This window comes from Trichomycterus rosablanca, chromosome 23, assembly GCF_030014385.1.
Source record: "Trichomycterus rosablanca isolate fTriRos1 chromosome 23, fTriRos1.hap1, whole genome shotgun sequence".
Taxonomy (NCBI): Eukaryota; Metazoa; Chordata; class Actinopteri; order Siluriformes; family Trichomycteridae; genus Trichomycterus; species Trichomycterus rosablanca.
In genome coordinates, this window is record NC_086010.1 from 6,911,777 (window position 1) to 7,055,955 (window position 144,179).

Here is a 144,179-nt window from a genome sequence, read left to right on the forward strand (position 1 = left end):
TGTGAGCTCTGGTCATCCCCCAATGGACTGACCCATTCAATCCTGACAGCTGCTGCTGACTTCCTTTTAGTCTGAGATATCAGATTTCTGCCTGGCTAATGTGACATTACAAATTCAAAATTAGACTAAAAATCATAATCTCTTTGTTGATCAAATAGTCTAAGTACACAAGCATTACATTTCATTATAATATCAACTTTTAGATGTTTGGTCATGGGCTTAATTAGGCCCGACAATTAAAGCGTTATTGCTTATTATGAGAAGTATGGGAATTCTGCCTTAGAAATAAACACAGCCAGATTAACATGGCTGAATGTATGAGTAATGCATGGCTCACACTGCAGGACGACCAGGCCCATTTTAATTCATATTAGCCTCTTCTGACAATCACCCCGGTCTCCCAGTTAAGGAATAGAACCCAGGCGACCATCCCATCCCTTTAACACTATCATAGCAAATTAATAAGTACCCTGATTTTAGAAATCTGTGGATGATCAGTTGCATCATGTAGAAGCAAAAGATAATTTTGTTTTTATGAATGTACTAATACAAATAAGATATTTTAGCAGTATACAACTATACATATTACACAGATTATACAGATTACTTATATTAGAATTAATTAGTTTATCTTCAGAAAGTATTTCTGATTATGTTACAGTAAATACTGAGCATATTGGGTAGACACAATTCACATTATTACAAATTATTTTAAGGGAGTCAAATGTTTATTCCCTTAACTATAGAAAAAGCAGATGTTGTAAATATATAGTAAGTTTTGTTTGCCCTCTGATCGACATCTGGATCATTCTGACGTCATTCTGCTCTGTTAGCTTTTATTTTGTTTTCCTCTGTGGCTGCTGTTCTCACAAAAATTGCTGCTGATGACCACAGTTTGTCGGCTTAAATGGTTAAATTTGATCATTGACCCAGAGGTGATCTCTTTTTAACCCCCAGTGGGATTTTATCTGGTCAAACAGCAGAGTCAGATGGTAAATAATAAAGAGGGTTTTCTTTCTCTCACCGAGTCACTATATGTAATGAACAATGCTAATAGGCACACTGTTTCCTGTGTTAAATACAATACATACAGTTTATTTTATCCTTCCATCCAATCATCCATCCAATTCCACGCACCCACCCATCGCTTCACTCTGTATCCTTTTATAGCCCACTACCACTGGGATCAGGGGTTTAAATCCCCAGCTGTGCTATCGGCTTACTTTTTTCCCCTCACAACCGATAGGTCACTTGAGATTATTGCTAAGAACTCATTTCTTTATCTCTGTATGCTTCTCTTACTCCCTCTTTTTCTGGCTTTAGTCTCTGAGCTCTTTTTTTAGGCGTTTTGGTGAGTACTTTAAAACTGGATGGGGATTACGACCAAAGAATTGCGGGATTCTTGGGTAGAAGTTTCTTCTTTGCCTTTCTAATCCCTTCTGAGTATCTGTGTTCTGTGTAAAGGTTTAGTTGTATTTAAAGTTTTAAAAGGACCTAGCAGCAGTTATAAGGGCACTAGCATTAAAACCTTTATTTTATCTGTTTTTTAGAAGGAGATGCTTCAATTGTCAAAAAGATATAATAACCTGTCTGTTAGATGGTTTTCTTTCTGGTGGTTATTAACATCAGTATCACTGCTCAGTTGAAACAGCTGTAAGAAACACTGACTGTGTGGTCTTCTAATTGCTTCTAACGCACTTTAAGCCACAAGTCTGGCTTTTCTAGGCTCTTTTCTGTACTAGCACTCAAGTGGTGTCATAAACCTTCCGTGTCTGTTTGACTGTTGTTCTACCTATGTGTATTGTCTTCAAATGAGGTCTCAGCAGACCTGCGTTCTTAAAATGTTGTCTAATTGTACTAAATTAAAGAAGTGTTTGCACAGTGAAAAGCACAGAACACTTTTGTAGGTCTCTCTGGATGAAAACATCTGCTAAATGCTGTAAACTTTATTAAATGTACAGTGTAGAGCATCATATCTTATTATCTAGCATAAATCAGCTTAAGGACTTTCATTTCTCAAAAGCCAATACGCTTACCCAAACAATTAATTTTTATTACAATTTGAATACAGATGTTTTATGTAATGCTTGATGTAAAACCTAATATTTTAATTGAAACACTATCAGGTATGCATAACAAGATAATAAGCTAACATTCAGTGTGAAAGAGACGAGACATTTAAGGTTTGAATGTGCATTGCTTCTCAGCACTGTAATGTAGAACTGTGGTTTGGGACCTTAAAGTTGGACGTTCAGGGCTCAGGCTTTGTTTTTATTACAAAAAAATATTTTAAAAAGTGTTCTACTGCTCATGCTGGTTATCAAAGCAAAAATGTTGAATATTGCTGCAAATATGTTCTGCAAATGTAATGTATGACCTTGTATTACCAGCAGTAGTCATTAGTTTGGAAAAACATAATTAAGAGCAAATCAACAAACTTAAAAGAATGTGCTTGTTTAACATGTAAGATGGTGATGTAATCTTCTGTTTTTCCTTCTCTTTTCTCTTTACAGTTACACTCTTAGACTCAATGCTGGCTCCAGGAGATCTGGGCTGGGAGGCCTACCCACCAGAAGGGGTACGTCGTCTTAATGTTTTTCTAACTTTTGTGATTTCTCCTAGAAATCTAACTTTTCACATTTTTTGTAATGAATTGTTAAGTTAAGTGCACAGTGTCAATGCCAAACTCAGTGTGTTACAAAGAGGGAGTACTTCTTTTAAATGTCCAAACAGGAATGTTGGAACATCCACTGACTGAACTTTCATCCAAAAGTCATTTTTTGTACAGATTTATTTTAGAAGCCCCATTGTTGTTTTTTTAGGCAGTTCTTACATTGGTAACCCTCTGACCTAGCTGCCAGGTGGCATTGCAATCATCCTGGGCATATGTCACCCTGACCTCACGGCAAATTATTTTAGGTTATTTCACAGCTGCTTAAAATAAGCTTAATAAGCCCATATTTTCCAAGTGAATGAAAACAGCCCTCTGTGGCCAGAACTGTGAAGCTTACTTTCTTCTGCACTTTGAGGGCCCTGCTGTCATTGAAACGCGAGAGTTCGTCATTATACTCTTATTGTGTAGACACCCAAAGGACCTGAAGGCTATATATCCTGCTCTGGATTCTAATGCTTACCATAGCGTATAAATCAAAAGAAACCTTAAACATTTGTTCTGTTATGTTTTTAAACTTGTGTTTTAAACAGGCCTTTATTAAGTACTAAAAAATAATGTGCCAATAGAAATATAAAATAAAAAAAATATATATGTGCCAGTTGGTTGAAACCAGCAGACACTCTTTAAGCTAATTTACTAAAGTGCGTCTACATTGGACTGTACAAAATGACACTTTAAATTAAATCTTTTACACTGATTGGAGTCATTGATTTATTGTCTGTAACAGTGTTATCCTGATAAGGACTGCGTGGGTCTGATGCCTTAATTTCTTATCGTCTGCTTTTCTCTTGCAGTGGGAGGAGATCAGTGTGATGGATGAGCGTAACGCTCCCATGCGCACGTACCAGGTGTGCAGTGTGATGGAGGCTAACCAGAATAACTGGCTACGCACTGCACTTATCCCTCGCTCGGGCGCCCGCCGCATCTACGTCGAGCTCAAATTTACCCTGCGTGACTGCAACAGCCTGCCTGGTGTACCTGGGACCTGCAAAGAGACCTTCAATGTCTACTACCATGAATCAGATAGTGCAGCCCCACCACTACGCCACGCTCGCGAGAGCCAGTATGTAAAAATCGATACGATCGCAGCTGATGAGAGTTTTACACAGAGCGACGTGGGTGAGCGTGTCATGAAGCTCAACACAGAAGTGCGACATATCAGTGGGCTCAGCAAGCGAGGACTTTACCTGGCATTCCAGGACTTAGGTGCTTGCATCGCCCTGGTGTCAGTGCGTGTATTTTATAAGCGATGCCCTTTAGCCGTGATGAATCTCGCACGATTCCCGGACACAGTGACGGGCGGCGACCAGGCACTTGTGGAGGTGCGAGGATCCTGTGTGGATGATGCCGAGGAGCTGGAGGCACCACGTATGTTCTGCAGTGCAGACGGAGGGTGGCTCGTGCCCATCGGACGCTGTGTGTGCAGGCCTGGGTTTGAGGAGACTGATGGGCAATGTCAACGTGAGTGATTTTTTTTGTCTTGCAATGAGAATGAGAAATATTATGGACACAATTATGTGTAATAAAAGCTATGTTATGCATTTATCTAAGATGCTTCTTAAAGGAAAAAAAAATATTCAGGATGCTTCTAAGAGGTACACAGACTTTACAAAATTACAACACTGACATTACACATTGTAGCAAGAATTTAACTAAGTGGAGAATTGGAGGGTACTAGTTGGTGGATTGGCACTTCTTTGACTCAGTGGTGCTAATGATCTGGCTAAGCCCTTCGGTGGCACAGTGACTTCGCGGGTAGCACTGACGCCTCACAGCAAGAATGTCCTGGGTTCGATTCCCAGGTGATGTGGTCCGTGTCTTTTCTGTGTGGAGTTTGTATGTTCTCCTTGTGTCTGAGTGGATTTTCTCTGGGAGCTCCGGTTTCCTCCCACAGTCCAAAGACATGCAAGTGAGGCTAACTGGAGATGCAAAATTGTCCATGACGGTGTTTGACATTAAAAACTTGTGCTGATGAATCTTGCGTAACCAGTGATTACATGTCTTCTTATGAACGTGACCATTTTAATAAAATAAATATATAAGGTTAAGCACTTAACAGACACAACTGGTCACGAGTGAGGTGAGGAAAGGTTAGATAGGGTTGTGGCGCTGGCACCAGTAGTGCTGGTTCACATAGGCCCTGGTGTGACTAAGTTTGTGGTACAGCTGTTTGTAAAGATTTAACCACTAGCTAGTATAAACTTCACATTTGTTGGAGAGGCGGGTGCTAGTCTCTGGCCCACCTTGGCCAGTGTGGGTGTAGTGCAAGAGGCAGAGGAAATTTCCATTAAGCTCACACAAGGACATAAATCCTTTTGTAGAAAAACTGTGAGGCAATCAAACATTTCCTTTCTTATTTTCTATTAATAGAGGAATACTTTTGAGAAAATCAAAAACAGGTGATCATCCTTGTAAATGTATTAACAATATCTGTGTTGAAACACACACAATATATTGTGTTTCCTTTTGCTCTTATTTTAGAAAAGTACTACTGTAAAAATACAATTGTTTTTATATTTTCTCATCTGGATCATTCAGCAGAAATGTGAAGTCGTGGGATGTGAAGCGAGTCGTGTTTGAGAGGGCATGTGTTGAAACACAATTACATTTCCTGTAGACTTCTAATTTTGAGAGATAGTGCCCTGCGTGATAATTAAAGTTGAAAAAACAAAAGTGTGTTTATGGTGCATTTGTCATTTCGTAGGGAAATAATTCACCTGACTAGTTTAAATAAATAATCAGGTTTTGATTTTCATACTCTGCTTACAGAAGAGCGCAGGTTCCAAGAACAACTAATGGATTTGGCTGACCTGCTTTCTTTATGTTACATTTACATGTAAGCATTTGGCAGACACGTTATCTAAAGTGGCTTATAGCTAGAACAAAAGCAAATAAAGGTTAAAGGTCTTGCTTAAGGCTACAACAGAAGAGGTTTAAACCTTCTGATTAAGAGCCCCATCATCTAACTTATGTACTTTGTTCTCGCAACAGAAATCTGTCATCCGTAAGTTATAAGTTTAATGTGAAAAAAGAAAAAATCTTTTTTAATGTGAATTTCATGGTTTTCTTTTGCACCTCTCTGCCCTTGACCAGTGACACATAGCTGTGTTGTTCCCCTCCTAGTAAATAGGTCTAATCCTCCTAGATTTGTACTGCTAAATTATTTCACCTATTTCTTTCACCATTTTTTTAAAATCAAGGTCAGAACCATGTTAGCAACCTTGCTGTCTTGCTTTTAATAGAGAGTACACATAGCCAGCTGAATTTCAACTCTACAGAGGATATGTGGATATGGATGTGTGGATGTTTATGTCTCAACTATGTAGTTTTTTGTTGGGTGGGGGGTGGGGGTGGGGGTGAATTCTACAGTGAATATGTACCATACACACACACGCACACTTTTCTAAAATCTTTTGTAGAGGTAATTAGGTAAACAGGCAGCTTTAATAGTTGCAAGCTTACTAATTTAAAAATAAGAAAGCATCAGGGTGGTGTTCTTGATAGTACTGTATATGACTGTATTTTGCAGTTTGGGGCCATGTGTATGTGCCTTGAAACTTTGCAACAGAGTATAAGCTAATGCTTTAGTGGCAAATTACTGCTGAGATTGGCATTGCGTTCAGATGTTATGACCATGCTTAGTCTACAGTTAACCATTAACCAGCAAGCTTATAGTGACCCATTAAGATATTTAACACATCGCTGAGCTTTATGTCAGTGTTGCTTTAAGCTTAACATAGTAAACATGGAAGTAATGTAGAAATGTCGGCATAAATAGACTACCATAACCAGAGCTAGTTTGATATTTAAACTGTGTATTTAAAGTGAGTATTTAACAGTACAATACAGGATAGTTACAAGACCAGTCAGATGACTACACTGTCAGCTTTAACCTTTATATTTGGACATAAGGCAAAATATTCTCATAGTTTTTGTTGAAAAGTGACATTACACACATATTTACACATGCAGTATTTAATATATAAAATATATACATGTCTGGAATAGGAGTTCATCCTCCCGACAGGATGTAATTCATGTGTTAGCTGTTGGAATTTACTTTGAAGAACCTAACTGACAGCATTTATTGAACTGTTAGGGCTCGGTGGGTAGCACTGTGAGTCCTTTCGGTCTGGGTCCTTTCTGTGTGGAGTTTGCATGTTCTCCTTGTGTCTGTGTGGGTTTCCTCCGGGAGCTCCGGAGTCTTCCCACAGTCCAAAGACATGCAAGTGAGGTGAATTGGAGATACAAAATTGTCCATGACTGTGTTTGACATTCAACTTGTGAAGTGAAGAGTAACTACTGTATCTCTCAAAAATGTAACCAAAGTGTGTAAAACATGATGTAAAAATCCTCATAAATAAATAAATAAAATTATTGAACTGATATTTTGAATATTGATTTGGTTAAACCCTGCTTAGTATTGGATACTGCATACGTAATTTCTTACATTTACATATGCATGTTTAAAATGCATTCTATTTTCACTGACATTTGCAAGCAATCATCCACCCACATGCTGCATTTCTCCAGCTCAGTACTGTTAAATACATCATTAAGAATGATTACGCCTGAAATGGTTTTCAAAGTAATGAGAGGAGTGTGGAGTGTGTGAGGTAGAGTGGAATGATGTTTGCTAGCCCGAGCTGAAGGTAGCTGATTGATAAGTGACAGGGTACGACAGGTTTTTTTCTCTCCATCTATGTGACAGGAGATGAAGGAGAAAAACTAACAGTGTCTTGCCTGCCTGCCAGCCGATTAACGGGTGAAAGGGGCGTACTTCACGCAAACCTTGTTAAAAGGTGTTGCTCAGTAATTAAAAATTCTTGGCTCCTCTGATTTGTTAGATTTTTTCTTCAGCATGTTTTGTTTATTTCTTTTTACCATGTCATTTCATTTCTTCATAATGTTTTTACCACAGCTTTATCCTGGTCAGGGATCTGGCCGCAATGCAGTAACACACCCTGGACAGGATGCCAATACATCACAGGGTGTAAGCCCTCCACCTTACCCCACCCCTGACATAGCCAGTCATGTCTGTATGCAAACACTCGACTGGCTGATAGCACCCTGAATCCAAGCGGTAGTGGGCTAGTGTGATTTACTTCACCACCCGAGTGCTCGTCCTGTTTTTTTATGTTAGGTTTATTTTTATTTTTTAATGCTCATAAAAATGGTGGTAAAAACATGAAATTAAATGAATTATTATAGTGTATATCATGCAAGAAACATACAAGACTCATTCTTGGCTACTTCATCCTTATACAGAGCAAAGGAAAATGCAAATAGTCATAATAAAATCACTTGTTTTTGCTCATATTATTCATCTGTTTTCTCTGAACTGAATAGCACGTACTTTACCTTCCCATAATCAGAACTTTAATTTTCTCTTAAAAATAATCGCTAAGAGGAGAAAGTCTTTTGGCACTGTAGTTCCCATAGTGAAAGACAAAAAAGGCACTTGTTAGACTAGGAAGATTAAACACATGGGGGCAGCCTTTGGGGAACGACAGACAGCTCACGCGGCGTCTGCTGCGTAGTCGCATGCATGATAATGGATTTAAGCGCAGCTTTTTGTGCTCCTCCATACGACGAGGTGCTAATGGATTCATTAAAGGGAGCTGCCTGCCTGACACCTGAGCTGTTCTGTAATTACACTCGTATTGTTGCTTTCTGTGCTTGTGTCTTGTCAGATTTTTCACCTCTTGTCTGCCTTTTAGTGCCCCCATGTGAAATAGGTGCTGTTCCATGCGCCTGTCATTTCGAGACCTCTGTTCTGAGTCTCCAGGCACTTTTTAAATATTCATACCTCTTTCCTGGACTGCTAAGTCGTAGGAGGATGTGTAGGTGGGGGAAGGAAATGAGAAAAGGATGAGGTGATTTTAGCAACAGGACCACTGTTAGAAACCAGCCATATATGTATAAGAGTAAGAAGCGTTACTGTAATTTAGCACCTCATTTGTCAGCTTGTCTCCACTCGCTATTCATGGATGATAAATTTCCGCCAGTGATTAGATTCGTTAATGGCTCTTAAAGATAGTGCCAGGGGCAGGACTAATAACCTCAGACTGTATAAAGAACCGTGTGTGTGTGTGAACAATGGGTGTGTTCGAAAAACCTAGGCAGCTGCCTCAGTAGAGAGGATTCTAATAAGTCAATCACTTATAAGTCAGGTTATTCGAATGCGCTACTTAGACAGCGATTCCATCGGGTTTCGCATTTCGCGTTTAGCATCTCGCCATTAAAACCAATAAACTGAGGTAGCACAGCACGCTAACGTCAATATAACATCTCCCTTCATGTACCGATAACGGTTAAATTTCCTGACAAGCCCGAACTTGCAAATAAAAACACTCGGTACAAGTTTATACAAGTTAAAAATCAGTAATATTTTATTTACGTTTGAAAATAACTCCATTCGTTTCTCCGCCCCGTCAGCCATGTTTATTTTTCTGTGAGAGAAGAATTCTGGGATTGCCTTGATCACTAAGGCAGCGTCGGATGCTCACTCGTTCTTGAGCCAAAATAACATTGTAATAATAAGATGCCTCAGAAGTGAGGATTTTAAGGCATCTAGGATTTCGAACAGCCTCCTTCTCGGGAGCGCGCACAGGATGACGTAAAATGCTGCCTATGTAGACAGCACACTAGCTTTTCGAACACACCCAATAGCTCTACTGTCTGTGTCTCTCAGCTCTGATAATGTCAAATCTCCGGCAGACTCGTGGAAAAGCTTCTAAAAGAACTGCTGAGCCTGAAAAAGAAAGAACACCAACAAATCACACATCCATCAATTAAGGTTTACACTGCAAGCTCACTTACAGACTCACACTGAAAGAATTACACATGCCGGATGCTTAATCCACAAGCCCGTGTTTGCCTGGCCAGCTGCAGAAACAATCGTTCGCCCCTGGTTCCAGCATCGCCCGTAAGAGTGTGAATGTTGCCATGACAATTTAATCAGAAATATATGATGGCACAGATTGTGTACTGATTTTCTTTGTGCTTCACCGTGGAGTCTGGAAATGGGTGCTGACGCACCTTCCCTCACTGAGCTGTGATATTTTATACATTCATCCAAAAATAACATGATTAAGAGTGTCAGGGGAATTATATAACCATTTGAATTTAGGCCACATATAACCCTGCTCTCTCTACCAGTTAGTAAAGAATATCCAATTGTGCCATATGAATGAGCACTGCATTAAAAATATAGATGCCCGTCTATCTTAACATGCTTGTTGAACATATACGTATATATACACTGATCAGCCATAACATTAAAACCACCTCCTTGTTTCTACACACTGTCCATTTTATCTACAATTACTGACTGTAGTCCATCTGTTTCTCTACATATATTTGTAGCCTGCTTTCACCCTGTTCTTCAGTGGTCAGGACCCCCATAGGACCACCACAGAGCAGATATTATTTGAGTGGTGGATCATTCTCAGCACTGCAGTGACACTGACATGGTGGTGGTGTGTTAGTGTGTGTTGTGCTGGTATGAGTGGATCAGACACAGCAGCGCTGCTGGAGTTTTTAAATACAGTGTCCACTCACTGTCCACTCTATTAGACACTCCTACCTAGTTGGCTCACCTTGCAGAGCCAACTAGGTAAAGTCGGAGACGATCGCTCATCTATTGCTGCTGTTTGAGTTGGTCATCTTCTAGACCTTCATCAGTGGTCACAGGACGCTGCCCACGGGACACTGTTGGCTGGGTGTTTTTGGTTGGTGGACTATTCTCAGTCCAGCAGTGACAGTGAGGTATTTAAAACTCCAGCAGTGCTGCTGTGTCTGATCCACTCATACCAGCACAACACACACTAACACACCACCACCATGTCAGTGTCACTGCAGTGCTGAGAATGATTCACCACCTAAATAATACCTGCTCTGTGGTGGTCCTATGGGGGTCCTGACCATTGAAGGACAGGGTAAAAGGGGGCTAACAAAGCATGCAGAGAAACAGATGAACTACAGTCAGTAATTGTAGAACTAGGCATAAGGCAGTTGTACCCTAGCAGTTAAGGTACTGGACTAGTAAGCATATATTACACTGACAATATTTCTTTGCATTTAATTGCAGTTTTTGATGTACCACTGATTTATTCTGGTCAGGGTCGGAATGGGTCCTGTTTCTTTACAATTCCCCCACACCCAGACATGGCCAGTCTTATCTGTTTCTAGACGCCTGACTGGCCGATAACATTGCCAGGGATTAAAACCCTAGATCTCAGCAGTATGTGTGTGAGCGCAATTTACCGCAGTGCCATTCGAGCACCTAAATGATCCTGACCTACTAACATTGTTTAAGTACATTGCTGTAGTAGTATAAAACATGTTTAAGAATGTGTAAACATTGTAAAGTGCTGTGTTTGTTGGTTGAGGAACAAAATGTGGGGGAAATTGCAACAGATTTTTCAAATAAACAGTGATGTAGTATGTGTGTATTCAAGTCTCTTCCTGGTGCTCTGTTGATTAAGTTGTCTTGTTCAGGTCCTTCGTCTTCATAGCATTGAACATGACAGCAGCTAATGGAAATAAACGATTTCCATTTTCTTATGGCAACTTATCAGGAAAATGTAGTTCAAATTTGTCAACGCTTGGATTGAAACAGGATTGTGTTTATCCTGTGTCCTCTCTACCTCTCTCTCTATCTTTCTCAAGCAGTCATTGCTAAACTCTCAGTGCTAAGGCTAAACGGAGGACTGGAACAGCTAAACTGAGCTTAATGTGACTTATTCTAGTAAGATGCAGAGTGTGTTTTCTTGTCAGCACTGCTGAACTGTGCTTAATTCTAAACAAAATGTGGTGTGTTGGAATAACATTACTGAGAACCTGTTTTATTAAAATGTAATACATTACTAATTCTCATATTCTGCTCATTTATTACTGTATTTTATAGTAGTCAAACATACAAGAAATACACAACAACAACTCATTTTATGTAAATAAGTTTAGCTCAGTTAACAGACCAGTTAAGTAAGCCAGCGTTGGCATTTTGTATAACGATATACTGTGCGGTTTATGTACTAGAAACCCGGTGTGTGAAAATATTTCATCTATTTATCTATTTCCTCGGCTGCTCCCGTCAGGGGTCACCGGTGGATCGTGATCCGCATTATTGATTTGGCACAGTTTCTTACACCGGATGCTCTACCTGACACAACCCTCCCTATTTATCCGGGCTTGGGACCGGTACTACAATGCACTGGTTTATGCATCCTAGCAGCTAGGTACCTATAGGACAATTCAGTGTCTCCAATTAACCTGGCTGCATGTTTTTGGATTGTGGGAGGAAACCGGAGCACCTGGAGGAAACTCATGCAGACACGAGGAGAACACGCAAACTCAGTACAGAAAGGACCCGGACCGCCCCACCTGGGGATCGAACACACGGTCTTCAGGCGATAGTGGTGTGAAAATATTTCATGACCATGATTGAGTGTAACTGATGTTAGTGCATAGCTAACAGGCTAGCCAGTTTGCTCAGGTTTGCTTCCGTAACAGATAAAAACAGTTTCTGAGTTTTTAGGACTTTCTCAACCCTTAATAATAATGAGCTGGTAGAGTGGTTGTGGCACAGCTACATTGGTTCTTGGACCAGGGTTTTAATTCTTGCCCTGGTCACTGTCTTTAGGAAGATTTTTGCATATTCTTTTTTTTGGGCAATCCAGTTTTCTTCTTTACCATAGAAATGCAGATGGTGGATTGGTTATATTAAATTGATAACATGTCAACATGTGTTTCCTTTGAGTTAAATTGGCACCTTGTTCAGGGTATGTTTCTGCATCGTGCCCACGGTTTCCATTTGGTGGATATAGTGTTTGATAAAAAGGAATAAATACATTTGCTGTTTAATATGGAAAAATGTCAGTAATTTTTTGCATTCTTCCGAGTGAAAGTACATTGTGGTTTTCATGTATATCTATTTATAATGTAAAATCAGTAAATGTAGAAAAAACTGAATGGAAAAGCCAAAATAAATAAATTTATTACACCAACGTCCAAAACATAATTACACCATTGTAAGCGCACTAACTTGACATTTTGTAAGGTTGTATGGTTTGGGATGCCATCAAAAATGTGCATGTTTTGGTATATTTTAATTACTTCAGCTGGATAAGGGCTCTGGATAAGAAAGTCAGGGAAATGTCATGGGGCTAATGTAATGAATAGGCAGGGGTCATCTACAGGCGTCAGTAGCCTAAGTCTTGATACTTGAATACTGGAGGAAGGTTTAGGGTGTGTGTGCTAGGCATGTGTCTAACTTTTTTTTTTACGTTTCAGACCTGCATGTTTCTACTAAAAATGTGCACTTTTGTCTTGTTCAGCTGTAACAGTAACAAATCTCTAAGGAAGCTAATAAATACACTATATAATCCACCAACATTGAAAAGTAACCTTTTTAGAAATGAAACGAAAATTAAAATTGTAGCCGAGACAGTTGAGAGGATTTTGAGGGCAAATGAGACTAAAAGATCCTAAACCAAATCAAACCAAAGGCTATTTTATTTAGGACACATTATGAGAAAATCTAATTAATTAAAAAAGACAACTATACTTAGAAGGGTTAAGGGTAAAAGAGAAAGCAGATGGCCAACAACAAGATGAATGGAAACAATTAGAGGATTAATTGACAACAATTAAGAATCCTAACATCCCATAAAGAAGACAGGATGTTCTGGAGAAACTCTATTCGTATGTAAGGGGTCTACACACCAAGTGTTGTAGAAGTGTCAAATGGATCCTAAACCAAATCAAACCAAGGGTTCTTTTATTTTGGACACATTATGAGAAAAAACGAATTAACTAACTGAAAATGACAACTATACTTAGAAAAGGTTAAGGTAAAAGAGAAAGAGGATGGCCAACAAGAAGATGGATGGATACAATTAGGAAAATAATGGACAAGCCATTAAGAAGTCCAAAACAGAAGACAGGATGTTCTGGAGAAACTCTATTCATATGTAAGGGTCTACACATCATGTGTCATAGGAGTGTCAAATGGATCCTAAACCAAATCAAACCAGGGCTCTTTTATTTTAAACATATTATGAGAAAAAGTAATTAATTAAAAAAGACAACTATACTTAGAAGAGTTAAAGATAAAAGAGAAAGAGGATGGCCAACAAGAAGATGGATGGATACAATTAGAGAAATAATGGACAAGCCATTAAGAAGTCCAAAACAGAAGACAGGATGTTCTGGAGAAACTCTATCCATATGTAAGGGGTCTACACACCCAGTGTCATAGATAAAGGCTGTGTCTGAGTTCAGCACATCTCTAGAAGTGCACACTTTGGCAACATATTTAAGATATGGCTTTAATAAGGGAGTAGGGAAGAAACAGTCCGGTGTACAAGAATTAAAACACTACCTAAAAGTCCAGAGACGCTTTATTTGTTGTTTAAATGAACACACTTCTACAGGATACGCGTATAAACAAAATTGAACTGCTGTTACACTGAACATATTACTGACTACTCTATAGTCAGCATGTTTAATACAATTGTCAAGTTACAGTAGCCACTTTGGTTTTGTGATCGTCTATGTCATCTTCAAGATATTTTCTTTTTTTAGCGCTTTAGCGTTTAGCAGTAGTGTGGTTGATATGCTTTGACAGAGGAAAAAGATGCGGCGTTGGGGGGGGGGGGGGGGGTGTCTCACTTTACGTGTCTCAGAATCTAAGTGTGTGTGTGGTCAGTGTGTTTGCTTATGTGTCTCCAGTTTGGTATGATAGGATGTATAGGTCACTAGGGGTTAACCCATATGGTAGCCATCGGCTTCACACACACTAGAGCTCTTGTCTCCAGTTGGAAAGCCGTAGTGATTACCTCCAAACTCACCCTCTTTAAATCCGCAGCAAGTTTTGGTTCCACATCTGTAATCCTCAGCATGCTGCGACTCCATGCTGGGGGCCAGCACGACTCCGTCACAGAAGCTGGCGAGAAAAAGCAGTCCAGGCACGAAACTACCCCATACTGCTAGGTTAAACTCACTGTGTTATTTAAAGATGTGTTGCTGGAATGCAGTGAATATACAGTTTTAGAATGTTAAATATTTGTATTTGAAATAAAAAATCATGCAGATGTGGGGATTTGTGCCCATTAGGTCAAAGGAACATTCCTATTTGTTATTATAATCCCTATTCAGAACATGGTTTACATATACAGATCTTTCTTGAAAATGTAAATGTAAATGCAAACTCATTGTCTGAAACCTTGCCAATCTAATCTCATTTATCTAATAGCGCTCTACACCCCTCTAGACCTGCGATGACATGCCACTATTTATAAACATTAAACAGCAAGTACTGAAGTGTAAAATAGCCATAGACTCCATTGAACATCTTTGATAGCTTCCATCTGTGAACCCCAACTGCTCTGCTTTGTTCCCGTGTCTAAATCTTTGAGTTTAACTTTAGTAGGGAAGAGAAGCACAGTTCAGTAACTTCTGCAGTAAAAACATGGACAGTCATCAATTACCACGTGAGCCGACAGCTCGTGCAGCTTTTTAATGGTGATCTTTAAAGTTTAGCACATCGTTTGCACACTTCTTTTCTGTCTGCACTGTCAGTGTTTGGTCATGCGTGGTCGAGCTTTCTCAGACCATGAAACCACTTCTTTTATGATGAATTCTTTTTCTACTGAGTTATAGAAATTAAATGCCCAAACCCTATACCTCATTTCCTTTCTCTCAGGGTTTACAAGAGACAAGGGACGCGTTACCCAACTAATCCCACGTTAGGCCAAAAGAGGGCAGAAGATTAAAGATAGCTTTAATAGAGCAGTTATTATTTATTAAAGGTGTAAGCACTGTGGTATCACGATAGTGCGGTAGGTAGTCTTCATGCCATACATCTCCAGCTATGCTAGTTCGATCCCTGCCTCCAGTTACAGTCTGTAAATAGGTTTGCATGTTCTATCAACATATTATACATGCTGTTTTCCTTCTAGTATTTTAGTTTTCTTCAAATCCCTCTAAAACATGGTGGTAGGCGGATCGGGTACTCTAAATTGCCTCCAGGTGTGTGTGAAGTTGTGAGTGTGTGGACCCATCACAACCCTGAATAGGATAAAGTGGTTACTAAAAATAGCCACAAGGTCATAATTAGGCTTGTTCTGTTTACTTCAGTTGCTGTGATCCCTTGAGAAAACATAATAGTGTATTAATCTTTTTTTTTATGTTACACAGATGTTAAATAATAAAAAAACATTGGGTGGAGAAATTGGTATTTTTATGCAAATTTAAAAGATTATAAACTACGGCAGCGCATTTATTTATTTATTTTTTGATTAATAGGATTTTAAGGTCATGTTTTACACACTGTGGTTACATTAAATGACAGGACAGGTAGTTACTGGTTACACAAGATTCATCAGTTCAAGTTTAATGTCAAACACAGTCATGGACAATTTTGTGTCTCCAGTTCACCTCACTTGCATGTCTTTGGACTGTGGGAGGAAACCCACACAGACAGTGGGAGAACATGCAAACTCCACACAGAAAGGTTTATTTTTGTTTGTTAGGAATTTATTGATCATCATGTTTTACGCTCTTTGGTTACATTCATGACAGGACAGGTAGTTACTGGTGACCCAAGATTCATTAGTTCAAGTTTAATGCCAAACACAGTCATGAACAATTTTGTATCTCCAATTCATCTCACTTGCACATCTTTGGACTGTGGGAGGAAACCCACACAGACACGGGAAGAACATGCAAACTCCAGACAGAAAGGACCTGTACCGCTTCACCTGGAAATCGAACCCAGGACCTTCTTGCTTTGAGGTGAGAGTGCTACCCAATGAGCCACCTGCCGCCACTAGAGCAGCGCAATGGGACAGCTGGGTGCCACATCTCAACATGAGTCCTGGTGACCTGGGTTTGTTTATTAACTCTAATCTTTGTCTATGAGATGTTTGACATGTTCACCTGCTCTTGTATCCTCTCAGCTTCCAAACATACAAATAATTGATGAAGATTAATTGATGCAGAACTGTTTTGTAAATTATTGAACAGAGTTTGGTCCATGCTCTTGGTAAACCTGTAATTCATTGTTGCAACCCAGTTTGCTTGCCCAGTGTGCACCAAGCCATCAAACAGACTAAGCTGCCCTGTTTTAAGTATCTTTTTCTTATTTTCTCCCAGTGTGATTGTAGCTCATTTCCATATTTGTGCCAGTTCCTATCTGCCTACTCTGCCACTGGACTAGACAAGGACACAAGACTGCAGTCAGTTGGCTACATCTTTTAACCTGATATTTGGCTCACACCAAGCTGTATGAAGAACTATGCAAAACACTTCACAAATCGTCCATCACTAGTGCAGGAGCTTTGATCAGACGCAATAACACAGCGGCAATGAAACCTCTGTCCATCTCTGTCCCTCAGACACAGCCACTTGGGCCTGTTGGATACACAGTCAGGTCAATAGCACCATCTGGGAGCCTTTAGTATTGGTGGGGTAGTGCATTATACCACTGAACCCCCCCCACCCCCCGCACCCTGTCCTGTCTAATCTAAACACAAGCAATATCTTTAGTCTTAAGGCCACAAGTGCAGTTTAGTTTAACATATCACTCTAAATCTATCCTACTGCTATCTGCCTCTGCACATAATCTGCATGAAAGAAACATTTGTAAATATTTGCAGTCTAGCCTCCCTGCTGTGCATTGAATCTTTAATAAAACCTAGCTACTTTATTAGTTTTTGACAGACGTTTGCCCAAGGTTAGACGCGTGTACGTTTAGGAGAAAGATTGCACGTGCCAGCTTCGCCACGTGTGCCGTCCTCCTGTCGTCTTGCTTTTTATTTTCAGGTCTGCCTTAATAATTCATTCTCCAGGCTGCAGGATGTGCACCAGCCCTGTGACTGCTCACTTAAAGCAACAAATATCAGTTCCGTTCAGAGAAGCGTGCTCTCTGTGAGAATTCTAAATGAAGAAAACGTTATTGCTTTACACACAAACTATTGGATTTGTTTCCAAGTGCTTCAAGGCATCTTTTTTCATTTTATTCTGTAATTAATAATAAACATCTTAATGAATGCTGTGCATGGTAAAAACACTCTGGTACTTCAGGCATCAACAGACTAGGCAAGGGAATAAGTTAACAGAAAGGCATGTGTTTATCACCAGGGATCCTGGAAGACTGACCATAAAACAGAGACCATGATGTTATCTGGTGCATTCGTGAATATAATACAGACTATTTTGAGGTGCAGTAGGGAACCCTGCCCAGCTGGGTAATAGCAGAGCACTTGAGAGGTTGAGATTCGGGTGGTGGTGAAGTAGTGCGTTACCCGAGGACCCATCTGCAGTTATGATTGATTTCCTTCTAAAATAAATACATTTGTTTGCTTTACAGCTGTCCGCTGACCAGAGATTTTACTGTAACGTTAACAAGGGTAATTTTTTGTTATTATTAAAGCTGTATGCTACCTGTAACATCATAAAATAATTTATTACAAGACATTCATTCGTTTTTTTAATTAATTAATTTTTTATTTTGTTTATGCATTTTCTCCTCTTTTGCTCCCTTTACGCGTGTCCAATTGCCCGATTGCGCCACACTTCCTCTCCACCAATGCCGATCCCCGCTCTGATTGAGGAGAACGAAGCTAACCCACGCCCCCTCCGACACGTGGGCAGCAGCCGTATGCATTTTGTCACCTACACTTTGACGAGTGCACTGCGGATCAGCACTGTGTACGGAGAGACACACCCTGACAGCACTCCTTTCCCATCAGCAGGCACCATCAATCAGCCAGCAGAGGTCGTAATTGCATTAGTTATGAGAGAGACCATATCCGGCTTTTTAATATTCCACCCCTATCTGAACAACAGGCCAATCGTTGTTCATGTGGCTGCTCAACCCAGCCGGCAGGCAGAGCTGAGACTTCATACGATGTATTCGAGACCCCAGCTCTGGTGTTCTAGCGTGTGTTTTACCGCTGCGCCACCTGAGCGGCATATTCGTTCATGTTTAGTGTAATGTTTTTTATTATCATTTAAACTATGGCAGTACAGTATAACAGGATCAGCAACAAAATGACAACTATGTTCTGACTCTAAACTTCTAGATGTTGATAGAGAACATAAACAGCTGCTATTTTTCAGCATCCCACTCAGGAGAAGCACGTTTTTGTTTTGCTATTCACAGACACACAAATACGATTCCATGCACACACGGGGCAGGATGCAGCTTCAATAACACAGAGAGCCACAGCTGTAACAGGACAACTCATTAACTGACTAATTAAAAACAGAGAACCAATTAATAAGCAACAAATGAGAGTTTTGTTTGAGTTCTGATCTAATTAATGAAAACAAAATAATACTTAGTAATTCACCGTTTCTTAATGGTGTGTGCTATGTTACAAATGCTCGTAGATAAAAACTGGGGTTAGACGTCTGGATCACAGTTGCATTACAGGATTTGTTGGATTAAACTTGGAAAATATGACAACACTACAGTTTTTACACATTTCTTAGAATTGCTTGTGGTGGCTCATTGGGTAGCACTGTCTCTGGGTCCTTTCTGTGTGGAGTTTGCATGTTCTCTCTGTGTCCATGTGGGCTTTCTCCCACATGGGGGTGAAATTATGCCTTTGTTGATGCTGTGTATGTGTGGGGGGTGTAAATCTAGTATTGTCACACATTAGACTATATATTAGAGATACTACCGATATGAGGACCTCAAAATACTTGGAATTGTTTGTGGTGGCTCATTGGGTAGCACTGTCTCTGGGTCCTTTCTGTGTGGAGTTTGCATGTTCTCCCTGTGTGTGGGTTTCCTCCCTCTATCCAAATGCATGTAGTCCGTTACAGCTGCTGAAATTGCCCTAAGTGTGTGTGTATGTGATGGACTGGTGACCTGTCCACTGTTTCTTTCCTTTCGCCTAGCAAATCAGACTCACCATGGCCCTGAATAGGATAAAGCGGTGGTAAAACGATGAATGAATGAATGACCTTGTGCAGGAAACAGTGTCTGATGTAGGTTATTAAACATTTCTGTGGTCACTGCAAATACACACAAGGACCCAGATACAGTTTCAGGTTTTATAATTGAAAACCTGTACAGAGTGTGAAAAAAACAATCAGTACTGGACGCTTTCCTTCAAGAGTAACAACCGAGCTGTCTCCTTTAGCACGTCTTCGGGTGAACATTTTGTTTCGTGGAGGAAAGCTCCAAGATTGGCACTGTCACCCAGGGTATGATGGATGGCGAGGGGGAAATGGCCTTTGGAAGGAAAGAGCACTCCAGGGAGCTGCAGAGCAGATTGAGGCTCAGCACACAAATCCCACCTAGAGTAGAAGTCTGAACCTTCCAGCACCGCAGTTCTCCTGCTGCAGCTCGTGTAATTGGACAAACTGCTGTGTGTGTTTCCATTCGTGTGTAGACCCACACTGCAGAGAATGATGTTTCCATAACCTCAGGAGAATGGGAGGGATTTCACAGGGTTTAGATGGTTCAAAAAATGTGTTGTCCTTACAAATTGCTTCTGTGATTAACTGGTAGGATAACTTGCCCTTGAAATGATTAGGTGTAGAGAGCAGATCATAGATATAAAGACCTTTTTGTGAAGAAGGCATGGGTGATGAGCTAAAATCCATTTATAGTCTGTATGTGTTGTAAATGCCCTTCCAGTAGTACTCAGTTCCCAGAAGAACAGTCCTGCCACACTGTTCCCTCACTGGCCTGCCTGTGTAAAATGTTTATTTCCATCCCTAAAATCGATGTCTTGGTTCCTAATGGCTAGAGAAAATGGCTAAAACCTCTCTTTGTGAGTGTATGCCAAATCAATGCCGAGCTACGATTACCAGAATACCTTGAAGGTGACGATTGAGTTTTGCTAATGTGTTACTCTACTTTTGAAAAGCAGAGAGGTCACCAGGTCATTGCTTACACATCAGTTAACACGGGAAATCACATCCACATGTGGAAAATACCTGAATTCATCTTTATGATGCTTTGGAATTGGGAACTAGACCTGTGCGGAACAGGACTTGTATAGATTTCAGATGGAAGTCATGACAAATGCAACAAGCTTGCTACTTTATTCATGCTGTGTTCTTCACCACTGCAAAAAAAATCAAGTCCTGGGGGAAGCCAGACGTTGATTACGCTTTTCATCCTTCCATCGACTAATACCTTGAGGGTTATGAGAGCTTGAGATATTGCCAATTTCATTCACATAGACAAGCAGAATACATTATGTGTAACATGATTACCAGTCGGTGTGTGAGATATTATTGTATTACCTTATTGATAATTATGTTATACTAATATCAATCCATGGTCCAAATTTTCATGGTATTGAAATACACACTACATCTCCAAACCCTACACACAATCATTCCATTCTAAAGCATGAATAATAATATGGAGCTGGTTCTCATTTGCTGCTATACCAGCCTCCACTTTTATTTGGTTCATTAGATTTTGGAACATAACTGTAGATATCTACCTCGGTTTAGCTACAAGAGCATAATCTGGTCAGGCAATGACTATCCTATCTATCTATCTATCTATCTATCTATCTATCTATCTATCTATCTATCTATCTATCTATCTATCTATCTATCTATCTATCTATCTATCTATCTATCTATCTATCTATCTATCTATCTATCTACCCCGTGTTCACTCTTGTGAGTTAAATTCACGGCAGGAAAGGTTTATGTGGGTGCCTTTATATCTGTTAGGTAGTCTCTGATATTATATGTGAATTCCTAATTTAGTGAATGAAATACAGTTCAAAAGTTTTTCTGCTTTTCCAAGGTTAAAAATGTCTTTCATTGTTCCAGCTATTGAGAATTTCTGTTATTCCCTTTGGTATTTAGGGCACTCTATTAGTATGTGTTTAATCGTGATGGGTAATTGGCAGGATTCGCATTGCAGGGCATCCTCCCCCTTTATCAAGTAGGAATGTGTAAGTCTGGTGTGTCCAATGCAACATCTAGAGTAGATACCTTGATCTTTACGTTACGTTTTTCTGGGTATGATTTCTGGCGGATTTTTAAGTCTGGGCATATTTCATAAAGCTTGTTCTGTGGTCAGGCCATGATATTAAGCAATATTTTGCTTGTAGTCCATTTCTTAATGAAGCTGAGAACACTGTCATGCTAAAACATGAAGGAACCTTTTCTACACCGTGACAAAGTTAAAAGCACACAATTCTTCAAACTTTGTTTTTGTATTCTGTGCCATTCGAAATGGCCTTAAGTTTCCCAGCCTATACTATCAAAACCAACCACAGAACATTATTTTTCTTTTACCACCCTGCATAGCTGCCACTATTTATTTACACAGACAGTGTTCTGGTATCTGCCAACCCTAGACGTGTTTTGACTGCAAGCAATATTCAGCTATTTCTCCACCAGTCTAATGGTAGAGTGTTTTAATATTTCATATCTTAGGAGCGACTAAATATGCAATATGTGTTTGCTAATTGAAATTATTATTGTTATAATGGTTTATTCTTTTGTCATGTGTAATACAAGCTTTGTTTCTTTATTAACACAATACAGTCATTCTTATAGTAGCCAGGATGATTACTAGAACAAGAAGTGCAAAACAATAGTACAAACAAGTGATAGCTGCCGTTCACATGAATTATGTGTTTAACATCGCAGTTGTAGCCTAGTGATTAAGGTCCTGAACTAGTAATCAAAAGGTTGCTGGTCCAAGCCCCACTACTTAACCCCTAATTGCTTACACAGTATACTGTCACAGTACTGTAAGTCACTTCGGACAAAAGCGTCTTCTAAAAGCTGAAAATGTAAACACAATACAATGTGAATGTAAATAAACGCAATTCTATAAAATCTAGCATTTCAGCCTAGATCAGACTGAGATATTCATTTCTGTTACTCCTTTTAATTAAATACTACAAAACACTGTCAGATTATTCCCTGTTTTTATGACCGTGTGCTCTTTTAATATGATTTTTTTAAAAAGAATGCCTCACGACTCATGCCTATAAGAGGGTGCATTTTGAAATTATGTTGCTATGGTGACACATTCTGGTTGGGCAAAGAACGTGGCATGTTTTGGTGAAGCTAAGGACCTATGGTCCCACATTCTAAGCCTTCGCTCACCTCCTCTTCACTTTGAATTAGCCTGTGATGTAAAATTGAGGTGTGTGAATCACTAAAAGCATCGATGCTTCTCGCTGCCTCTCATACTCTCGCATCCCTAGTCTTTAGAGGAAGCGGTCTTTCACATTTGAGAATGCTTCTTTATTTTCTCTGCTAAAAAAGAGCAGATAATAGAACATTACCTCAGAGGTCTTGAAGCCCTTTTAATCTCCCATCAAATTGTTTGTGGAGGGTTTTTTGTCCCCATCACATCAAACCGCCTGATGCGTTATAAGGGTTTAGCTTATTCGGCTGTGTGTCTCTCAGCCTCGTGATGGAAGGATCTTCTTTGCTGACTAGCTGTCAAGGTGGCAGGTTGATGTCTATTGATCTACTTCATTTATTATGGGCGAGAAGATGCAGCCTGCATGAGAATTAAACCTGCAGCACGCCAGCCTTTCATCCCAACAGAGCAGGCATTACGCTCTCTTTCTTCATTTTCTTTCTTTACCTCCCAAACTCCTTTGTGCTTTGCATTTGCGAGTCAGACACACAGTTACTTCCCAGTCTCTGAGGTTCTAAGTAAAATGTATCGATTACCTTAAAGTGACATGAATCGCTTTTAAATATTTATTATGTTGCTCATCTATAGCTGAAATGTGTTTCTGTTATTGGTCTCATTAGTTTGATTGAGGCTCAGAGGTTGGTTTGACACGGCACTTTATGTGAGGAGTCTGTGTCTGTTCACGAGGGAATGATATGGGCTAGATTTAATTCTCTGCTAGCCATTTATTTGATGACTAAAATACACAGAACATTTCACTGCAACCACTACCGGTCTATAAGGTCTATCCTTCATCTCCTAGACCAACTCAAACTGCAGCAATAGATGCAATGCGATCGTCTCTGACTTTACATCTACAAGGTGGACCAACTAGGTAGGAGTGTCTAATAGAGTGGACAGTGAGTGGACACGGTATTGAAAAACTCAATCAGCACTGCTGTGTCTGATCCACTCATACCAGCACAACACACACTAACACACCACCACCATGTCAGTGTCACTGCAGTGCTGAGAATGATCCACCACCTAAATAATACCTGCTCTGTGGTGGTCCTGTGGGGGGTCCTGACCATTGAAGAACAGGGTGAAAGCATGTTAAAAAAGTATGTAGAGAAACAGATGGACTACAGTCAGTAATTGTAGAACTACAAAGTGCTTTTATATGGTAAGTGGAGCAGATAAAATGGACAATGAGTATACACTGTATATATACTATATATATACAGTATATATATATATATATATATATATATATATATTTATATACTATAGTCTAGCACCTACATCACTGAGCCGCCACTGCTCACCCCAGGAGAATACATGACACGGCTTAATTTTAGTTAATTTTCTCAGTTTTGTGACCAAATGCTTCTTGCTGTAAGAGGAGAAATGTAAAACAGCCTTGTAACAACCTTTCTTTTGTGAGAAACCGCCTATTTTCACAGACCCCCCTGTGAGACTCTACAGATGAATACAGGAATTCTTCTGCACTCGGCTCAGAACTGAAATGATTTTACCAGAACTTGTCCTATAAATGGCTGTTTCGGTTTCCTACCTTGTTCCGCAGTTAGTGAATAACCAGCACACATAGAGTTGGCATCGTTACAGGGGTGATGCTGGCTTTTAAGCATAAACCTGGATCGGTTCCATGAGAAACCAAGCTTTCTAGCTTTCTGTCAGTTTTGGCAGGGAGAAGCGAGGCCTTGCAAAAACCACAACAAACATCAGCTCCCGAGCACTGGCCTACCTCACCCCTATCACTTTTCTCACTCATTACCACACACTCTGACCACGAGGGCCTTCTGGTACACATCCAGATCCACTAGCTAATAAAGCCATGAATTCTAACCCGATTCTGATCCTGTTTGTAAATGCTAACACTTTTATACATACAGGGTCTTAAGCTTTTACTTCATATTGCTGCTCTGCTCTAAACTATTAAGGTCATTGAGCGTTTATGCTCTTATATCATGGATTTATGCTTCAGTAAGCACAAATCTGCTCAGTGCTGACTCGGGACCAACACACAGTGTGTAGGAATGTTCAAAGAAACTAAAATGTGAAAGTAATTGGTTCAAAAGAACAAAAAGCACATACAAAGATTCTATCCATTTAAATTATGCACTAGTTTTAAAACAATTTAAGGCATAGGAGAGTTTGTTTGTTGTTTATTAGGATTTTAACATCATGTTTTACACTTTGGTTACATTCATGACAGGAACGGTAGTTACTTATTACACAAGATTCATCAGTTCACAAGGTTATATCAAACACAGTCATGGACAATTTTGTATCTCCAGTTCACTTGCATGTCTTTGGACTGTGGGAGGAAACCGGAGCACTCGGAGGAAACCCACATGCACACGGGGAGAACATGCAAACTCCACTGCCCCCACATTCTTGCTGTGAGGCGACAGTGCTACCCACTTAGCCACTGTGCCGCCCATAGGAGAGTTAATCTGGATACACGCTACACTTTCTTGCCGTTGTAATTGATTTTAAAATTGTGACACACCTCAGATATGAAGAGTTATTTTACAGAACTAATTAACCTCTTCACTTTATAAGATTTATATAAGATTTAACTAAACAACACTTAGATTCCGCTCATAAATCAGAACCTTTGTAGAACTCTTCATGGAACTTCTCATAAACTGATTTATAAACAAAAACGTGCCCACCAGTCAGACATAAAAACAAATATTACACATATTAACAGAATAGTTGGAAATGGCAAATCAGCCTAATAATCGGCCTGCATATCTTTTGAGCCAGGTATTAGTGGGTGATTGTATAGTCTGTGATACTTTGATAGTTGAAAGAATTCAGCCACTAGGGATGTAACGATACACGCTACCCATGATGCGATGCGATTCACAATACTGGGTTCACTATATGATTTTTTCCAGATTTTTTAATCAAAATGAAATTGAAGACAAATTATGACAAAGTTTCTTTTTATTATTTATCTTTAAAAAATAAAATACTGTATTTGTGCTTATTTTTTATTTATCTAAATAATTAATGTTCCTTTATTTCTGAGGTAGGTACAAACTATGCAAAACAATGCTGCACATTTCCCTTTTTGTGTAAAAAAAACTGAAATGAAATTTTAAAACAAATCCCACATTATATAAATAAATGAATAAATGAACAAAGAAAGTATCCTCACAAAAATAAAGTTGGCTGGAAAATTCCGAACCTGGCAACCCTGTAGTGACGTCAACCAGGCAAGGTGAATAGCACCAGTGTCCTCTGCTGTTTAAAGTGAATATGGATTCATTATACATGTAAACCGATTTGAATCGTTACACATGTGAATCAATTGTCTTGTGGTGCATCGTTACATCCCTGTCAGCCACTGCACAGTATATAAAAACCCGACAGTAGAACCATTCAGAAATACAGATTCTTCTCTAATTTATAGCTCAGCCCCTTTTAATCATGCAGTTTTACCTGGCAGTCAGCCAAGTAGGATTCCCCCTAAAGTCATATTTCCAGTTGAAACAGGCAGTTAACAGGAATAACATCTACTACGATGTTCATGTAATTAGCATACATCCTACACTAATTAATGATTAAGAAGTGAGTTCATTTTGAGGCTACAGATCTACATATTCGAGTCACATTATTATGACCACCAGCTGATATCCAGAGTAACAGCTAGATGGGTTGGGAGTGACTCAATAAGGTCCTGGTAGGTTGTCTCAGGTATGTGGAGCCATGCTGACTGCAGAGGGTGCATGGGGAAGGATCCATAGAGCGAACACGATGATCAAGGTGGTCCCACAGATGCTCAATTGAGTTCAAGTCTGGGGAATTAGGGGGCCAGGGTAGTACTTGGAAGTCTTGGTCATGCTCTTCCAACCAATGTCAGACATTTCTAGGCGTGTGACATTTCGCATTATACAACAGTTAGTTCCGACCTTACAATCTGATTGGTTGAGAAGCGTTCTAACCACAACTGTATTACTCCACTGACGCGTTGCCAGTAACGACAAGCTTCATGCACACAAACGCGCACACAAACGCGCACGCAGGCGACACAGACTTTTTTCCCGATCGCGTATTAAATCCGTTATCTGATATACAATCTAGTGCACTATGTAGGGAACATAAATGTGTTTGTAACGCAAACAGTTCGTTTAATAGCCCAGTTAGCAGCTCCTAAAAGTTCTGTTATCACCCATCCTTTGGTGCATGCGAGAGGTTTTTTATTTATTTTTTCCCTTCGGAGGTTCTTGCCTTTTTCTTCTTGTTGTTCTTACCTCCGTGAAATGAGTTTTTGCAACTTGGGATGTCTGCTTTGTAGTGTTAAACTTTATATTCGTTGTGGAACTACTTTTTGGCGGAAGGTATTGTCAATATTAAAGCATATTTAATATGAAATTCAGGGCTTCTTTGATTTATTTTCTTTCTTTATTTTGTAAAAACTGTTGTATAAAAGCAATAGAACACTTGAGGTCGTGATATTATTCGCGATAACGCACTCCCTCTCGTGTTCTATTGCTTAATTATCTTGCTGGAAGATTCCGTCCGTCCCAAGGAAGACAATTGCAGCAATATATGTGCAGCCATACCAACCAAGCCAGCTCACGAAACAAGACTTCCTTCATAAGCTATGTGCTGCCGCTGTTGAAAGTAGAAAGTGGTCATAATAATGTGACTCGACTGTGTATAATATGGGCATAATCAATAAAACATGGAAAAAGACCAGTTTAGATATAAAGAAACTGCTTGCATGTTTTGAACAAAAGTGGTTAACATTTTACTGTATTAATGTGTTCGCAACTCAACTATGCTAGCAAAACAGCTACATCAAACAGTGATCAAAGGTAGATGAGTTTGACTGTTGTCTTGATTTATTTTATTAATATATTTATTAAATTTATTAATCAGTACTCCGGTCTCTACTACTAAAACCATCTCTTATTTCCATGATATTATAACTGTAAATTCTTGACCACAATTGTTGCAGATTTATTATTAAGTGCCGTCAAGTTGATTCCGACTCCTGGCTGGATTTATGCTACGTTGTTAAACAGTAAAACGTAACCGATGTGGAGCGGAGCCAACGTGACCCGAGTGCTAGTGCCCCATTTCCACTCTGTGTGTAAACTCTAGCGGAGGCATCGTGCTGTGCCTGATGAGAAGTGACATGTTTGAGACGTGTTTGCAAAAAATAAAGGGTTTGCTTTTAGTGTAGTGGCAATATAAGAGTCTGGCGCGCTCTAATGCACACACACAGACACACACAGTCCTACCACACACTCTGGCACACATAAGGGAAGAACCGGAGTTCAGTGAAGACGACCTTAACCCAAAAATCATTCAGCACTTGTCGAATGTTAAGTACGACTCAGTGCTGAAAAAGAGATGGAAGAGCACAATAAATCTGAAGTCTGTTTGAGCCGGGATAGCTTTTTGTACTGTGCGTCAGCCTGAAGCACTGCAGCCTGGATTGTGTATGTTCTATCCTTGTCTCATGTATGTATCTTCTGTTTTGCAGCCTGTCGGCCCGGATTTTACAAGTCCTCATCCATGGATGCCTACTGTGTGAAATGCCCCCCACATAGCTACTCTCACCAGGACAAGGCCTCTGAGTGTATATGTGAAACAGGCTTCTACAGAGCAGAGACGGACCCTCGCTCCATGGCATGCACAAGTAAGCTAATTTTTTGGACAGTCCTGGCATTTTCAATTTTGTCATTGTCTGTTTAGGTAAATAATTGAGCCCAAAAGTTTATGAACAGCTCTCCTAATTAATCCTGGTGTTTTAACAGTAACACCCATTCTAACACCATAGGGGTCACCTTAGCAGATCATTCATCTGGGACATTTTTGTATTTAATTTTTATCTTTTACTTTTTATCTCCCTTTTTTTTCTGCCCTCTTTTAAATGTTATTTACTAACATTTTTTCCTTTATTTTTTCCCTTTAAATTGCTTCTTTAACTAATTTTTTTCTTCCTTTCTTTCTTTTCTTTTTCGTTTTTGTTTTGTTTTTTGTTTTTTTTGTGGCTTTTTCCACGCATTTATTTGTTTATTTATTATACTTTTTAACATTCCTTCTTTAATTATTATTATTTTATTATTTTGTTAAACTTTTTGTTGCTTTTTTCCATTCTTTATTTTTCTCTTTATATGCTTTTTATAAAACTATTATTATTACTATTATTATTCCCCCCCCCTTTCTCCCCCACTTTAGCGCATCCAATTTCTGCCCGTCAATCATCCTCTCACTAATGCTGGCCCCTGCTCCTGATTGGGGAGGACGAGGCTGCTCCACGCCCCCTCCTACAAGTGCACAGCAATCCAACATCTTATCACCTACACTTGACGAGTGCAGTGCAGTACAGCGCTGTGTACAGAGAGCCACACCCTCTACCGCACTCCTTTCCCATCTCTGTGCAGGTGCCACCAACCAGCCAGCAGGGGTCGTAATTGCACTAGTCTGAGAGAGAGAGACCCCATCCGGCTTAATCCCGCCTCTATCTGAACAACAGGCCAATCGTTGTTCATGTGGCTGCTCAGCCTCAGCCGGCAGGCAGAGCCGAGATTCGATACGATGTATTCGAGATCTCAGCTCTGGTGAACAGCGTGTGTTTTTTTACCGCTGCGCCACCTGAGCGACCAAATTTTTATTATTATTATTTCCCTATTATTCCCCTTTATAATTTTACTTTATTTTTACGTTTTCTTCCTCAGTGGCTCCAGTAGCTCCAATAAGGTTCATTCCTTACTTTCAGTTACTGTTTGTGTTAAGTTTGGCATGTTTTCCATGTGTCTAAATGCGTTTCCTCAAACCCATTCATATAGCACTTACTGTGGATAACTGAATAAATAATATGCTTTCCTGTTGGACATGTTACTGTACAGGATAATTTTAATACTTGACTGTTCACATCAGGGCCTCCATCAGCACCAGGCAACCCCATTTCCACAGTGAATGAAACCGCTGTGACTTTAGAGTGGAGCCCACCGCGCGACACCGGGGGCAGAGGGGACGTCACCTATAGCGTCCACTGCAAGAAATGCTCGGGCACAGTGAGAGAGGTGGGCGAGAGGTGTGTGCCCTGCGGCAGCAGCGCTCACTTCAGCCCACGACAGTTTGGCCTGGCACACCCCCGAGTGCAGATCACCGAGCTGCAGCCTCGAACCAACTACACATTTAGCATCGAGGCTGTGAACGGCGTTTCAGATCTCAGACCGAGCCCTCGACATCTAGTGAACGTCAACATCACCACCAGCCAGACAGGTCAGCCATATACACAGATGTGTGTGTCAGTTTGATCCTTGTGGGGGAATTTGTACACTGACTTGTGTATTACTGGAGCAAAATATTTCAATTCTTAATTCAGAACTTAGAACTTGTGGTCTTAAGCCACCTTTAACCCAACTGAACACTTGACTGAATAGGTAGGTGAGTCATGATTATATGTCTAATGCCATGGCACTTTATAACAAATATAGAATAACTTCAATTGAACATTTTCTTTTAAGCAGGTAACAAGATCTGAGGATTAATAGAGAAAATAGCTTGGCCATGATGATATTATCAATCAGAAATGTGATATTATCAATCATAAATGTGTGTTGAGTGTAGCACAGTGTGTATTGTGCTTTTAAGTAGTGAGCAAATGTGACTCAGCTTCTTTCATCCCTCAGTCTCTGATTGCATCCCCACTTATCAAAAAAAAGCTTCATGCCTAATCCTCTTTTCTGTTCTCTTCAGCCATCGTCTTGCCTGGATAGAGCCATCGTAACTCTCAAATGACCTCACACCCACTAGCATGTTAGGATATGTTATTTAGCCCCCTGAGCTCAGAGTGGGTCGGAGAACGAAAGAGGGATCTAGAGTGAGCGAAAGAGAGAGCGGGCATGTAGGAAAAAATGGAAAGAGCGAACTGAAAAGTAGGAGCTGTGATGAGGGCTCTGAGAGCGTACCCGACCAGGACACTCAAATCAACAACCTCTTACGCTAATAAGAGCCGACAATGGCGTTACCATGGGGATGAGGCAGTGGGATGCAGGGAGGAATAAGCGATGCCGGGCAGCTGATGTTCTAATCGCACAGGCTCTTTTGTGCACCCTTAAAATATTTACAGGACACTTTCTAAAGTAGTGTGTGTATACACTGAGCAGTGTAGCGTGGGTTTGTTTTCACTGTATGTCATTTTAACAAGGACACAATCGAAAGACCCGTATTCCATATATGTAAAAAGTTAAGATGATTAAGTTTGGGGTTTTGATTTCCGAGATCGTACTACTCATCGTCTTCAACAGGAAAACACATGTCCAGCTTAGTACTTGACTAGTATTTTATTTATGGAGTGTGTTAGCTCAAGTACCAAACAGATTAAATCATTACTGGAGTACTTACATTTCTACAGGCATTGTGTTTAAACAATGGTGGTATGCTGTAGCTTTAATGTACCTAAGTCACTTACGTGGTTCTGTATGTAGCTCAGTTTTAGAAGTGTTATAAACCATTTAGCCATCAGTAAAGTATAAGCAGCTTCAGCATGTCAATCTTTGACACTAAATGATCTATAATCTGTGCTGTATAAGACATTATACATGCATATTTAGGGCATTTGGGCAGGGACTATGGTTCGGTTGGTTACATTGATATTGGGGTGGGCAAATTTCAGTGTAAAAACACATTAAAAATGTTTTAAATTCTTTTATTTTCATTTTTTTTTTACTTCTCAATGTTCTTTTTAGTCTCCATTCATCCTTCCAGCTTTTAAAAATATTTTTTCCATTTTATTTTAATTATATATAACTTTAACTTTCTACTTTTTTGTCCGCCTCCCTCTCTTTGTTTCTAATCCATTTATCACTTAATGTCTGGGCCTAATTCCAGACAATGTTTCTACCAGCCCACACACCCCGACAAATTTATTAGCACTTCATTTAACACCACTGTTATTTCCTCTTAATCATTAGTTAATTTTTATTTGCCCGTTCTCTTTTTCTTTCTTTCTTTTTGCTCCATGTTTCTTCTGTATTCAGTATTTCCTCTCTTTCCACCACCATTTGTTTTGTTTATCTATATTGGTTTTTAGACAGGGCAGCAACATCCTAAGGGGCGTTCAAATGCTCTGTTGTACCCTGTGCTGTTCAGAGCTTTGAGGTCCCTGCACCATTACTTACTACACAATGCATAATTTATCACCTGCAATACCTCCCTCCATCCTTTCCTCCCCCCTCCACAGTCCTTCATGCTTTAATTAGAACCACAATTAATTCTGTTCCTTATGATGGAGATCAATCTCAATTCATCTTCTGTCGCCACCCTCTCATCATTAATTTCCTTCTCTTTTTTCGTCTCAGTGAGCGTGATAGTTAAGGAGAGGAGGAGCAGAGACAGCATCACACTGGCCTGGCAGGGTCCGGAGCCGTCCGACGGTGCCGTGTTGGAGTACGAAGTGACCTATTATGAAAAGGTTAGTCACTCTGGTCTTGCTCCAAATCGGGCAAACTGCCTAAATCTTCATGCTGATCTTTCTGGCCCTGTGTGTCTGGTCTGATCGGGCATATGGCCACTGCTGAGCCATAGCTCTTTATTGCACCCTGGGGAGCCACTGGCTTGACAGTACACAGATACGCCGTCCTTCTCTCTATTTCCAATTAGCAGTTTTGGATGCTAAATACATGCTGGCTGATCAACGGTAAATTTTCTCACACATTTGGTGTCACTGCAGCCCTGCTGATTTGCAAATGTGAACAAAAATTGGGTTACCTGTAGAAATTTTAGTGGTCAGCACTTTACCTCAAACTAACCTGGTTAAACTGCATTTTATCCAAAAATGTCTGAGAACTAAACAACACTTATTCTATTTGGAGTCAATTTAATTAATGTTTATTAAACTATCTTAGATGAATATCAGAATCAGGTTATTGTTATAATGTCGTGTTTTCTTATTTTTTTTTAATTAAATGTTTATTTAATTAAAATAATTAAAACTTAATTACATGTCATTTCATTCAAATTTAGTCAATTTAAGTCAGTTCAGTGTTATTAAATTAAGAATAAATTAAAATAATTGCATTTGTAACAACTCATTCATTAAATATTATTTGTTAATCAATTTAATTTTTTACTTCTGATTTTCTTTTTCTTTTTGATAATATAATTCTATGTTTTTACAGATTCTCTTTTTCATTTAATTCAATATTTCCAGGACATGGTATTCATTTCAGTGCTTTTTAATTTAGCCATCAGTGCCGTGTCTTTTAAATCAGCGTTAGTTTGTCCAGCGTTATTAGATTTGGATTTGAAGTTTAGTTTAAGGCGATTTAGAGTCTTTCTTTTCAATATTGTTTAACTTAGTGTAATTTAATTTACAGCTATTCAGTTCAGTTTAGCTTAGGGTTGTTAAATTCAGTTCGGTAGATAATTTAATTTGGGTTTAAGTCATTTAACCCAGTTTCTGTGATTTTAGTGAGATTCTGTTTTGAGTAATTCACTTTAGTAATTTTGTTTAGTCTTGTGCAGTTTAGTCAGATAAGACTGTTTTATCAGTCTGCCTACCTAACTGCCTATCTAAATTGTATTAAGTCTCTTATGTCTTGTCTGGTGCTTGGGTAATGCAGCAGTAAATCACACTAGCCCACTACCACTGGGAACCAGGATTTGAATCCCCAGCAGTGCTATCAGCCAGTCGCAAGTGTTTATAAAGACATGATCGGCTATGGTGGGGTTGGCTGATGGCTGAGGCACAGCTATGCATTTCTGAGGAAGCCAGACCCACTGCGACCCTAACCAAGATGATGGCAAATCAGTGGCGTAACTAGGAGCTCATGGGCCCCAGTGCAAAAAAAAAATACATTTGGGGCCCCCTCAACAAATTTCATATATATTTCACATATATTTCATATATATTTAAAATTTTATATGCTGTATCTTATATGCCCCCACCCGCCATGGGCCCCAGTAATAAATAAAATAAATGTTTTGTCTGCTGAGCTTAGTGTCCTGTACCCCGTCAGTGTAAAATTTTAACCTAAAAAAGTAGCATAACGTTTGACCAATTACATTTACATTTTACCAAATGACTAGCACACCAAACTTGAGGTCCAAATGAACTTAGCAACGAAGGTAACAACTTTCCTACAGTGTTGTTCATTTATACACAACAGCCTGAAATTTTCACTACTAACTAACTGCTTATTGATTCTATTGAATTTACACACTTACACTGTGTTGGTCCTTTCACAAAATACCATAACAGATACATTTATTGTTTAATAATAGTGGAAAACACTAATTTTACAAATTTACTGTTGTAAGGTAATACCCTTTTTACATCCTGTACAATCTTGGCTTTAGTGCTGTAGGGGTTAAACCCTTGCCTGCCGGATGGCAGCCAGCTTTTAATGTAGTACACTAACTATAAATTTTTTCTAATAACACTTATATTTTATGCATTACTTATTTCCTGCACATGCTCCATTCCATCAGGAGTTTAAACCAACAAGATCTGCACAGGTGGTTTAGGGCTCTGAGAGCCTCTCCTGCAGGAGGTTCCAGAGAGAAGTGGGATGATTATCATGATTTATGCAGGTGATTATAGGCTATATGGCTTTGAGATGAAGATCACAGATGGGCAGGCTTGGCAGCTGCTGCTCTGTTTGATCTTGGGCATTCGGCCCACTCTGGCTGGGTCTAAGTGTTAGCCAAGTCGTCCATTTTTCACTGTTTGGGTGTGGTGGCTTCGAACTGACAAATTCCTGCCTGAATAAGATGCCCCATAACTCTGGGTAAAGCTAATGAAGAAAGATCAATAAATCAGCTTTTGAATATTAATGCAGACATTGGCAGTGGTTAGTTTTCTTTAGGACAAGATAACAGGATCATTAAGCAGCTGTGTGGATGTCTTCTTTAGATCAGCGCTGTCTACTCTTTGTTTCAGTGAGCACTACTTGCTATGCTGTGAGTAACTTGAAATGCAGCACATTTGCATTTTTCTTCTGCATCAGCGCAAAGAAAAGCTTTGTTAGCAACGTAAACGGTATCGTTGATATATTACACCCATATACACTGATCAGCCATAACATTAAAACCGCCTCCTTGTTTCTACACTCAGTGTCCATTTTATCAGCTCCACTTACCATATAGAAGCACTTTGTAGTGACAATTACTGACTGTAATTTCTCTGCATGCTTTGTTAGCTCTCTTTCACCCTGTTCTTTAATGGTCAGGACCCCCACAGGACCACCACAGAGCAGGTATTATTTAGGTGGTGGGTCATTCTCAGCATTGCAGTGACACTGACATGGTGGTGGTGTGTTAGTGTGTGTTGTGCTGATATGAGTGGATTAGACACAGCAGCGCTGATGGAGTTTTTAAACACCTCACTGTCACTGCTGGACTGAGAATAATCCACCAACCAAAAACATCCAGCCAACAGCGCCCCATGGGCAGCGTCTTGGTTCCTGGTGAAGGTCTAGAAGATGACCAACTCAAACAGCAGCTAGTGGACCAACTAGGTAGGAGTGTCTAATAGAGTGGACAGTGAGTGGACACGGTATCTAAAAACTCTAGCAGCGATGCTGTGTCTGATCCACTCTTACCAGCACAACACACACTAACACACCACCACCATGACATTGTCACTGCAGTGCTGAGAATGACCCACCACCTAAATAATACCTGCTCTGTGGTGGTCCTATAGGGGTCCTGACCATTGAAGAACAGGGTGATACCGGATAAAAATGTATGTAGAGAAACAGATGGACTACAGTCAGTAATTGTAGAACTACAAAGTGCTTTTATATGGTAAGTGGAGCTGATTAAATGGACTAGAAACAAGGAGGTGGTTTTAATGTTATGGCTGATCGGTGAATATCTCTGATTAAATAGTTTAAACATCTACATAACAGGAACATAAGCAAGTACAACAGCTCTGCATGTTCTGGAAGGACTGTGTTGTGACAACATTTTATATAAGATAAATAATCAACATAAAATCATTATTTTCCCATAGAATCAACGGGACCAAAACTACACAGTGCTGAAAACCAAATCCAACATCATGACAGTGGAGGGGCTGAAGCCCGGCACAGTTTATGTGTTTAGAATTCGAGCCCGTACTGACGGCAGCTACGGCAATTATGGTGGCGAGATCGAGCTGGAGACGAGCCATGAAGGTAGGTGTAAAATCTGATTCCAGTTCCATTTAGTGTCTTTATGTTTTACAGCAATGTTAATAATCCTTTCCAGTCAGTTCTTACAATCACTTTTTCATCAGCAGTTACACCCCAGCATAAAGTAACTCAGTGCACATACAAGCAAACAGGCCTGTATTATTTTTTGTGTATATGGCTTATTATGGCTTATGTGTGGAAATGTTACAACACTTAATCTCCCTAATTCAATAATAAGCATTTTTTTAAGTAATATATTTTTTTCTCTTGCTTTCTTGATTCAAAATCATGATCAAGCTGCAGGGAGTATAATTGGATGCTCAGTGTTGCTCAGTACGGCAGTCTTGAAACATACAGTGGTACCTTGAAACTCAACGTCAATTGGTTCTGGGAGTGGCATTAAGTTCAAAAGGTGTTGAGTTTCAAGGTATTTTTCCCCATAAGGATGTACGGGAAACATGTTAATGTGTTCCATGGTCCTGTGGAACTGTATATATTTTAGGCTAATGTTAAATAATTGGGGTTTTAGACACTTGAACATTGAAACTAACACAAATATAATCTAAAAAATCTATAAAAATTACAATAAAACCTGCACTTTACCTTTACTTCTTTATGCTTCTTAATCGTGGAGATGCTTGACCTTGGAATACTGTATTCCTTAGCGAGTTCAGTAAGGGTGCATTCATGTGAGCCGGCTGTGCTGTTATTTCCTGTGGAGTGTGGCTGTGCACAAGGTTTAACGTGACTTATTGTACTAAAATGAGCAAGGAAGTTCATTAGTGGAGAAAACTTATGAGCAGAGGTTTAGTGTTTCACGTTAGGTCTTGTTACGTTTTTTTTTTTTTTAACAATAAGCGTTTTAGACTCTTGGAAAAGCTGATTCTTACAATTTCTCAGCACCCCGAGCTAAACAAAAGTTTAAAAGTGAAACAGGAGAAAATCCAGCTAAACACAGATACACGTGGAGCTTTCAGAGTGATTTTGACGGTTTTCATACAAATGCAGATTCGTCTCATAGCCGTACTTTGATGACGTTTTACCACACAGCTTGAGCCAAACACTGGACAAAGTGGCGTTCGCACACACATATAGTTTAAGTTAAAAGTCGATCATCAAGAAGGGCCACAAGTTTCAAAGATTTCACATTTAGGGGACGTTGAGTTACAAGGTACCACTGTACTTGTTTCTAACAAGCGCTTATGTCATCACTGCAGCAACAGTCTGAAGATATCGGTACCAGTTTTAAATACTGGATGATAAAGGAACATCTTCCCAGTTTAAGTGAACTGGCCTTACTGTCAGGCAAATTTTATCGTCCTTCCGTTTGACTGCTTCTTTAAGCAGATCTTTGTTGTTCGTCTCCTCTTTGTTGTTTGTCTTCACTCAATCAATCTTATCCCGTAAACTCCCTGGTGCTCTTGTTTTTCCAAGTCTCTGTGTTCCATCATGTCTCACAGCATAGATACAACTAAAAGCTGGGGCAGAGACATCATTAAAAAAAACCCCGAGAGGACTAGCAAAGACTGACTGACTACAGCTTTTCACATCATTTTCAAAGAATTTCCACCCCCAGAGCTCATTTCTGTCTTACGCACAACATGGGGGTGGAGGGGGGGTTAATCTGCATATCACCAGTGAGCACCGAGGCCTGCAATAGTTCAATGTTTGCATGTTTATTTCAATGAAAATGACTCAATGCTCGAGACAGTTCAGTGTCAGGCAGTTTGTGAAAAATGTATGAAGAAAAGCCATATCTTATTAGTGAACTCAATTAGTCCCTGAAGGCTTGCACACTGTCACCCAACACAACGGTGTGTTCTGTTTTTACTGAGTTTGAAGAATAACTGTGTTGACATGTGATGAGATTTTAAGTTGGCAGACCTTCTGCTGAATCAGTAAAAACAATAGATGCTTTTTAACCCTACAGTAACAGTGATGTCATAAAAATGGCCCCTTCCCCATTCCTTTCACATATTTTCACACTTACTGTATATGTTTCAGATAGTCAAATTATTTTTAATATTAAACAGAGATAACCCAGGTAAACAGAAACTATTTTCAATGTTAGACAGAGATAACCCAGGTAAACAGAAACTATTTTCAATGTTAGACAGAGATAACCCAGGTAAAGAGAAACTATTTTTAAAATGATGATGCTGCCTTGCCTTATGTGAGAAAGTAATGATCCCATTAGCTTCTAAATTGAACATTTAACCAAATTCTTTTTACAATTTGGTTCAATTTTACTAGCCACACAAAAGCATGATTGTTGCCAGATGTGTTAAATCTAAACATTATTAAATAGAACTAGGGATGTCCCGATCACGTTTTTTTGTTCCCGATCCCGATCCCGATCATTAATTTTGATCCCGATCCGATACCGAGTCTCAAACCGATACTTGTATTTTCTAGATATTGTCTAGATAAGAACTAGATAATACTGTTTACACAGTGCACACCTCAAGTACATTACAGTTATTCAAATTAATCCAATGTATGTTTAACAACTGAATAGCTCTGCAGTGCTGTAGGAAAAAAATTGCCTGCATCCAAGATATTGCTTAATGTTCTTTTATTTTTACAAAATAAAACTAATCTAACTTAGTGCAGCATTGTAGTAGTAAAACTAGAACACTAAAAATTAGTGAGATAATTACTCACTTTGAACTTTACATTCAAAGAACATAATTCTGTTTAATGCAGTGATACACTAAAATGAACAGTGGTGTAGCAGCTTAACTTGAATATAAAAAAACTAATAAGTTACTTAACAGCATTACAGTAAAACCTGAATACCAAAATAAAATGGAAAGCATGTTATGAAGGAAAGCCAGTTCTTAAAGTGCTTGTAATGTGACACTGGTTTGATGGACGTTTCTACGCGAAGTGAGTGTGTTTTGACCCTTTGGGGCTTCCATAGTGCATGGAATAGCGTGCTTGGCTAACGCGACGACTCTAGCTGTCCGCTATTCGGTACCGTAACAGAAGAAGTTAATAAAGTTTTATGCTCCCGACAATTTGTGAATATACCGTGTATTTATTTCTTTATTAAGCGAGTGCATCACTACGACGCTCGGTTACATAACCAAGCCAATCAGAGTGCTTGATACTGAGATGTCGTTCAGTCTTGTAACACGTAAACTCGTAAAAGCTGTATGTTATGGTCCCTGAAGTTTTCATACTCGGATTAAAAGTTATTGTTTTGTAAACCGGAGTGATCCTTGACTCACACACCATATAAACAGTAAAATTCTACAGTAATGAACACAGCTCTGCTACTACCGCCTCGTGAAACGCTCATAAAACATAAAACAAAAGATCGGCTTATGATCGACATTAGTAAAGCCGATACCGATCAGTTAAAAAATGCCTTGATCGGCCCCGATTCCGATTTTTGAGATCGGATCGGGACATCCCTAAATAGAACCTGTCTGGTAATGTGAAGCAGGCTGTGAGGTCTAAAAAGCAACACATGATTCACAAAGATTCAAATACAGATGAGAAAAGTAAAAAGTTGTTGAAATCTACCAGTCTGGAAAGGGTAACAAAGCCACTGCTAAAGCTCTGGGACACCAGTGGACCACAGTGAGAGCCATTGACACAAATATAGAAAACTAGAAACTGTGTGAAGTTGCCAGCCTTCTAAAATGTTACCAAGAATGCATCGTTGACTATATATTTATACATATATCAGTTTGACATGATGCTGTTATTAATGTCCCCCTACAGACATGTTGGCCATGGGAGATCCAAACCAGCAGACCATACTGGCCGTGTCCATAGCAGCCGGTGTGGTGTTCCTCATCCTTCTTGTTGCATGCTTTGTGATCAGTGGCAGGTAAGAAGCTCTGGATTTTTATTTGAGCTCTAGAAGGTGATAGATTCAAGCGCTTTGCTATTTTAAGCACTACGATAATGTATAATTTGCAGTGTAAAGATCGAAAATGTTGCACCATACATCAGTCAGACCATATTGATGGGCAGCAGAATAACAAATTGAAACAAATGAAAGTAAGAGAGGAAGAGTAAGAGAAAATGCTTTTCTCAAAACATTGGAACGGTCCATGATTGTACTTTGTAACCTTTGGAGATGAAAGCAAACATTTGAAAAGGCAAATTAAAGAGCAAAAGAGATGGTACTGCTACTGAGTAGGGAATCGCAGATGACATTAAATGGAAATGGATAATAATTTTGAAGAAAGAAGACAAGAGCTAAATCAAACAGAGGGAAAAAAAAATCAGGTTGTTTAGGTAACATGTAAAAGGATCAGCTTTTGATAGTGATAGTGCAGACTGATCAAAGAGCAGCACATCATTTTACTCAAGCTTAATTCATGTGACTCATCCCTATCAAATGCTGTCCCTACAAAATTAGACATCTTTGAGGTCCTTGTTTTTTGTAACAAACTGGGGTGCACTGCTTTAAAAAAAACTGTGCAAAGCATAACTGAACTATACAAGATGGCCAAAAGTGTCTGTGGAAATGTGTGAATTTGTGCCTGTAGCTTAGTACCAATTTAACATTTAACTGATAAGCTTAAAACTGCAAATAAAAACAAGTGGGGCAGCTGTAGCCTAGTGTAGCCTAGGGCAGTGGTAGCTCAGTGGTACTGGACTAGCAATCAGAAGGTTGCCGGTTCAAACCCCACCACCACCACCACCAAGTTGCCACTGTTGGGCCCCTGAGCAAGGCCCTTAACCCTCAATTGCTTAAAATCCTGTTCAGTCATAACTGTAGGTCGCTTTGGATAAAAGCATCTGATAAATGCTGAAAATGTAATGTAAATGTAGTGGTCAAGGTACTAGATTAGTAATCAGAAGGTTGCCAGTTCAAGCCCCACCACTAAGGTTGCTACTGTTGGGCCCTTGAGCAAGATCCTTAACCCTCAATTTCTTAAACCAAGTACAAGTACATGTATTTTTGTACTTGCCGATACCGATACCTATTGGAGCAGATATCTGACATGCTAGAAAACTCGATCCGGTCGCCGAGCGCTCGGCGAGCCGGTCGGATCGAGTTGTTGGATAGTTCACACTTAGCGATCGAGAGCCGAGTTTTGATCGCCGAGCGAACGCCGAGTTGCTCCTGAGCCGGCAAAACCAGTCGCCGAGCGAAAATCAGGGCAAAAATCGTGTAGTGTGAACCAGGCATAACGCAGCAACGTGCACTAGGCACACGGTATCGGATGTTTAGTATCGGAGCCTCGTTTGCGAGTACGAGTACAAGTTAATGAGCGCGGTATCGGGCAAATACCCGATACCAGTATCGGTACTCATGCATCTCTACTCACAACTGTAAGTCACTTTGAATAGAAGTGACTGCTAAATGTTTTCCAACAATAGTAACAGCTTTAATGATTGTAAATTATCCACCGATATCATACTTCGAATTCTTACAATGCCTTTATTTGTCATATACACGATTCAGGCATAACATTATGACCACCTTCTTAATAATGTGTTGGTCCCCCATTTGCTGCCAAAACAGCCCTGCAACTGTGATGCACTGTGTATTCTGACACCTTTCTATCAGAACCCGCACTAACTTCATCAGCATTTTCAGCTACAGTAGCTCGTCTGTTGGATCGGACCACACGGGCCAGCCTTCGCTCCCCACGTGCATCAATGAGCCTTGGCCTCCCATGACCCTGTCGCCGGTTCTCCACTGTACCTTCCTTGGACCACTTTTTATAGACCCCACAAGAGCTGCAGTTTTGAAGATGTTCTGACCCAGTCGTCTAGCCATCACAATTTGGCCCTTGTCAAACTCGCTCAAATCCTTACGCTTGCCCATTTTTCAGGCTTCTAACATCAACTTTGAGAATAAAATATTCACTTGCTGCCTAATATATCCCACCCACTAACAGATGCTGTGATAATGAGATAATCAGTGTTATTCACTTCACCTGTCAATGGTCATAATGTTATGATGTTATATACATATACACGTGTACAGCACAATGAAATCCATTTTTCGCATATCCCAGCTTGCTTGGAAGCTGGTGTAAGAGCGCAGGGTCAGCCATTGTACACTGCCTCTGGAGCCTTGCTCAAGGGCCCAAAAGTGGCTGAATTGCAGAGCTGGGATTCAAACCTTCAACCTTTTAATTGATAGCCCAAAGCTCTACCCACTAGGCTACCACTGTCCCTATTGTCATGTAGTATGTAATACTCAAAGCCTACAGGTTCAACACAAAGCTTCATAACCAGTGTGATTGTAGCTTATTATAAGTGGTTATTAAATGGGACGGGGCAAATTAGATTGCCACCCATCTATAGTTTTCGGGCTGACAAATTCTCATTGGCTGGTAGCTTTTACATTGAAATCATCTCAATCTTTTTTGTGTGGTAGGAAAAGGTGTGGCATGAAATGATCTTGTTCAGATCTTCAGTTTCTTTAGGCAAACAATCAGAACATGCAACAGAGATTTGTTTGGTTATTTCTGCACACTTGTCAAACCTGGCTGTGCCACCTCATGCTGCATTGCTTAGCCATTCTAAAAACAGCGCATGGTGGAAAATAGTTTTTCATTATTTTTTCTTGAACTCCAGCCAGTTGACTGTTCATGTTATTACTGGATGCAATTATCACAGCTTAACGACCTGGAAACCCCATCATTCACTTTCATTTTAATTTAATTGTTTGCCTATTTGTTTCATGTCGGTTGGTATTTTGTAGCCCTGTAGAGCAGCTGATGTGTATTTACCATTATTCATCACTGTGTAATAAATTCAGTTTCAAACTAATTGCAATATGGAGAATAATTGATTTTGTGTTTTGAGCTTTTAAACCCACTGCCAGCTAATCAGCTTTCTGTATTTTTGGAAAATCAATTAAACTGGCAGACTTAGCAAATAAATAGTGTGTCTTTTTTCTTTTCCTCCTAGTTTAATCATTATTAGTTCTCGCTCACTAAGACAAATCTTTGGCATGATAGTTTTTAAGTGAGGACATGCATGTACTTTCCTTACAATCTAGGAAAGCTACAGCCTAGTTATGCTTTACTTAGGTGCCAGTTTAAATTTGAAACTTTACCTTTTTGCACTCAATATTAACTAGTACTTAACCAAACAATATCTATTTATTTATTTATTTATTTATTAGGATTTTAACGTTATGTTTTACACACTTTGGTTACATTCATGACAGGAAGTTACTCATAACACAAGATTTATCAGTTCACGTCTTTAATGTCAAACACAATCATGGACAATTTGGTATTTTCAATTCACTTCACTTGCATGTATTTGGATTGTGGGAGGAAACCGGAGCTCCCGGAGGAAACCCACACAGACACGGGGAGAACATGCAAACTCCACACAGAAAAGATCTGGACCGCTCCACCTGGGAATCAAACCCAGAACCAAATCTATTAACATATGTAAACAGTAAGTAGATAAAGACAACTATATAAAAGCGTGTTAGGGCCGCTCAGGTGGCACAGCGGTAAAATACGCTAGCACACCAGAGCTGAGTTTTCGAATACATCGTATCGAAACTCTGGGCGGGGAAGCTGCATGAACAACGATTGGCTGTTATTCATAGGGTTAGGGGTAAGCCGGATCATGGGTCCTTATATCTGGTGCAATTATGACCCCTTCTGGCTGACTGATGGCGCCTGCACAGGGCTGAGGAATAATGCTGATCAGGGTGTGGCTCTCTGTGCACAGTGCTGATCGGTATATATTAACTCGACTCGTGCGGGTGAAAAATGCAGTCTGTACTGAGCACGTGTCGGAGGGGGCGTGTGTCAGTTGAGAAGCGTCCTCAGTCAGCGGTAGAGGGTTGAATCAGTGGAGGATTGAATCAGTGGAGGATGCAATCAAGATAATTGGACACGACTAGATTAAAAAAGGTTGGAAAAATAGAAAAAAAAAACAACTATATAAAAGCGTGTTTGAATCTTTGATTCTGATTGGTCAGGTAGTTCTAATTATCTGAAAGATGACTTTACCATGAATGGCTTTGATGTAGTGGTAAATATTAGCTACATATTATGCACTCATTACATTTAATTACTCATTCATTGTATTCATATCATTTAATATAGCCAACTAATAAACACGAGTGCTGACTGCGCAGTGATTTTTACTTCTTGTTAATATTTAGCCGAACCTCCCCACAGTGCCTCTGGCATACAAACATTGGCTATCGATACAAACAGTTAACCACTTTGATATGAACATGACTGAATTGTTTGTTTTTGTGTTAATGCTTAATTAGTTAAAGGGCATGAAACTATAAAGCAGACAGACATTCATCGAAGCAAGAGAGATTCTTAATTAAGTTCAAGCCAATTATTTTCTAGCAGAAATGCTTGAACACAATGTTACAAAACTGGGGGTGGGGACGGGGTTGGGAGTTTGAGAGAGAGGAAAAAAGGGTTGCATTTGTGCATTTGCCAAAGCCTTTACATTTTTCCAAGTGCTGCATTATCACTGACAGAACCTGTTGATGTATTTTGTTTGTGTATCAGGCTATTATGAGACTCTTATGTGCTGGCATCCATAACTCAGAAATACACTCAATAAAAAGGCTGGCATTAAGAGTCGGGGCGGCCCGATCACACATATTTTATTGATGGAGCCTCCGTGGTAAAAAGCCCTCGGTATGGTGTGGTCATGAATGGAGGGCCGGGAGGTATAATAGCACTAAACAGCATCAGTGTATCCATTCTGTGAGTGAGGAGGGAGAATGCAATTTGGGATTGTTTATGGTCGGTTGGAGCTTAACACTGCATTAGCACTTGATGTAGTGTTGGTAATACCTGCAATTTCCTCAGAGCAACACTGTTCGCTTACACTACACAACCACTTCATGTGTGGGCGATAATGGAGGAATATTTCAATATAGACACACACATGTGGTCACACATAAAAAGACATTATTGAGGACGTAAACATAATGAAAGGCAGACATTGAATTATTATTATTGCTACTTTGTTCTTTATTCGTTTTAAACAAACATGAAATGGGAAGCTAGACAAAGCTTAAGCAATCCTCTCTCTTACACTTAATGTCCTGATTTGATTAGAATGTACTGTTTATACATGTACACTATATTGTATCTTACCCACGTAATGTGTGTGGATAAAACCACCAAACCCACAAATTACAAGGATGCCCACATGCTCTCGGTAATCACACAGACACTGGAGGCATGTAATACTGAACAGTTTTGTGAAATATAACTAGGGATCTACTAAATTTATGGGAAATGTACTAAATTTCACAGATTTTTTCATATTAGGTGCCACATTTCACGGCAGTCATTAAATAACATACATAAATTGAATGATAGAATCAATGGAAATGGACATTTTAACTAACTTATTGCTAAATGAATTGCTGTAGGATTGCTAGGACTGTCGCATAGTGCAAATTAACCAGTACACATGAGGTACTTAAACGGTATGCAAATGAAAACACAAACCTTACATTTACAATTTCACAGCAAGTTACATATTACAGCTTGTTTAACGGTCCAGTTAGGTAGGGCCTTAAATATAACATTGCACTGTTTTTCATAACCAAGTAGCTGCACACAAGCCTAACGTCAACATATACAATGGCAAGTGTTGGCTGAAGGTGTAAAGCACAAAGCCATTGAACTCTGGATCAACAGAAACCAATTTTTTTGGAGTGATAAACCACTTTACCATCTGGCAGACTGACAGACGGCTATAAGTCTGGTGAATACAGAAGACATACCGCTTCGTATCTGTCCTTATCTGTGTGTGAATTGTGAAGTATGGTGGAGGAGGAATAATAATCTGGAAAATGTCTCTGACTTGAACACAAGTAAATCCCTCCAGGCTGGGTTCCAACTACATATTAATGCATCTTCTTTTGCTTAGGATGTTAAACACTTTTGAAAGTGTCCATATACTTTTGTCAATTTTTAAATGTTTTTTTATTTATTTATTATTTTAACATCATGTTTTACACAATTTGGTCAGATTCATACAGGTCACCTCACTTGGATGCTTCTGGACTGTGGGAGGAAACCAGAACCCCCGGAGGAAACCCACACAAACACGGGAGAGCGGACCCGGACCGCTCCACCTGGGAATCAAACCCAGGACCTTCTTGCTGTAAACCCCAGTTTTTTTAAATGTCCACAGTAATGATGTTTTTTCCTGCTGGATGAGGTAGTGGTGCATTGTTCATTTCCAGCAGGCAACACTCTTCTCATGCTACATATTTAGTTGGCATTTTAATTAGAGTAATGTGCATGCATGAGCGCTGCTCTTAGTGTTTTTGAACACCTCTTCTAGTTGCTTAGGATTTATGGATTCGTAGATGGAGCCAAATACATCATCATTTCCTGCTTTTATTGTAAGCCAGACTGATGGAAATCAATTCCTTATTATTTAGACAGGATAAACACAAATCTCCTGAGGCTAGGCTTCCTTTCAGGTGCCTGTAGGGTTTTTAATAAGCCATATGTAATGTTATACGTGTTTCATACATATCTTTTGTCCTCAACCTACGTGTGTTTTTACAGCTGATAGATTGCGATGGCAGACGGCATGATGTGATATAAATATGACCTGGATTTTATGGCCACTGAGGTTCACGCCCTTCGCTTACATCGATGAGATCATATTAATGCATAATGCAGCTTTCGGATCATTGTTTTACTTAAATCTTATATATACACCATCAGATTTCACTTAATTAATTTGATGTAAAGCACTAAACACCCCAGCTTTCAATATCTTTCAACATTATGTTCATTATTGCCTGAGCATTTAGTATGCCGTAATTCTGTGCCATACAATGAGTGACCTCATATGGGATTATCATATATTGTTCGAGTATTCAGCAACTTTGGTTATATTCTTGCATAAAAGAAAAACACATTTTAATTCACACAAATGTGACATGACGACACATTGCAGCCTTTCATGTTACCGTCCATGGTCCAAGCGCACAGCTGGCAGAGCTGCCTTAGTGAAGCACACAGTACTAGTCTACTACTCTTTTATATCTGTTAATGAGTTTGGAATTAAAATTATATTTCAGTGCTGTAAATGAAATTAATATTAATAATGCCAGAAAATAATGTGAATATTTTTTACACATACGTTATGAAAAACGTAATGCTCCATGTTTCGTAATACCATGTCCTTAACAAGACCCAGAGAAAGACTGCAGGCAAGGACAGCTAAGTTTGTGCAGGATGAAAGGGGCCATGCTCAGGGCTCAGAGTGTCCTTCTGTACTGAACATTGCTAAAAGTCTCAACGTAGGCTGAGCTACAACTGCTGTGCTATTTTATTAGTTCAATGAAAATTCCATTACAGGACATTAAGAAATGAAATTGACAGGACACATTCATACATAAGGATTTGAGCGAGTTTGACAAGGGCCAAATTGTGATGGCTAGACGACTGGGTCAGAGCATCTCCAAAACTGCAGCTCCGATGGAGTGTCCCCAGTCTGCAGTGCTCAGTATCTGTCAAAAGTGGTCCAAGGAAGGAACAGTGGTAAACGGGCAACAGAGTCATGTGCGGCCAAGGCTCATTGATGCACGTGGGGAGCGAAGGCTGGCTCGTAGCACCTACCTAGGCATTGTTGCAGACCATGTACACCCTTTCATGGAAACGGTATTCCCTGATAGCTGTGGCCTCTTTCAGCAGGATAATGCGCCCTGCCACAAAGCAAAAATGGTTCAGGAATGGTTTGAGGAGCACAACAACGAATTGAGGTGTTGACTTGGCCTCCAAATTGCCCAGATCTCAATCCAATTAAGCATCTGTGGGATGTGCTGGACAAACAAGTCAGATCCATGGAGGCCCCAACTCACAACTTAGAGGAGTTAAAGGATCTGCTGCTAACATCTTGGTTCCAGATACCACATCACAGCTTCAGGGGTCTGGTGGAGTCCATGCCTCGATGGGTCAGGGCTGTTTTGGCAGCAAAAGGGGAACCGATACAATATTAGGAAGGTGGTCATGATGTTATGCCTGATCGGGGTATACAGTATCTATACCTTGATTATTTAAAGAACTAAAACGTCACACGAATCATTCTTCGTTTCAGTCGGTCTTTCCCCATCATTCTCCCTCCTCGCTCTCTCTCTTTTGCTCTTTTCATGGTGCAATAAAACAAAACAAAAAAATAACAGCACATCCAAACATCTGCGCCTTTGCTTAATATCACCTGCTGAAAGAAGCATTCTCACAAAAATGCTAATCAAGAGAGGGGAAAACTAGGTCAAAAACCCTCAGCAAACTTGGTAGGCGTGATGTCTTTATCACCACACGAAGGAGAAATACAGAACGTGTCAATTGCTCTCCCAGGCATCTGTGGCTGGTAGTTCTCAGAGAAAAAACACCCGTAAACGCCTGTTTTGCAGTTATTTTTCAAATCAGCACTTTTCAGAATGTGAGTTAATAGAACAAGGTGTATGGAAGCGAGGGAGCGGAGGCCCCTCGAGCACACGCTGTGATGGTGGAAGTTTTTCATCAGTGTGTGAGGCTAGGGTGCAGCAGGTGCAGGAGGAGGGGTTCTGATCGGCACCGCAAGGGTGGGAGATGGGGAGCGTGTGGGTTTAGTAGCGGGGTTGATTTATTCGTCCTGATTACCATATGCTTCAATCAAATGCAAACCTCCAAACCCATTTAAAACAAAGATTCAAGCTGTGAACAGAATTAAAAAAAAAATTCTTTTTTTTCTTTTAAAGCTTAAATGCACTCAGGTGCTTAAGCAGGACAATAAGTCATTGTATATATGTATTTTTTTCTATTTATTTATTTATTTATTTATTTATTTATTCATTTTTCTCATTTTTTCTGCCGATTTACCATAGCCAATTAGTCCGATTGTGTTCAAGGAGGGTATATTTGCCTGCTCCACGGCCCTTCCGACTTGTGCGCACGGCACAGGCACCTCGACCTGCTTACCAGGGTCCTTGCACAGTGTTTGAAGACCCCACTCACCTAGTCCGGTCGTTTTCCACCCAGCACACTCTGCGTGTACTGCCAATTACTCCTGCTAGATGGCGCCCAGCCGACCGGTAGCAGAGTCGAGATTGGACATGGGGTGTTCAGAATCTCAGCGCTGGTGTGCTAGCGGAATATACCAATCCCCATGTTTGCACATGCTTATGCTATTCATGGCAAGATGGGTATTTCCGGTCTTTGTTCTTATTGGTATTTGTCAGTCTTATATGTAAATTTTTAGGCTGAAAAGACCAGTAGTGTATTCAGAAAGTACTCTAAATTCTACGCTCTTGTAACTCATTAATTTACACTAAATCACCCATAATAATAGTGAAAGCATGTGTTTAGAGTTTTATGAAAGTGAATTAATCCCCATAATGTTGTTTATAAATGTATTCAGAACTTTTATTCAGTAAATGTCAGGATATATCACTTGGATATGTCTCTACTAGTATTGTTCACCTGGATTGAGGCAGCTTATCCTATTCTTCATAGCAGATCCTCTCAAGCTCTGTCACTTTAGATAGCAAAGGTCTGTAAACTGGAATCTTCCATTTCCCCCCCACAGATATTCATTGGGTTTTAAGTTTAGGCTTTGGTTTGGTTACTGAAGGACAGAGAGTTGCCTCAGAGCTACTTCTCATGTCATTTACTCTGCTGAGAGGTGAACTGTTACCCTAGTCTGAGTTTGTGTGCGCCCTGGAGAAGGTTTTCTTTAAGGATAATAGATGTTTACCTATTAGCATTTCCACACGGGTCACTTACAATGATGCGCATGTAATGATCACAGATACACACTAGGCTTCAGTCTGGTTGCTGCTTGCTATACAGGTGGAGTCTCTGGAGACCGAACCACATCACTGTGTTCATTAGAAGCAATGAAGGAGAACCCACACACACGTACCCCCTAAACCCCTGCGCCTAAAGAGGTCCCACAGCCCCAGCTGTGCTGGGACATGCAACAGGGAACATTAGATGCTAGACAAATGAAAGATTTGGCCGTCCCAGCAGCCTCCTCATTATTTAATAGACCCCCCAGGCTGGGTGTGAGCCTCACCAATTTGCACAGGACTCTAACCCTAAGCTCAGACAGCATTGACGTAGGAGACAATTGCGGATCAGCTTTGCCATAAACACCCACCGAGGAAGTCAATATCCATGCCAGATGTAAGCCTCATGTTTTGTTCACAACAGTGGGTGTTTTATTGACCCGATCACTCCGTTTAAAGGGTATGGTTTAAATAGGTATGTAAATATATTGAATATAACTGACCTAGCTTTGAATTAACTAGCGGATTATCTAAACACTCTAATTTGCTTCAATTTAGTTTTAATATTTTTTAAATGCATTTTCTCCCCTTTTATCCTGATTTTTAGCGTGTCCAATTTTTACCCAATTGCATTTAGGTCCTCATCCGGCTCCCTAACCCTGTATGAACAACAGCCAAACGTTGTTCATGCAGCCGCCCAGCCCAGTCGGATGAGATACGATGTGTTCAAAATCCTAGCTCTGGAGTGCTAGCGTATTTTACCGCTTTACCATCTGAGCGGCTAGTTTTACTATTTAGATTTATTTAAAAAATAGAAACACACACTGATGTGTATTATACCAGGAACATTACATTCATTCATGTTCCATGGCTGCGTCTGAAATCACATACTTCCATACTGAACAGTATGCGAAAGCAGTATGCGAGAGCGGTTAGTATCTATGTAGTATGATGACCTACTGCCTGGGCAGCCTTTTTTGAGTATGCAAACGCTGCAAAGGCTTTCATAGCAAAGAAGAAAGATGGCAGAAAGCAGAGTTTGTTTGTTTGTTGTTTAACGCCATGTTTACATGGTCATGGCAAGATAGGTACCGATATTTTGGGCAGCATGGTGGCTAAGTGGGTAGCACTGTCTTCTTACAGCAAGAAGGTCCTGGGTTCGATTCCCAGGTGGGGTGGTCCGGGTCCTTTCTGTGTGGAGTTTGCATGTTCTCCCTGTCCGTGTGGGTTTACTCCGGGTGCTCCGGTTTCCTCCCACAGTCCAAAGACATGCAAGTGAGGTGAATTGGAGACACTAAATTGTCCAAGACTGTGTTTGATATAACCTTGTGAACTGATGAATCTTGTGTAATAAGTAACCAGAAGTGTAAAACATGACGTTAAAATCCTAATAAACAAACAAACAAACCTATATTTTGTACAGATTATTTATTCATGTTATTTGTGTTTAGTTCTAGATGTGTATTATCAGTCTTGTATTTTTCAAAAATACAAAAGAGTCTCTGTTTTGGTTGGAAAGCGGAGTAAGACAAACATTAAAAAGGTTATGATTAAGAACCACCCCTATTAACCTTATGAGTAGCTTTGTAGAGAAGATTCATTTTGTCCGATTTTAAAATTGTGGCAATGAGGCGTCATGCATTACGTAACGTTGGTACGATGGTGGACGTAGTAGTACTGCGTACAAGGTTGCGTGCATACTGCACACTTGCGTACTGAAAGAGCTTACTGCTTTACCGGCCGAGCAGTGCGCACTGTCTCGAATCTAGTACGTACTTTTTAAGTGTGATTTCGGATGCAGTCCATGTGTAATTAATGGTCCACTTTATTTTGCTTAATGTGAGACAAAAGTATATTTAGTGGGTTTTAATGTTATGTTTTTTTTTTGCATAACTCCTTATTAGTAATTATGATTGACTACTGCTGGTCAATTATCTTTGCCCATATAAATAGGAATTTATATGCACCTAATTCAAAGTACATGGAATTGTGATTTCTTTGCCAAGGTCTATAAAAAAAGAAACCCCCAAAATTGTCACTTACTGCTAAAGAGGTGCAGGAAATGTATTCTGTTATTTAAATGTTATTGAAGCTGCCGTAACACAAGAGACACTGTTCACAATCAAGAGAGCTTTGCATCATCTTGGACTTAAGGGCTACTATACAACAGCTGCAGAAACCCCTTTTCTTTTCTGACATCTATTACCCTCACATGTAATGTAAGCTTTTGGCATCTACAGTATGTGTAGCAACTCCAGGTACTGCAAGATTTGCTGGAGAAGCTTAAAAATGCTGCAGCTCAGCTGCACTGATTTTATTTATTTATTGCATTTTATTGAAAATGCTACCGGTCTGTTATTTGATTTTAAACTGAATTTTAGGCTAAACCAATTAGGGTATGTATAGGGGTTATTAGAGGTTTGTTAAGTCTGTATCTATATCTACAGTATATGTCTATTTGTAAGATATAGGAAATGTAAATTGAGTCTTTACCTTACTTAGACTGGCCATACCAGCAAACTGCAAAGCCATTAGCTTTTATCAGACAGTTTCAGTTCTGAACATCTTCTGTCAGCAAAAACCTACATTTTACAAGGTAGACATTATATTTGAATGTATTCAAAACAGCTCGGCTCTGGTCGTCTGTGAATGCAAACTCATAACGAACAGCCAGTCACTGCCTCTCATTTTCTGGTCAGCCGTGTGGTATTTACAGCAGAGACCTATCCTGTGCATAAATATTCAACAGTGTATTTTCACCGGGTGTTAGAGGAGTATTGAGCCGCACTCCTGTGGGAGTACCTTTAGAGCGTTTCCTTCCTCCAGCTGGTCTCCAACAGACGGCCGAGGCTCAGGGCTGAAGTTCAGCTGTCGTCACCCAGATGGGACCGTTTTCCTTTAGGTGACCAGTCTCATAGCAGCTCGATTTTACTACATAATTATCACGCTCAGTCAGTTTCTGTAATCCAGCTTCGGCTCTGGGCTCTGTCAAAGACACACCATTAAAAGAAAAAGTGAGAGTGTATAGAAAAGGATTAAAGAAATAATAAACAAATCAGCTTTAAGTCTAGCACAATTCCTCCCCTGTGATTTCACATAGTTATTATATTTATTAAGTAGGTATTTTCATTCATGATTATTTGGTCATGATTATTTCATTCATGCCATCTGAGCTAACAGGCTTTCAGTGCACTTTTAGTTGGGTTGTATTTTAAAGTAGGACCAGACACCAGAGATCCATTAAAGCAAATCTGTGAGCGTTATTCTCTGGGACACAGACGGTAAAGTTTTACATTATCACTTTACATGTACACCATGATTTACTAACATGTTGAAGGAAGAGTATTACTTTTTGAGTGCAGTACATTGCAGTGTGTGTGCTTAATGGATTTACTGCTGATGATTACTAAGAACAGAGATAAATTGTACACCCTCAAAACAGGTGACAAAACAGTTTTTGGTATTTGGAGGCATAAGGACAGTTGGAATGATCAAAAACATCAAACAAACAGCACAATTCTAAAAAAAAAAAAAAAAACAGTATTGATTTCTATTATTCATTATATATTAAACAACTGAGCTCACTTACATGATTAGTGTCTTACTAATTACTATAATTAAACTGCTCATGAACACAAGTCTTGTTTATCACATATCATATGGAAGTTTTCAGCACTAAAATATCCAAAAAAGGTGTGATTAAGTAAGTGAATTTATGTAGGTGTGCATGTGCAATTCCCTGCCAGTGTCTCTGGGAACTTAAACCCACCCTGGTTCATAAACATGAATAAATTAAATAAATAAATATGATTCAATAAATATGGTTATTTAGTGTTGATTAATGTATTACACACACACAGTTAGTCACACAAAAAGAAAAAAAAATCACATGTAAAGAAAGGGCACTTGTTAAGCAGTGCTGGTAAATAGGGTTGCCAAGTGTTCCTAAGTCCAGCATTTAGCTTGGATAACAGATTTACACTGACACGTTTGTCTTAAAGCAACTTTACAGATTGCAGGTCGAAATACCCCTAATGAGCAAGCCTAGGGCCACAGTGGCAAGGAGGATCCTCTTAAATAATATAAGGAAGAAACTATTCAGTGGGACCCATCCCTCTTTGGGCAGCCTATAGTTAGAGTTATATAATAGTTACATTAATTAAATTAGGAATAAACAATGAGTTACTTTCATATTTTGGACCATCTTGCAATTGCAAAGGGAACAGTGAATTTAAAATGAAGATTGTGTATGATCACATGTAAAGAAAGGTAAATAGGTAAATAGGGTTGCCAAGTGTTCATAGGTCCAGCATTTAGCTTAGATAACAGATTTAGGTGCAGAGTTTTCAAAATTCTTAGATAAAGCTACATGACAGTTATGACAGTATAAGGCAGGACTTGCCTCTATTAAACCACCAACAGAAGGTGAAGTGTCTGGAAGAATGGTGTTCTGTACCTACAGTAGACCTCCAGAGACTTGCAGAATCTGTTATTGTGCATTTAAGTTGTTCTGATTAGTCATAATTTTTTTCCTTTATTCTGACACGTTTGTATCTCTATTGTTAATAAGACAGCTGATCTAATATTATGAAGAACAGCAACTAATGTTAAATACGTGTAGAAAACATTCTACTTGACAGTGGTACTTTTTGGATGATTGATCCAATTTAATCTGTTTTCTCATGTAGACACTGTGGCTACATCAAAGCCAAGCAAGACCCCGAGGACGAGAAGATGCAGTTACAGCATGGCCGCGGTAAGACAGACTTTGATCATAAAGTGTCCAAAACAATGTCTTAGTTTCTGTGCTGTGCTTTTTTCTTTAGATGGATCACCGTGATATCTCTAACTGAGTACGAGTCCTTAAAAAAAGTGAAAAAAAGAGAGATCAAAGTCTGCGAGCAGAGATTTCACTTGCCTGTGGCTAGTTAGAACAGGCACTCAGTAATTTGGCGCTCATCTTTACAAAGTGGGCAGAGTGAGAGCAAGTTGCACTACAAGCTGTACCATTTGTCACGAGGAGAAGGCTGGGTGTGCCGAGGCTCCCTCTGTTGCGTCTGCTGATAAATGATGCCGCTGATCACCGCAGTTGCCTAATGTGTGTTTTCTCTAATGACACTTTTCTTGCCTGACAAAGACGATGCTTAATGAGGTTGCAAATGTGGCGCATTGCTCTTTTAGGGAAATGGATGCTTTACTAATGAACAAGCAAAGCGCCTACAAAAACACGGTCACTATGCTCACTCCTGCTGCCCTGCCTTGTGTTTCACAGTCCAGCTTCCTGGAACCAGAACGTATATTCATCCACACACATACGAGGACCCAAACCAGGCTGTCCGAGACTTCGCCAAGGAGATCGAAGTCTCTAATATCCGCATAGAGCGAGTAATTGGAGCTGGTGAGTTTACAAATTTACAGTTACCGTTTGTTACACATTTGCATTTTTTACTATTGTAATCTGGTCTGATCTTCATCCAAGTTGTAATAATTTTACAAATCCCCAGAACTTGCTACAGTCTCCGTTCATATACTAATATGGCAAAACATTAGGGCCACCCACCTAATACACTTCCAAAACAGCTCTGACCCACAGAGATATGGACTCCAAAAGACATCTGAAGGAGTTCTTTGGTATTTGGTACAAGTAGGTCATTATAAAACGGATAGTTCCGGTCCTAAAATCTGATTGACTGAGCCGCGTTCGAAGCCGTTGTAAAATCCCCGATAAACGCACACCTATGACCACCTCATTCCATCATTCCATATTAATACGTCACTGAAAAGAAAAAGTGAATGTTATGTTCGCCCTCATGTTGCCTAGCAACACTGTTAACGAACTACCTGGGGTCACGGAGGAATGCTTTTTGTAAGTGTTTTTGTAAATAAAAACATTTATAAATTGAATTGTTGTATTTTATTATATTTTATGTTGACCACCGTTTTATAAAAGTAATAAGCCACTCGAGACCGTGCGTTACTGCTATGATTTTATCACGGGGAAGGTTGTTTTGGCACGACGCGAAGCGGAGTAACGCACGGTCTCTCGTGGCTTATTGCTTTATTCTATTATTGCTCCAATATTTCAGTTCCAATGCATGTGGGCCCATCGCAGATAGTTTGGGCTGTTGTAGCCTAGCGATTAAGGTACTGGACCAGTAAGCAGAAGGTTGCTGGTTCAAACCCCACCTCTACCAGGTTGCCACTGTTGGGCCACTGAGCAAGACTCTTAACCCTCAATTGCTTAGACTGTGTACTGTAAGTTGTGCACTGTAAGAAACGAAAATGTAAATGTAGCTTTCGACACTGGACAAGAGTTTGTATGGGTGTTAATATGGGTGTCGTATGTATTTGTATAGGATCTTATACAGAGAAAAATGTCTTAAAGCAGCTTTACAGATTGCAGGCCCAGATACCTCTAATGAGCAAGCCTAGGGCTACAGTGGCTAGAAGGATATATATAAAATATAAAATAAAGAAGAAACTTTTCAAAAAGTGGGACCCATCCCTCTTTGGACAGCCTATAGTTATAGTTATATAATAGTTACATTCATTAAATTGGGAATAAGCAATGAGTTACTTTTATAATTTGGACCATCTTGCATTTGCAAAGTGAAATTAAAATGAAAATTGTGTATGAATTGTATGATCTAGGTGTTGATTATTTTTATATTCTCTAACTATCTGGATGGAATGAAAAATTATTTAAAAATAAATAAAAAAAAGTGTCATAATTTTAAATATTTACACCCAATTTTCTTTTTTGAACCAGGTGAGTTTGGGGAAGTGTGCAGCGGCCGCCTGCGCCTCCCCAGTAAAAGAGAGATCCACGTAGCCATTAAGAGTCTAAAAGCGGGCTACACAGAGCAGCAGCGGAGAGATTTCCTCAGTGAGGCCAGCATCATGGGTCAGTTCGACCATCCCAACATCATTCGACTGGAAGGAGTCGTGACCAGATGTGAGTCTTGTATTCACGTCTAGCACTTTCAGCACACACATATAAACATGCATTATATAAATACACCATATGGTTAAAAGTATGTGGACACTTCACCGTGACCTTGTTAAACATCACATTTGGAGTTGTCTTTAAAATATTTCCAAGCTTGCCCAGTTAGTCAAAAGAGTATTTGTGGGGACCAGTACTGATGGTTAACAGGCGGTCAGATGGAAAGCAAGAATCAAAAATAGACTTGGCATTTAATATAGAGTGGCCACAGTCAAGCAAGCTTATATCATCATAAGAGAGGCTTAGAGTGGCTGTCATCCCTGCTTCAAAACTTCAAGGTTTAATCACATGAAGAAAAAAATAAAGCAGGGCTTTCTATCTTGCATGCCAGCCTTTAAGGCCATGGTTATGCAAAGCTTGCTTGGCTGTGAACTCACAGCCCACAGCCAAATGAATCCAAGTTTCTGTATGTATAAATTTGATCCAGTATATTTTTAGAAAACCTAAAATGAACTTAAGTTTGTACTATTCTCATGACATGCATCTCTCTTATAATGTATGTAAACTGTACAAGTTACAAACACAATGTGGTTCATGTCTATTGAACTGGGGCATGTGTACGGTGCAATGACTTCTTTGTTCTCGTCAGTCTTTGAACTTGTCTCGTCTTTAGAAATAAACAACATGCCTGGAACATGAATATTTCATGCATCTGAATGCATTACCTAGATATTACCCTATTAGTAATATGCTACCCTACATTTGGGGGGTCCTGTATTTTCTTAAGGCCTTAAAAATTAATTGTCACATTTAAATATTAGGCTACAAATATATTGGTGATTTTACTTTCTTTCCTTGTGCTATTGAAAACATTTAAAAATGGAATTAGATGATTATTAACAACAGCAGCACTTTGCCTCTTGCCAGTCTTATTTGTCAAGATGAATATTTTCTTAACATTTATTGTGGTTTAATTTTCCCATTTTATAGCTTTACAAATGTATTTTTTAAACGTATTTCTTGTAAAGAGATAGATTTTAGATAGTTTGCATTGAATCTCTCATAATCTCCATACAATTATCTTTTAAATTACATCTCGGATGTCTTAGAAGTAGTTAGAAAGTAATAAAAATAATTGCATTACATTTAACAGCAGACACTCAGCAATAATGCAATATTACACCAGGGTGCAATGATATCAGTAATGATGATTGTTCAGCTGCATAGAATTTTGCTGAAACATTTTTTTCTAATAACTGACTGTCATTTGGCCGTAGTTAACCATTTAACAGCAAGCTCATAACATTGTGGTGTGGTAACAGTTCTTGTCAGTCAATACCTAATGCAACGAACGCTTTTTCAAGTAAATGGGCACAAATTTTCATACACATACTAGCCTTTCTAGAAAAGTGGATTCTGACAGAGCTGTAAAGGGGGACCTACTGAATGTAAATGCCAGAATATTGGAAGAGGATATCCAATAAGATTAGGGCCAGGTGGGCACACAGTGTATAGCCACAGTGGCTATATAGTGTGTGCCCACCTGGCCATGATCATGTTGGAGCATCAGACCAGACGGTGTGTTATTTATGGTGCAGGTGCACATCCAAATGCAATGATTAAAAAATGACTTTCCTTTACATAACACATTTAAATATGTATGTCTTGTTGATATTAACAGTAATGAATTATAATCTTCTTAACAACACATTTTAATTATTTAAAGTGTTTAAACTACAGAGTAAGCCATGCTACAAAAGGGAAAAAGCACACTTATCAAGACTGTGAATAACAGAATGAGTATTTATTGCTTGTAGATGTTGATGGATACACTTTGTATCACACAGGCCATCAGGGTCTATCAGTGCTCTATCTGCTTCAGGTTGCCTAAATGTAGACTACTAATGTCTCTACATTCTTCCTTAATCTAAACTAACCACACACAACCAACAAGTTATACAGTCTAAACCATTTATTATTCTAAATACCAACACCACACACTACACCCTCCCACTGCTCACCACAATCCCACGTTTCCTAAAGCAGTAAATACCACAGTGCATAATGAGTTTAGAGTAGCGCTGCATAATGGTGTGGGAAAAGCATGACATTTCTTGACTTTCTCTGGCAGGGAGAGAAAATTAACCTGATTGACAGCTTCAGCCTCCCAATGTAATTTTTTAAAATTTAAACGGAAAGGTCGTGAATGACATTACTCATGTTAATCCGAGGAACTGCTGGAGAATACCTGATAGTTTTGCTAATGTGTGAGACTGATTTTATATCCTCCTAAAAGTCATTCATTTTTAAGTCAATTTCATCAACCACTGTGTCCTGTCCAGATTCATTGTGGGTCCACGCCATAGGAACCTTTCTAATTACCTACACTCGGGGGCATCTACATCAGCTAGTATATCATTTGCATGTTTGACAAGTGAGAAAAAACCCACAAGGACAACCACTCAGACAGTGCCCAGAGCCCAGAATGTTAAAGGAATTGTTCATTACTTTTAATGATCAGTTACTAGTATTATACACAAATGAACGCTGTAAATATGGAGTTTCTAATAAAGTGGTTGTTAAAGGTGTTGAAAATGAAATTCTAAAGAAAAAAAGGTTGTGCAAATTTACCTGGTTTTCACTATCAGAGATAGGTTGCCATTATTTGGAAAGATTACATAACTGTTAGCAATTATGGTGAAGGAACTGAAGTTTTCATAGCCCCCCAAAAGGGTAAGTCCCTTAACAGTCCAAAGACGTGCAAGTGAGGTGAATTAGATTAAACAAAATTGTCTGTGACTATGTTTGACATTACATTTACATTTCCAGCATTTAGCAGACACTTTTTATCCAGAGCGACTTACAGTATTGTGTCAGTATACTGTCTAAGCAATTGAGGGTTAAGGGCCTTGCTCAAGGGCCCAACAGCGACAACCTGGCAGTGGTGTAGCTTGAACCAGAGAACTTTTGATTACTAGTCCAGTACCGTAACCAATAGGCTACAATTGCCCTACACAATCTTGTGAAACCCATAATTCTTGTGTAACCAGTAACTACCTGTCCTCTCATGAATGGCACAAAAGTGTGTAAAACATGACATTAAAATCCTAATAAATAAATAAATACACAGCCATAGCAAACATTTTAAAACAGTTCATCAAACAGCAGATGGTGCAGGTCAGATGAGCCACATAAGCACGTTACACAGTGAATAATAAGCAAGTAATAAGCACTGAAAATCATTTACATTTACATTTTCAGCATTTAGCAGACGCCTTTATCCAAAGCGACTTACAGTACAGTTACGGTATACAGTCTGAGCAAGTGAGGGTTAAGGGCCTTGCTCAAGGACCCAACAGCAGCAACCTGGCAGTGGTGGAGCTTGAACCAGCGACCCTCTGATCACTGGTCCAGTACCTTAACCACTGGGCTACAGTAATTCTATTCTGTAAAGCATTGTACAGATGAGACAAAAGCCAAATAAATTGTTCATTTTGGCCAAAAAAAGAGTGATGATTATGTCTTATAAAAATACCTGAACCAGAAGCTGCTGTTAAAGGCTCAATAAATTCCTCTTTCTATCGAAAATGTTCTGGAACATAATGTCACTGTCCGTGAACTTGAACAGAGTATGTTATTGTTATACAGTGGTCAACATTTCACAATGCAATAAGAAATGCACTTTTAAATGGCTGTAAAAGAGATTTAAAAAAAAATAGTTTTAGAATGGGCTAGGCTTAGCCTTGACCGAGTAGATACGCTGTAGTGAGACCTGAAGTGGGGACTTGAAACCTGGCGGAGTCTGATTTGAATCAGTTTAATAAAGTGTAAAAGACTGCTGATTATTATAGTGTTTAGTTGCAGTGTTGCTAAAATGGTGCAACCAGTTATAAATTTAAAGGAATACCTTTCCACATGAATGATACAGGTGTTGGATAACATTGATTAAATCAATGATAGGCGCCCAGGTGGAGCAGCAGGATATTCCACTAGCGCATCAGTGCAGAGATTCTGAACTCCTCTGTTCGAAACTTGGCCTCGTCACCGGTCGGCTGGGCGCCATCCAGTGGGCATAATTGGTAGTGCCTGCAGCAGACACGGTTCTGCTATGGCGGGATGACCGGACTATGTTGGTGGGGTCTTCAAACGCTGTGTAAGGACCCTGATTGGCAGAGAGGTGCCTGTGCAGAGTTTGTTTGTTTATTAAGTTTTTAATGTCATGTTTTACACTTTGGTTACATTCATGACAGTAAACGGTAGTTACTCATTACACAAGATTCATCAGTTCACAAGGTTATATCAAACACAGTCATGGACAGTTTAGTGTCTCCAATTCACCTCACTTGCATGTCTTTGGACTGTGGGAGGAAACCTGTGCTTCCAGAAGAAAACCCACGCAGACACGGGGAGAACATGCAAACTCCACACAGAAAGGACCCGGACCGCCCCACCTGGGGATCGAACCCAGGACCTTCTTGCTGTGAGGCGACGCCTGTGCAGAGTGCAAAGGTGAAAAAGGGTTCTGCTAAGGGCTGCACACGGAGGTGCGAGCAGCAATAAACCAACCTAGACTGCAATCAGGGATCCCCCAGCAGTGGAAGACAAATTGATTAAGCTAAATTGGAAGAAAGTGCCTAAATAAAATAGAAAATAAAATCAATGATGTTTTTAAGTAACATCACGGTATGTTTAATCATCTGAAACGTATCTGCACAGTTGTATTTGTCAAGCTGCCGGGGGTTTATCAAATTTTATCTGTAAAGCACAAACTCTAAAGCACAACGTTACGAATTAGGCATTGCCATGCACGCTTTATGGCTCATCAATGTTAGGTTAGGGTAGGTCTGCATGGTTATGGGTAGGTGATATGAGTGGATGGGTAGGTTGGCTGGCCAGACAGACAGAAAAGGTTTTTTATGCTTTGATGCATAAAAATTGTCCACACATTGTGTGAGTGCAGCACAGATTTTAAGTGTGTCCTCATCCCAGGAGTGTTGATTGGGTGAGATAGAATATACAGAATCACATGCTAAATGTCACAGTAATTTCACAGGTCAGAGAGCAGCCTGATGGTGCCGGGCGGACGGAGACGGCAGGTCACGACCTCCGCACGCCGCATTACCATGCCAGCTGTCAATCTAAATTCTCACCTTGTGACAGGAGCATGAGAAGCAGTGAGAGTTTAAGACACATTAAAGAGGAAAGAGAAGTTTGAAAGTTTAAGACTGAGCTAGTTTGTGTTTGTACTTGCTGACAGACAGAAAAGACATGACAGTGCACGAGTGTAATTGTGTTGGAATAGGAAATGCGCCTGTCACATTACACACGGCTTAAAGAGCCGGTGTATCATTATCGTCAGCGACAGAAAAATTAGACCATGATTGAGCTCATTGTGATGCAAATGAGGCAGCGGCTGAAAGAATGGGACCAGAATAGACCTTTATCCTGTAGCACATCTTGGCGAAAACACAGAACTGTCATTGTCTCCATTATAAGGCCATTGTGTTTTTGACTGTCAGATTGGTACCCTATTGTCAGTCTGATAACACACATTAGCTTTATGCTACTGCTGAGATCAAGGATAATACATTTCAGGAGCTTTTCCTTGATGGCTAAGAGGCAGTGCTTTCTATGTGGACGGGGGGGGTTTTATCTTCTTGATTATTATCAAGAATAATTGGATTATTTTTGACCTGAAGCCTCAGTTTTGGCTGGTTTCATGTTTCATAAAACAGAATTTTAAAACAGTTAAAAGTCAAAATGGCAAAAAGAATATGACCAGATAGGAAGCCTAAATGAACGTCTTTATTAAAAAGCTAGACGTGCAATCTTGAGATTGTGATAAGATTTTAAATGGTCTAACTGTTTAATGGCCCCAGATTAAATACCACTCAACAGATTGATATTGAACAGTTGCCCCAGATCACATTCATTGTTATAGACACAGAATTAACCACGATGATTCTATTATATTAAATTTAATGACCGCCCTTCTAGAACAATTTAAAATCCTGCCACATGTAGTCACTAAGCTATATATAGCCTCACTTTTCCTCTTCATTTTTCTCTGGTCTTTAAATGAAAACCATAACCTGTCAACATGTGTAGCAGACCTAGACAGATTCTCATTTTAGCAAATCCGGTCACTACCACTTTTTTACACCCTCTTTTAGCATTAGGCCAAATGGTATAATTATATATCATACCTAGGATGGCTGGCAGCTTCATTTTCCAGCATCAATCATACGCCATTACCAGCAGCCATGGATGAGTAGTTCAGGGGTAATTTCCATTATGAACCCATCCCTCAACCTTTTATTATCTCTTAATAAATATTTTAGATATAATAAGAAAAAAGGAAGATAAAATTCTGTAGAAAAATGTTCAGAGGTGTGTCCATGGTGTTTGTGCCTTTTTTAATTAGCTTATGTGTAAATTTAATTCCGTGGAATAATTCCCCTGACTCTTTATAACAGACCCAGTGTTGTATTAATATTTTGGGAAGCAGTAATATTCACTTAAAAACATTGATGTTTTACGTTATGTTGGTTTTTTTTGCCTAGAAAAGACCTTTAAAAAAATCTTAATACAGTATGTAGGCACACTTCTCTCATTAGCATTCTTACAGCAACCAAAAGGGTACATTGGATAATTTGCTCAATGCTTTTATATGTGGATTATTTTTAATAATTAACTACTGTTTAATGTGTAACTGCTCTGTGACTAACTGCTCTAGTCTCTGGGAGTTCTAGTATACATGGTTCTGTAGCATCTTAAAGCTATCATTACAACCCAGGTTGTGTGGGCTGTGACTAGTGCTGTAAAGAGAAGATATTCAAGATATTTGTTTGGCTTGCTGTCAAGAGATTTGTTAGCATCTAATTTGTTTTGATAGTTATTTGACCCTGTCACGCTTGCCATGCATTCACTACCAGACAAGTGTGACAAAGCCAGCTGTGATCTACTGACTGCGACAGCTTGGAAACTGGAGCCCAACCCAATTGCAAGGAATTCTAAGCAAAAAGACAACCATAAATAGAAGGTGGGGATGAGGGGGAATGAGAGACAGTTTTGTAGGGTTAAATTGCAAACGTTGGTGTAACTCACCCTCTAACTCTATGCATTTTTACTGGACCTTAATTTGGCAAAATAATTATAAAAGATCAAAGAACAGGAACCTCTTACACTTGGTGTGACTCAGGGGGCATTACTGGGTCCAAATGACGATGTGTTATAATAGCAGGGAGGCGTGTCTAGGGGATCAAAGGGCACATGCACTGAGAATTTTCCTATCATTCCCATCAGCTCTGGCTGATAATCAGGGCAGATTAGCCCCACAGTTGGTCCTGTGAACAGGTGGGGGCTTAGGCTAAGGCCTTTTTGATTGACACTTGTAATTGCAGTGGAATCAAGGGAAAATTTCTAATCACTTCGAGACACGCAGGTGTGAACGTCTCTTTCCTTTTTAACCCCGTATTCAGCCCCATATGCGGCGCTGGCATCCGCCTGTGCAGAACCAAGTGCACCCTTCTAACATTAGCAGATTTTTGCACCCTTTCCCTCCTCCCTCGACCAATTCATCACCGCATCCCCCTAGGAGCCTCCTTCTATACCCCCGCCCCTTCCATCTTGCTCGCCTTCATAGGAACTCATTACCATTCATGGTATTTCTGGACAAAGATATTCTCAGAGGACGGCTCACTCTAATTATCTGCCTGACTGTTATTGAGGGCTTTGATTAGGGGCTGTCACGATGAGTATCAGGCAGCAGGTAGAGGGCCGAGGAAGAGAGGCTGGTAGTCCGAGGGGGGCTGGTCTCTGCATTCATTCCTTTTTCTCCATTGGTGCAGGAATGAATTAAATATAGGACATAAAGACCCTTTTATATCATTCTGCAATGTCCTTTTGAATGCTCGGCTGTGGATAAATGATTTCAAAATACTATTCCTGTGTCTTTTTTCCCTCTTTCCCATGTGCCCCTTTATTCTGTGTCTTTTCTATGTATCTCATTCTGCCTGTAACTTCTGCAGGTAAGCCTGTGATGATAATAACAGAGTACATGGAAAATGGATCATTGGACACGTTCTTGAAGGTAAGAATTGATTTGGTTGAAACAGAATTTAATTCACCACCAAAAAGGGAAACTGCTTCTAATGAGAAAAAAGCTTGAAAAGGGGCATTTTTAGGCTCATGTAGACATTCAGTGGGGAAAACATATTTTTTAAATCTTTAAAAAAGGTCAAACTATTTCCCCAATGCAGAAAAAATCTGATTTTTTTATTCCAAACATTAAAATTACAAACTAGTAAATAAAATCTCCAAGCAGTTAAGGTTTAACGGCCTTGCCCAAGGACCCAACAATGGCAACCTGGCAGTGGTGGACCTTGAACAAGTGATCTGCCAGTACCTTAACCGTTGAGCTACCACTGCCCCCAAACAGTAAATATAATTATTTGACACAACTACTAATTATAAAATAACTGACTGAAAACAGTGTAAGCAATTTAGACTTAAGGGCCTTGCTCAGGAATCCAACAGTGACAGCTTGGTGGTGGTGGGGCTTAAACCAGCAACCTTCTGATCCTATAATATAATAATATAACATTATTAAACATTAACAATATCAACCTAAAATTTGTTTAAAGTACCACATATTTTACAGTACTAGCAACTGCAGAAAATCACACAAGTAACAACACTGATGGTCAGGCGCACCCAACCAGCCAAAATCTGAGCATACTGGTGTAATTAGTTAGTAACTGTCTACATGGTATGAAGATTGTGCTTAATTAAATGTGATAAATGTGCTGATAAATGTGTTTAAATAAGCTGTTAAGTATTTGTCTGTTTTGCTGTGTGTACAGAAACGTGATGGGCAGTTTGCAGTAATTCAGCTGGTCGGCATGCTGCGTGGCATTGCTGCTGGGATGCAGTATCTGTCCGAGATGAACTATGTGCACAGAGACCTGGCAGCACGGAACATCCTTGTAAATGGTAACCTGGTGTGTAAAGTGTCAGACTTCGGGCTGTCTCGCGTGCTGGAGGACGACCCAGATGCAGTCTACACTACCAGGGTGAGTTTACTGTACTGTACTTTTTTAAATGTAAATTAAATGTAAATTAAATTATATCATTATTCACTTAAATCCACCCACAAGAGTCTTCTTTATATAAATCTAGCCTCCGTTCTGAGGGGACGGCTAGCTGGCCTCCTCTGAGATATGTAAAGCTGTCCAACACAGCTTTAGATTTCCATTACAGAACTGTAATCACTGGGCAGTGATCATGAGTGGAGTGTGCTAACTGCCTTCTGACTTGCCTGACAGGGGACAAAAAGGAAAATTGCTACAACCCTGGGTCTGTCCGAAAACCTAGTGAGCTGCCTTGCTGCCTACTGCCTACCTAAACAGATGCCTGAATAGAGAGGATTCTAATAAGACATTGAACTTGTAAGGCAGGTTATTCAGACAGCAATTACGATGATTGCGTCACTGCAGTTTTTGCTTACTAAGCTAACACAGTTAGCCTTAGGCCATTCAAACCAATGGGCTGAGGTGGCACAACCCACTAGCATGCCAGCTAACATCTCCCTCCGTGTACCAGATACTGTTAAATTGTCACTGAAAAATTTTAAATAACAGACACTTGTACACCTTTTTTTGTAAGAAAAGTTGCGCCACACTGAATGCTGGGATTGCCTTCACCACTAAGGAAGCATCAGCCGCTCTCTCATTTTTCAGTCAGATTATCACTTCGAAATAAGGCACCTCACTAGGCAGCATTTTTAGGCATCTAAGAATGTAGACATGCTAGACATCTTCTCGGGAGCACATAGGATGACATGAAATGCTGTCTATGTAGAGAGATTACTAGGTTTTCGGACAGACCCCCAGAGCTCAGGGCTGATTATGTTCTTTCAGACTCCCAGCTACTGATGACTATGGCTTTATTGATTTCTATTACAGCAGAAACAACAAATGTGGTCAAACAAAAGACATACGTATTTTTAAATTGCATCTAACCTATACTGGTGTGCTCTCCTTACTTCTAGACAAATCAAATAAAACAGAATGAAACAAATTAAAAGCAGACTTGATCTCGATATAAAGCAGAAAGTAAGTCAGTGGTGTGTTTGGTTAAAGCTTTTCACGTCGAGATGATGGACAGCTAAGCGTTCACGCAGAAGTAAAATTTTGTGTGTCCAGCAGAATCGTTTTCGCTTCACTGACTACAGTTGATCGCTACGCATGGCTGTGTTTAAAGAGAGATGTGCAGTCCCAAGACTTACACTTTAGAGATGTGTTATTACACTGTATTACTAAGCTCTCCATCAGCGAATGTATGCTTCTGCGAACCTCATTCCTGCTCCACAAGAAGATTCATTAGTATTGTACTTCTTAGGTTCTGAATTAAAATATATGTATTTAATTAAATCCAAGTTTTTTTAACCCAGCCAAAACATTCTCAACGCTGTCCGACCATGGCAGCACAGTGCTGATAAATACACTCGGGAGCCATGTTCATCCAGTAGCCACCAACCAGGTAGCAGTGCTGAACACGAAAGAGGGGTTTTTTTAATGCACCAAAAGGAGCAAAAGATACTGAAGTAACAAATTTACAGAAAGTGAGCAAACGAATCAGACTGAAAAGTATGAAAGTGTGAGCCTACAGGGATTCAGCTGTGTATACTGAGCCGTGACTGCCAAATATCACAGCACAGAGCAGCTCATCAAGATATCGCTTCTAGTGTTTTGTAAGGCTTAAGTGTTCATAGATGAAAACGGCTGTATGTTTACATGCACAGATTTAGATCAGTCAGATAGGAATTATTCAAAAAGCAATAACATGCTGGGAAATTCTGTTCACAGTTTACAGCAAGGAGAAGCGCATGTGGGTTCTGTAAGAGTAATAAGCTATTTATACATGACGATCCAAATACACACACACACACTGATTCTAGAAATAATCTGATACAACAGGTTTGGGATTTTCTGTTTAACAGACTATTTAAGCATTCTCTATCTTCATTTCATTTCGAGTCAATTTACTTACATACATTTTAATTGTGACGGACCTTGTCCAAATTATTACATTATGTCCTAACTGCAATTTTTAATTAATTGGAATTACCAATGAATGTTCCATAGTCTTTGTTTTTGTGCATGGGCCTTGCATACAAGTTTGCATTATGATTGTATATAAGTTATTATTGTTAATATTATTACATATATTTAAAAGAAAATAATTGTGGCCGCTCAGGTGGCGCAGCGGTACAACACGCTAGCACACCAGAGCTGGGATTTCGAATACATCTTATCGAATCTCAGCTCCGCCATCCGGCTAGGCTGGGTGTTTACATGAACAGATTGGCGGCTGTTCATACAGGGTGGTATGAGCCGGACCAGGGTTCCTCATAACTGGTGCAATTGCGACCTCTGCTGGCTGACTGATGCCACCTGCGCAGAGTTGGGGAATCATGCTGATCAGGGTGTGGCTCTCCGTGCACAAGGCTGATCCGCATATGAACTCGCATAGTGCAGGTGAAAACATGCAGTCGGTACTGAGCTCGTGTCGGAGGGGGCGTGTGTCAGTTGAGAAGCTCCTCAGTCAGCAGTGGAGGGTTGTATCGGTGACAATCTTATATTTGTGGAAATCTGAGCATCATCACTGCACCACAAACGTGATTGTCACTTATTTTTAAAAGCATAAAAGAACTTTATAATTTGTGCTAAGCTAAAATGTACTAAAAATAGCTTTGTGATCATTTCAATACTTGAACTGTTTGCAGTGTTCCAAAATATTCTACATCAAACCATAACAAACTATTTACAAAATAGCTCATTGACAGTTTAAATTTACACTATATGGCCAAAAGTCTGTCAACTCCACATAGTTTTTAAATAGGATGTCCAACAAGCTTATGATCAAGTGTCCACAAACTTTGTCATAGTGTACATGCTTATTTGATTGTAGATTGTATTTGTAACTTGTATTTTTGTGTCCTATCACACTCATTGACCCACAGTTAATAATTTCATCCAGTAAGAGCTTAATTTCTGATATTATAACGTCTCATGATATTTTCTTCTGTCACAGGGGGGCAAGATCCCTATCAGGTGGACAGCTCCTGAGGCCATAGCCTACAGAAAGTTCACCTCAGCCAGTGACGTGTGGAGTTACGGGATTGTCATGTGGGAGGTCATTTCCTACGGAGAGCGACCATACTGGGAGATGTCCAATCAGGATGTGAGTTGTGTTTTTCACCATTTTCTTGTGCTCTATGTCACTATTTATTACAGTTCAGTAAAGGCATCATTAGGCCCACTTAAGAGATCTTTCTTCTGCACTGGGAAATAAACAATAAGAGATTTCTGAGACGTGTCATGTAGCTGCTCTCTTCCTCAGTTGGGTCTTGCATTTTGCGCTGTCGATTATAATCAGTCTGAAGAACACTGTAGCTCTGCCAAATCACTACCTCTCCTGACCACAGTGCTCCTAAAAAGTATGATCTGACTCACAAACCTTAAATGATTAAATGCATCTGCAGGGTGAACATTTCCAGGTTTCTGTTCACAGGCCATATTTTTTGCACCAGAAGAATAGAACTCCACTGTGGCTAACTTACAGCAGAATTTCCACATTAGACTCTTTTATTTATTTATTCATTTCCACCTTGGAAAGCAGGCTCAGACAGCAGGTTGGAACAAAGATTGGGAAATGATTCAGCACGTGTATGTTGCAGGTTTGAAATGTGAACAAGAGAGCGCCTACATGCCTGTTTAAGTAAAAGCTTTTGCTGGAGCTGGGCAGCACCGTTTTGAAAGAAACCCATCTGTTCCTTTTCTTTTGCCATGGCAACAGCCTTCATATATCTGTGAATACAAGTAGCTGCGTTTCGGCTAACGGGGTTGGGCTAATTGCTAGCTTTGCAATTTACTAGTTTAGGTAATATCTAGACTGGAAACGATTTCATGCAAATCAGATTTGTATCTTGTACATGGGGATGCTACTTTTATTAAACAATCCCATTAACATAAACCCTGTATGCCTGTATACAAAGTACATCCCATCATGGCAATGATATTCCACAATACCAGTGGCCTTGTTTAACACTACAAAAATTGACTTGACCACCAAATTCCCAAGATTCAAGATCCAATCCAATAGAATATCTGTAAGATGTGCTGGATAAACAAGTCCAATCCACAGAGACCCCACAACATAGCTCACAGGACTGTAAGAATCATCAGTTGCTAACATATTGCTGCCAAACACCACAGGACACCTTCAGAGGTTTTGTGGAGGCCATTCCATTCCAAAACCATGAGCACATGATGGGTGAGACAGGTCAATGGAGTGCACTTATTTTATTTATTTGAACTTCCAGGAAGGTTAATGGCTGTTATAGCTGCAAAATGGGGGTCAATCTCATGCTGGTATCCATGGTTTGGAAATGGTATGGTCAACACCCTCATGGTCAGAAGTCCATATACTTTAGGCCGCTTAGTGTACCTCAAGTTCTCAGCTTGGTGTTTAATGTCTTAGTTCAAGAAAGCTTCTTACTACTACTTGCTTCCACCAATGAATGCATTTGCTTATCAATTTGACTTTGATTCTTTCTCTTGCTTCCTCTCAGGTGATAAAGGCTATAGATGAGGGCTACAGGCTGCCACCACCCATGGACTGCCCTGTGGTTTTACACCAACTCATGCTCGACTGCTGGGAGAAGAATCGCAGTGACCGACCCAAGTTTGGACAGATAGTCAACACCCTGGACCAGCTGATCTGCAACCCTAGCAGCCTAAAACAGCTAGCCAACAACACAGTTTGGTAAAACACGGCAGTTTCCTCTCACTAATATTGATTACTGTATTAAATCTCTGTTATAACCTGCATATGAGAAGACTGGTCTTCCAAACCTAAGGCTTGTTATCTTTGTATTGAGTGCTATATTAATATACAGATTATTTCAAAAGAAGGAGGATCCTAGGACCCAGGATAAAACCTAATCTTAGTGGTAGCTTAGTGTGCAAGGCTAGTTGACTGATGTTAGCTTTATTGTGCTTTTATATTGGGTGAGATGGATTGGCACATTGCCAGTGGGTAAATCTGCCTGCATTTAGTGTTTTTGGGTGGTGCTGGACCCACCATGACTAGTATGACACGAGGAATTACTTGTATGACCTTAAGACTCATGGATAAATCGTTCATGCTAGCACATGTTGCACATTATATTATAATTATTGTCAGGCAAACATGGTCAAATTCAGAGATTATACAAATATGAAGTCATGGCAGAGAAGATCAGCACCAAACGAACAGCTAAAACATACAAGTGATTTCTTATGGGCACCAGACTTGCTGGTTCGATTAGGTCGGCACTAACCAGCATCAAAGCGAAATGGGTCTGCTTTTCCTCGCAGGCCAGTGAACGACACAGAGCATTATTTTCATCTGGGCAGAGCGAGCTCTGAAATGTTCTGGATGTGAGTGTGTGCATGAGTGAGGGTGTGTGCTGGAGAGATTGCATTGTAATCAAGCATCCTTGCAGAACTGGGAAGCCTGATGTCAGCTGTCCAGTTTCTGGCTACTGATTAACTCTGACAAGGCTTTTCCATGCTCTCTGTGAGAGCATCAGCCGACCACAGCTTACACGCCAACACACACACACACACACACACACACACGTTCCCCCTCCTAGAGGAAGCTGTCTCCAGACACCCATTCATGTGAAGCCTTTGTTGCTTTCCTGTTAAAAATGTCACACAACTGTTTCATATAGAACAGAGGAAATGTAGCATCCCAGAACTAAAACCCCTTTAAACCATACAACCTGCAAAACATGACAGCTTGTCTAAACTAGTACTTAACTAGTGAAGAACAAGGGTAATGTATATTATACCAGCATCTGAAACTATTAAGTATGTACATTGGACACACTATTTTCTCTTACACTCCAATAATAATATGTTTGTTTGTTTATTAGGATTTTAATGTCATGTTTTACACTTTTGGTTACATTCGTGACAGGAACGGTAGTTACAAATTACACAAGATTCATCAGTTCACAAGGTTATATCAAACACAGTCGTGGATCTCCAATTCACCTCACTTGCACGTCTTTGGACTGTGGGAGGAAACCCACGCAGAGAACATCCAAACTCCACACAGAAAGGACCCGGACCGCCCTACCTAGGGATCGAATCCAAGACCTTCTTGCTGTGAGGAGACAGTGCTACCCTGCGACAACCCAAAAATGAATATATACGTAACTTGTAACATCAGCAGACAGTTCTGGGTGGTTGTCCGCTAGGCTGTGACATGTTCTAACAAATTCTGCAGCAATGCCAGCAGCATGACCTCCTTCAATGACCTTTACCTCTAGTCTGTTAAAAATATCACTCCATGATAAGCAGTTCCATTAAACAACTCACTGTGAATGACTTTCTCTTCATGTTCTTAGGGAGGACCAAGCGTCACCAGAGCCTGTATGCAGCACCGTAGCTGACTGGCTGGAATCAATTAAGATGGGCCAGTACAAGGAACACTTCTCTACTGCTGGCTATGTCACCCTGGACTCTGTCCTCTACATCAGTACCAGGTTAGTTTTACAATCACAGTATATTTAGGAAACACTAGTGCGTATGAACCTGTGGTATGTAAAGAAGCTTTTTATAGTACAAACAAGAGTAAAAGGAAAATTTCAAAGGGTTTTGATTCTGGGCTAAGACTGAGTTTACAGCCAGTAGAAATGATTTATTTCCACCTTGTTATCAGTCATCTAGCTTGTAGGATATACCATTCTTCAGGCCCTACCTAATTTACTGGCATGAAAATCACGTCTCGGACCGTGAAAGAGCCGCTTCTCATGTGTTATGCAATTTGCTGTGAAATTCAAACTTTAAGTTTGTGTTTAGCGATTCAAGTGCCTCACGTTTACTGGTTAATTTGCAATATGAGGCGGTCCTAGCAGTCCTATGGCAATTCAGTTAGCAAACGATTAGTCAAAATGTCTAAGGTGTCAAAGTCTGAAGCAGCTACAAACACGGCTCAGGTAACTGAGTTTGGAAAACTCCCAACCAATTCTGTAGACGCAGAGGGGCGTTCGTATTTGAGATGGAGCCTTGTACCGTCGCTGGATGTTTTAGGTTTACATTCAACCGAATTGAACGGTTTTATCATTCAATTCATGAGTGTTATTTAATGACTGCCATGAAATGTGGCACCTTTCTTTAAAAATCTGTGAAATCTGTGATTTTCCTGTAAACTTAGATAGGGCCTTAATCATTATATATCCAGAAATTTAGTTTGCATAAAATCATCATGTGTAAACAGTGTAAGAAGTAAACAAATCTCTTTTTCCAAGCCATACCAAAACAGTACAGTAACCTCACTTCTCTTCTGAATTACCAGTGAGCTGGGGAATATGGGAGTGGTGCTGGCGGGCCATCAGAAGAAAATCCTCTCATGTATTCAGAGCCTGCAGGTGCAGCAGCAACAGGGGACCCACATCCAGGTATAAAGTATAGACTCTGGCTTGGCCTGTTCTCTCTGAAGTTTTATATGGACGCCACCACTCCAGCCACAGTCCTTTTTTTCAGCACTTGACAATGACGATGACGGATGCATGTTGCTCTTTGATCGCTGTATGGAGCAAAGAATGACGGCACGTTGCAGAGCATGGAAGAATCTGTGAAAACCGCTCTGTGCTGGACGTTTAAGGAGTACTGGAGACTAATACACGACGGCACACGGAGGAACCACGTCTCTTGAACACTTTTATAGTTGTGATGTGGTGGTCACTTACATAGTGTTGATATAGATGTTGTTTTTATAAAGACCACATGTGGATGGATCTCAACTCAACGGCCATTATGAACTTGTTGTCATGCTAGTATTTTAGTGTTGTGATGGACGACTACCTGAAAACACTAACCATGAACTTGGACTGGAAATAGTCACTCACACTCAGCATTCCATGTGCAGTTCTCTGGAGTTAAATGGCTATTTAAGGTCAAGAACAAAGGAGAAATAAGAAAGGTTTAGGTATCTTAATCCATGAGGATGAGTGATTACATTTTTTTTTTCTATGACAAACACTTGTTTACTGAGACCGGTTATCTCATGAATCAGGACATGAAAGGATGTGAACTGTCCCTCTCACTTTTCAAAGTATTTCCATGAGCAGTACTTAGCCACTAAAGCATGTGTGCTTGTAAATAAACAATTTTCAGTCCCCTCATCATGTTTTGCAAAAATGTATATGTACATAAATGTATTAAATATAGCTATGTAAGTAATATGTCACTTCACAGACCTGTTCATATTCAGCCATAACATTAAAACCACCTCCTTGTCCATTTTATCAGCTCCACTTACCACACAGAAGCAATTTGTAGTTCTACAATTACTGACTGTAGTCCATTTGTTTCCCCTCATGCTTTGTTAGTCCCCTTTCATGCTGTTCTTCAATGGTCCGGACTCTCCCAGGACCACCACAGAGCAGGTATTATAGTGGTGGTGTGTTAGTGTGTGTTGTGTTGGTATGAGTGGATAAGACACAGCAGTGCTGATGGAGTTTTTAAACACCTCACTGTCACTGCTGGACTGAAAATAATTCACCAACCAAAAATATCCAGCCAACAGCATCCCATGGGCGGCGTCCTGTAAACACTGATGAAGGTCTAGAAGATGACCAACTCAAACAGCAGCAATAGATGAGCGATAGATAAGTCTCTGACTTTACATCTACAAGGTGGACCAACTAGGTAGGAGTGTCTAATAGAGTGGACAGTGAGTGGACACGGTATTTAAAAACTCCAGCAGCGCTGCTGTGTCTGATCCACTCATAATACCTGCTCTGTGGGGGGTCCTGACCATTGAAGATCAGGGTGAAAGCAGGCTAAAAAGGTATGTAGAGAAACAGATGGACTACAGTCAGTAATTGTAGAACTACAAAGTGCTTCTATATGATAAGTGGAGCTGATAAAATGGACAGTGAGTGTAGGAACAAGGTGGTGGTTTTAATGTTATGGCTGATCAGTGTAAATCCAGTTCATTTTACAATTTTCTAATAGTAAAAGAATAGGATGAGATGTAGGATGCACCGGTCCAATATTGATTATCAAAATCAGCACACGTTAGCCTAAAACTCTGGATTTCTATCAACATAGGCTAACCAAGTGTACACTCTGCACACAGAGGATGACACATTGTTTGATTATTCACATTAGCCTTCACGCAGCCATACACTGACGCCAGCACTGACATGCAAAGGGAGGTTTGATTAAATTATGGGAAGTAAGAATCTGGCAACAGCTTTGTCTACTTGTTGCTGAAATGTGAAATCCACACTAGTCTCAGCGTTTTGAAACCAATTCCATCAGTTCTGGTTTATTATTAACATCCTGACAGTGAACTTCTATAATGAATGATATAATCGCTTAACCTGACAACAGAAACGTGGAAAATCTCAGTCAGTGTCAGGGTGTCGGCGCTGGCTCAGTATTGTATTTGAATGATAATATGGGATTGGTGCATCTCTGAAAAGATTGTACTGAAGTGTAAATTGTACAGTGTTCATCAATGCTGATCATACACTCAGACAAGGAAGGGGCTCATTTTCTTGCTGGTTTTGAACAGAAACAGTTTGTGCAGTGAATGTAATGGATGTATTAGCTTTTTAGAAGGTCTGACAAGCTAAAACATTTTCTCAGGATTTTTTTTATATGCAGTCCTATGGAAAAGTTTGGACACCCCTGGTCCAATAAAAAGAAAATAGGTTAACACATTTTTACAAAAAAAAAAAAAATAATTCGATTTAGTTTGTTTAGTTGAACATGGAAAATGTGGCATGCTCAAAAGTTATGGCACCTTTGATATTTATTTTAATGTATTTATTATTTTAGCAAGTTAGGTTAAATTTTGCAAATAAAAACCAAAAACAAGCAGAAAATTTCACTTAATTAAACTCAATGGAATTTAACCAGGGGTGTCCAAATTTTTACTTTTTAAAAGACAATAAAATCTCTCTTATCTTTATAATAGTGACCACGATTTACATTTGAACCTCTTTTCCACTACTTCCCTTCTCAGCTGTCTTACCATTACAACAACGTACCTTGTGGTTCAATTCTGCCTTTGATTATATGGAAAATAAAAACAGTATTAATAAAGTTTTAATTGTATTGCGAAGGTTTTCCACATACAACATGGTTAAAGTATCTTTACATGCCTTAAAATGTCTGTTTTTCACAAAGGGCAAAAAATAGAACAGAAATTCATTCTTTATAAGCAACCAGTATTGGCAATAGATTTGGTCATATTTAAGAGCTTAGGGACTTTTTAATGTGGCACCGTCATACACCGATCAGCCATAACATTAAAACCACCTCCTTGTTTCTACACACGTTGTCCATTTTATCAGCTCCACTTACCATATAGAAGCACTTTGTAGCTCTACTATTACTGACTGTAGTCCATCTGTTTCTCTGCATGCTTTGTTAGCCCCCTTTCATGCTGTTCTTCAATGGTCAGGACCCCCACAGGACCACTACAGAGTAGGTATTACTTGGGTGGTGGATCATTCTCAGCACTGCAGTGACAATGACATGGTGGTGGTGTGTTAGTGTGTGTTGTGCTGGTATGAGTGGATAAGACACAGCAGCGCTGATGGAGTTTTTAAACACCTCACTGTCACTGCTGGACTGAGAATAGTCCACCAACTAAATAATACCTGCTCTGTGGGGGTCCTGACCATTGATGAACAGGGTGAAAGCAGGTAAAACAGTATGTAGAGAAACAGATGGACTACAGTCAGTAATTGTAGAACTACAAAGTGCTTCTATATGGTAAGTGGAGCTGATAAAATGGACAGTGAGTGTAGAAACAAGGAGGTGGTTTTAATGTTATGGCTGATCAGTGTATGATGTCACAACTTTAGTATGATTTTATGTATCTGACCACAGTACTACACATCAGTGACCTAGTTGTGACTAAACAGAAATGAATCTATGCAGTCATATTTCAAAATCTAAAAACACCACCCTCCTGCAAATGTCACTTCTGGTTACCCAGCCTGTGATACCTTGGTATTTGTTTCTGGTTCTAATCGAATGACAGACATTACTTATCCATTATTTAAGTGAGGCAGGGAAAAGGCTTTCTGCTTAATGTGTTTGTTATTCCGAAATTATTTATTAACTAAAGATTTCTTATTCAAATACCTGGCACGTCTGTGCCATTGCCTGCTAATATGATGTGAGCTTTCCTTAATTGCCAAATTACTGAAGCATATGTGCCTATTCAGATTTACCTCTCAGGCTGAAACGACAACACTGAATAATTCAACAGGGAGTTGCAAATAGCATTTCAGCTCAAAACGCTAAATCTTTAGTCTTTAGAATAAACACCAAGCTAATGTGCAGAGCTGATTTTATAGTCCCAGCCAAAACAGTTTGTTTAGTGAGTTTGTTTGAGATCAGAAAGCTAAAATCATTATGCAAGCACACGTTCATGTAATCAGCCAGTCATGTGGCAGCAGCTTAATGCGTTAAAGGCATATCAAGTGATTTAATTATTGTTTACATCAGGATGGATGAAATGCGGTCTGAGTGATATTGGCCATCGCATGGTTTTTGGTGCCAAATCGGCTGGTAATGACAATTCAGAGTCAGACATGGTGATGGTGGTATAATGATGTATTGCTGTTTTAAGGTGTGGCTGATATTACATGAATTTAAGGAACTATACATTTTGTATAAGGAAAAAAATCTATCTGTGATCTGAAGCTCAAGCACAATTGAATAAATTACACTGCAGTCACACAGGAAGATGTTTTGCAGATTTTGTCAATTTCTTCGCAATAAAAAGTCTTTAGTCGATGTTTAACCATCAACTGACAAGATTATAAGCAGAACACGCAGCAACATTTCAGCATTCAGAATGTAAACTGAACATGTACACTTTTGGCATTTAGCAGACGCTTTTATCCAAAGTGACTTACAGTACTGTGACAGTACACAGTCTAAGTAATTAAGGGGAGTTCCAAAGGGCCCAACAGTGGTAACTTGGTGGGCCTTGACCCAGCAAACTTTGCAAAATATCCACATCATTTAAAAAAGTGTCACACTTTCATTTTTTATGTAGAGAAGCTGTTTATTATAGTATCCATATAAAATTAACAATCCTGGCACCCAAGTGGTGCAGCGGGATATTCCGCTAACACAACAGCATTGAAATTCTGAACTCCTCGGTTTGAAACTCGGCGTTGCCACCGGTCGGCTGGGCGCCATCTAGTGGGCATAATTGGCAGTGCCTGCAGGGAGGTATGTCCGGAATAGAAGAAGATATATATATATATTTTTTTTTAGAAGAAGATATACTTTATTTGTCATATATACATATACAGGTGTACAGTACAATTAAATTATTTTCTTCGCATATCCCAGCTAGTTTGGAAGCTGGGGTCAGAGCGCAAGGTCAGCCATCTTACGGCGCCCCTGGAGCAGACAGGCTTAAGGGCCTTGCTCAAGGACCCAACAGTGGCTGCATAGCTGAGCCTGGATTTGAACCGCCAATCTTCCGGTTGATAACCCAAAGCTCTACCCACTGGGCTACCACTGTCCCTGTGAATATGTGAATATGTGAATATGTGGGTGGGGTCTTTAAACACGTGATTGGCGGATAGAGGCACCTATGCAGAGTGCATGGGTGGAAAAGGGTTCCGTTAGGGGCTGCTCGGGGGTCAGAGGAGGCGTGAGCAGCAATATACCCACCTCAACTGCACAAAATCAGGGATCCCCCTGCAGTGGAACACAAATTGACTATGGTAAATTGAGAGAAAATGCATAAAATATATATAAATATAAACAAAAAAATTTTAATCCTGTTTAAATGACCTAGCATTTTATTTCAAACAAACTATTTTAGGTAGCAAGTCATGCAATTTTTTTATTAAATCAATAATATTTTTATTGATTTGCTGTTTGTTTGGTAGCACAGTTCTTATTAATTAGTTATCTTAGTTATTTGTAATAAGTACATTTTACATTTATGTTACTGTTCACAGTGCATAATTACATCCTCGCTTGATCTGCTTGACTGAGGCAGGGTTCCAAATGACGGCATAGCGCGTATTCACTAGTATGCCGGAATAGTAACTTTACACACTGGCGAGCGGTGTTTCTGCACATGACCAGTTATATAAATTCAACAGAAATATAAAAATAGGTTATGAGGACGGAAAAATCTTATTATTGGAATAAAATTAAAAATTACAGTCATACTTCTGTGGACTTTATTTATTAAAGTATGTTGTTTACAAGAGCTTTTGAATAATCAAAGACATATCTCTGTAATCAGATTGTGTGTGTTCCTCTTACACAAACACAAATACACACCTGAGCACAGCCAGTCACTACACTGCAGTTGCCTGCAAGATCCATAATAATAGAGCTCCAGCAGTTCTGTCTTTACTATTCCTCTCATGCTCTGCTGAGATTCAGGGTCTCCATCTGGAGCTGGAGTTTACACATGCAAGTTATTTCCTACCTCCCTGCAGTGAAGCTTCCAGCAGCTGCTCATCACTCAGCATTTAACCAGAACTTCAGCAACCAGCTCAGCCAGTCACTCAATTCCAGCCAGTTTTATCACAGACCGAGATGGTTTCCACTGAACACACCATGTCACCATGTGACTTGTTTTAGCAATACTGCTGTGAATACTGGGTGTAACAGTGAGAGAGAAATATATTCACTGATTATCCAAAAATAAAAGATGTTTTAGAACTTAGAATCAATAAAAATCACCTGTTTTTTTTCCCTTTATTATCCCAAAACTGCACCTTGCACTATCTACCCTTCAAATTACAGAAGCGACAAATTATTATTTATTTCTTATGTAGAAGCACGACATGGAACAACAAATCAAGCAACAGCGGCAAGTGACACCAAACTGATATTCTATAAATTTTATGCAAATAGATCAAGAAGCAGTAAAGCAACAAATCCTAGTAATTACTCCAGATAAAAATCATGGACCAGTGGAGCCCCTACAGCTCCAGTCTCTTTATCTCTAGTTCGTGTTATAACCACGTATGTGCACTTTATGCCCAACAGTCCTCCAAAACAGTCGACTGACTAATATTTTCATAGGCCAGTGTTATTTTTCTCATAAAATGCATGCTAATGTCCTAATAAAAACAAGGAGACTATATGACCAAAACTCTGCCGATGTCTGATGTGTTTTCATCGATTACATTGTCTGCCTTACGTGTCAATGTGATTTTTTGATGTAAACTGCATTTTTTGACATCTGCTGGAGTGTTAATAACAAACACTCAGCTCCCCTCACCTTTAATACTGATAAAGCTTATAAGATAAGTGATAAAACATCAAAAGTTCAGGTGCTTTGCTTAACTATTGGCCATCAATATGAGATTTAATCTTGAGAGCTATTGACTAAAGCATGCATGTCAATAATGAATTAGTGTGTGTGTGTGGTGTAAGATATTTCAAGCATGAAGCAAGTTAATGAAAAGAATTATGAGTTCAGAAAAAAAGCCGTCCATCAAGAATCAAAACACAGATGTGATGCAGAAAAGCAATTACAAATGAGCAACGGTGGAGCTGGAGAATACAAACAGTGTGTTTTTCCTCATGACTGACCAATAAACACAATCTCTATCATGCTGATTATTATCTAATTATCAAAACATCTGGCTCCTGCTGTTTTTGGATTAAACTGAAGATTCTTCCCCTTCTTCTATGAGGAGGCACACAATTATAGTCTGCTGACAGGTTTCATGCCCTCTGTTCTCATTGTTTTAATTAAATCAGCGAGACAAATTAAAATCAATACGTCAATATGTTTTGCTACAAGTGAAACAAAACAAAGCAACGGGTGGTGTTAGGAGAGAGGTTTAAAAACAGCTTTTCAAAAGGTTATAGAATAAAAATAGAAGAAGGGTTTTGAATAGTAGGAAACCCAAACTGCGTTACACCAAGACAAAGCCAAGAATCATTTCAGACTGAAACCAAACAAGTTAAGACTAATGCATACAGTGAAAACATTTTGCATTTGCCTTTAAAGAGCCTTAAAAAGACCTTGGCATTAAATGATCAACACTAGAAGAGAACCAACTCTAAACAAAATGACTTTAAAGAACTTACAAGTTAAAGCTCTAAAATTACAGGGGCTGTAGAGAATATCTACAGTATAATAGAACACATTACATAATGTGACATAATTCAGTGTGACAGTGTCCCTAAGAACTAAGTAAAATGGGTTGATGTGAACAAATTTGACTGGCCTGTACAGAGTCCTGCCCCTAAACCCAATCTGACACTTTTGAAATGAATTGAATCTCCAACGGTGAATCAGATCTTAACTGTGCACAACAACTTTACTGCTTTTATGGATAAATAAAAGTGAATCCCTGCAGTCAGGTCAAGTGTATTGCAAAGCCTTTATAAAACAGTGTAGCCTGTTATAGCAGCAAAGTCAAGACTAGCTTCATAGTAATGCCTGTGATTTCATATGACCATGAGCAGGTTAAACATTAAAAGGACCTTGACACCTTCCCCCTTCTTCCCGCACTGACCCAATCTGCATTTTGTGAAGTCGTGCAATTATTTAAGAACCAACATGAAAAACTGTAAGTGTTCCTGTCAGGCAGTTTGGATTACGACTTCTGTCCAAAAACAAACCACGCTTTGATCTCGTTGGTTTGTGAACAACTTGGGGTGCGGAAACCTTCAGCAATCATGTTTTTCTTTCTATTTGAATTTGCTATGATTGTTCACACCTGCTAAAATACAGCAGCCACTGTATCTGCATTCTGTCCTAACACTAATCTGTGCCAAGTGACCAATCTACTGATTGCAGCAATTTGGCGATTTATATATAGCTGAAAATAAAGTAACACGTCCGTCTGCGCAAATGCCTTTATCTGAAAGTGTAAAGAGAATATTTACACATGCCTCCTGTTATGCATCTGCAGAGATTTGAGACATAGCAGATCTGTTCTGCTCTGTAAAGGCAACATAATGAATTTTTCATGCATTGGTCAAAAAGGAACCCTTCACAAACACCAAGCACAGCATTTAAGCACAAAACTGACTGTCTTTGCCTTTTGTTTTTTAGTCATTAAAATATTTAGCTCTTGTCTAAGAAGCAGTCACAATGTGTCACAAATCTACAGCAGCAGTTTGGCTCGAGTACAGCTGTGATGTGAACGCCAGCGCTTTCCAGATGGATTACACACACCGTGGACAAGTCCAACATCAACCTAACAAGCATGAAAAATCTGTCTTCCTACATCTTGAAGTCGCTCACTTGTGAATCAGTTGCTCACTTTATAAATTCCCCACAATTCTCTGCATGGTGGAATGTGCTTTTCAAATCAGGTCCTAAATATGAAAAAAAAAAGCATTAAAAATACTCTTCATCCAAGTTATGTAAAATGGCATTTTTATATACATCGAGTCCCAGTCTGAGGACAAATAATGTAAATTGGTGACAGCTGTTACAAGTCAGATGTTTTAGTTAATAAAAAAAACAAATGACTGGGGGTGTAGGGTGGACTGGCGCCCTGCTTTATATACAGCCACTCTTCAAAAAAAGATTATTTATTTATTAGGATTGTAACATCATGTTTTACACACTTGGTTATATTCATGACTGGACAGGTAGTTACGGGTTACTCAAGATTCATCAGTTCAAGTCTAATGTCAAACGCAGCGCCAACCAGTGATGATTCTTTATGTGGCGGGAGTAGCAGAACAATTGTGACGGATATTCTCCAAACACCGTGTTTCAGTTGCTTTCAAACCACAAAACAAGCTACGCCAGAAATTAGTTCACCCTAAGGACCGGGTCCATCGACACAAACAGAGTAACATAGTGTATGCTGTTAGGTGCCGGGAGGATTGCCGGGAACTGTACATCGGGGAAACTAAACAGCCACTGGCGAAATGGATGGCCCAACATAGAAGATCGACCTCTTCTGGCCAGGACTCCGCGGTTTACACTCACCTGCAAGCCAGCGGCCACTCATTTAATGATGACGATGTGCAGATCCTTGACAAGGAGGAACGCTGGTTTGAACGGGGAGTCAAAGAGGCCATCTATGTGAAGAGGGAACGACCATCCCTGAACCGGGACTCTCACCATCTTACAGCGCCGTAATTGGAGCTTTACCCCAATCATGTGTGAAAGGCACACATGGCCATTGTAATTAGTGGTCATTGCGATTTTCATATGGACCTGATCACCGGTTCCATTGTTATGCAAGGAGCGGTGATCGGTCGTTATGCAAATCGTCTGCATATAAGGTTGGGTTTTCACCACCAGCTCAGACTGAATAAGTCACTTGAATGAGTGAAGAAATGTATCTCTACAACAAACTAGTGTCCAGATGAACTGATTCAACTTTGTGGATTTGTGTACCTGGATTATTGAGCATGCATCAAGAGCAGTCATGGACAATTTTGTATGTCCAATTCACCTCACTGGAACATCTTTGGACAGTGGGAGGAAACCGGAGCTCCTGGAGGAAACCCAATGCAAACTACACAAAAAGGACTCAGACTGCTACATCTGGGAATCAAACACAGGACTTTCTTGCTGTGAGGCGACAGTGCTACCCACCGAGCCACTGTGCCGCCTCAAAAAAGATAAAAAATTACATAAATAAGAAATTACAACTAATTTTGAAGGACATTAAAAGAAATATAAAATGTACAAAGCTGAAAAGGCTACAAAATCAATTCAAAAGACTGTAGTGATCTATACACTATACAAATTCAGCACTATTTCTGCTCTACCAAGGTATGAGAAAAAATACCACACCTGGAACACAGACAATGTAAGAAAATTTGTAGACTGAGAGAAAAGCACCATATATAAATGTTAATAGAAAGAAAATTGTTTAAATGTTTAAAGTTTTCTGAATGTACCAGAAGCTGGATATTCCGCTAGCACACCAGCGCAGAGATTCTGAACTCCTCGGTTCGAAACTCGGTGTTGCCACCGTCATCTAGGCGCCATCTAGGGCATAATCGGCAGTGCCTGCAGCAGACTCTAATTGTCTAACGTGTCTGCTAGGGCAGGATGACCGGACTATGTGGGCGGGGTCTTCAAACGCTGTGCAAGGACCCTGATTAGCAGATAGAGAGGCGCTTGTAGAGTGCGTGGGTTAAAAGACAGGGTCCGTTAACGACTGCGCACGGGTCGGAGGAGGCATGAGCAGGAAATATACCTTCCTTGAATGCAATCAGGGATCCCCCAGCAGCGGAAGACAAATCGACTAAGCTAAATCAGGAGAAAATGCATAAATAAATAGAAAAAAAGTAAAGTGTATGAAAAAAAAAAGTAAAGAATATGTAGACTAGGGGAAAAGCACCATGAATACATTTACAGCATTTAGCAGACGCCTTCATCCAAAGCGACTTACAGTAGTGTGACAGTATACAGTCTGAGCAACTGAGGGTTAAGGGCCTTGCTCAAGGGCCCAACAACAGCAACCTGACAGTGGTGGGGCTTGAACCAGCGACCTTCTGAATACTGGTCTAGTACTTTAACCACTAGGCTACAACTGCCTACTCTGCCTAATCGGGGTCCTTGCACAACTGCCATATATAACATATATAATGTCAGTAAAAGGAAATTGCTTAAGAGCAAGTTTTCTAAATGCACCAGCAAGCATCGTGAAACACTTTTGGATTTTAAAAATACACTGCGTGCCCAAAAATTCTTCTTAACTGTTAAGCATGGTGCTGAAAGCCGCCTTGCAATCAACAAGTACAATGAACTCATGATTTTCTCATGATGTTTTACAGGAGAATGTCCGAGAAGCAGTTTGACAACTGAAGCTTAATAGATTCCTGACACAAAAACACAATTAATTACACCAGAATGGTTTAAAGAGACATGACGGCATGACCTGAGGAAACCATTCAGACAAGAAATTCCAGAATGATTTAAAATGTTTCTTATGCAAGTGGGATCAGTTGCTACAGGAAATGCTAAAGCCGGTTAAAAGGTTATTCCAGTTATTAATCAAGTGTTTACATAGAATGTGTCTGTCTCTTATCACTAAATAAACCATTACAAAAGTTCATATCAAAAGTCATAAAGCTCAAAAGCTAAGTTCAGTTTGAGTGTTGATGCGAGTTATAGTCATAAGTAACTGTCCACCTGTGCATAGTAAACAGACGTGTTGCATAATCTTGCATCAGACCGACAAATTTGAAATGAAGTTATTTTCCCGTTTCTTTTCCGTCTGAGAACAGTGCATTACAAAAACCGATTCTGGCAGCTTTAATGGTAAGGAATAGGAAAACTCAGACAGATTGGCATTTTCCACTCCAGGCTAAAACAGTCTGTCTCACATAATCAGTTCCTGTCACAGCCTCCCCTCCTCCACCCCACACACACACTCCTGTAACAGTCACTGGTGTCCCGTGAGTCAGTCTCTAGCCGAGGGTATCCTCTCTGTAGTTCTACAACAGAAAAAAAGGTCAAGTCGCTGCCTAGTGATTAAGGTACTGGACTAGTAATCAGAAGGTGGCTGGTTCAAGCCCCACCACTGCCAGGTTGCTGCTGTTGGGCCCGTGAGCAAGACCCTTAACCCTCAATTGCTCAGACTGTATACTGTAACTGTAATGTAAGTCACTTTGGATCAAGGTGTCTGGTAAATGCTAAAAATGTGAATGTAAAAAGATACAGGGCACTAACGTCCAAACATCTGAGAACCATTAATGTCATGGGAATTGCTTCTCTTCCTTTTCTGTGAGTAAATGATTGGTCAAAACATGAATTTGCATCTTTAAGTTTTGGAAAATATGACAAATTCAAGTCGTTCCTCCAAATGGGTGGTTTTTGTTATTGCTAACTTTATGGCAAGTTCCACCCACGGTGCCATCTGCAAATATATAACTGCAGGTCATAAGTTTTGAATTTCCGACCCAAAACAGAACTTGTGTGTCTTGTGTGGGTTCATTACTGAGACTGAGCTTTATTTATGCATTTTCTTCCATTTTCTCCCAATTTAGCGTAGTCAATTTGTCTTCCGCTGCTGGGGGATCCCTGATTGCAGTCGAGGTGGGTATATTGCTGCTCATGCCTCCTCTGACCCACGTGCAGCCCTTAGCGGAACCCATTTCCACCCATGCATTCCACACAGGTGTCTCTCTATCTCCTAATCTATCTCCTTACACCCCACCCACATAGTCCTTACACCCCACCCACATAGTCCGGTCATCCCGCCCTGGCAGAACTGTGTCTCCTGCAGTCACTGTTAATTAGATGGTGCCCAGCTGACCTGTGGCAATGGCGAGTTTCAAACCGAGGAGTTCTGAATCTCTGTGCTGATGCGCCACCTAGGTGTTTGAGGCTGAACTTTTGACTTAATAATTGTTTCTTTATATTCTTAATAGAACAAAACACTGATAAAATATGGTCTCATTTTGAGAAACGCATGTTAAGGTAATATTTAGTGTTTGTTTTCTTTGTATTTTAGTGTCATACACTTTTGCTTAGCAATAAAAACATAGCAGTATCAAATACTGAAGCTTTTAGGTTTTTTGGCGAGTATAAATGAGATAATTTGTTTGATATAAAAAGTGTCAACATTAATACCAATACAGTCTTGTAATATTACAAATTACTGTATAAAGAACTATAATTTATCAGCATGTACTTTTTGACTTAAGAATTTTAGCTTTTTTATTCAGAAGTTAGCTTATGATTTGGGTATCCACATCTGCAGGTTCTGTTACTATTAGTTTTCTTTCAATCAATGTAAGCCCTTTTTAATAAAATGGTTTTATAATGTAGTGAACTTGAAATCCCCGTCCATGCACATTCAGGTCTTTAATAAAGCACATTCGTCATAGTTCTCCCAATGTAATTCCAGTGTGTGCAGAAGGGATATGATTTCCCCCCCTGAGAAATCAGCACTATTAAGAATGGAATACATTACTGGTGATCTGGCTGACGAAACATCATGCCCTCACTCAATTAACCTCAAAATGGAAAAAGAAAGAAGACAATAAAGTCTCACTTAGTGTTAATGCTATTTTATTTAGACAAGTCAATCTATTTAGCCCTTGACCTGACAGAATTATGAATGGGCTAAGGTCAGCTTTATTGATCATGAATTAGAATTCCTCCTCGTTACAGACTGCCGGACTGACCGTGTAGCCGCTCGCAGAATGTTTGCTCTGAGCCGGTATGATAATAAGTATGCTAATGATAAAAAGAAGCTGTAATCCTTGCCTGAATATTTTACATTTGCTGCTTGTGAAGTAATTTCAATTTCATTTCAGAAGGAGGTTGAAGTTCAGTTGTGGGGGGGGAAGCAGTAAAAATCCAAGCTCCTGGGAAGAAGGAAGTGACAGAGGATGGAAAATGGATTTGACTATGATTGAAGATTTCAGCTTTGGTGGACTATAAAAAGCCATGAGGGTTGAAGGTCGCCTTCAGCTTCACATCCAAAGCCGAACGTTCTCGCGCCGACAAAATCAATTACGAGCCAGGGTGCAATTTTCATCAACAGGAAGGACTGAAATTAGAGCAGGTGGGTTTCTCAAGCTGGGGGACGGACATGCTGAACAGCCCATCAGGCTCTTCAATCCATCTTCCTTTAGTATGTGTTTACAAATCAATCTCCATTCTCTGCACTGACATTCCCTGTCTGTCTGCCCCCCCTGAGAAGATACACCAGCAAATTGATCGACTTCTGGCAAACACAACATTAAGTCAATGTCAAAGGCTAAGATTTATCATCATTCGTAGCTCTTCTATTGGAGAATGTATTATACTGCCTACATGAAAAACAAAGGCTAAGCGCTGGAGCTAAGAGATTTAAAGTGCTAAAGAATCACTACAAAAAAGAAAAACAGAGCAAGAAGCAAAATCTGATAGCACGAAAACTCAAAAAATATATATATATAAATTTACACCAAAATTAAAGTATTAAAAATACCCTGTTTAGTATCACATAGTATTATATTGTGGATCCAGATCCAAGAGCAACATTCCTGTGACTTTGTCAGTCTAAATACAACCACCATTTCCAGAAAAACTGGGACACTGAATCAGTGATGTTTTACTGACCAAAGTACAAAGAAAAGATTTTGACCAACCAAATATAATGAAATTGACTACTTACATGTTCGGTATTTAGCAGATGCCTTTATCCAAAGCAACTTACATTACAGAATACAGTCTAAGCAATTGAGGGTTAAGGACCTTGCTCAAGGGCCCAACAGAGGCAACCTGGCAGTGGTGGGGATAGATAAGCATCGACCTTCAGATTACTAGTCCTGTACCTTAACCACTATAGGCTACAACTTCACCTATCTGATACCTGCAATATGTGTTTACTACTGCTCACAGCAAGAACGTCCAAGAATGCACCCCTTCCTATTAAAATAGCTGCAGTGGCTACAACTGTCCAGGTCATTTTGACCAGGTTTTGACTTCCTGAGGCCTCATCCATCAACCATGCACCCCTTTCCTTTCCACCCGTCAACCAGACACCTCTTCCTATTAAAATAGCTGAAGTGGCTGCAACTTTCCTGTCAACAGCTTGCTTACTTAATTGTCTCCTAAATCTAAGAACATCTATTAATTAAACAGTTAAATCAGGTGTAGCTCCTGTAGCTTCATAACTGTTTATTTGTTAAAGTCTAGATCACCATACATTGGACTAGAACACTGCCACTGGACTCTGGAATAGTTTACATTTGGTTTTTAAGTATCTCCTTCTAGATTTTTTTTGTCTTATGCTGAATCCCTGAAGTCATTTATGTTCAAACGTAGACGTTTTTATCCACATTTTTTCTTCCTGTGGGATAACACTGACATGTTTGCGTTTTGCCTGGTGATTTTAACAAGGTCAATGAAATTTGAAGCCATTACAGAAATCCCCATGGTAGGACCCTGGGCAAGGGGCCAAACAAGGAAAAACCTCATTTCCAGGGTTTGGGATTCAGAATTCAAGCCGTACTTTGTGTTTGATTTAATGTATTAATTCTTATGTAATGTGAAAACAACTCCTGAGTGGTGTCGGTGCTGCTGTATTTTATTAAAATATCATGAGAAGGCAGCAAAACAAGCTCCTTAAATAGTATTTCCCCCTCTTGTCAAAGCCCCCTCGGCTTACTGATGAGGTAAAATATTTTTATCAGGATGTAGGGGAATTCATCACAGTCTGGTTACATTTACATTTACAGCATTTAGCAGACGCTTTTATCCAAAGCGACTTACACAATGAGCAGAACACAATGAGCAATTGAGGGTTAAGGGCCTTGCTCAGGGACCCAACAGTGGCAACTTGGTGGTGGCGGGGCTTGAACCGGCAACCTTCTGTTTACTAGTCCAGTACCTTAACCACTGAGCTATCACTGGCCCTGGTTGGTTACAAGTGCAACTGTAATGCAGAAAGCTGACGGGTTTAGTAAATGAGCCTGTAAGAATGAAAACAAGATTAATAAGTGACCGACTTTTTGACTGGTTGGGTGGAAATTATTTTTCTTGTGTTTGCTTGAAAAATAATTTACAGCTGCTACATTACAACTAAATTCCACAACATAAAAGGAAGGGGTGCCTGGTTGATGGGTGGGGCCCAGGAAGGCAAACAATGGACAAAATGACCTGCAGTAAACCTTAGATTCTGTGACACCACCAGGTTGATGGTCCTCAAGCTCCTCACTACGACCCATTTCACTGCCACTTATTGTCTATGGAGATTACATGGCTTGATATTTGCTAAAATTCACTAAGTGTGGCCTAAGTGTATTTTTATGTATATATCTTTACATTTTAACACTATTTAAAAAAAGTAGTGTGAGCATTACAATGATGTGCAAGGCTGGTTTAGTCTTCACACCTTATTAATGACAAATGGCCAAAAACAAGCATTTGCAGCAGGGGCAGAATGTTGAGGGTGACCTAACTAGCCAACATTAAAAGCAAAAAAAATCCTCTCTGCCAAACTTCACATCAGAATGTCCAGTGCTTCTACTCTCTGACCCCTCAGACCTCTGTTCTGACATTTCCTTTTTTCTACCTGACCATAAACCTGTGAGAATCTTTAAAAAAATAGTCAGCCTATTCAAAAGGGCACAGACCATGGTCACCCTGCCATGCCACGCACAGTCAATCATCGACAGCGGGCTGAAGGCTCTCTTTATTATGTGCATATCTTCCATATCCCAGAGAGCTTGTTATTGCCCAGGCCTGAGCCCGTGTAATGGCATGCGTTACAGGCACCTCGATGACAGCTTAAAGAGCCCTTTCGAAGCGCCCCCCATTTTACACAGTCCTCCTCACAGCGCTGGAAGACTGACAGTCGACCTTATCAGCCCTCTGCAGAGGAAATTTACAGTGCCGTCTCTCTGAAGTGTGCATTTAAACACCCCTCCTATGCTCGGCAGAGGTAGGTGGGAAGATGTGATCTGAAGATACAGTGGAATGAATCAGAGGATCTATTTCACTGGTGCGTTAAAGATGCATCAAAGTGGACTGCAAATACTAGGCTGTTTTTATGAAATGTGACACGAGAGCCAATATCAAACATGGCCATGTTTCACGCTGGCACACACTATGTAGGACCTATGAACACGGCGGATGACGTGTGAAATAAGCACGTGCATGTGGCAGACGCAGCTGTTTACAGAACGTCTATGTGCAGATACTGCACAGTGTCAAGCACAATGATTTGCTACTGCAAAGTCTCCATTAGGTAATACAGCTCGAAACCGACTGCCTGTGTTCAGAAAACTCGCCTTGGATGATAAACTGTGAAATGTTGCTGAAACAGCAGCACTTCTTTTTTTGTAAAGACTACAAACTAAAAATGCTAGTCTATTAAAGTAAAGTCACTTTCAGTTCTGACCCTGTAATATTAAACCATTAGACTTTGCCTGCATGTACAAAGTAAGGTCCACTCTTACAAGAACAATAGAGAGCATTCTTTGCTACTATGTCACACTATGGTACACCTACTGTACTTCAGACAACAGGACAGACTTGGACCATATAGTTAGAACTGCACAGAGAATTGTGGGTACCAAGCTCCCAAATCTGGACACAGTTTATGCCAGCCACCTACATAAGAGGTGCTAGAAACATCATCAAAGACTCATTTATTTATTTATTAGAATTTTAACGTCATGTTTTACACTCCTTGGTCACAGTCACAACAGACACGGTAGTCAGTCATCACACAAGACTCATCAGTTCACAAGGTTATATCGAATACAGTCATGGACAATTTCGTATCTCCAATTCACCTCACTTGCATGTCTTTGGACTGTGGGAGGAAACCGGAGCTACCCAATTGCATTATGCTTCCGCTCTACTGGTGCTGACCCCCGCCCCAATTGAGGAGAGCGAACTGACACGCGAACTGACACTCACCTTCACGAGGCGAGTTCATATGCGGATCAGCTTTGTGTATGGAGAGCCACACCCTGATCGCATTATTCCTCTACTCTGTGCAGATGCCATCAATCAGCCAGCAGAGGTCATAATTGCATCAGTTATGAGGTCTCTATCCGACTTTTCCCTCCCTGTATGAACAACAAGCCAATCGTTGTTTGTGTAGCCGGCCAGCCAAGCCAGATGGCAGAGCTGAATTTTAAACCGATGTGTTCGAAACGTCAGCTCTGGTGTGCTAGCGTGTTTGACTGCTGTGCCACCTGAGCGGCAAATACAGTATAAACATTTTAAAACAGTACAGACAATTAATGTTTAGTTTTGCTAGGGTTATTAATACACACTGTTTAGTTCTTCAAGTCCACATAGGCACAAGAAAGTATATCAAATAAAAACAAGTGGTAAAATTGAACCCCATTCTTATTGATTCACCCCTCATTGCAAATATATACAGTGTATCACAAAAGTGAGTACACCTCTCACATTTCTGCAGATATTGAAGTATATCTTTTCATGGGACAACACTGACAAAATGACACTTTGACACAATGAAAAGTAGTCTGTGTGCAGCTTATATAACAGTGTAAATTTATTCTTTCCTCAAAATAACTCAATATACAGCCATTAATGTCTAAACCACCGGCAACAAAAGTGAGTACACCCCTTAGTGAAAGTTCCTGAAGTGTCAATATTTTGTGTGGCCACCATTATTTCCCAGAACTGTCTTAACTTTCCTGGGCATGGAGTTTACCAGAGCTTCACAGGTTGCCACTGGAATGCTTTTCCACTCCTCCATGACGACATCACGGAGCTGGCGGATATTCGAGACTTTGCGCTCCTCCACCTTCCGCTTGAGGATGCCCCAAAGATGTTCTATTGGGTTTAGGTCTGGAGACATGCTTGGCCAGTCCATCACCTTTACCCTCAGCCTCTTCAATAAAGCAGTGGTCGTCTTAGAGGTGTGTTTGGGGTCATTATCATGCTGGAACACTGCCCTGCGACCCAGTTTCCGGAGGGAGGGGATCATGCTCTGCTTCAGTATTTCACAGTACATATTGGAGTTCATGTGTCCCTCAATGAAATGTAACTCCCCAACACCTGCTGCACTCATGCAGCCCAAGACCATGGCATTCCCACCACCATGCTTGACTGTAGGCATGACACACTTATCTTTGTACTCCTCACCTGATTGCCACCACACATGCTTGAGACCATCTGAACCAAACAAATTAATATTGGTCTCATCAGACCATAGGACATGGTTCCAGTAATCCATGTCCTTTGTTGACATGTCTTCAGCAAACTGTTTGCGGGCTTTCTTGTGTAGAGACTTCAGAAGAGGCTTCCTTCTGGGGTGACAGCCATGCAGACCAATTTGATGTAGTGTGCGGCGTATGGTCTGAGCACTGACAGGCTGACCCCCCACCTTTTCAATCTCTGCAGCAATGCTGACAGCACTCCTGCGCCTATCTTTCAAAGACAGCAGTTGGATGTGACGCTGAGCACGTGCACTCAGCTTCTTTGGACGACCGACGCGAGGTCTGTTCTGAGTGGACCCTGCTCTTTTAAAACGCTGGATGATCTTGGCCACTGTGCTGCAGCTCAGTTTCAGGGTGTTGGCAATCTTCTTGTAGCCTTGGCCATCTTCATGTAGCGCAACAATTCATCTTTTAAGATCCTCAGAGAGTTCTTTGCCATGAGGTGCCATGTTGGAACTTTCAGTGACCAGTATGAGAGAGTGTGAGAGCTGTACTACTAAATTGAACACACCTGCTCCCTATGCACACCTGAGACCTAGTAACACTTACAAATCACATGACATTTTGGAGGGAAAATGACCAGCAGTGCTCAATTTTGACATTTAGATGTGTAGTCTCTTAGGGGTGTATTCACTTTTGTTGCCGGTGGTTTAGACATTAATGGCTGTATATTCAGTTATTTTGAGGGAAGAATACATTTACACTGTTATATAAGCTGCACACAGACTACTTTTCATTGTGTCAGTGTCATTTTGTCAGTGTTGTCCCATGAAAAGATATACTTAAATATCTGCAGAAATGTGAGGGGTGTACTCACTTTTGTGATACACTGTATATAAATAAAACAAAGCACTAGGTTGGTAGATGAGTAAATATAAACAGAAACATAAATCAGTTGCCGCCAGTTCTGACAGCAGACTTGTAAATTCCTGTTCTTATCTGATCAAGGGACAATGTACTGGAAATATCTTTTATGTGATATTAAGCTTTTAAATTTGCCTTCGGTTGTGTTTATCGTTGCATTACATGTTTACAGCACTGAGCAAATGATTTTGTCTCGTAAAAAAGTCCGCTTCTAGTCTCACTGACAAATATCTTGTCAGGAGAGAAAGTAATAAAATAAGGGCTGTAATATGATGCAGCTGTACATATTAAAGCAAACACAGAGGCAGACAAAGCAAAAACACTTACAAATCCATGCAGCTGTTCAGATTGGATCACAGGTCAAGCGGTCACATCCAATTAAAAACAACGGATGACAGAGAGGTGTGCAAAGTATAACTGAATGCTTTACATTTATTTAATTAAAGAGCATTATAAGGATCTTGGCTTATATTACATTGCCAGCTTTTTGGAGCTGATCTGGGAGATTAAGGTGAAGTCACATGGGGCATAGTGGGTCTGTCTATGTGGCACGGTTCAGTGCTGACCCCTCCACCACCATGTGATAAGAGGCAGCCGATGACTGCGTGTGATTCCTGGTGCTCTCTTGGATTGAAGTGGGAATGGCGCAAGCAACAGCGGTTCTACAATACAGGCACTTGGAAATGACTAAAAATGGGTGTAAAAAAGGAGGGAGGGGGGTGTATGCAAGACAAGTCAGGAATATTTCAGAACTAGAAACATAGGACATGTGATTCTACACAACCTATAAAAAGTAACAACAGCAGCAGTTACACAGTAAGAACAGCTAAGAAGAGAGTGAAGGACCCCAGTAACCCCAGTAATGGATTGTTTTCTCTCTTGCGCTTTCACTCCTTGAAGGACAAGACTTCTATATATCTATATATACAGTATATCTATACTACATACTATATATCTATATATACAGTATATCTATACTACATACTATATATACAGTATATCTATACTACATACTATATATCTATATATACAGTATATCTATACTACATACTATATATCTATATATACAGTATATCTATACTACATACTATATATACAGTATATCTATACTACATACTATATATCTATATATACAGTATATCTATACTACATACTATATATCTATATATACAGTATATCTATACTACATACTATATATACAGTATATCTATACTACATACTATATATCTATATATACAGTATATCTATACTACATACTATATATCTATATATACAGTATATCTATACTACATACTATATATACAGTATATCTATACTACATACTATATATCTATATATACAGTATATCTATACTACATACTATATATCTATATATACAGTATATCTATACTACATACTATATATCTATATATACAGTATATCTATACTACATACTATATATCTATATATACAGTATATCTATACTACATACTATATATACAGTATATCTATACTACATACTATATATCTATATATACAGTATATCTATACTACATACTATATATCTATATATACAGTATATCTATACTACATACTATATATCTATATATACAGTATATCTATACTACATACTATATATCTATATATACAGTATATCAATACTACATACTATATATCTATATATACAGTATATCAATACTACATACTATATATCTATATATACAGTATATCTATAGTTATGAGTCTCTCTCTCTGTGTATAACACACATAACACACACATATATGCACATAGACACTGAATAGCCATAACATTATAACCACCTCCTTGTTTCTACACTCACTGTCCATTTTATCAGCTCCACTTACTATATAGAAGCACTTTGTAGTTCTACAATTACTGACTGTAGTCCATCTGTTTCTCTGCATGCTTTGTTAGCCTCCTTTCATGCTGTTCTTTAATGGTCAGGACTCTCCCAGGACCACCACAGAGCAGGTATCATTTAGGTGATGGATCATTCTTAGCACTGGCATGGTGCTGGTATGAGTGGATAAGACACCTCACTGTCACTGCTGGACTGAGAATAGTCCACCAATCAAAACTATCCAGCCAACAGCACCCCGTGGCCACTGTTGAAGGTCTAGAAGATGACCAACTCAAACAGCAGCAATGGATGAGCGATCATCTCTGACTTTACATCTACAAGGTGGACCAACTAGGTAGGAGTGTGTAATAGAGTGGACAGTGAGTGGACATGGTATTTAAAAGCTCCAGCAGAGCTGCTGTGTCTGATCCACTCATACCAGCACAACACACACTAACACACCACCACCATGTCAGTGTCATTGCAGTGCTGAAAATGATCCACCACCCAAATAATACCTGCTCTGTGGTGGTCCTGTTGGGGTCCTGACCATTGAAGAACAGCATGAATGAAAGATAACAAAGCATGCACAGAAACAGATGGACTACGTTCAGTAATTGTAGAACTACGAAGTGCTTCTATATGGTAAATGGAGCGATAAAATGGACTGAGTGTAGAAACAAGGAGATGGTTTTATTGTTATGGCTGATCGGTGTATACACACATTATATATATATATACTGTATATATACAGTATATATATGGATTTGTATAATAATAATAATCAACTTTTACAGCATTGTTGCACATTATGTTTTTTTGCTTTGTCAGTAATTAATGTGTGTAGTATGTTTAACAGACCTGTCTGATTCATATTTCCAACCATTCATTATAAAGAGGTACGACTGGCAAAGTGTAGCTCATGTCACCTTCTTGATTTATTTAAATTTCCAAAAATCCTGGCGCCTGTGGCTTGCGTGAGGGATTACTGAAAAATGTATTGCACATGTGGAAAGCTCACTCTTTACCCTAGTGCACGAGTCTAACCTGAGTCTTCAGTAATCATAGCACAACGATCATGTCAAAAGCATGTCAGAGATAATTTAGTGTCCATTTGTAGCAGAGTGGACAAAGTGGAGTTCACTTCCTCAGCATCTTTTCTCAGAATAAACCTTGTACGCTCGCATGCAATTCTTTATTCATCCAAGGTGACCCTTTTTTGTACAGAAGGCCAAATAGAGGGTAAACCCAATTTCTGTACTGACATCACTCCTCAGAGACGCCAGTGACCTCTAAATGTTGAAGGGAAAAACAGCCTTGTTTATGATGCTCTTTTCTGTCCTCACAGATCTTCATGGGGAAAAATAAATCAAAGAAAGACAAAGTACAAAGAAATAACCAGTGGTCAAATTTAATCCCAAGACTCGTAAATATAGAAGTACTCTGGTGAAAATCACCTCTCTGGACGTGAACGCAATTTAAATGTAAAGATCAGGTAGACAGGGATGATTACAGGCCAAAAGTCAACATGCAGGTGCGTAATGGATCGAGTTTGAATGCAAAGACATGGAGGGGGGGTAAAAAGCTCAAACACAAAAGGTGGGTAATCACTCTTAAAATCATGTTTAGCAATGACTGCTTTTAGTCTCGCACTTCAAATAATTGTATATTAAACAGCAGCATCATTTATTTTGAACAGATTTTTAAAAATCCAAGGGATTGCAAAGCATGGCCACAGAAACCTTTTTTGATCTTTTTCTCCAATTTTCCCCCCAATTTTTTCCACTAATCTAGTCGTATCCAATTACCCTGTTTGTGTTACGCTTCACCTTAGGGCTGGGCGATATGGATCGCTGAGCGGCGATATACGATATATACTGTATCTCGATATTTTTTTATCCCATAAGGTAATAACAAAAAGACACTTCTGAGACAAAGCTACATGTTCCAAATTTTTTACAGGCACTTTTATTAAAATTCATGCTGGGGAAGCTTCACACGAGAACTATTTTTACGTTAAAAAAAAAAAAAAAAAAAAAAAAAAAAAGAAAGTTGTTTCTAAGGTATCTCCTGTCGTGTAATGTAAAAGTTTTTTCAAAAATCCACCCAAACGTTTTCTCAAAAATCCACATTTTCTCAACAGTTAAGGGAACATTTGGGTGAATTGTTGAAAACCCAAACGTTTTCTCAACGATCCACCCAACCATTCCCAACAATCTACCCAAACGTTCCCTCAACGTTCCCCCCTCACGTTCGCCCCTCACGTTCCTTCAACGTTCCCCCCTCACGTTCCCCAACGTTACCCCACGAACGTTCCCTCAACGTTCCCCGACGAACGTTCCCTCAATGTTCCCCCACGAATGTTCCCCCACGAACGTCCCCCCAACGTTTCCCCACGAACGTTCCCCCTCAACGTTCCCTCAACGTTCCCCCACGAACGTTCCCCCAACGTTTCCCCACGAACGTTCCCCCTCAACGTTTTCTCAACGTTCATTCACGAATGTTCCCCCAACGTTCCCCCACGAAACGTTTCCTCAACGTTCCTTCACGAACGTTCCCTCAACGTTCCCCCACGAACGTTCCCTCAACGTTCCCCCACGAACGTTCCCCCAACGTTTCCACATGAACGTTCCCTCAACGTTCACCTTCAACGTTTCCTCAACGTTCATTCACGAATGTTCCCCCAACGTTCCCCCAACGTTTCCTCAATGTTCAGAGGCATGCTGGTACATACCGGATAGCAATTACAAATATATTGTCTGGCCCTTTAAGAATGTTAAGTGCACTATAGGGCGCAGGGAGTGAGTGTGTAGGGAAGGTGTCAGAATTTATCGTTTCCGTCTGTGCTCGTGTTCTTCTGTTGTTTTGCACTGAGCTTGTGTGGTATTAAAAGTAGCGTTCTCGTTAAACCCCCCTCACATGTTTGGACTTTATACATTATTATGTACAGTATATGTCGCCACAACATTTACATTAATATTTGTTTACTGTATAGAACAGTTCTGTAATACAGGCAGAACTAATCGTTAATGTTACTGTGTAACTATTACAACATTTAATGCATTTTAATCAGCGTTCTGCTTCATGCACTTTAACAGCTTTGTTTGTTGTTTAATTGCTTTTTGCTCCTTGTTAACTGCAAAGTTAGTTCATGCAATTTTATTAATTTTTGGTTGCTTATTGGCCAAGAACAATAAATACTATAATAGAAGATAAATAAATGAGTCTCGGACGTCAGGCGATCATCCAGTATAAACTAACACGACCACGTACAACATCCAGTACAGAAATCACTCCCCATAATGTTTTTTACAGATATAGCAAATATCTATACATGCACATCACATATACAAACACAAGAGTCAGAACTACAGGAGATGCACCGTTACGTTATTATTACTGTTTATAACACTTGTGCTTGATTTACACTGTTTATATATGAAGTAAACACGTGCATGTCAGTGCGTGCATGCGCTTGTATGTATTTCCGTTTTCCAATATTGGTTTTTGAAACGAATAACGACTTGTTTTCTTGTTTTTCAACTTTCACAAAAATCCACCCAAACGTTTTCTCAACAGTTGAGGGAATTTTTGGCTAGATTGTTGGGAATGGTTGGGTGAATTGTTGAACGTTCCCCCAGCGTTCCCCCACGAACGTTCCCCCAACGTTTCCCCTCGAACGTTCCCTCAATGTTCCCCCTCAACATTTCCTCAACGTTCATTCTCGAACGTTCCCCCAACGTTCCCCCACGAACGTTCCCCCAACGTTCCCCCAACGTTCCCCCACGAACGTTCCCCCAACGTTCCTTCACAAACGTTCCCTCAACGTTCCCCCACGAATGTTCCCCCAATGTTTCCCCACGAACGTTCCCTCAACGTTCCCCCACGAACATTCCCCCAACGTTCCCCCACGAACATACTATAATAGAAGATAAATAAAGTCTCGGACGTCGGGCGATCATCCAGTATAAACTAACACGACCACGTACAACATCCAGTACAGAAATCACTCCCCATAATGTTTTTTACAGATATAGCAAATATCTATACATGCACATCACATATACAAACACAAGAGTCAGAACAACAGGAGATGCACCGTTACGTTATTATTACTGTTTATAACACTTGTGCTTGATTTACACTGTTTATATATGAAGTAAACACGTGCATGTCAGTGCGTGCATGCGCTTGTATGTATTTCCGTTTTCCAATATTGGTTTTTGAAACGAATAACGACTCGTTTTCTTGTTTTTCAACTTTGGGATTTGAAGTGAAAAACGAATGACCAAAGGTACACGAAGCTGGAACCTTTTGTCTGGACTTGTTTTCGGCATTCTCTACAGAATACATTATTCTGCTGCTTATCTGACACTTTGAATCCGAACCATCTCCAAATAACTGAGCCATTATTATTCTTTTTACTAAGCAGCTCCTTCACCGTCTCCATGCTATCATGGGAGTTTTACTTACAGAAATGTGTTCTGAGGGCAGAAAGAATTGGCGGTGGGGAGGGGCGAGTTGTGTTCAGTGAGGGAGAGAGGCGGGGCAGGTGAACATGTGCAGAGACTAACTGGGAGAAGAGAAAGACGAACTGTCGGATCTAATTGGAACGCAACATCTATATCGATATAGACGATATTGTCTTATCTTATATCGCGTATGAAAATATATCGATATTTTATAAAATCTTGATATATCGCCCAGCCTTACTTCACCTCTACCAATACAAGCTTCCACCTCTGACTGAGGAGCTGACACATGCCCCCTCCGACACGTGAGCAGTAGTGACTGCCTCTTTTCACCTGCACGAGGAGAGTTCATATGCAGACCAGCCTTGTGCATGGAGAGCCACACCTTGATCAGCATTATTCCTCAACCCCACACAGGCGCCATCAATCAGCTAGCAGAGGTCGTAATTGCACCATTTATGAGGAACCCTGGTCCGGCTTTCCCATCCCTGAACAACATACAATCGTCGTTCATGTATCGAGATGTATAGAGATCCCAGCTCTGGTGTGCTAGCGTATTTTATCGTTGCGCACAAGGTTGGGGACCGCTCCTGTAGAACATTGTTGGACATAAAGCACAATATACTGTATGTCATACTCACAGACTGTTATGCAGTTGTTCATTAAACAAGAACGGTTGGCAAAGAAAAACAATGAGTCAACCTCTAATGACATAAATTGGTGTCTTTACTTGCTAACGATTACACAAAGCTGTTAAAAGGAAAGGTGATGTAACAGAGGTAAACATGCCTTAGTTTTACCCTTTCTGAAATGAGCTGCAGCAATCTAATTAACAATGATGATTTAGTATAAACATGTAGTACTTTGAATATGAAATACTGTACTGTTTTTAATTTAATACAGATTGAAAAGGATTTAGGTTTGTACTATTTGCCACAAGTACATAGAACCTATTGAATCCAAACACTGCAAGCTTTTTTTTTTTTTTTTTTTAAAGAAAGATAGAAAGAAAAAGACCAGTGAGTTAAATCTCAAACATTATTTCCCAGTGGTTTACACAAGACCTAAAACAAGACTGAAAATAGCATTCAGAAAAGCTAATATACTCCTAATGCAGTAATGCAATATTCTCCACCATCTCTGTTATCATCATCATCAGCATCTAATTGTGAATCCTGATAAGAAACACAACACATGTAACTATAAAACTCTTCTCTTTAATCTGTGCTGGCCTGAAAAGGGAATTATTTCCAGGAACTGCAACATGTATAGAATTTAAAAAAGGCTCAATATGCAAATTGCATTTCTAGTCTAATCCATTAAAAAGATCCCTAAATCACACCTGCTGACTCGTTATGGTCTGAAGTAGATGAACTGTTTGAATGCTTGCTTATATAAGACCTTGAAACCAAGCCCTAATCACATTATAGAGGACACTCAAAGAATATACACCGATCAGCCATAACATTAAACCCACCTTCCTTGTTTCTACACTCACTGTCCATTTTATCAGCTCCACTTACCATATAGAAGCACTTTGTAGTTCTACAATTACTGACTGTAGTCCATCAGTTTCTCTGCATGGTGGATCATTCTCAGCACTGCAGTGACACTGACACTAACACACCACCACCATGTCAGTGTCACTGCAGTGCTGAGAATGATCCACCACCTAAATAATACCTGCTCTGTGGTGGTCCTGTGGGGGTCCTGACCATTGAAGAACAGGGGGCTAACAAAGCATGCAGAGAAACAGATGGACTACACTCAGTAATTGTAGAACTACAAAGTGCTTCTATAAGGTAAGTGGAGCTGATAAAATGGACAGTGAGTGTAGAAACAAGGAGGTGGTTTTAATGTTATGGCTGATCGGTGTATGTGTATATATAAAAATACACATACACTGGTCAAACGTTCAATCATCAGGTGTGTGCGGAAAATGTGTTTTTTTTTTTTTTAGTTTAAACAGAATGGTTTAAAAATCCAGCAAGCAGCATTATTTTTGAGTGTTAAGATGCCAGAGGAAAATTCGAAAACTGGCACAAGAAATGTGCTCTTTACAACCATGGAAAGCAAAAAAACAATGCACCACACATCAAATAGGTTACAACAGCAAGATATCACAGTGGGATTCATTGCTGTGAGCTAAGAAAAGTGATCTGAAGCTTCAGTGGGCACATATATACCAAAACCACACTGGAAAGAAATATTTCACTGGTCTGATCAGCCTTGTTGGAATCGGATTTTAACATAAACAACATGAATGCTCTGACCTAATCTGGTCTGCCTTAAGTTTAGGTTGGTGATGAATATGTACAGTGTATCACAAAAGTGAGTACACCCCTCACATTTCTGCAAATATTTTATTATATCTTTTCACGGGACAACACTATAGACATGAAACTTGGATATAACTTAGAGTAGTCAGTGTACAACTTGTATAGCAGTGTAGATTTACTGTCTTCTGAAAATAACTCAACACACAGCCATTAATGTCTAAATGTCTGGCAACATAAGTGAGTACACCCCACAGTGAACATGTCCAAATTGTGCCCAAAGTGTCAATATTTTGTGTGACCACCATTATTATCCAGCACTGCCTTAACCCTCCTGGGCATGGAATTCACCAGAGCTGCACAGGTTGCTACTGGAATCCTCTTCCACTCCTCCATGATGACATCACGGAGCTGGTGGATGTTAGACACCTTGAACTCCTCCACCTTCCACTTGAGGATGCACCACAGGTGCTCAATTGGGTTTAGTCCATCACCTTTACCTTCAGCTTCCTCAGCAAGGCAGTTGTCATCTTGGAGGTTGTGCTTGGGGTCGTTATCCTGTTGGAAAACTGCCATGAGGCCCAGTTTTCGAAGAGAGGGGATCATGCTCTGTTTCAGAATGTCACAGTACATGTTGGAATTCATGTTTCCCTCAATGAACTGCAGCTCCCCAGTGCCAGCAACACTCATGCAGCCCAAGACCATGATGCTACCACCACCATGCTTGACTGTAGGCAAGATACAGTTGTCTTGGTGCTTCTCACCAGGGCGCCGCCACACATGCTGGACACCATCTGAGCCAAACAAGTTTATCTTGGTCTCGTCAGACCACAGGGCATTCCAGTAATCCATGTTCTTGGACTGCTTGTCTTCAGCAAACTGTTTGCTGGCTTTCTTGTGCCTCAGCTTCCTTCTGGGATGACGACCATGCAGACCGAGTTGATGCAGTGTGCGGTGTATGGTCTGAGCACTGACAGGCTGACCTCCCACGTCTTCAACCTCTGCAGCAATGCTGGCAGCACTCATGTGTCTATTTTTTAAAGCCAACCTCTGGATATGACGCCGAACACGTGGACTCAACTTCTTTGGTCGACCCTGGCGAAGCCTGTTCCGAGTGGAACCTGTCCTGGAAAATCGCTGTATGACCTTGGCCACCATGCTGTAGCTCAGTTTCAGGGTGTTAGCAATCTTCTTATAGCCCAGGCCATCTTTGTGGAGAGCAACAATTCTATTTCTCACATCCTCAGAGAGTTATTTGCCATGAGGTGCCATGTTGAATATCCAGTGGCCAGTATGAGAGAATTGTACCCAAAACACCAAATTTAACAGCCCTGCTCCTCATTTACACCTGGGACCTTGACACATGACACCAGGGAGGGACAACGACACATTTGGGCACAATTTGGACATGTTCACTGTGGGGTGTACTCACTTATGTTGCCAGCTATTTAGATATTAATGGCTGTGTGTTGAGTTATTTTCAGAAGACAGTAAATCTACACTGCTATACAAGCTGTACACTGACTACTCTAAGTTATATCCAAGTTTCATGTCTATAGTGTTGTCTCATGAAAAGATATAATGAAATATTTGCAGAAATGTGAGGGGTGTACTCACTTTTGTGATACACTGTATTCGTCTCACTTATCATGTACTCAGTAGCATGTACTGGCCAACACTACCATTGTCTTTGTTCCAGTCCCCCTCAATTACTTTTAGATTAAGAACGTCTCTTGTTTGTTTATTTTGGTTACATTCATGACAGAAACGGTAGTTACTCATTACACAAGGTTCATCAGTTCACAATGTTATATCAAACAGAGTCATGGTCAATGTAGTGTCTCCAATTCACCTCAATTGCATGTCTTTGGACCGTGGGAGGAAACCAGAGCACCCGAAGTAAACCTACGCAAACACGGGGAGAACATGCAAACTCCACACAAAAAAGACCTGGACCGCCTCACCTGGGGATTGAACCCAGGACCTTCTTGCTGTGAGGTGACAGTGCTACCCACTGAGCCACTGTGCCGAAATGTCTCTGTAATTTATTGTAGGTCTTTGTATTTATTATACTGTTTTTTTATCTGCACTGAGTATATTGTATTGTGTTGCACCCTGGTCCTGAAGGAATGTTGTTTCATTACAATATGTACTGGTATACAGCTAAAATGACAATTAAGCCTATTATATTTGACTCTTGACACTGGTATGGTATAATAACTAATTTCTTGCCACACACTGGGCCGTCTAACATGTCGTTTCAATGTCACAGCCAATCCAAGTGTTGCTGCTAACCATATTTATTCATCTCGTCATTAGCATAAAATCATATAGCTGATTACATGAATATGACAATACATTTAGTGTAGTTCAGTGGCCTCTCCAATCACCAAATAACAATAGAGTTGAGACGTGGTAGAGCTAGATATTTGAGACATGAAAGCACAAATCAAAAGCAATTAGGTATCACAATAATGGCAACAGGAATCAAAATCACAAATGTTTCCATCACAGTGAGAAAACAGGTCTCCTGAGTAAGGGAGGGTGTTTCCAAAAAAATAGCACCTAATGAGTAAATATAAGGACTTGAAGGACTATACCTATGATAAATAAATAATTCTAGCTCATGGTTAATAATAAAATACTGTACCAGTGGTGTTCAGCATCAGTATTACTACTTCCAGAGCTCACAAAACTGTGTCCACAGCTCCCCCTCATTGAGAAACTTCTGTCTGCTAAAGAAGAATACATTTACAAGCCTCAAACCTGAGGTACAGTTTATTTGCTGTCTCGTTTGTTAAATTTAAAAAATATAAGTATGAACTATATACAGTGTATCACAAAAGTGAGTACACCCCTCACATTTCTGCAGATATTTAAGTATATCTTTTCATGGGACAACACTGACAAAATGACACTTTCACACAATGACAAGTAGTCTGTGTGCAGCTTATATAACAGTGTAAATTTATTCCTCCCTCAAAATAACTCAATATACAGCCATTAATGTCTAAACCACCGGCAACAAAAGTGAGTACACCCCTTAGTGAAAGTTCCTGAAGTGTCAATATTTTGTGTGGCCACCATTATTTCCCAGAACTGCCTTAACTCTCCTGGGCATGGAGTTTACCAGAGCTTCACAGGTTGCCACTGGAAAGCTTTTCCACTCCTCCATGACGACATCACGGAGCTGGCGGATATTCGAGACTTTGCGCTCCTCCACCTTCCGCTTGATGATGCCCCAAAGATGTTCTATTGGGTTTAGGTCTGGAGACATGCTTGGCCAGTCCATCACCTTTACCCTCAGCCTCTTCAATAAAGCAGTGGTCGTCTTAGAGGTGTGTTTGGGGTCATTATCATGCTGGAACACTGCCCTGCGCCTCAGTTTCCGGAGGGAGGGGATCATGCTCTGCTTCAGTATTTCACAGTACATATTGGAGTTCATGTGTCCCTCAATGAAATGTAACTCCCCAACACCTGCTGCACTCATGCAGCCCCAGACCATGGCATTCCCACCACCATGCTTGACTGTAGGCATGACACACTTATCTTTGTACTCCTCACCTGATTGCTGCCACACATGCTTGAGACCATCTGAACCAAACAAATTAATCTTGGTCTCATCAGACCATAGGACATGGTTCCAGTAATCCATGTCCTTTGTTGACATGTCTTCAGCAAACTGTTTGCGGGCTTTCTTGTGTAGAGACTTCAGAAGAGGCTTCCTTCTGGGGTTACAGCCATGCAGACCAATTTGATGTAGTGTGCGGCGTATGGTCTGAGCACTGACAGGCTGACCCCCCACCTTTTCAATCTCTGCAGCAATGCTGACAGCACTCCTGCGCCTATCTTTCAAAGACAGCAGTTGGCTGTGACGCTGAGCACGTGCACTCAGCTTCTTTGGACGACCAACGCGAGGTCTGTTCTGAGTGGACCCTGCTCTTTTAAAACGCTGGATGATCTTGGCCACTGTGCTGCAGCTCAGTTTCAGGGTGTTGGCAATCTTCTTGTAGCCTTGGCCATCTTCATGTAGCGCAACAATTCGTCTTTTAAGATCCTCAGAGAGTTCTTTGCCATGAGGTGCCATGTTGGAACTTTCAGTGACCAGTATGAGAGAGTGTGAGAGCTGTACTACTAAATTGAACACACCTGCTCCCTATGCACACCTGAGACCTAGTAACACTAACAAATCACATGACATTTTGGAGGGAAAATGACAAGCAGTGCTCAATTTGGACATTTAGGGGTGTAGTCTCTTAGGGGTGTACTCACTTTTGTTGCCGGTGGTTTAGACATTAATGGCTGTATATTGAGTTATTTTGAGGGAAGAATAAATTTACACTGTTATATAAGCTGCACACAGACTACTTTTCATTGTGTCAAAGTGTCATTTTGTCAGTGTTGTCCCATGAAAAGATATACTTAAATATCTGCAGAAATGTGAGGGGTGTACTCACTTTTGTGATACACTGTATAAGTATGAATTCATAAAAGTTTAAGTCAGCAAGTGAAGACATTGTATTTGTTGTCTGTCTCATATTTATGGTCAGATATAAATACTAAGCACATTTTATGTATGTCTATTTAAATTTTGCTATTAAAGCGCTGATGGATTCCTAATCTCTACAAATTCATTAATGGTGCACTGGTACGTAAAATGCGATTGTCTAAAATAGCAAGGTACTGTTCTACTGGGGAGAAAATCCGTTTACCTTGTGTGGTGGAGGAGAGGTTTTTTTGCCGTGATCATATAGTGGGGACTTACTGTAGAGTATCTATTATTCTGAGTCTGAAGCACTGCTGGTGCATAACTAAGCATTAGAACTTGCAAAAATTAAGCATTAAACACAGAGAAAAAGGCGAGAACAAAGCAAGTCTTCCGACAAAGTAAAGCCTATCAATCATGTAAACAGAGAGACGTGTGTCGGCTAGCGGACAATTACTGAACTACTGGTCTTGGTGTGCTTCTCGTGGGAATTTTAAACAATCGGACCGGACATTCGGCTTTCCAGAGTTTGTCCTTTAAATCCAAAATCTGTTAAATCAAAATTTCACAGTACAAATGAATAAAATAAATAAATCAAAATTGTATTTTGTTTCTGAGGACAAGGCAAGACATTTATACATTTTCCTAACTCACAAATCATGCCTGCTACAGTATATGAATTTTCCATATCCAGTTATGGACTGCTCTATGCACAAACTATTTTAATGTCCCTCTTTAAAACGAACCATTTCCCCTTGTCACTTACTTTCTGCAGATAGTTAAAGTAATTACAGTGATGTCAACAAAGATGAAACCCTTACGCCAGTAATTATCAGTGCACTTTATTAAAGCCTGCCAAGTCAACCAAGTCTGTCTGTCTCAACTTCTTTAATAAGGTCCTATTAGTCTTAATTCAGTCGCAGAACATGAGCAACGCTGTGGCGGTGAGTTTTGCAATCCCTCCTGCCTCAGCTTTAACAAGAACAGTGGGCTTCAGCAGGGGTCAACTCCTTGACTCCTTTTTCAGCCCATTAGGCCTGATTAGAAAAAAAGCTGACAGCAATTAGAGGGTGAGCATGGAGGGTGGTTAGCACTAAAGCTGAAGTTCACACTGAGTTTTGGGGCTCCGGCTGAATTTTGTGCACTGTAATTAATTATGAGTTGGATTTATACGAGCTGAAATTGCAATGTGTGCATTACTTGATGGATTCACTGTGAGAATGTATAGAATTCGGCTTAAAATAACACCTTTGAAATGTATATAAACACTAGATTCATTATTCAGTATTCAGACCCATTAACTTCAGATTATGATCAAGCATAAATATACACAGATCAGCCATAACATTAAAACCACCTCCTTGTTTCTACACTTACTGTCCATTTTATCAGCTCCACTTACCATATAGAAGCACTTTGTAGTTCTATTACTGACTGTAGTCCATCTGTTTCTCTACATACCTTTTTAACCTGCTTTCACCCTGATCTTCAATGGTCAGGACCCCCACAGAACAGGTATTATTTAGGAGGTGAATCATTCTCAGCACTGCAGTGACACTGACATGGTGGTGGTGTGTTAGTGTGTGTTGTGCTGGTATGAGTGAATCAGACACAGCAGCACTGCTGGAGTTTTTAAATACTATGTACACTCACTGTTCACTCTATTAGACACTCCTACCTAGTTGGTCCACCTTGTAGATGTAAAGTAATAGACGATTGCTCATCTATTGCTGCTGTTTGAGTTGGTCATCTTCTAGACCTTCATCAGTGGTCACAGGCGCTGCCCATGGGATGCTGTTGGATGGATATTTTTGGTTGGTGGACTATTCTCAGTCCAGCAGTGACAGTGAGGTGTTTAAAAACTCCAGCAGCATTGCTGTGTCTGATCCACTCATACCAACACAACACACACTAACACACCACCACCATGTCAGTGTCAATGCAATACTGAGAATGATCCACCACCTAAATAATACCTGCTCTGTCGTGGTCCTGAGGGGGTCCTGACCATTGAAGAACAGCATGGAAGGGGGCTAACAAAACATGCAGAGAAACAGATGGACTACAGTCAGTAACTGTAGTACTACAAAGTGCTTCTATAAGGTAAGTGGAGCTGATAAAATGGACAGTGAGTGTAGAAACAAGGAAATGGTTTTAACGTTATATGTATACACCGATCTGCCATAACTTTAAAGTCACTGGCCTAATACACAATCAAAACAGCTTTGACCCAATGATACATGTACTCCACTAGAGTAGGAGCAGTCCTGGAGTATCTGGAACATTTCACTTGTAATGAATATCAGGATACCTCTACAGTTAAACCAGCAGTTTTCTAAGAATTTAGTCACTGCCAATTCTCAGCATTTAGCCGAGTATCCTATTTCACTCCACAGCTACTAACCTTGAGGAGTAAAGGATAGCATGTGCATTCTTCAACTTGCATAGAGCCAACCAGCACCTTTTTTTCTTCTTTCACACAGCAGCGTATAAGATATTATTAGAGAAATCAACAAACTCTATGAAAAGTGCTAACTGTCCAAATCAATACTCAAGCTCACAGAGATCTGATATTTTTCAAAGACACCTTAAACAATGGGGAAAAAGACTTGCCAGTGCCACCACCACCACAAGTTGCATATGCGCTCTAAACTGGCTGTTGTACTGTTGGATAAATTATGTCTTACTTTTTTCCAAAGAGAAACAAACACACAGACACAAGTAGAGCAGTTGTGAATGAGAATATATTATCAATATGATAAAACTATAATCTATGGTAAAACTTTGGCCATTGCAATAGCATGACAGTGTAATTACAGAGTGTGGGTGCTAGACTGGCCTGGCTGTAGTCCAGACCTGTGAAAATGTTTGGTCATCATAAAACCTTAAACATGACATGTCATCAAGTCATATGATTATGAAGCTGAACACTTTCATGACAGAAGAAATGGAAAAAATAGTGGTACATTACAAATGTTTACAATTCACCCTTTTAACTAGGTATTGGATTAAAAAGGTAATGGATATGAGTGTTAGTTGACTTTTTTCCCCCTATTTTATAATAATAATAATTCCACTTGGCTAATAAGCAACAATGAAATCAGGAATTTGTTTCTTTAATTAAGAATACAGCGATCAGCCATAACATTAAAACCACCTCCTTGTTTCTACACACATTGTCCATTTTATCTGCTTCATTTACCATATAGAAGCACTTTGTAATTCTACAATTACTGACTGTAGTCCATCTGTTTCTCTGAATGCTTTGTTAGCCCCCTTTCACCCTGTTCTTCAATGCTCAGGACTCTCCCAGGAACACTACAGAGTAGGTATTATTTGGGTGGTGGACCATTCTCAGCACTGCAGTGACACTTACGTACATGGTTGTGGTGTGTTAGTGTGTGTTGTCCTGGTATGAGTGGATCAGACACAGCAGCGCTGCTGGAGTTTTTAAACACCTCACTGTCCTGACCATTGAAGAGCAGGGTGAAAGCAGGCTAAAAAAGCATGCAGAGAAACAGATGGACTACAGTCAGTAATTGTAGAACTACTAAGTGCTTCTATATGGTAAGTAGGGCTGATAAAATGGACAGTGAGTGTAGAAACAAGAAGGTGGTTTTAATGTTATGGTTGATCGGTGTATTTTATCAATATGATAAAACCATAATCTATGGTAAAATATTGGCCATTTTCTTGTCCTAAACAGGCAGCCTTATTCTCTAAAATCATTGTTTTTGTTGATTTTACCTTTTCATATTTTGATGTGAATGTATGTGGACATGTGCTCAGTTTTCTATTTTGTGACATTGGATGGCTTGACCCTGAAAAAGTAAACTACAATGAAAAAGGATAAATGAAGAATCTGCAGGGAATCTGAACAAAAAAATCTTTCTTCCAGCCCTTATCGGTCTGAACACTCGCAAACTTAATGCCCCATCTCAGGAGTCTGGAGGATTAAAACTCTGAGGTTTCTTTGCTACTCTTTGCTGTCCAATCAGAAACATGAGGCAGCCAATATTTTAGGTGGTCAGTTTGTATGGTGATTGATTAGATCTTCAGCAGTCTGGCCTGTGTTCTCACTTTTGAAGCTTAATTCCAGCAGAGATCTGACCACAGCACCACTGTGAATGCGATATTACAGTTCCACCTGTGGCTAACTTAAACTAACCCACACGGACTCTTTCAACAAACCAGCCAGGAAGGTCTGATGCCTTGATGTTTACTGTGTATTGGTGCTGAAACTGTAGTAATTACACTCATTTTGAGATACATTTAAACATAAAAAATGCTTATAAATACATTTCCATAAGGTTCTAGGGTGAATCTTCTACTGATAGTTATTTTCCATAGTTTTATCTATATCAACAGGACACTGAAAATCCACATTCTGATAACTCAGAAGTGTATTTGCATTTTATTTTCCAAATATGAGGTTGTTGGCTCAGATTCCTTTTCTTTTCATGGTTCGTCCTTTAAAATTATGACTAAATCATTCTACATAAAGAGACTGAAGAACAGATATGCTTGATTTGTCACCAAGAGAACAAACATCTAATTTAGGCGCAGTTCAGAATTAGGCCTCCATCATTAAAGACTGATTGGACCCATTGTGTCTTTTCATCCAGAAAACAAGTCCGATGGAATTGGGTTCCATTGACAGCCTGGCACCGAAGGCGTCGTGTATAATTATACTAACTAAAGCACATTTCCATCTGTTTGTTTATGCAGTGAGCTAGCGATAGGTAGGAGGAAGTCTCTCTTCACTTCCCCACACGACCCACAAATTAACAAGCATTTCAAGAGCTTGAGTGAAGAGCTGTGTTTCTTTTTTTGCTTCCCGACTAACAAAAACACACAGATAAACCACACAAGCGTTTGCAGACATCAGAGTTTTGGTTGGTTGAATTGAGGAAATTATGTTGCACTATGTTGAATCTGTGAGGAGTGCAGATTTGGGAATCAGTGGATTGTGACATGCAAATGAGCACTCAGACAAAATGCAAGTTAAGAGAAATACAAAGACTAAAAGGTGGACGATTAATCTTTTACGATATAACAATAGACTATTTTAAGCCTTGAACTTGGGATTGTAGCATTTTATGCCTGAATTTGCATAAACAAATATTAAGCTTTCCTATCAGACAAAATAATTATTAAACAAATAAAATGCAAAAAATATTGCACGTCTCCTACCCCCTCTAAAAATTTTATATGTCATTTAAATACTTTAAAGACTGCATGATCAATATTGTACAGTAACATTCAACATTGCATCTGTTTTCCAGATATGCTTTATTATATATTATGCTATATTAATTACAGAGTTCTCTGTATGCTAATGTACACATATCATTTTAACTAGATGCCATTAACTGGTGGAGCAGCTTGTTGTTTACATCTGAAATACATTATACATTCTATAACATTTGCACATGACACATTTTGTTGTATTATTCTTATTATCTAATGTATTTGGAACAATTTTGCATTGCAACTGTTTACACATGCATGAGCCTAAGTGAAAATAATAAAAATGAAGACTTTACATGTGCCTGAGGTGGCGGGTGGTAATCTGCGCCCCTCCTTGGTCAAGTCAAGTCAAATTTAATTGTATAGCACTTTTTACTGTACACATTGTCTCAAAGCAGCTTTACAGAATCCAGGACAGACAGACCAAAAACCCCTGTGAAGCAAGCCAAGGGTAACAGAGGCAAGGAAAAACTGCCTTGAAATTACAGGATGAAACATTGAGAGGAACCAGACTCAGCAGGGACCCCCATCCTCCTTGGGTGGCCTGGAGAATCATTTGAATAAATAGGATTTACACAAATCATAGATACACAAGATAAAATTAAACTAAAAGTTAGAACTAGCAAAAATTAAATTGGAGTTCTGAATTATTCCCTTCAGTCTATAATATAGTCCGTAGTGAGTTCTGGACATTCCCAGTGCAAACACACCAGGTTCCCACTGATGCAAGTGGTATAGGAATTGTAACAGAGAATTGGAAATGTCTATTTTTCGGCTGCTCTTGTATGTAGGGGTCGCCAAAGCAGATCTGGTGATCTTGCCATAGTTTTTATGCTGGATGTCCTTACTAACACAACCCTCCTATTTGTAGCTGGGCTTGGGACCAGCACTGAGAGCACACCGACAGCACACTGACAATTGTGCCACCCATAGGCTAGGCTGTTTAGACCATCCTCCCCCCTCGGACATTAGTCAATCATGTCCATGCAGGCGCCCGGCCAGCCAATAACACTGCTGAGATTCGTACCCTAGATCCCTTAAACTCAGCAGTAGTGGGTGAGTGTACTTTACAGCTGCACCATTCAAACAGAGAATTGGAGATGACTAAATTGGGTAAAAATGCAAGCAAAAAGCAAGTTAAATTTTATAAGTGGTCTCAGTCTAGACTAGACCTCATCTAGAAACCCCCTCAGACCTTATTATGACATAATCTCAGTTTTTCTTAATGGTCTTGGCCTTGTCTGTGTTATAGCTGAAAAGATCACATAGAGGTCACTATTTTAATACCATTTGTATTTTTAATCAGTGGACCAACTAGCTCATAGTCACACATAGTCCACATACTTTTGACCATGTGTGTTCACAAGGTAAATAAAAAAAAGAAACACTGCAGTAATGGCAGCAAGGTTAATCTACAGCTTGTGGGTGAGCCAAATCAAAGAAATCAATACATATTAAATCAATAAACCAATGCAGGCACTCCTCTGGGATGCACAAGGGTAGCAAATAACAAAACACACGCCGCATGCTAGTTTTAAAACCTCGAGAACGGAATATGACAAGAATGAGCCAAACTTATTAAATTATCCTCATTATATGCCAGATGAAATCAAATCACAAAGGCCATGTTTCTGTACACCCTGCTTCAAGTAGCTAATGACATCAAGAAGCCTCCGTGTACCCCCTCGTTGTTCCGAGTGAGCTAAATCACATTAATTACAGCCAATTGGCAGGCAGGACGACAGCAGGTGCTGTCGGGTTTGTGGGTAATTGCGTGACTGAGCTGCGAGATCGCTGGCACCTGGGAAGCCTTGACTTCCGAGCCAGCAGTGGACGGGCATTTCCATTCTCCTCTCCTCCTCCCGACAGATGTTCGTCCCACTAATGGGTCCACAGTGAGCAATCATATGTGAGAACTGCTGTGCTGTTGTAATTGCTGTCAACAAGACAGCAATTCAAGGTCTGATATATAATATTTTCAGGATTTCACTTGGCTTTCTCCCCCAGTGCAATTTCAGAACATTTTCTTTAAGGCTTTTTATAGCGTGGGCTAAAAAGCATGCATACTTCACTATAATGACACTTCATCACCTCAGATGGTGCTGTGATCAACTCTGGCATCCTTTAAATAAAGTTTAGTCTACATTTAAATGCTGTGGAATGCGTGTTCAGTGTCTGGTACGTGGTGACTCAGGACTGTTCATTCACCTATCTCTTTGTGCTATAGATTCCCATGACTTGTGTATTTTGTTCTCAGGCTGATCCATCCTCCATCATGGATCTAATAAAGACCTGGGTCATGCTGTGCCTTCAAAACAGATTTAATCCTTCTCAGAAAGCTGTCAAACAAGTCTGAGTGATTTATGGTGCAATTTTAGTACCTATTCAGTTTACAGTCAGTGTTCAATAAATCCTTTTGAGAAGTTGTGGTTGTTTAAATCTAGAGACTGAAGGGATCATGGAAGATCTTATATTAAACCCCTAAAATTATTTAGCAGCTTTTATAGGGGGCATTATTGTCCCAAAATATAAGACCATTAGTAAAGAGAAATTGGGTCCACAAATATTTTAATTATTCATATATAATGGCTAAACAAAATTGGGAAAATAGTAAAAAATTATTTGCTTTTCACACCATTATAGTTCACATTTGTCCCATTTATGTTCGCAACCTCTGTAATTTCCCAAGGTTACAAATGTCCTTTTATTGTACTCGCAATTTTAAAGTCCTTTATACATTTTTTATAGGATTTAAGTCAGGCAATTGGCCAGACCATGCCTGCACTTTTACCATCAGCAGCAAAACTGAAAGAACAATAAGCAATAAACAGCAACACAATCATCCCTGTTCCTACACTCCATGCAAACTGCTCTGCTAGAAAACGGAAATGTGCACTTAAAACGTGCACACTTACATTGCACACAAATCAAAACACTAATACACTTTGACCAGAAAAAAAGCATTAAGATATAGAGAAAAGACACAAGGCTGACTGCTTCTTACAGTCTAGCCAATCTCCTGACTTTAATCCACATGAACATTTTAAAGGATTTTAAAATTGGGTCTTGAGAGACCCTCACACCCTTGGTGGAATTGGAAATGGTTTGCCAGGAGAAACAGGCATAGATGGAGCCACAATGCTACAAAAACAAATTATTTTAGTTATTTTTTATTGTAGACATCCTTACAGCTGTGATTGCTAACAACTGGTTATAAAATTACAATCCTGTTTTCTTACTAACTGTGTATTTATTATTTTTGTTTATGCATATACAGGGGTTGGACAAAATAACTGAAACACCTGGTTTTAGACCACAATAATTTATTAGTATGGTGTAGGGCCTCCTTTTGCGGCCAATACAGCGTCAATTCGTCTTGGAAATGACATATACAAGTCCTGCACAGTGGTCAGAGGGATTTTAAGCCATTCTTCTTGCAGGATAGTGGCCAGGTCACTACGTGATGCTGGTGGAGGAAAACGTTTCCTGACTCGCTTCTCCAAAACACCCCAAAGTGGCTCAATAATATTTAGATCTGGTGACTGTGCAGGCCATGGGTGATGTTCAACTTCACTTTCATGTTCATCAAACCAATCTTTCACCAGTCTTGCTGTGTGTATTGGTGCATTGTCATCCTGATACACGGCACCGCCATTGGATGCACATGGTCCTCCAGAATGGTTCGGTAGTCCTTGGCAGTGACGCGCCCATCTAGCACAAGTATTGGGCCAAGGGAATGCCATGATATGGCAGCCCAAACCATCACTGATCCACCCCCATGCTTCACTCTGGGCATGCACCAGTCTGGGTGGTACGCTTCTTTGGGGCTTCTCCACACCGTAACTCTCCCGGATGTGGGGAAAACAGTAAAGGTGGACTCATCAGAGAACAATACATGTTTCACATTGTCCACAGCCAAGATTTGCGCTCCTTGCACCATTGAAACCGACGTTTGGCATTGGCACGAGTGACCAAAGGTTTGGCTATAGCAGCCCGGCCGTGTATATTGACCCTGTGGAGCTCCCGACGGACAGTTCTGGTGGAAACAGGAGAGTTGAGGTGCACATTTAATTCTGCCGTGATTTGGGCAGCCGTGGTTTTATGTTTTTTGGATACAATCCGGGTAAGCACCCGAACATCCCTTTCAGACAGCTTCCTCTTGCGTCCACAGTTAATCCTGTTGGATGTGGTTTGTCCTTCTTGGTGGTATGCTGACATTACCCTGGATACCGTGGCTCTTGATACATCACAAAGACTTGCTGTCTTGGTCACAGATGCGCCAGCAAGACGTGCACCAACAATTTGTCCTCTTTTGAACTCTGGTATGTCACCCATAATGTTGTGTGCATTGCAATATTTTGAGCAAAACTGTGCTCTTACCCTGCTAATTGAACCTTCACACTCTGCTCTTACTGGTGCAATGTGCAATTAATGAAGATTGGCCACCAGACTGGTCCAATTTAGCCATGAAACCTCCCACACTAAAATGACAGGTGTTTCAGTTATTTTGTCCAACCCCTGTACATACATACATAGTCAAATTCATTTGAAAGGTCTTTAATATTCGTATAGTGCTTTTTTTCTTTCATTTATGCATTTTCTCCCCAATTTAGTGTAGTCAATCTGTCTTCCGCTGCTGGGGGATCCCTGATTGCAGTCGAGGTGAGTATATTGCTGCTGTAAGGCGTGGTATGTGTGGGTAGTCGTGGTCTTCGTATAAATGAAACAAACTCAAAGAAACTCAGTCTGAAACAATGGACTGGACTATAAACTTTTATTCGGACGACACCACTCATCAGCGAGAACGACCTATGGCAACGGCGAGTTTCGAACCGAGGAGTTCAGAATCTCGGCGCTGTTGTGCTAGCGGAATATCCCGCTGCGCCTTCTGATTACTACTCTATTACCACTGCTCTTTTACTTCCAGTGAGATTGTTACTGTTAAACACACTGTGCAGCCTTTAGCATTAGCTACTTAATATAACAGCTGGCTAACTAGCTCGATCATAGGCACAGTTAGGTACGCAACATTAGCACAGCTGTATAAAGCCAAAAGGTTATAGGTAGAAATGATTAAAGGTAGAATTCACTGGTGTGTATTAGGTAGCTAAACACATTTTCATGTGGTGTATTTTCAGAAATAAAATCAAACACACCAAAGGTGAAGGGAGGATGACAAGTGTTCAGACATCATTTTGAAGTATGTAATTTAATCTAGAAGTGGACAGTGAGATCCAGTAGAAAATAGTAGCCTGGATGATCGATATGATGTCAAATAAAAGGATGAACCTATTGAATCATGAAGCACAAAGGCGTAAAATCAATTCTTGCTAGAGAAGGTCCAGGGTTCGATCCCCAGGTGGGGCGGTCCGGGTCCTTTCTGTGCCGAGTTTGCATGTTCTCCACATGTCTGCATGGGTTTCCTCAGGGAGCTCCGGTTTCCTCCCACAGTCCAAAGACGTGCAAGTGAGGTGAACTGGAGATACAAGATTGTCCATGACTGTGTTTAACATCAAAAAGACCTTGAACTGATGAATCTTGTGTAATGAGTAACTACCGTTTCTCTCATGAATGTAATCGAAGTGTGTAAAACATGATGTTATAAATAAATAGACAATAGTAAAACTGAAAGTGATTAAATACTTGCTTTTGGTTGCTGTCTGACAAATGACTACTGGTGTGTATTAAATAGCATGTGGTATATTTTCAGAAATAAAATCAAACACATTGAAGGTGAAGGGAGGATGACGAGTGTTCAGACATCATTTTGAAGTATGTAATTTAATCTAGAGGTGGACAGTGAGATCCGGTAGAAAATAGTAGCCTGGATGATCGATATGATGTCAAATAAAAGGATGAACCTATTGGATCATGAAGCACAAAGGCGTAAAATCAATTCTTGCTAGAGATCGGCATGTGCATCACTGTACAAGGGGTTTTATATTAGCGTGTGTGTGTGTGTGAGAGCATTTATTTGGACTTTGATCCTGAAGCAACAGAGACCCTTATTCCACTTTAGTTCATTCTAGCCTTGCTTGACATAAAACATCAAATTAATATTTCGGTTTCACATACACAAAACCATAGACGTGACTGCACTCTATACAGTGTTCTGGAAGGCTCACGTTGCCATGACAATGAGTTTAGTAGGTGCCAAACATGCAGGAGAACAGATGCTTAATGATGGTACAGTGTTGTACATGTGTGATGCATATTCATGGCTGTATGATGCAAGGTTGATTCAAGGTGCAGCAAAAACAAAACAGTGCACCAAGCACAGAGGTGAAGAATAAAAATACTAAAAATACATAATATTGTGGCATGTGCACAAGTTTGGACCCTGTACGAAGTGAGCATTTATTAAACCCATATAGCAAATACCACAGTATGCAAACACTAACACAGGCAGTCTTTTCACCCGCTATTCCTTGTAGAATGCTTTTAGTTCTGACTAGCTCTTGGGCTGTCGTGAATGCACACCATCTACTTTAATAATATTTTCAATAATATTTTAGCCAGGGGGATGTAACAGCCATTCCAAAAGCTCCAATTACATATTGTAAAGCAGCTCATGGTGGAGTTTGAACTTTGCTTTAGGTTATTGCCCTGTTGTCCTTGTTGGATTTTTAAACACCAAGTTTTTTGGCTGTTATAGTTGGTTTCAAAATAAACCAGGATTTACTAAAATCCATTATTTTGAGGTTGTGCGCCACTGGCTGCTAGACAACCACAATTTGAAACACATCCAGCTTTTTGGACATCCACTGTGCATAGTAGGCTAACTTGCATTTTTTAATGAGACAACAAATAGTGTTTATTCACACATTACAAACTTGTTACAAAAGCATGCTGATTTGCAATGTAGTGCCATCTGTGCATGCATTTTACATACACATTTTTATTTATTAAATTTGGCACTTTAGAGTAGTAAATAAATGCAACTGTTCAATTATTTGCTGATTGAAGTGGACTATTTTTTAAGTGTAGAACCCTGACCTATTTTACACAAATTTAATTTTATATCAAGATCATCATAAGCACAGATATTTTTATGAAACATTTATAAGCATAGCCAATTATGTTAATCAGGTAAAGCACTAAATACACCGACCAGGTATAACATTATGAGCACTGACAGGTAAAGTGAATAACACTGATTAGTGGGTGGGATATATTCAGCATCAAGTGAACATTTCATCCTCAAAGTTGATGTGTTAGAAGCAAGAAAAATGGATTTGAGCGAGTTTGACAAGGGCCAAATTGTGATGGCTAGACGACTGGGTCAGAGCATCTCCAAAACTGCAGCTCTTGTGGGGTGTTCCCGGTTTGCAGTGGTCAGTATCTATCAAAAAGTGGTCCAAGGAAGGAACAGTGGTAAACCGACGACAGAGTCATGGGCGGCCAAGGCTCATTGATGCACGTGGGGAGCGAAGGGCGGTCCATGTGGTCTGATCCAACAGACGAGCTACTGTAGATCAAACTGCTGAAGAAGTTAATGCTGGTTCTAATAGAAAGGTGTCAGAATACACAGTGCATCACAGTTGCAGGGCTGTTTTGGCAGCAAAAGGGGGACCAACACAATATTAGGAAGGTGGTCATAATGTTATGCCTAATTGTTTTTTTATTGTTTTCATTTAAATACAAATAATAATAATAATAATACATTTTATTTATATAGCGCTTTTCAAGATACTCAAAGACGCTTGTCTTTTTGAAATCTGTCTTTTTTGGAATTAAGGTCTGCATACGGCATTTAAAAATCTTAGGCAATCGTTATGCTTTGCAACCCTTGACTAAATTCTTGTAATACAATTAAGAGAATGCACAGAATAGCAGGGCCATTTCACCAAATGGGGGCCATTTTTTCAGTGTTATAGGGTGTTTTTATTAATGTTTTAAATTACATATCCTTCATTTGCAATTAGAACAATGTGAAGGACACTTTGCTCAATTTTAAAGTTAATTTTTATATACATTTATACATATAATGTCCTGGGAACTGAAATGGCACAGATTCGGCGGAATGGCCCAGTAACATTCATCCTCAAATGCTATGCAGTGCAGAATTCAAACATCACCCACTGGTAAATTATTCAGTGTAGAGGTGAGGTGATGGTCAAAATACTCTCAAAGGTAAAAGGAGTGTCAAAACCTTGTGAAAACATTGTGGTGTGCACAGAAACATTAATTACCATGTCTGACCTTCACTCAACTCAACCTCTGTTTTATTTCTTTAGTTTACATGTGTAATTACATGTCTTTTTTATTTACATAGTAATTAAAGTCCATATACATTTCCCAAGCACCAGATGCACAAAACAGTTTAAATTTAATTGAGCTTTAATAAGAACATAATATGTAACCCAAAGAATATGATAAAACAGTAACAAAACAGGTTTGGAAACAACATGTCAACATTAACGAAGTACTAATTCAACATCTCGTAATATCCTTCTTATATCCTGTAAAATAAACCAGCACATACTTAATTGTGGCCGTTTCTTAACCGAAATAGCTGTACTTGATAGTATATAAAATGACAGCACTTTATACTTACATTTGTAGTACTTAGACACTTTTATCTAAAGCGATTTGATATTGTGGCTAAATACAATCCAAGCAACTGAGGGTTGATGGCCTTGTTTAGGGGGCCAACAGTGGCAGCTTAAATGTGGCAGGGCTTGAACTGGCAGCCTTCTGATTACTAGTTTATTACCACTGCTTTTTTACTTCCAGTGGTATTGTTAGTGTTAAAACTCACTGTGCAGGCTTTAACATTAGCTGCTTAACATGACAGCTGGCTAGCTTGCTTGGTCACAGGCACAGTTACAGTTACAGTACAGAGTCTTGTTTGACACCAAGAAATTCGTATCAGTTTGTTTGTAATTACTAAGTTCATAATGACTAATTAATCAATTTAATGTATGCAACATTACCACAGTTGTTCAAAGCCAAAAGGTTATAAGTGGGATTTTAGTATCAGGTGACATAAATACAACTGCCAGTAGCAGTTAGCTAGTAACTAGCTTAGAATTTAGTATTAATTAGTATCAATGTCTATTTACAATAACTTTGTAGTAAATTATTTAATATTAGGCAATGATTTTAATTATTAAAATATTGTCACAATTACTAAAATAAGTCACAAATTCTTAGTAAGCTATATTAGCACACAGCTAGCTAGCAGTCAGAAAGATTACTGCTAATGAACTTGCTAGAATAAGTTACAAAAATTTAAACTTAGTCTTATTCAATTTCATATCAGTCTTATTTTGTCTGATTAGTTTAATCAAATGTCAAAACATTTTGTAATATAATGTGACTAATGTTAGCATATAGTTAACAGTGTGAGTTAATTAGCCTAGTGTTTGCTTAAGTTACAGGAAAGCTTCTGTTCCGTCAGTGAAAAAAACATGTTTTATCAGGAAAAAAATATGACTTGGGTCTCTATTTTTAAAAATTGGTTATTACACTGTGATGGGACTATTAGGGTGAACATCACAGTGTGCAAGATGTAACACATTATGCTGGATAATCAGGTCTCTGTTTCCAGCAGTCTGTAAATCATTTTTAACTGTCTAAATCAGAGATTTGCTTATCAGGCTAAACATTAAACAAAAAGTAGGATGCTAAACAGACTCAATGTACATTTAGACTTCTGTGTATTAGCATGCATGTGGCATGTGTAATGTAATAAGACAAATGTTTTGGCTGGATAAAACGTGGTACTTCATTTAAAAAGTTTAAACATAATCTTTCTGTAAAGACTGACATCTTGTTTAGATCCCAGTCTTTAGCACTGAGGCCTCTGGATTAGCCTGAACACATGTTTTCATGTTGTCAGTGTTTGGAAAGCAGGCAGTCCATCACAGTGAATTAATTATACACGGCACGCAGAGACTGGTAGCAGATACTATCGAGACCCGGGGCACAAACTGAAACCAGCGACAGTAAACTGACCCTGACCTCGAGATGAATCTTTACCCGACCTTACATAGCAAATGCTTAGCATTGGTATGTCACTTCCATTAGCATTAGTGCTGAGCAAGTTCCAGAATCCTGTCACAACTGCTTTTCCTTACGCTCACTACAGAGTCTGTAACTAAACCAGTCACAGTCAGTTACTTACTCTTGTTGTACTTGTTTACCTGAAACTCACTCACCTACATTAACGTCAAAACGTTTACAATCACTTTGTAAGGCACATTTACACAGCAGTCACAATTATATGGACACCCCTCCTAACTTCTGAGGTAAAGCACCTGTGTTAAAGCATTAGTGTGGTATGAATTTGTGTATGACTTTAATGAATGTCAAATTTAACATGTGTTTCACCCTCCTTATGCTTTATTAATGAGGTGCTAATCTGTAACTTTATATATTGTATATTTTTTATTTTCTATTACTATTATTATAATTTTTTTTTTATTTTTTATTAATCTTTATTTTTTATTATATTTCAAATATTAAATGTTACCAAGCTTTGGCAATACAAATGTCCATATTTTGTCATGCCAATACATTTGTACAAATTTCCTTAAACACAAATTTTTTTGGATGCCTTTTTATTTATTTATTAGGATTTTAATGTCATGTTTTACACACATGGTTACATTCCTGACAAGACAGGTAGTTACTCTTTACACAAGATTAATCAGTTCAAATTTGTCTGATTGTCAAACACTGTCATGGACAATTTAGTATCTCTAATTCACCTCACATGCAAGTCTTTGGACTGTGGGAGGAAACCGGAGCACCCAGAGGAAACCCACGCGGACACGGGGAGAACATGCAAACTCCACACAGAAAAGACCCGGACCGCCCCACCTGGGAATCGAACCCAGGACCTTCTTGCTGTGAGGCGACAGTGCTACCCACTTAGCCACCGTGTCGCCCTTATTAGGATTTTAATGTCATGTTTTACACACATGGTTAGATTTATGACAACACAGGTAGTTAGTGGTTACACAAAATTCATCAGGTCAAGTCTTTAAAGTCAAACACAGTCATGAACAATTTTGTATCTCCAATTCACCTCACTTGCACGTCTTTGGACTGTGGGAGGAAACCCACACAGACACGGGGAGAACATGCACACTCAACACAGAAAGGACCCAGACCACTTCACCTGGGAATCAAACCCAGGACCTTCTTGCTGTAAGGCGACAGTGCTACCCACCGAGCCACCCCAGGATATACTTATTGAGTACTGCTGGTAACTTTTCTGTGCCCATATAAATAGGGCTAGTTCGCACCCATTAGACTAAACAAGCATTATTATTAATAATTCTGAGAAAGCTCTGTACAGATTTCAGATGACAAATGTTGACAATATTTATACCATTAGTGGTTAAACATTTTGTAAGAAATCAAATTATATATCTAATGAGATTTTTCTTCCATTTTAAATTAAGGGTCTCGCCACTCTGCCTTTCTTTCAATCCAGAGACTCTTACAAAACCAGCTTAGAAATATTTTTCAATATCACAAAATGATTATGTAAATGCCTATTGTAAGTGAGAAAGTGTCATTTCATTCATGCATAGTTATGAGTTCTGGGTAATGGTTAAGCCAGTTTCATTGTATTCATCTCAGGCTTTTACCGGAGTGCATTTGTGAGTGCGATTGTATTACCCACACTAAACCGGCATGAATTTTCAGCTTTTTTCAGCTTTTTGCGTGTGGTGAGGGATTGTCGGGTGTGAAGTAATTTTTGTGAAAATAACTTTGCATTCCCTCACTTTTTCTCTCCAGATAGTATTTAGAATTGCTATCTAAATGCTAAACAGTCTCCTGAAAAAAGTGGCTTTCAATAAAGTGGCTTGGTGGTAAAGTGCACACAGAATTGATATTAAAAATTCAGGAGTATGAACTGACCACCACGGTCATTAGCAGCTCAGGGCTCCATGCATCAGCAAATTATAATTAATAATTCATTTCAGTTGTAGAAAAAGGTTCTGTTACGAAAATAACAGAGCAAAAAGGTCTCCTCTGAGCTCAAGCTACAAACATAATGGATTGTCATGTTTACACAGACGTCAGTAATTGTTCTGCATAATTTAGTTAAGCTTGCTTTAACCATAACAGATTTCTAAAGCATTTCACAGAGGCTCATCGTGACTGACAAAGCAACCCACAATAGTTTGTCTTATGTAGTCTTATATGACTCCTGATTCTGAGACAAAGAGTCCAGTGGCGGCTCCTGCCAAATCGCCAAATCTCTCTTGGGGGGGGGGGGGGGGGGGGGGGGGGGGGGAGTTGGACAATTGTTGCGATGATGGCCAAGGTGAACCGTTAAATGGGTAAATTAAAGCTTAAATAATTAACATCTTAAGTCATCTGTCAGTTTGCCCTCACAAATAACGTTGAACATGGAGAGAGACCAGCTTTAGCATTAATCATAAAATTAAGTAAAGCCTTCACACTAACAATTTAATTCAGTCTTTATCAGATAGCATTTTATTTTAGGTGCAGCAGATCCTGAGGTAATGGTAGTCATGTTGACGAGATCGCTAGCTGCTCCAATTATCGCTACACCAGGTTACGTGTGACGCAAGCTCGTAAGTGCGAGCCCTCCCAGAACCCATACAGATTGTATTGCAGTGCCTACAGTTAAAAAAAAAAAGTGCCTTAATATGATAGTCTATGAGAGCAATCCGGGCGATTTTCAATCAGACTGAAATCGCCCAAAAGGGGCGGTACTGTACGGAACACAACTCGACACTGATTGGACTATGATATTCAGAGGCAAGACAGACTGTCCAGAACAGCCACAGCTAGTTTAACACTGGTTGAATGTGATAGAAACAACGCACATTTAGCTTTCAACATGTTTGCAGGCTGATCTTAATCATGCCTTATTATGAATTTATATTATTTAAATCACAAAGACCGGAACAATTATGCGTTTAAATAATAAATGAAAGCAGTTTTGTGTCAGTAAATAGTCTGGCTGTGTGGTAAACCGCGCACGTGTGGATGAGAAATGTTATTTATTTATAAAGATGTGGATATTTGCATTAAAATAACTAGATAGATAGATAGATAGATAGATAGATAGATAGATAGATAGATAGATAGATAGATAGATAGATAGATAGATAGATAGATAGATAGATAGATAGATAGATAGCTAAAGACAGACAGACAGACAGACAGATGGATAGACAGCTACAAAGATAGACAGACAGACAGATAGATACAGCTAAACAGACATAGATGTGTAAAAGAAACTAAATGGTTTGCGCCAAGTGCTGAGTTCTACCACATTCAACTGAAGTTCAAATAGATGGATGTATATATAGCAACCAACAAATCTATATGCACCCCATGGTGCAAACACTTTTCCCTCTTGTTTTTATATTCCAGAATGATACTGCTTCCAAAGGAACATGGTTTACTGAACACATCCTTCATTATTTAAAGAACAGGAAGATTTTCTTTCTATAGGGTGCTCCAACATCCCACCACAAATCATTCATGACTTATATACAAGCAAGAAGATTCAACGCCGTTCTGAAAACGAAGAGTCGCCCACCTTCTTTATATTAACATATTATTTTGGCTTTCCATCACTTTGTCCATCCCCTGTTTGAATGGTTTTCTTAAACGTATAATTTAGTGCTCGCACCAATGCACCAGAATTATGATGTAATGTCAGTCTGTTTGGAAATGCAAGGTCGTAAGCAAATTCTTTGATGTATTGATATTGGTTTGGATGGTAATCATGCAATAAATCTGAGTAGAACATTCATCCTTCGTATTTTTGACAAATTATAAACACATTTTTTTCTGTGCAATTACAGCTGCATGGTGGCCCTGTCTCAATTGCAGAGCTTGCATAATCGTCATTTTGTTCTGGATGAAACAACACTTAGGTTCAACTAGGGGTGTGATTTCTAACAGCTAGACACACCACCAGTCTACCTGGCAAGACAAAAGAAAGCACACATGAAGAGAAATGGGCAGTGTGTGTGTGTGGTGTACATGAATGTGTACATGTGTGTGTATATCATGTTTGCATGTGTTTAAGTGCTTCCGTGTATGTGTAGGCCTTATGTAAATAGTGTAACCCTGTGTGTGTGCGCATGCATGTGCATGTATGCATATTTTTGAGTGTGTATATGGTGTTTGCTTGTGTTTGAATGTTTGTGTGTGTGTGTGTGTGTGTGAATAATGTATACTTGTGTTTAAGTTTGAGTGTGTTTGCATGCCTGTTTATGATATGAGCATGTGTGTAAATTATATTTAGTTGGGTTTGAGTTTGTGTGTGTTTATGTGTGTTATACAAACCTGTGTATGAAATGAGTGTGTGTGTGTGTAAATGATGTGTGTGTCTGATTTTGTGTGTGTGGTGTACAGAAATGTGTATGAGTGTGTGTACATGATGTTTGCATATGTTTAAGTGATTCCATGTATGTGTAGGCCTTATGTAAATGGTGTAAACCTGTGTGTGTGTGTATGCATATCTTTGTGTGTGTATATACTGTATATACATGGTTTTTGTTTGTGTGTATGATGTATACATGTGTTCAAGTTTGAGATTGTGTGTGTTTGCATGCCTGTATATGATATGAGCTTGTGTGTATGTGTGTAAATGATGTGTGTGTTTGAGTGTGTGTTTGCATGCCTGTATGTAGTATTAGCATGTTTGTAAATGATGTAGATGTGTGTGAGTTTGTGTTAGTGGTATGTCAGGAATGTCTATGTTAGCATGTACATGTAGTTTGCATGTGTTTAAGTGCTTCCGTGCATGTAAACGGTGTAACCCTGTGTGTGTATGATGTATACTTGTGTTTAAGTTTGAGATTGTGTGTGTTTCACATGCCTGTATATTAGTGATCGACCGATTAATCGGCCGGCCGATTAATCGGGCCGATTTTTGGCATTTTTTAGATAATCGGCATCGGCCGATATATGTGCGCACAAGGCCGATATTTAAACATTGCCTCCGTCAGCTCAGTGACTGTATACAGTCATTGGTCTGGCTGTTGTTAGAGCGCCCCGTGTGTCCATTTTGCCACTCTCCAGGCAGACATCAGTGAATGCACAAGAACGAGAATTTTTAGTGAGATTGGGACCATTTATGAGAAGAAAAGGAACAGGCTCACTGGAGAAAATGCAGAGAAACTTTGTTTCCTGCATTACAACTTGCTGCTTTTAGACTGGGACTACTAAAAAAAGAGAGGCTGAGAAAACATTCAGTGAGGATATTGCCATTTTATTTCAAGACTTTTTTTTCCAAATATTTCACTTTAACTTTAACTTCATTATTTTTTATTCACAAATATTTTTGTTAATATTTTATTTATATTTTGATTACTTATCTAAATGCTCAAACACAATGCACACACAGTTTGGTGCTTAAATAATGGCTCCTTAAAAGAAGTTTTTCTATGTGCAACTGTCTTCACTAAGCATGTTTGTTCATTCTTAAAAACAAAAAGATACTGCTATCTGCTTGTGTATGTTAAGTGCACTGAAACCTTTGAAATAATTTGTATTTTATTTAAAGTTTTTATTTTTTTATTTAATTTTTTGAACGGCCAAAAGAGCAAACAAGAATATACAGTGATAAATAAATGTTTATTTAAGATCATTAATTCTGTTTTGTTGTATTATTATTATTATTATTATTATTATTGTATTTTTTAGTTGTAAAAAAATGGTATTATCGGCTTTATATATCGGCCATCGGCCACTTCTTTCGTCTAAATATCGGTATCGGCATCGGCCATTAAAAAACCCATATCGGTCGATCACTACTGTATATGATATGAGTATGTGTGCATGTGTGTAAATGATGTATGTGTTTAAGTGTGTGTAATTGATATATAGCTGTGTTAGAGTCTAAAAGAGTGTGTGTGTGTGTGTGTGTGTAAATAATATATACTGTATGTGTGTTGGAGTTTGTGTGTGAGTGTGTGTGTGTGTGAGAGAGAGAGAGAGAGAGAGAGAGAGAGAGAGAGACAGTGTAAGTGTATATGTAAGTGTGTGTGTTTGTGTGTGTAAATGATATATAATTGTGTTAGAGTTTGTGTGTGAATGACATATACTTGTGTTTGTGTGTGTGTGTGTGTGTGTGTGTGTGTGTGTGTGTGTGAGAGAGAGAGAGAGAGAGAGTGTGTGTGTGTGTAACCAGACGACAGTAAGAAGTGGTGAGGGGGGATTAGTGAGAGCTGTGCTGACAGGCACATTCACCTCTACCACTCAGCACTCTCACTCTCTAATGGATCACCAGCAGAAAGGACAGATCGAGTCAGACCTCCTGAGACGCCAGGAAGCAACAAATGAGAAAATCTGCTGGACAGACAGGAGGAGAGAAAGTCACATAAATAAGAGTTACGAGCAAGAGAAAAGAAAATTGAAATCATGAGAGGAAATGCATTCTCTATATGCTTTTACTTTACTATTTACTTTATACATAGACTATACTGCCTAAAGTATGTGGACATCTGTCTAATTATTGGGTTAAGTTGTTTCAACATTGTTCCACATAATGCTAACAGGGTGACACGATGGCTCGGTGGGTAGCACTGTCGCCTTACAGCAAGAAGGTCCTGGGTTTGATTCTTAGGTGATTCTTAGATGTAAGTCCAAAGACATGCAGTCAGGTTCATTGGAGGTGTGAGTGTGTTTACCCTGTGATTGACCTGTGATGGTAACCTGTAGGTTTTTTCCCCCTTTTTAGTCCAGTGAATCAGACCCACAGCGACCCTGAACAGGATGAAGCGGTGGTATAACAGACAATTAATTAATAAATGAATAATCTTAACAGGTGTATAAAATCAATCCCATGCTTCCAACATTGTGGCAGTTTAAGTAAGGTCCCTATCTGGAATGTTCCAGCATGACTGACCCACCTTAAGGTTATATTGAAAAATCAAATCATCCAACATCCAAACCTCACAAGTGTCTTATGACTAAATGGGCACAAATGTCCACATACATACTGCTAAATCATCTCAAAGCCTCATTTAAAGGGGTCAGCTGTTTAGCCCTTTAATGGTCTCACCAAGAATATAATGTGTACAAAATTATTTCTTTGCATTTCTTAATTTATTGGGACTATACCAACAACAAACTATTAATAATTTTTTACTAGTCCACACAGTATTTTTATGGATGACTTTTCAGCTACAAGCTTTAAATTGACATAGTTTAGAAAGGCTACCAATACTGTTGAGTTTAAAACATGTCAACCAAGGAGTAGAATATTTTAATACAGCTTATTTTTACCCAAGTATTTAGACTCAAAATAAGCTCAACCAAATGGTTAAGCAAACCATTAAAGGGTTAGAAACAGGATGTCAGGATGTCCATATAGATTTGGCCATGTAGGGGATGTTAGTAGTAGGGTTTGTATTACATACGTCTAGTGAAAGTGTCTACAACAATGTAACATGCTAAAATCACACCAAAAACAACCCTACAAATTATTTATATTTAAAAATAGTTGAGTGGGACAAACTGGAATGCCAACTGTACACCAGGCAACATCAGTGCCCATTTATCAGCATTCAGCACACACAGTGTCATCTCAAACAGCATTACTTAGCATTTAATTATAAAGCACCGTTGCTAAATCTTCTCATATGGCATATTCCACCTGCTCCAAATCTTCTGTCCTGTCATGCAGAACCGAATCATTAGCCAGCTCGCAGTCATGTGACCGAAATGCCAAAACAGTCCCACATTAGCAGTGCATGAAACATGCCTGTGGTGTTCAAAGGTGATACTGACCGTGGCCTTTTCCGGTTTATGTCGCTCTAAATGCAAGCAGTCAATCATTCGTCCAACATCACGGCCCTTTAATAGTTTTATTTCTGCTCAAGCTAAAAAGCCAGTAGGAACCACATGACGTTTCGCTTTATCAAGGCTACATGAGTGCAGGCTTCACTACGGCTTTCAACCTTTTCCAGCAGCGGTATGATTACTGAGACCACTTGAAAGTCTGTTTGTTTATCTTATTATGATAAAGGATCTCGGTAGACGTCGCTGGGGAGCGCAGCCCTCGCTTATCCTGCGGATCAAGAACCACACAGAGATCTGGAGAGGGTTTTCTAATCATTCCGAGCACAAAGACACACACTGCTATGCCACATTATGACTGGATGCGTGTTGACATGGAAAATAACTATTCCACCACTGCTTTTGTTCTTTAATATACCAACAGTAAAAAAAAAACAAAAAAGTTTTTTGTTTTTTTTAAAGAACCAGTCAAAACCGGTTTGGACAGGTCAGAATCGGTTTGATCTGGTTTAAAACCGATTTGATCCAGTCAGAACTGGTTTGAACCGGTAAAAAAAAAACCTTTAAAAAAAAAAAAAAGGTTCTGCCTGGTTCAAACCAGTTCTGACTGGATCAAACCAGTTGGTTTTTCATTTTATTTACAGTATAATGTTTTTGGTAATTTTTTTTCTGACCGGCTTGATCAAGTAAAAAAAAAAAATCCCAATAAAAAAAACAGTTTGATCCGGGTTTTTTTTTGTAATTTTTTTAATTACAGTTTTTTTTTCTGACCGACTTGATCCAGTTTAAAAATAAAAAAAAATAAAAAAGAACCGGTCAAAACCAGTTTGATCCATTTTTGATCCAGAAATGGTTTTACGAAATTTTTTTTAAAAAACAGCTGGCCAAAATCGGTTCAAATCGATTTTAACCAGTTGGTAATCCATAATTGAAAATTTTAATTTTTTTTTTTTTTTAATTAAAACAACAATAACAATAAAGAACAGGTCAAAACCGGTTTGAACCGATTTTGGCCAGTTCTTTTTTTTTTTTTTCCAACCGGCCAGCTCTCTTTAGTTTGAACCGGTCAGAATTGGATTAAACTGGATCAACCTTTTTTTTTTTTAGGTTTTTTAAAAAAAAATACAAAAAAAAGAACCGGTCAAAACCAGTTGGACCCGGTCAGAACAGTACTGTATACTGTAAATCGCTTTGGATAAAAGCGTTTGCTAAATGCTGAAAATGTAAATGTTGTTAGCGGTTAGGCTTTGTGGTTTGTGTTATTTCAGGTAGTTACAGGTTACCCATGATTCATCAGTTTATGCTCAATATCAAAATTGTATCTCCAATTCACCTTACTTGCATGTCTCTGGGTTTCTTCCGGGTTCTCCGGTTTCCTTCCACAGTCCACACATACACGGTGATAATATACAAACTCCACACAGAATGGAACCTGGACCACTCCAACTGGGAATCAAACCCGGGACCTTCTGGCTGTGAGGTGTCAGTGATACCTACAGAGCCACTGTGCCACCTGGCAAAAAGACAGTGACTCAAAACACAAACTATTCAACAACAAAATGGTTCAAACAGAAGACATTTCAGTCTGTTAACTGCTTCTAAATTAAATGACATTAGTTGGCTCAGTGAAAATATAAATCTGTTGCTAAGTATTGAACACATCAAGGCTGTTTAAGAATTTTGAATAATGAGTAGCTCAAAGAGACATAAAATCTCTCAGTAATAAGGCAGCCTGTCATTACACCAGGTTTCCAGCTAAAAAAATCTCCAGCAGGCAGGCTGAGCTCATTAAACAGGAAGACTGGCACCTCCGTCATAACTTAAGGCTGGTAATTGAAAATGGCTTATATGTAAGCAAGACTGCCAGGGAAGGACAGTCCGTCTTAAACAAGCGTGATTTAGCTCCCTAATCTGTCCTAGCTATTCATTATCTTATGCTAAAGTCGTTTGCCTCTAAACTGTGTGACACCTCACAGTTTTAGTAACATAAGAACACACAGTTACAATCCGTCCATCTAGCCTGGTCTCTTCCACAGCCTTTTCACCTCTTAATGCCCTGCTGGTAAGGCCAATATATGAATGACACTTCATCTAGATCCTGCAGGCGGGAGAGCAAGTTGAGGGCTGAAGAGCAGTACTCCAGTCGATGGGTCGGTGTTTGAAGGAACAACAGAACAGATTGTGATTCCAGCCCTCGAGAACCCTAAACAAGAGTCCATAACATATAGACATTTTTAAAATATGGAAGGCATTATGATGAACTACTAACAACATATTGCCAATGTTTCTAATTTTGTGCCAAGTAGTTTTGGTAAGAGTCGTTTTATTAAAGGTCTTGCCGCAAACTGTCCCTTTGTTCAGCGTTTGGCTTGAGCGGTGCGGTTAAATGTCAAAGTGCGTCATTAAATCCACTCTAAAAGCATCCACATGTATCTGTGTTTAGCTGGATTTTCCTCCTGTTTCACTTTTAAACTTGTGTTATAGCTCGGGGCCTTTGAGAACCCTAAACAGGAGTCCATATGATAGAGATTTATAGAATATCTAATGGATGAAAGGCATCATGATGAACTATTGACAGTATATTGTCAACGTTTCTAATTTTTTTCCAAGTAGTTATGGTAATAGTATTTAATAAATAATAAATATTTATTGTAGTTGGTCAGTCTTTACTCCAATCATCAAAGCACATTTACCGCAAGACTCGCTGCAAACGGCGGCTTTGCTCAGTGTTTAGCTTGAGCAGTGCGGTAAAACAAAGTCATCAAAGTGCGAATATGAGACAAATCTGCATTTGTGTGGAATAACCGTCAAATCCAGTCTGAAAGCCTCAACATACATCTGTGTTCAGCTGGATTTTCCTCACTGTTTCACTTTTAAACTTGTGTTACAGCTCGAGGTGCTGAGAAATTGTGAGAATCAGCTTTTCCGAGAAAGTCTAAAACGCTTATCATTGATAAAGCTTAACATGGTTTAATGTACTAAAAGAATGATACAGGAACACTAAACCTCTCTTAATTATTACTGGTCCATAAGTTCCAATAAGTCATGTTAAGCTTTGTTCAAGTTAAGTGTTATTCGTACTGCCCGAGTTGCTTTTAACACATCATATCAAACAGTTTGTCTCATTGGAGGAGCTTTGAAAAGGTCAGCGGCAAAATGGCTTAAAGTTCGATCAGGTGAACTCTGAGCGCCACGGCAAGCACAAAAAACACAAGCCCAATGCTGCAAAAATGCATGGTGCGCACCGCTCAGGGAAGCACAGCGGCTAGCTAAGCAGCACCGCCATACTCCATAGGAAACAACGGCACAGCAAGCGCAAAAGTGGTTTTACCGCTCATGTGATTTGGGAAACTGTCAATAAATCGTGGCCACTGGTCAGCACTCCTCACTAACACTATAAAAGCTTTGGAAATAGAGAGAAGGGAGCTACTGTTTGACCACATTACAAACCGGCACCTACAGTCCAAATACAATGGTATGCCAAGCATGAAATAATGCCGTAGCTTCATGCAGTATTTCACTGTGGGGCTTTATTTGTTTTCCTCTACTTGTATGTTGTGGTTTATGTTTGTTCTCTGTTGTACGTTTCATTTTGGCTACAATTATGATAGAATGGGTATTTGCTGGAGTGAAAGTGCAGGTTTGTTTGTTTATTTAATTCTTAATGACGTCAGCCGCTATGGTTACTATCATGGCGTTTTAAGTGCTAGTGCTTCTAAAAATTTAAGCAGTGTTTGGGGGGTACTGAGGTGAAGATTTCCTTGTAGCTGTTTGTATAGTAGAATTTTGTTCTGGTGGTGTACATCTTCTGGCATGAAGAGAGGACGTGTTTGACAGAAGTTCTTGATCCACAGAGGGGGCAAGTGGGGACCTGGTCTCCTTTTAGCAGGTAGGTACGGGTGAGTTTGGTGTGGACAGTGCAGGTTTTAGTGCAAGACAGTAATCAGGCCTGCTATGTCGTACAAGCCAGAGGTGATGGCACTGACAAGAAGACATGAGAGGAAGCTGGAAATGGAGATGCAGTGCAGGTAAGATGTTTTGGAGACAAATTTAGAGAGAAGAGATTAAGATCATTCGAGCATGTGCAGAAGAGGGATGAGAGTTTTATCAGGAGAAGGCTGCTGAGAATGGAGCCACCAGGAAGGTGGAGGAGGAGGAAGAGAGGAAGGCCAAAGAGGAGGTTTATGGATGCAATGAAGGAGGACATGCTGGGGTATGGTGTGAAAGAGGAGGATGTTCAGAACAGGGCAAGATGGAGACGAATGATTCACTGTGGTGACTCCAAACGGGAGTGGCTGAACGAAGAAGCAGCATTGTTTGAAATCCTATGCACACAATACTAGAATGATGTAGTTGGAGTCCTTGGTGAAACATCAATTTTAGGGGGCTGATGGTGCATAGGAAGATGCTGCCAAAGTCGCAAATATGTCAAGGAACCAAACGACCACCTTCCTTTTTTCTATGGAGATCAATGGACAAACCCATCCAACAATATAGAGATGAAACATGCATGACTGGTCAGGTTATCATCTGTTCAGCTGTTCGTCTATCAGCTGTCCAAAGGTACCCGAAACAAATTAAATAAATCAGTCAATTTTGTTTAATATTAAATCTTTTAATAAGGTGACCTCTTTATATAGACTTATAATATAGTGTATTAATAACCTCCATACAAATGTTTATCTCATTACTCATGGCTGAAATTAAAATGCTGGTAGCTATCAGTCCATTTGGTCCAGTCTTCTTGCCACAAGGCAATCAAAAGGACAAAATTCATTTCACAGCAAGGTCTCAAAGGACGGCGTATAATTAGGTTGAGAAAGCCGTCGGACATGTCTGTGCAAAGCTTTGTCCTGGTGATAACAATGTCTGATCTTCATGCTCAAGTCATTTACATTCAGTTTGAACTTGGAAAGCAAATACAATCAGCTTTAAGGTTTTTAAATGATTTTTCAATACTTTAGATTTAAGCAAAAACAGAAGATTTAAGCAACCCAGTAAATGGCTTTTGAATTTCCCATCTCATCGAAATGTACACACTGAAATCCATTTATCCACAAAATAGAGTTCCTGCTGCATAACGTGTCCTTTTGTTCTCAAGAACGAAAACCTTGAACATGTGATTTTTCAAGGCCTCCATTCTCTACGGTTCTGTTCAGCAAAACAGTATCACACATTAAAAGAATTTAAAAATGTGCCAAAAAAGATTAACCAGAGAATTAGGAGAGGATGAATTTAAAGGATGAATTTAAGAAGAGAAGTGTGTGGGTGAATGTGTTTCCCTGTTACCTTTTCACATAAGCTTGTTAGCTAGCTTAGTAGTTAGAGTAATGTATCAGTATTGACTGGCGTCACTGTCCAGGACTTCAGATGACTGTTTTTTTCTTGACTTTCTAAAGGTGACTTGTTATTTTTAGCTCATTAAAGGACAGAGTGCCAAGATTTACGAGACATGTGTGTACATGGGAAATACAGGTTTAAATCTGAGTGAATGAAAAATCTGTACGCATGAATCATATCTCATGCAGACCAATACACTGTAGGGTAATCTATACTCAAATATAAAATTCCATACCAGGAAACCACCAGCTCTCGGATGGTGCTGTGGTGTAATGTGCTAACCCACCAGCATTGGGATCTTTAACTCTCAACAGCTGTGCTATCAACCTGGCATCCAGCTGGCACAATTGGCTTTGCCTGAGGAAGAGAGATATTACAATATAATATATTGTAATATAATATAATATAACAATAAAAGGATAACATAACTTATGTTTTGCCTTTGTAGCCAGAAGGGTTTAAATAGACTAATTGGGGCAACAAGCAACCAGTGAATATAAATTTGCAAAAAAACAAACAAACAAACAAACAAACAAAAAAACTGAGGACATACTTATCGTATAAGAAAAGAAAAAATGGATAAAATTGATCAGAAAGCCTGTTGGAAAATGTCCAGTATATGGAACATCTAGTATCTGGTAAATATAGGAGAAAAATATTATCTAAATGAACTTGACTGTGGCATGATTATGGTGCAAAATAGGTATATTTGAGTACACAATATAACCAAAACTATGTGGGCACCTGATCATGAGCTTGTTGTACATCTCATTCATCTCAAAACCATGACCACTGATATATTTGGGCTATGTCAGCCTTAACTCTTCTAAACTGTTCTGAAGTGTATCTATGGGAAGTCAAAATAGAATTTGTTAGGTCATGAACTGCTGTTTTAAACAATTATGTGATGCAATAATGTCAGCATGGATATGGAACCAAAATGAAACCATGGACCATGGATCTTGTGGAATCCATGACACAAACAAAGGCTGTTCTGAGAGCAGAGGCAAGCCCGTCTAGTATTTTGTTTCAAACAAGATAGCCGATGACTGTATAGCACCGAATCCTAAATAAAATTAAGTGCTAAATGTAGATTAATGTAATATATTTACACTCACATTAAGAATCTAGTCTAGAATCATTAAGAATCTAGAATCTACTTTAATCTAGTCAAAATGTCTTTACATTTTATCAATATTCCTGTCCTCTCTTCTTCTGACCCCTTCTGTCCCCATCAGCCATACTTTGTCAACATTAGATCATTTATAAGCAGTAATAAAATGTACATAGGACATATTGAGTAATAATTCACTTTAGGTGGTGACAACATTAATCTACTGACCCTGTGACCGCTATTTGAACCCACCCTGACCCACTTCTTTCATCACTTATCACTTGACACAATTGACAAGCATGGGCCATAAACGAAATGGGAAATAAATGGTTGTACATCTATTCAAGGGTTGGGTGACTGATTTAAGGGCTTTAGGAATTTTTATAGATATTTACACACACAGATGCCAATATAACCAGTTTTGTCATATCAAATTCATTACCTCTGAAATTATTATTACTATCCCAACCAACCAAATACAAATAGGCAACTTAAGTCAGCAACTTTAAAAATAATAATAAAAAAATTGAATATAAATATATAAATAAAACGATACACTCTACTGCCAAAAGTATGTGGACACCCATTCTAAATTTTGAGTTGAGCTGTTTACACCACACCCATTGCAAACAAGTATAAATTAAATTAATTAATTAATTAATTAATTGTTTCCTGCTTTATCCTGGTCAGGGTCACCAGGCCAAAGGTAGAGGACACCCTGGACACACACACACACACAGACACAGACACACAGACACACAAATACTTAGGGCAAGTTAGTATGTCCAATTAATCTGACTGCATGATTTTGGACTGTGGGAGGAAACCCCACACAGACAGGGGGAGAACATGTAAACTCCACACAGAAAGGACCCAGATTGCGCCACCTGGGAATCAAACCCAGGACATTCTTGCCATGAGGTGACACTGCTGCCCACCAAGTCACCATGCTGCACGATGGATAAAATCAATTCTGTAAAATAAATGACATGCTTCCAACTTTGTGGCAACAGTTTGGGACAGAGCCTTTTCTATTGCAGCACATCTGTGCCCCTGTGCACAAAACATCCTCCATAAAGACATTGTTTGAAGACTTTGGTGTAGAGGAACCTCAGTGACTTGCACAGGTCTATTGCCTAAACCCTACTTGCCAAAATCTTAAGGGTGGCCTTTGGAAGGCACGATGGCTCCAGCAAGAAGGTCCTGGCTTCGATTCAGAGGTGAAGCAATCCGGGTCCTTTCTGTGTGGAGTTTGCATGTTCTTCCCATGACTTGAACTGATAAATCTTGTATAACCAGTAACTACCTATCCTATCATGAATGTTACCAAAGTATAAAAAGTGTAGCCTTTCAGAAGACTTAAGGCTGTTATGCCAAGTGAAATGGAGTGTCTTACAAGCTAATGGTCAGCTCTTCACATACCTCTGGATATATAGTGCAAACATCTATTATAAAACAAATTCCTCACTACAATCAATGTCTAGTAGCTGCCACTGTGTTCTACTCCAGTAAAAAACCAAATACTTCTGTGTAAAAGAGAGTAATTTCTGATTATAAGAAAGTGAAAAGGACTGCTGAGAAGTACATGAGTTCTCCACTTTAAGGTTTTTTTTTTATTGAATCAGTAAAGAGCTTGTTTGGAGGAGGAAATGGCTATAATCCTCAGAGAAAGATCTGCATTTAGTTATTTAATCAAATCAATTGAGAAAATAAGCATTCTTTACAATGATTCTTCCATCTTAGTGCATTTTTTCCACACAAAACCCCAGTCTTTAAGAGCTGAGAGTTAAAGCTGCGTCAGGATTAATTTAATTTAGCTGTAACAATGTGTCTGGCCATAACTCACTTTAGTGTGCAGTAATAGGCAGATAAAAGTGTGGATCATGTTCTTTATTCTAAAGGGTTTTTTCACTTTGTCTTAAGCAGAAGGGCCTATCTGACCCAAATTCCCATTATAAAAGAATTGGCATTATTAAGGTGTTGGTCCCTGCTTTGAGGCTACAACAGCCTCCGCTCTTCTTGGCTTGGAAGGCCACATGATTTTGCTTGCATGATGTATGTGTGTGAAAATTTGTGCTCATTCAGTCAAGATATGATGTGAGATAGATGTTTCAGCCCATCCAAAATTGTTCTATAGAATTAAGATCAGGGCAGTAAAAGCCTCTCAATGAATGTCTGTATGGATGTTGCTCTGTACACTGGGTTACAGGGGCTAAAATGGAAAAAGAACACCCCCAAACTTTTATCACAATTAAAAATTAATTAAGAAAATTAACAAATCAAAAAGAACACACTAATTGTTAAGGAATTTCAGCCAAACCAATTGCTAAAAAGTTACATATGTAACAAAAATATTTCATATTTCTGTGTCCCTCTGTACAAAGCAAGGTTCATAAAGACATTGATTGATGAGTTTGGCATCAAGACAGAGAGACACGTCCCAACAGCTGTGTACACCTTTGGAATGAATAGGAATGCCGATTGTGAACACTGCAAAATCAACTCCATATTAATTCATATGAATTAAAACAAGCGTATGACCGTTGTCCACATACTTTTGGCTATATCATGTACACGACAATCTTTATGACTCTTTATAAGACAGTTATAGTTGCATTTGGTGAAAACCTGCACTCTTTCTCAGGTGGTTAGTCTCTGGTAGTGACCTCCAGCCCTGCATGCATTCTCTGCTAATGGAACCGTAACCTTTGAGTGTGTTTAAAAAAAAGAGGTATAAGTTCACGGACATATATGCTCAAGAAGTCATGCAGGGTTATTACTCTCCATAGAGATGAGGAAAACAGACCTGTACAGCATGAACAATGACCAAACCTCCCACCCTACCTCACCCCCAAGTCCCCAACCCCCTCCAGCTCTTCTCTATAATGGTTAGTGAACAGTAAAAACAGCACCACATTCTGACAACAATGTGAGTACATTTTAAAGTGATGTGGCACTGCCATCCTGAGGATGTTACATGTTTGTGTCGTTAGTGCTAACCAGCCCTGCTTTAGACCAGTGGTCCCCAACCACCGGGCCACGGACCAGTACCGGTCCGTGTGCTGTTTATTACGGGGCTGCACAGAAAGAATGAATAATTAGAAATCGCTAAAAAAGCAGTTTTCACTGCTTCTATTTTGGGTGTTATTGTCACCCCTAGGTGGTAGCAGCGTCTCGTTGCAGCGAGAACAGTTCATTTTACATCGTTTGTGAGCAATATTATTAAATAATATTAAATCCTTCCTTCCCCGCCGGTCCGTGAAATTATATCTTATATGAAACTGGTCCGTGGTGCCAAAAAGTTTGGCTCTAGACGTCAAATACTTCTTTGAACACACATGAACTGACAATGTGTTACATGTAGTGAATGTACAACACACTAAAAGATTTGCCACAAACCACAAGCCTCATTCCAAACCACATACCAAACAGAAATTTAATAAGAAAAACTTACAGTACATGTATTATTGTTCTGTTAAGTGGTCAAGCGACGTGAAAACAATGTAATTGTGGTTGTGCTTTTCATTTTGAGACTTATTCTGCATGTTACTGAGGTAAAACAATGACAAATATGTGCTGCATTTTACAGTTTACCACAGTTATCGACAGGTGACACTGCATTGCTTATTCTATACTGACCTCTAGTGGTGTACACGTCTTATTACAGTGAAGAAGAGGCAGTAAAGTAAAACTTACCTAACGTGGTTGGTTCTGACCAGAAGTGTAATTATTTTCATTTCATTTCAGTTATTTTATTTGTAATTAAGTGTGTGTGTGTGTGTGTGTGTGTGTGTACATTAATAGTAGCAAAGTTACTCACATATTTTTAGAAGGTAAAAGGAAATTGAGGTACCCAGAGGAAACCCAGATGCAGTAGGAACTATAAGCCTCACAGCTGTATCACTGTTTAACTGATGCATCAGCTTAAGTTCAATATCAAACATAGTCATGTACCTCCTTTGCATGTCTTTGGACTGTCGGAGGAAACTGGACCTTCCAGAGGAAACCCAGAATTCTACATCTGGGAATCAAACCCAGGATTTTCTTGCTGTGAGGCGAGAGTGCTACCCATAAGCCACCGTGCCACTCAATGGTCAGGATTAAAGGAAAAATAAAGGCTGGCAAGTACATCAAAATTCTTGAGGAAAACATAAGGATCAACTAGGGATGACCAGGTAATTTTCCTCCCACCATAACAATGACCCTAAACAAAAGATAGATTGGTAATTTTACTTAATTGGCAAGTTAGAAGCAGGACCTAAAACCTTAGAAATTCTGCAAACTGACTTGAAGAGAGGAGTCCATTGCCACTCACCAAAAAATTTGGACTCAAACAATCCTTCAAGAAACAATGAGCAAATATTGTCCAAAGCTGTAATTAAAGCAAAATATGGACTAGTGATACTAAAGGAAAAACAGAGTCTCCAATCCATCCTTTTTCGTGACAGCCATCATTCCTAGACAGGCGTCGATCTGCATTGTTGTGGCTATGGAGGAAGGTGAGGAAAGCCTGTCTCTATTCTGAGCAGAGACAGATGGAGAGCTAAAACTGAAGAGCTCTATTCAGTCCTAGAAGAGCGACGTTGTGCCGCTGTGGGTGCTTATTTACAATGCACTAATTCTCTATCAAAGCAGATTTGCTTGAACAAGAGTCAAAATGGTCTGAATGAAACCGTTCCTTAGATGGAGGTATCAGTGTAAGTGTCACTCTAGTCAGGGCTCATTGAAACACTGCATGTTTGGATAGACAATGACTAAAGGGCCTGCTGTACAGGAAACATTTATTAAAAAAAATAAAAAATAAAATAAAAAATAAAACACATGGGCATGTGCACACTCACAACAATAATTAACACTCAGGGGAAAAAGGTTGATGAGAAGTAATGGAAATGCTGTCCAATAGGAAAAAAACACCTTGGTCACAGTGGGCCCAGCACCATCTGGAAACACTGGGAGCAAGGCAGTAATACAAACTCATTTCAGTAAAGCTTACACATTTACCCACCTAAGGGTAGTTGAGTGCAGCCGGTCTATCTTCCACACATTTTTGGGCAGTGAATGAAAACCCATATGGACACCAGGGAACATTTGAAACTCTTCATACAGAGGCCAGAGGCAAAAATCAAATCCAGGTCCTCAGCGATGCCATCATGCAGCAGAATGCAGCGTTTCATGTCTTTATTAAACCTACCTCTAGAGTCTAGACTAATGACTTCTGCAGACATTAAGCAGCCCATTCAATCAGTTTAGGCTGGATTTACAGCTTGCAGAGGTGCCCATGCCTTAAAAAAAGTTATATAAACCCAGATCAAGGTAAATTCCAGAGGTGCAGAAAAGAAGTGGAGATGCAAGAGGCTTTTAAGGGGCTACATTAGATCAGTGTTGATCAGTTCGCAACAAGACACACTATGTTCAAATGAAATGTATCCCTGATTACACCAGTAGCACAATGTGCAATGCTGAAGGCAGTAAAACAGAATCCAAAATCTTACAGTTTAACATCTGAGGAAACATAAGCTGCTTAGAAAACCTCATATTAGCTGAGAAACAGGGTGGAGGAAGCATCATGGGTTGGGTTTGAATGTTGCCTTGAAGCTTGGAGAGTTTTAATTGAAAGAACTGATCTAAAATTGTATCAAGAGTTTATATAGAAGTATATCAGGTTACTGATCATTACCTGAGGTTTATTAGAAGTTGAATAACAACTGAATCATGGTGGTACAAAGGGGTAAAAACTGGAACATCCAATTGAGAGGCTTTGATATAACCTGAACTGGGTTGTTTATGCAGGAATTCCCAACAAATAATGGCAGATGGGTCCAAATTTAATGTGTATTTTTGGGTTAAACTGTAGAGTTGTAATATCAATAAACCCAATTTAACTCTTGACCAAACCATGAGTTTATTTCTTAATATGATTGTTATGGTTGCAATGACCTAACCCCGGCTATCAAACAAGCTGGAACAAACAAAAAAGTAATTACATTGTTAACTAAAGCCTTTAAAACAAAAATTCCAGCAGATCCATTTACATTAGTTGCATTCAGCAGATGCTTATATCCAAAGCGACTTACAATTATGTTTGAATACAAGTTGAGCAATTGGGGGTTAAGGGCTTTGCTTTGGCAACTGAGGCAACTTGGTGGTGGTCTTACAGAAGTGCTTCCATAGTAAACATTACCTTACTCTAGTTTAAGTAGACAACAATCCAACAACAAAAATCTGCTGAAACCTGTTAGAACCAAAGTTTTTTTTCTTACTAGACCAGTACCATAACCACAAAGCTACCACAGTCACTGTATGTATCACATCTGTGTAACTAGTTGCTCATGTATGAAAATGTGCTACCCACTTAATTGCCATGTAAATCTAGCTTGTGTTACTTATGTATTTGTATTTACACCATATTTGGGGGCACTCGAGATCCCGAGGATGTAGGACACTTTTCCCGGTCGCTCTGTGTAGTATTAATAAGATTCGATTCATTAATGCAGTTTTTTATTCTTTTATTCAACGGATATTATTAAGGTTACATATTTTGCACTTCATGGGGCTGCTTTGCAAGTTTGGTTCAACTATGTCAAGCTCTAAACAGAAAGCAGACGCGACTCGTGCAGGCCGCAACGAAGTTTTGCAATCCACTGAAGCTGCTTCATCGGTCATGAATAACGCCGCTAATGTTACGGACATTCCAAATCAGGGTCAACTTCAGGATATGCTGGAGGCATTAAAACATGACAACCGTTGCCTCGGTTCGAAACAAACTGAGGAGTGCAACCGAGCCTCTAAAACTCAAGATTAACGCGCATGAATACACTATTAAAGACCTGGAGCACGCATGCTCAGACCATAGCAGCAAGCTAACCGAAATGGAGGCTGCGGTTAACGCTTTGAAATCCCAAATAAGCGTATTAAAGGACAAATGTGAGGCTAACGCCCAACTAACGGCTGTTAACGGATCTTCTCGGCCTAGATGAGGTGCCATCCCTAGTGAAAAAAAAGTGTACTTAAATGTACTTAAAATATACTAAGATTTGTCTAAGTATACAATAAATAAACTGGCAAATGTCTGTACTTATTTCAAACATGTTAAAAATATATTAATGTCATACTTTGAGAAGTAAACTTTTATCATACTATATCATATATACAAAAAGTACACTTTTAATAAATACATTACCATGAAGTGTACTTTTAGTTACATTTAAGTTTAATTTAATTTAATATACTTCTCATATACTTGTTTTCAAATACAAATTTATCAGTATATTTATTTATGAGCACTGTAATGACATATGTAGTAATACCAGCCTTATATAGGTATACTTATAATTATACTTTTAATAAATACATTACCATGAAGTATACTTGTAGTTAAAATGAACTTTCATTAAATTTAATATACAACTCATATACTTGTTTTCATAATATATGTTTGGTATATTTCTGCAAAGAATGTTAAACAATTTGTATTTTTAACATGAAGTAACTTGGTAAAACGTTAATAGTATTTTTGTTATTTTAAAAATATTTCATTATTCTTTAATTTTAGTATGGAAAATAAATTAATCATATCAAAGAACATATTCAGGTACTTTTTAATACTATCTTATGTGTTTTTACTTTGCATGTAATTAATGGATTTCACATGATGCTGTGATTATACTTGCAAAGAATTCACTACATAAAAATGTATTGTGTACTTGAATGAACGAGTTAAAATTTACATTCCAAGTGTATTTTAAAGTGACCAGAACAATAAAGCGTTAAATCCATAAGGTAGTATAACACCTTCATTTATAGCGCTCCGGTGGCGCAGCGGTATAACACACTAACACTTACGAACTGGTATGAAAGTCAGTGGTTCGAACCCCGCGTCTGTTAAAGTCCGAACACCACCTCAAGATATAAAGAAATAACGACACCTGCTGGTTACAATTCAGCTTTTTCTGAACTACAAAGAAGTGTTGGAATGTTTTTGCTCTAAAATAAATATATTTAAACTCTATTTTTAATGTACTCTAAGTGCACTTGAAATACTGATTAAATGTGCTTCAACTTCATTTTAAGTGTATGTGAAACAGAATTAAATACACATGCAGTAGCATACTTAAGTTGAATTAAATATACTTAAAATTGTCTCAATTTAGTACAGTTTAGTACACTTAATACAATTAAAGTTGAGCTTTTGTATTACTTTTGTACAACTAAAGTATATTAAGTACAAAAATAGTTGTTCCATTTTAGCACTCTTTAAGTGTATTGATCATTAGTTTGACAATAATACACTTTAGTGCACTTTAGCATATTGAAGATTAGTATACTTAAGTATACTTTTTTTTCACCAGGGATTACTAGGCATTTTGCGTCCAAAACCTAAAGTCGATGTATTTACACCATATTTGAATGTAAATAAATAACAGTTGCT

At 39.5% G+C, this 144,179-nt stretch overlaps 1 protein-coding gene across 2 annotated transcripts; it reads left to right on the forward strand.

The window, feature by feature from the left end:
• Window positions 1–2,521: 2,521 nt before the first annotated feature.
• Window positions 2,522–73,886, forward strand: ek1 (eph-like kinase 1). Of its 2 annotated transcripts, none has more exons than XM_062986000.1 (16): window positions 2,522–2,578; window positions 3,469–4,135; window positions 28,339–28,494; window positions 29,739–30,086; window positions 32,168–32,280; window positions 35,824–35,986; window positions 39,716–39,824; window positions 54,395–54,462; window positions 54,979–55,104; window positions 56,476–56,661; window positions 64,683–64,744; window positions 65,517–65,726; window positions 68,749–68,898; window positions 70,289–70,482; window positions 72,116–72,253; window positions 73,066–73,886. In XM_062986000.1, the coding sequence occupies exons 1-16, from the start codon at window positions 2,531–2,533 to the stop codon at window positions 73,172–73,174; spliced, it is 2,847 nt and encodes a 948-aa protein (XP_062842070.1). In that variant the 5' UTR covers window positions 2,522–2,530; the 3' UTR covers window positions 73,175–73,886. The 2 variants fall into 2 exon arrangements, with proteins under 2 accessions (XP_062842070.1, XP_062842069.1); XM_062985999.1 differs by having other exon boundaries at window positions 73,070–73,886.
• Window positions 73,887–144,179: the final 70,293 nt, after the last annotated feature.

What these genes read in the sequence shown, in the direction of transcription:
- ek1 (XM_062985999.1), top strand. Translation starts at nt 2,531, where the DNA reads ATGCTGGCTCCAGGAGATCTGGGCTGGGAGGCCTACCCACCAGAAGGG. An exon ending in GCTGGAGACGAGCCATGAAG is followed by an intron (nt 35,987 to 39,715) that starts GTAGGTGTAAAA and finishes GTCCCCCTACAG; the next exon opens with ACATGTTGGCCATGGGAGAT. An exon ending in CATTGGACACGTTCTTGAAG is followed by an intron (nt 64,745 to 65,516) that starts GTAAGAATTGAT and finishes CTGTGTGTACAG; the next exon opens with AAACGTGATGGGCAGTTTGC.